The sequence below is a fragment of the Equus caballus genome, chromosome X (assembly GCF_041296265.1).
Source record: "Equus caballus isolate H_3958 breed thoroughbred chromosome X, TB-T2T, whole genome shotgun sequence".
Taxonomy (NCBI): domain Eukaryota; kingdom Metazoa; phylum Chordata; class Mammalia; order Perissodactyla; family Equidae; genus Equus; species Equus caballus.
The window spans coordinates 43,909,340-44,052,790 of record NC_091715.1 but is presented as its reverse complement, the minus strand read 5'-3'; the positions used below and the strand labels follow the sequence as shown (position 1 = coordinate 44,052,790).

At 44.6% G+C, this 143,451-nt stretch overlaps 3 protein-coding genes and 1 long non-coding RNA gene across 9 annotated transcripts; 2 read left to right on the top strand and 2 right to left on the bottom strand.

Annotated features, from left to right (window-relative positions):
- The first annotated feature begins 37,322 nt into the window (after positions 1-37,322).
- TSR2 (TSR2 ribosome maturation factor) lies at positions 37,323-42,710 on the top strand. Its single transcript, XM_001493761.6, has 5 exons — positions 37,323-37,657; positions 37,821-37,911; positions 41,033-41,124; positions 41,693-41,866; positions 42,110-42,710. Exons 1-5 carry the CDS (start codon positions 37,484-37,486, stop codon positions 42,242-42,244), a joined length of 666 nt encoding a protein of 221 aa, XP_001493811.4. The 5' UTR covers positions 37,323-37,483; the 3' UTR covers positions 42,245-42,710.
- Positions 42,711-43,171: 461 nt separating this feature from the next.
- On the bottom strand, positions 43,172-82,972 carry FGD1 (FYVE, RhoGEF and PH domain containing 1). Its single transcript, XM_001493780.7, has 18 exons — positions 81,831-82,972; positions 65,306-65,479; positions 64,822-64,999; positions 64,257-64,695; positions 62,884-62,973; positions 62,008-62,156; positions 60,266-60,422; positions 60,022-60,160; positions 53,672-53,730; positions 53,387-53,533; positions 52,913-53,005; positions 52,666-52,745; positions 47,562-47,592; positions 46,955-47,056; positions 46,459-46,584; positions 46,123-46,284; positions 44,615-44,758; positions 43,172-44,076 (listed from the first exon to the last, which is right to left on the bottom strand). Exons 1-18 carry the CDS (start codon positions 82,135-82,137, stop codon positions 43,771-43,773), a joined length of 2,883 nt encoding a protein of 960 aa, XP_001493830.5. The 5' UTR covers positions 82,138-82,972; the 3' UTR covers positions 43,172-43,770.
- A 4,432-nt stretch (positions 82,973-87,404) lies between these two features.
- Positions 87,405-104,475, bottom strand: LOC111771490 (uncharacterized). The gene is made up of 7 exons (XR_011434717.1): positions 104,188-104,475; positions 103,373-103,475; positions 102,253-102,507; positions 97,073-97,166; positions 90,203-91,695; positions 89,353-89,612; positions 87,405-88,858 (listed from the first exon to the last, which is right to left on the bottom strand). It is a non-coding gene; the product is annotated as an uncharacterized lncRNA (long non-coding RNA).
- On the top strand, positions 104,276-137,210 carry GNL3L (G protein nucleolar 3 like). 6 transcript variants are annotated; one of them, XM_001495943.6, is made up of 16 exons: positions 104,276-104,699; positions 107,785-107,850; positions 116,127-116,167; positions 117,113-117,220; positions 118,015-118,131; positions 118,921-119,004; positions 119,172-119,307; positions 120,228-120,331; positions 123,005-123,149; positions 125,824-125,911; positions 126,430-126,604; positions 126,688-126,830; positions 127,147-127,283; positions 129,105-129,232; positions 131,984-132,203; positions 133,796-137,210. In XM_001495943.6, exons 2-16 carry the CDS (start codon positions 107,832-107,834, stop codon positions 133,876-133,878), a joined length of 1,728 nt encoding a protein of 575 aa, XP_001495993.2. In that variant the 5' UTR covers positions 104,276-104,699; positions 107,785-107,831; the 3' UTR covers positions 133,879-137,210. The 6 variants fall into 6 exon arrangements, 4 of the variants coding, with proteins under 4 accessions (XP_001495993.2, XP_070113420.1, XP_014584147.1 ...); XR_011434715.1 differs by having other exon boundaries at positions 104,562-104,699; positions 131,433-132,203; XM_014728661.3 differs by having other exon boundaries at positions 104,629-104,813.
- The last annotated feature ends 6,241 nt before the right edge of the window (positions 137,211-143,451 follow it).

Genomic DNA, 143,451 nt, shown 5'->3' with positions numbered 1-143,451 from the left:
ATTTCAAGACTGATTATATAGCTACAGTAATCAAGACTCTGTGGTATTGGCAGAGGGGGCACATATATTAATGGAAAAAAATAGAGAACCAAGAAATAGACCCACATAAATATGCCCAACTGATTTTTGACAAAGGAGCGAAAGCAATTCAATAGAAGGATAGTCTTTCAACAAATGTTTCTGGAGCAATTAGACATCCATAGATAAAAATATGAACCTTGACTTAAATGTCACATCTTATCTGAAAATTAAGTCAAATGGGTCATATGTTTAAATGTAAAACATAAAACTATAACACTTATAGGAAAAAGCAAGAGAGAGAGAGAGTGACGTCAGCCTCATGGTAAAGAGAGCTCTACCCTTAGACACTCCTCGCTAAGATACAACAAAAAGGACATTCATATACCAACAGAGGACATCCACACAACACAACAGATGTCTGGGAGACCCATGCAGTCATATTTCTGAAGGTGGAGGTACTGGACTCACCAAAGGAAGTGGAAGGAGGTAAGAGAATCTCCTCTTCCTCCCCCAATGGCAGTGACCCTGGGCTCTGGACCACTGAGAGGAGAGGGGTTAGAGGCAGCCCTCCACAGGAACATCTTTGCTCTCCAAGTTTCCTCGCAGCCCATGGGAAAGCCCCACACACAGGTGACTAAGCTATTGTGGGGGTGTATTCATTAAGCTAGCACTCCAGGAGAGCAGATAGTGAAGGCAGAGTCAGAACGCCCCCAGGATTGCTCAGGTGAAAGAAAGCGCCCCTCCCCCCACCCGGTGCTGCAGCTCAGCTGGTTGGGAAAAGCAGCTGCACTGATAGAAAAGCAGTAGCTGTGAGTGAGCAAGCCACGGATTGTGGCAGGGTCAGAATAGACAGCTCTTGACCTCCACCCAGTGGTGGCAGGTGGAAGCTGTGACCAGATAATATCACTATGCAAAGGCACAAATCCATGCAATCAAACAGTATGAAAAAATATATTAAATCTCCAGACCAGAAGGAAAATCACAAGCACCCAGAAATCAATCCTAAAGGCACAGAAATTTATTATCTAAATGACAGAGAATTTGAAATAGCTATCATAAAAAAACTCAGCGAGTTACAGGAAAATACAGATAGATAGTTCAATGAAATTGGGAACTTCTTCAGAAAAGAGATGGAAACTATAAAGAAAAACCAATCAGAAATGTTTGAGATGAAAAACACGATAGATGAGATACAGAAAAATCTGGATTCCCTAAATCACAGAGCTGATATTATGGAGGAGCAAATCAGTAGTCTGGAGGACGGAAATGTCGAAATACTTCAGATGGAGGAGGAGAGAGAGCTGAGACTCTAAAGAAATGAAGAAATTCTCTGAGAAATATCCAACTCATTTAGGAAATACAACTTAAGGATTATAGGTATTCAAGAGGGAGAAGAGAAGGATAAAGGAGCAGGAAGTTTGTTCAAAGAAATAATAGCTGAGAACTTCCCAAACCTGGGGAAGAAGCTGGAAATACAAATGAAAGAAGCCAATAGATCTCCTAACTGTATCAATGTAAAAATACCTTCTCCAAGGCATATAGTAGTAAAGCTGGAAAAGTCAGTGAAAAAGAAAAAATATTAAGGGCAGTAAGGAGGAAGAAAATAATCTGTAAAGGAATCCCTATCAGGCTTTCAGTGGATTTCTCAGCAGAAACCTTACAGGCTAGGAGAGAGTGGAATGAAATATTCAAAATTCTGAAAGACAAAAACTTTCAACCAAGAATACTCTATCCAGAAAAATATCTTTCAGTTATGATGGAAAAGTAAAAACTTTCCCAGATAAACAAAAGCTAAGGGAGTTCATTGCCACAAGACCCACCCCCACCCCGCCAAGAAATGCTTAAAAAGGCCCTCATACCTGAAAAAAAAAGAGAAAGGGTTTACAGAGCCTTGAGCAAGGAGTTAAGCAGGTAGACAAAATCAGAAAATTGCAGCTCTCTATCAGAGCAAGTTAGCGAACGTTTAATTATAACATTAAAGATAAGGTGAAGGAAAACACAAAAAATAAATATAATCTCGTTATTTTAACCACAAACTCACAACACAAAATGGAATAAGATGTGACAATAATAACTTAGAAGGGGAAGAGGAAAAGGATCGAATCAGCTTAGTCTAAGGAAATAAAAAGCTATTCGAAAATGGACTATTGCTTCTATGAGATTTTTTACACAAACCTCATGGTAACCACTAAACAAATAATCACAACAGAGACACAAGTGATAAATAAAGAGAAAACTATGAAAACCATCATAGAAAACTACCTAACTGAATTGGTAGTCCACAATACATGGGACAAGAAACAAAAAAAAATGCAGAAGAATTGGAAAACAAGCAATAAAATGGGAATATTAAGCCCACATACATCAATAATCACTCTAAATGTAAATGGATTGAATTGTCCAATGAAAAGACACAGAGTGATGGGATGGATAAAAAAATAAGACCCAGCAATATGCTGCCTCCAGGAAACACATCTCAGCTCCAAAGACAAGCACAGGCTCAGAGTGAAGGGATGGAAGATGATACTCCAAACTAATGGCAAACAAAAGAAAGCAGTTGTTGCCATACTTATATCAGAAAAAGTAGACTTCAAGATAAAACAGCTAATGAGAGACAAAGAGGGGCAGTATATAATGATGAAAGGGATAGTCTACCAAGAAGACATAACATTTATAAATATATATGCACCCAACAGAGGAGCTCCAAAGTACATAAGGCAACTATTAGCAAAACTAAAAGGAGATATTAACGACACAAGAATAGTAGGGGATCTTAACACCCCACTTACATCAGATCATCTAGACAGAAAGTCAACAAGGAAATAGTGGATTTAAACGAAAAACTAGACCAGATGGACTTAACAGCTATATATAGAACACTATCCAAAAACAGCAGAATACACATTCTTCTCAAGTGCACATGGAACATTCTCAAGGATAGATCCTTGTTTGGAAACAAGGCAAGCCTCAATAAAATTAAGAAGATTGAAATCATATCAAGCATCTTTTCTGACCATAATGCTATCAACCTGGAAATCAAGTACAAGAAAATAGCTCAGAATGGGACAAAGATGTGGAGACTAAACAACATGCTACTGAACAAGCAATGGACCATTGAAGAAACTAAAGGATAAATCAAAAAAATCTGGAGACAAGTGAAAGTGGAAACATACCCTACCAACTCATATGGGATACAGCAAAAGCGGTCCTAAGAGGGAAATTCATAGCAATACAGGCCCACCTTAACAAACAAGAAAAATCTCAAATAAGCAATCTTAAATCATACCTAAAAGAACTAGCAAAAGAAGAACAAACAAAGCCCAAAGCCAGCAGAAGGAGGAAAATAATAAAAATTAGAGCAGAGATAAGTGAAATTGAAACCAAAAAAACGGTAGAAAGGATCAATGAAACAAAGAGCTGGTTCTTTGAGAACGTAAACAAAATTGACAAACCCTTAGCTGGACTCACTAAGAAAAGAAAGAGAGAAGGCTCAAATAAATAAAATTAGAAATGAAATAGGAGAAATTACAATGGATACCACAGAAATACACAGGATTATAAGAGAATGCTATGAAAAACTATATGCCAAAAAATTGGACAATCTAGAAGAATTGGATAAAGTCTTAAACTCATACCACCTCTGAAAACTGAATAAGGAAGAAATAGAGAATCTGAATAGATCAATCACAAGTAAAGAGATGAAACAGTAATCAAAAACATCCTCCCAAATAGAAGTGCAGGGCCAGATGGCTTCTATGGAGAATTCTACCAAACATTCAAAGAAAATTCAATACCTATCCTTCTCAAACTATTCAAAACACTGAATGATAAGACAGAACACTTCCTAACAGATTCTAGGAGGCCAGCATCACCCTGATACCAAAACCAGACAAGGACAACACAAAGAAGGAAAATTATAGGCCAATATTGCTGATGAACATAGATGCAAAAATCCTCAACAAAATATTGGCAAACTGAATACAGCAATATGTTAAAAAGATTATACACTGTGATCAAGTAGGATTTATACCAGGGACACAGGGATGGTTCAACAACTGCAAGTCAATCAATGTGGTACACATTAACAAAATGAGGAATAAAAGTCACATGATCATCTCAATAGATGCAGAGAAAGCATTTGACAAGATCCATCAGTCATTTATGATAAAAGAAAATCTCAATAAAATGGGTATAGACGAAAAGTACCTCAACATAATAAAGGTCATATATGACAAACCCACAGTCAACATCATACTGAATAGGGAAAACCTGAAAGTCATCCCTCTGAGAAAAGGAACAAGACAACTCTCACCACCCTATTTCAATATAGTACTGGAGGTTTTGGCCAGAGCAATTAGACAAGTAAAAGCAATAAAAGGAATCCAAATAGGCAATGAAACTCCCACTGTTTGCAGGTGACATAATTTTATATATAGAAAACCCTAAAGAATCCATCATAAAACTATTAGAAAAAATGGACAACTACAGTAAAGTTGCAGGATACAAAATCAACTTATAAAAATCACTTACATTTCTATACTCTAATAACGAACTAACAGAGAACTCAAGAATACAATCCCATTTACAATTGCAACAAAAAGAATAAAATATCTAGGAATAAATTTAACCAAGGAGGTGAAAGACCTATACAATGAAAAATATAAGACATTACTGAAAGAAATCGATGATGACTTAAAGAAATGGAAAGACATTCCATGCACGTGGATTGGAAGAATAAACATAGTTAAAATGTCCATACTACCTAAAGCAATCTACCAATTCAATGCAATCGCAATCAGAATCTCAATGACATTTTTCGTGGAAATAGAGCAAAGAATCCTGAAATTCATGTGGGCAACAAAAGACCCAGAATAGCTAAAGCAATCCTGAGAAAAAAGAACAAAGCTGGAGGCATCACAATCCCTGACTTCAAAGTATACTACAAAGCTATAGTAATCAAAACAGCATGGTACTGGTACAAAAACAGGCACACAGATCAATGGAACAAAATTGAAAGCCCAGAAATTAAACCACACATCTACAGACAGCTAATCTTTGACAAAGGAGCTAAGCACATAAAATGGACAAAGGAAAGTCTCTTCAATAAATGGTCTTGGGAAAACTGTACAGCCACATGCAAAGGAATGAAAGTAGACCATAATCTTTTGCCATTCACGAAAATAAACTCAAAATGGATCAAAGACTTGGCTGGACCTGAAACCGTAAAACTTCTAGAAGAAAATATAGGTAGTATGGTCTTTGACATCAGTCTTAAAAGGATCTTTTTGTACTTCTTCTTGGTCCAGTTTTGGAAGGTCATATGTTTTTAAGAATTTATCCATTTCTTCTAGATTATCCAATTTGTTGGCGTATAGCTTTTCATAATATTCTCTTATTATCTTTTGTATTTCTGAGGTGTCCGTTGTAATCGCTCCTCTTTCATTTCTGGTTTTATTTATTTGAGCCTTCGCTCTTTTTTTCTTGGTGAGTCTAGCTAAGGGTTTGTCAATTTTGTTTATCTTTTCAAAGAACCATGGTTTCATTTATACTCAATGGACTACTACTCAGCCGTAAGAAATGATGAAATCTGGCCATTTGTGACAACATGGATGGACCTTGATGGTATTATGCTGAGTGAAATAAGTCAGAGGGAGAAAGTCAAATACCATATGATCTCATTCATAAGTAGAAGATAAAAACAATGACAAAAAAACACATAGCATTGGAGATTGGATTGGTGGTTACCATAGGGCAAGGGAGGAGGGGGGAGGGCAAAAGGGGTGATTAGGTTCACATGTGAGGGGATGGACTATAATTAGTTTTTGGGTGGTGAACATGATGTAATCTACACAGAATTTGAAATATATTATGTACATCCGAAAATAAGTAAATAAATAAATAAATAAATTTTCTTAAAAAAGGATCTTTTCGAATACCATGTCTTCTGGGACAAGGGAAACAAAAGAAAAAATAAACAAATGGGACTTCATCATCCTTCTGCAAGGCAAAGGAAACACAGATCAAAACAAAAAGACAACCCACCAATTGGGAGAAAATATCTCTAAATCATATATGTGACAAGGGGTTAATGTCCAAAATACATAAAGAACTCACACAACTGAACAACAAAAAAACAAACAACCTGATCAAAAAATGGGCAGCGGATATGAACAGATATTTCTTCAAAGAAGATATACAGATGGCCCATAGGCACATGGAAAGATGTGCCACATCACTGATCATCAGGGAAATGCAAATCAAAACTAAACTAAGATATCACCTTACACCCATTAAAATGGCTCTAATCACCAAGACAAAAATTAGCAACTGTTGGAGAGGATATGGAGAAAAGGGAACCCTCATACACTGCTGGTGGAAATGCAAACTAGTGTGGCCACTGTGGAAAACAGTTTGGAAATTTCTCAAAAAATTAAAAGTAGATATACCATGTGACCCAGCTAGCCCACTACTGGGTATTTATCCAAATAACTTGAAATCAACAATTTAAGGAGAATTATGCACCCCTATCTTCATTGCTGCATTATTCACAATAGCCAAGATGAGGAAGCAACCCAAGTGCCCATCAACTGATGAGTGGATAAAGAAGATGTGGTGTATATATACAATGGAATACTACTCAGCCATAAGAAAAGACAAAATCCTCCCATTCACAACAACATGGAGTATGATGTTAAGCAAAATAAGCCAGACAAAGACAAACACCGTATGATTTCATTCATATGTGGAAGATAAACAAACACACAGACAAAGAGAACAGTTTAGTGGTTACCAGGGGGAAGGGGGTTGGGGGATGGACACAAGGGTGAAGGGGCACATTTACATGGTGACTGACAAATAATAATGTACAACTGAAATTTCACAATGTTATAAACTATTATGACCTCAGTAAAAAGAAAGGCAAAAAGAAAAAACAAAGTCAAATCACCAGTAATGAGACAAATCAACATTGTGTACCTAAAAGCAACATGGGATCGTTTTTGTGATATTCCTATGAAAAATGTACAACCTGAGTCTGTCTCTTCATGAGGAAACACCTGACAAATGTAATGGAGGGGCATCCTGTTAGCCTGTCCTTTCCAACTGTATCAATGTCATGAAAGACAAAGTCAGATTGAGGAACTGTCCAGAGAAAAGGAGACTAAGGGGACTGGACAACAAAATGCAATGCATGATCTGAGAATTTTGTGGGTTACAAAAGATGTTATTGGGACAATTAGCACAATCTGAATAAGATATGTTGATTAGATAAAAGTAATGTAACAATGTTAAAAAAAAAAAAAGGAAGAAGCGGGAGAAAATCTTTGTGATCTAGGGCTAGGCAGAGTTCTTAGACTTGACACCAAAAGCACAATGTGTAAGAGTAAATTTGATAAATCGGAATTATCAAAATCAGAATTTTTTACTCTATGAAAGTCCTTGTTAAGAGTATGAAAAGACAAACTAGAGACTGGAAGAAAATATTTTACATCCACATATACAACAAAGGACTAGTATGTAGAATGTAATAAAGAGTTTCTAAAACTTAATAGAAAACAAAAACCAATTCAACTAAAAAATGGACAAAAGATGTGAGGAGACGTTTCACTTAAGAGGATATGGAGGGGCTGGCCCCGGGGCCGAGTGGTTAAATTCACGTGCTCCGCTGCAGGCGGCCCAGTGTTTCATTGGTTCCATCCTGGGCACGGACGCAGCACTGCTTATCAAACCATGCTGAGGCAGCGTCCCACATGCCACAACTAGAAGGACCCACAACTAAGAATATACAACTATGTACCGGGGGGCTTTGGGGAGAAAAAGGAAAAAAATAAAAATCTTTAAAAAAAAAAAAAAAAGAGGATATGGAGTTGGCAAAGAGGCACATGAAAAGATGCTCAACATCATTATCCATTAGGGAAATGAGCATTAAAACCACAATGAGATTTCACTGCATATCTATCAGAATGTCTAAAATAAAAACAGTGACAACACCAAATGCTGGTAAGGATGCAGAGAAGCTAGATCACTCATACATTGCTGGTGGGAATGTGAAATGGTATAGCCACCCTGGAAAAGAGTTCAGCAGTTTCTTAAAAAAACTAAATGTGCAATTGCTATATGATGCAACAATTGTACTTCTGGGCGTTTATCATAAAGAAATGAAAACTTATGTTCACACAAAAACCTGTATGTGAATGTTCATAGTAGCTTTATTTTAATAGCCAAAAATCTTTCAACAGGTGAATGGTTACACTAACTGCAGGACATCCATATCATTGAATACTATTCAGCGATAAAAAGGAATGATACGTGCAACACATTGGATGAATCTCCAGGGAATTATGGTAAGTGAAAAAAGCCGATTCCAAACGGTTACATATTGTATGATTTGATCAATATAACATTTTTTAAATGACAACATTTTATAATTAGAGGACAGATTAGTGGTTGCCAGTGTGGGGATGGCAAAGGAACCCAGTAGGGAGGTGTGGGTAGTTATAAAAGAGCAACATGAGGGATCCTATGGTGATGGAACAATTCTGTATCTTGACTGTGGTGATGGACACAACACAGATAATAAAACTGTACAGAATTTAATACACACACAAATGAGTATTAGCAAAACTGAGAAAATCTGAATAAAATCAGTGGATTGTATCAATCTCAATATCCTAGATGTGATATTATACTATAGTTTTTGCAAAATGTTACCACTGAGGGAAACTAAGCAAAGTGTACAAGGGATCCCTGTATTATTTCTTACAACTGCATGTGGATCTACAATTATATAAAAACATCTTTTCGATTTAAAATGTTTAACATCAATTTAATAAGAATCCTGCTATTTGTCATGAATTATGGAGCGATGTTCGACATGGCAATCGATTCTTTTTTTTCATGAAAATAAGAAGAAAAATATGAGCCTAGCTTTACATGTCACAAACAGATTAGAGCTCCCACACCTCACTTTCCTAGATGATAATGCTATGTAAAGAGAAAGCAGCTTCAGGGCCGGCCCAAGTGGTTAAGTTGGCGCACTCCGCTTTGGGGGCCCAGGGTCTCGCTGGTTCGGATCCGGGGCGCGGACATGGCACCACTCAACAAGCCATGCTGGGACAGCATCCCACATGCCACAACTAGAAGGACCCACAACTAAAAATATACAGCTATGTACCGGGGGGCTTTGGGGAGAAAAAGGAAAAATGCAATCTTAAAAAAAAAGATTTGTTTTATAAAAAACAAAAAAAGAGAGAGAGAGAGCAGCTTCCCCGAGCCCTTTGGGTTGAATTCAGGTTGCATCATCTCCTGTGTTGTTCAAGTAAATGAAGTCTGAACCAATGCTCCCGTTAACATCAGTGATAAAATGACTGCAACTCCATGTTTCAATTTTTAAGGCTATCTGAAAGAAGTAACCTTTAAAAACACTTATGTAACATTTCCAGTTAACTGTAGGCTTTTGTACTCAGAGAAATCAACAGACTATTGTCACTCTCAACTCCAGCCTATAAATACTCATCAGCACTAGAAACTTAGTGGAGTTACATATCTCAGTCTGCTCTAAGACTAAGGGAGCAATATGGTTCTTCTTGAAAGCCCAAATTAACTGTAGGCTACAGAAAGTGATGTAGGTAGTGAATATTAAAAATTAAAAGGGTCTTCTAAATAGCACAAAAAAATCTTGAAAGAACAAAGTCAGAGAACTAACACTTCCCATTTTTAAAACTTACTACAAAGCTACAGTAATAGAAACAGTGTGGTAACGGTATAAGGACAGATATCCAGATTAATAGAATAGAATTGAGAGTCCAGAAATAAACCCTTACATGTATGGTCAATTGATTTTCAAGAAGGTTTCTAAGACCATTTAATGGGGAACAAACAGTTTTTTCAACAAATGGTGCTGGGAGAACTAGATATTCACATGCAAAAGAATGAAGTTGCACCATTACCTCACACCATATACAAAAATGAATGCAAAAATGGATCAAAGACCTATATAAGAACCAATATAAGAATTAAAACTATGAAACTCTTTAAAGAAAACATAGGAGTAAGTTTTATAACCTCAGATATGGCAATAGTTTCTTAGATATGACACCAAAAGCACAAACAACTAAAAGAAATTGATAAATTAGACTTCATCAAAATTTTTTTTTAAAGATTTTATTTTTTTCCTTTTTCTCCCCAAAGCCCCCCAGTACATAGCTGTATATTCTTCGTTGTGGGTCCTTCTAGTTGTGGCATGTGGGACGCTGCCTCAGCGTGGTTTGATGAGCAGTGCTGTGTCTGTGCCCAGGATGGAACCAATGAAACACTGGGCTGCCTGCAGCGGAGCGCGCGAACTTAACCACTCGGCCACGGGGCCAGCCCCTAGACTTCATCAAAATTTTAAATTTTTGTGCATCAAATGACACTATCAAGAGAGTGAAAAGACAACTCACAGAATGGGAGAATATATTTGCAAATCATAACGTCTAATAAGGGACTAGTATGCAGAATATATAACAAACTCCTGTAGCTCAACAACAAAAAGACAAACAACCCAATTAAAAATGGGCAAAGGACTTTAATAGACATTTATCCAAATAAGATATACAAATGCAAATCAAGACCACAATGAGATAACACTTTACACCTACTTGAATGGCCTTAATTTAAAAAAAAAAAAACCCAGAAATTAACAAGTGTTGATGAGGATATGGAGAAATTGGAACCCTTCATACATTTCTGATGGCAATATAAGATGGTGCAACCACTGTGGAAAATAGTTTGGTGCTTCTCCAACAAGTTAAACAAAGAATTACCACATGATCTAGAAATTCCACTCCCAGGCATATAACCAAAAGAATTAAAAAGAGGTTTTTAAATAAAACCTTGTACACGAGTATTCATATCAACGCTATTCACAAAAGCAAAAGGTGTGAAAACATCCCAAATGTCCACAAACTGATGAGTGGACAAATGCAGTATATATCCATACAATGGAATATTATTCATCCATTAAAAAGGAATGAAGTAATTGTACGTGCCACAACATGGATGAACCTTAAAAACATTACGCTAAGTGAAAGAAGCCAGACACAAAAAGCCACATATTGTATAATTCCATTTATATGAAATAGCCAGAATAGGCAAATTCACAGAGACAGAAAGCATGTTTGTGGTTTCAGAAGCTAGAGGGAGGGAGGAATGAGGAGTGACTGATTAACGAGCATGGGGTTTCCGTTTGGGGTAATGAAAATGTTCTGCGAATAGATAGTAGTGATAGTTGTACTTAATGCCACTGAATTATACACTTTAAAATGGTTAAAATGAAAAATGTTATGTTATGTGTATTTTACCACAATAAAAAATAGAAAGAAAAAGTAGAGAGGTGTTGCTGAAACAGCTAAATTAAATATCGTTGTCCTCCAAGCCACTATACAAGATGTTATGTGACATACCAAATAGGGTAAGGAATTGTCCAGAAACCTGTGAAATCTACGGAGATGTTAAAATTGGCAGCATAAGCAAGTCTCAGTAGTGTAAATGTGGATGAAGATGGGACCACTACCCCCTTTAAAAAAAACAACCTAAAAATACTCATATGTATGCCAGGAACTATTCTCAGCCCTTACAAAATTAGACTCTTGGTATCCTTACAACAACCTTATAAGGAAGGTGCTGTTATTATCTCCATGTGCTACCATGTCTGGATTAATGATGAGGCCACTAACTAAGGAGTATGATTGCATTAGTTTTCTATTGCTGTGTAATAAATTACTGTAAGTTTAGTGGCTAAAAGCAACATACACATTTATTATCTCCTAGTTTCTGTGGGTCAAGAGTCTCAGCACAGCTTAGCTTGGTTCTCTGCTTGAGAGTCTCACCAGACTGCACTACAGGTGCTGGCTTCTTCAGAAGCAGCAAGTGAGAGTCTCTCTGACTCCACATCTTCTAAGGCAGATTCATGTAAAACATAATGTTATCACAGGAGTGACACCTGATCCCCTTGGCCATGTTCTATTGATTAGAAGCAAGTTACAAGTTCTGAATGCACAAATGAATGGACATCAGGAGGTGGGAATCTTTGGAGGTCATCCTAAGGTCTATCTGCCACAATGATTGAGCAAGTCAATCCAATTCTGGACCCCAGAGAGTCAGGATTTAAAAGATTTTTAAAGGATTTTAAAAATAAAAAATTTAAAAATAAAAGAAAAATTCCCCCAAAGAGATCCATCTTCAATTTGGTGGCAGGAGGACCCTGTAAGCCTCTTGCTTCCTTTACCAGTTTTGAAACTTGCTCTGGCTTTGGCTTACATTTCCTGCCAAGATGACCATACCAACCAGTACCTTTAAGGACCTCACCACCTCCCTTCCACTTCCTCATGGCAAGCAACCATTGTCAAGTGGTTGCTTCAGACTGAGGCTCCCAATTCATTGCCTAAAAACATGACAGTTGTTGTTTTTTGGGCTATCCAGTTTCATACTTTCCACTGTGTGTAGTCTTGGCAGGAGGGGAATTCCCAACACCTGCTTCCCACTGCTGGCTCCCATTACAAAAGCTTATGGGGCCAGATTCTTTTTTTACCTCCCCTCGGTATAGACATGGTGTGAGCACTTGACCCAAATTTGGCTTACTTTTAGGACTTTGAATCCTGAGTGAATGATGCAATAATGGGGGAAACTTTGGAAGTGAGTGTTCGCTGCAATTCCAATAATGTCACAAATCTTTTCTTCCCACTCTTCAGGATCAATAATCAAAGAAACTTGTGCTCTGGGTACTAATGTGGGACTTGTGGAACAAAGGGTATCCTAAGTCTATTACCTAAATATCGGCTTTGTTCCCCTCTGGGGGTGACTATATTATGTGACATCCTCTAGCTAGGGCTGCACTTTTGGTTACCAGAGAAAAGTCATAGATTGATTCATTCAACAAAAATTTATTCAGCATCTGCTTTGGGCCAGGCACTGTTCTAGATGCCGGTGATACAATGAAGTACAAGGCAGACATGGGGCTTGGCCCTCATTAGGTTGCTTCCCAGTGGGGCAAGACAGATAATAAATAAATAAGTAATAAGTTATATGAAGAAAATAAAATAGAAAATAAAACAGGAAAATGTAATCAAATGGGATTTAGGGTTGAAGTGAGGAGGACCACGTTTGATAAGGTAGTCAGGGAAGGCCTCTTTGAGGAGATGACATATGAACTGAGACCTGAAGGATGAGGAGTCAGTGATGTGGATATCTGGTGGAAAAGAATTCCAGGCAGACGGAAAAGCAAGTACAAAGACCCTAAGACGAGATGGGCTTAGGGTGTTTAAGAAACAGAACGAAGTTCAGTGTGGCTGAGATAGAGTGATTGAGGGGGAGAGAGGTAGAATTTAAGATTATAGAGGTATTGGGAGGCCAGATCATGTAGGGCCTTGTAGGCTACTATAAGGACTTTGGTTTTGACTCGGAGTGAAGTGGGAGCCACAGGAGGATTTTGAACAGAGGAGGGATGTGATTGACTTAGATTTTCATAGGACCCCTTTGGCTGCTGTGAGAATAGATTGAAGGAGTCAGGGGTGGAAGCAAGAACACAGTTGCTTTTTAGGTGCTGTTTGCCTATCATTGTGTGACTTTGAGAAAGGTGCCTCCTCCAGGCAGACGTAGCCCCATGGTACTTGGTTTAGAGAAAAGGGCCTTCGCCTAAAGAGAAAGATACCCCTTCTTCCTGCAGATGCAGCCCCACACCATAGTGCATTACTTAGGACCAGAATACAGGCTGGACTTCAGCCCCTACTGGGCCCTTCAGCCAGATGTCCTTGTGCGGTGCACAAACCACACAGCTGTCTATAGCCCTGATCAAAGACACTGGGAGGAGGCTGTTGCAGTAATCCAGAGGAGAGATGATGATAGCTTAGATCAGGGTGGCAGCAAAGTGGAAGGAGGAAAATGCACAAGGGATATGCTAAGGAAATCCCTAGCCCTGTGTCCCAGCTCTAGCCCTTGGAAGCATGGAGTATTAATTGATTCTCTCAGAGAAGTTCTAATGTCCACCAAACATGTGGGCTCAGACTCATTCCAGCCTTAAACAACTCCCCCAAGGGAGGGGTGGAGGTGGTTAGTCTTGGGGGGAGGAATTTCTCTCCCCGTGGAGAGAAACTATAACCCCCAGGAAGCTTTGGCCCTCAGGAAGGATGACAGCCAATAGGCTGCCTTCCCATGGGAGTCCAGGAACAGTTGTGCATCTGTGCAAATTGTGAAAAATGAGGATATTAATCCCCACTTAACATTAGAGGGTTGTTGTGAGGATCAAACATATGTTCAAAGAAGCTAGACTGGGCCTGACACTGAGTAGTCACTCAGAAGACCTCAGCCCTAGTACCAGTTCCTCCATGGACTCACTGAGGGGTCTTAGACAAATCACGTTTCCTTTCTGAGACCCAATTTCTTCATTTTTACAATGGATGCAATATTCCCTGCAAAGAAAAAGTTGAGAGAGCAGATAGAATGAAACCCTGGATGTGAGGGAAGCTCTTGGAGAGCTGGCCATAAGGTAACTGGTGGCATCATGACGTTGCAGCCTTTCTTTCTTTCCTCACTGTCCCATTAGTTCAGTCCTCATCCCTTTTGCCAGGACTTCTGAAAGAGCCTTCCAGCTGATTGCTCTACCTTTTGTCCCCTTGCTGTCTGATCTACTTTTCCTGAATCTCAGCTGTAGGTATGTTTGCCCTTGCTCCAAAACCTGCATTGGCTCCCTAAAGCCTACCAGGTTTGTAGGCGGAGGCAACAGCTAGGTGCCATGAAAGGACCTGGACATGACAGAAATGAGATTGCCCTAAAAATGTTTAGTGGAGTGGTACTCAGAAAATGGTTATTATTCTCCCAAGGGGGCTAGAGAAGCCGGTTTCAACCACTTTTCTTCACTCTTTCTTTTCTTCCTTTATTTCTGTCTCTCCTTCCTTTTGTCTTTCTCTGACCTGTTCTCCTTCCTGGCCTCCCTCTGTGTTGCCCCTTTCTCTTTTCTGTGATTCAAATTTCTGCTTTTCTGTTTCTCAGTCTCTCTCTTCTCCTTCCCTTCAATGGATCAGTCTTTGGGTCCATCTAACTCTCTGCCCCACCCCCACCCCCCAGTGCTCTTTGTCTCTTGTGTCTGCTCCACCCCGCCTCTACCCTTCCTCCCTCCTCCCAGGTTTAAGGATGAGCAATGTCTGAAAGTCTGGAGCTCTCACAGCTGTTCTGAGCCGCTGGGGCCTCCCACCTCACAGGCCTGAATAAGGCTGACCCTCAGCAGGGTCCAAAGGAGAGGGTAGCAGGAAAAAAGTGGTGTTGTTACATTTGTAGTCTCCCTTTTTGCTCTTCATTTTGGAGCGGAAAAGTGAAACAAACTAGGAATTTAAAGCTTCCTATTCTGTCATGCCCCGATGCAATTAATGACGGTCTAAGAGCATGGTTTGACTTTCTAGGAAAGAAAACTCTAAGAAACCACATCCTTTAAACACTAGATTTGCCTGGACCACAGCATCTGATAAGATAATGAAAACAGAAAAGGCTTTTAAAACCAATTTAACTCACATACAAATGTAATTCTAATGAAAAATCAATAGTCTGGTGTATTATTTTTCCTGCTACTCCTTAGAGAAGCAAAGAGACTTTCAATCAATTGGGTGGATAGTGAATAAAATATTCTTTTTGAAATAAATCGAGTTGATTTAAAGATGAAGATTAAGTAAATAATAGCCAAGATGGTACCTGGTCTCGGGAAACATTCTAAGGTGATTCTCTGGTGGCTGCTGTTTAGGAAACACTGATCTAATGAAATCAATATACGATAATGAGAGGTGGCCAAATGACTACACAAACTCATCAGGGCTATGAGTACATTTGAAGGAAGAATGGCTCCATGGACTAGCATACCCAGCCTTGAAAAGGAGAGATGCATAATTGGAAGAGTGTGGCTCGTTCTGTCCAGGGGAGAAAGATTTGGCTATATTGCTTGCCAGTTTTTGGTTGCCCAGACCCACTTCTCCGCCTTCCTTTGTTGTCTTTGTGGAATTCTCTGTGATTCATTGTAGCAGGTCCTGTTGGTTGCCCCCTTCTTCTAGGCTGTCATGGCCCTGCTTTGGTTCCAGGGACCACTCTTCCTCTATGTGAGTCAGGAATGAGTTCTGATTGATTTAAGCTAATGGTTCTCAAAGTGTGGTCTGAGGCTCCCTGGGGATCCTCAAGACCCTTTCAGACTACAAGGTCAAAACTCTTTTCATTAGGTGGAGTTTTCCAGAGGTTACATGACATATCATGATGTCATCACTCTGACAGTTAATAGAATGTGTGCTTGTGTATTGTTATATTTTCTAGAATTTTCTAAGGTTTAACATATAAATATATGTGTTTTTACCGATTAACTCAGTTTAATCTCAGTATTTCTACTGTGCTATTACTAGCTGTCTTCAATTGCACCTGCTGTAATTTCTGTAACTTTATTATCATCCAATATATCATTACTTTTAAAATCCAAAGTTTTCCTTGAATCTACATGGAAACACACAAGAAGTTAGTACACTTTGTCATTATGTTTTGCAATCGTATTTTTAAAATTACTCAGTCTTAATTTCTAATACTATAAAAACTGGCAGCTATCATTCATATAAACAAAGGATTTTTGAGGTCTTCAATAATTTTTAAGAATATAAAGACTATAAAAATGTCCTGAGGCCAAGAAATTTGAGATCTGTTAGTTTAAGCCAATCATAGGTGACCCATTCCTCTTTCTAGCAGTTGGTTAAAGAAGGAGAATGTGACACTGTTCTATCATGAGACTGAAAAAGAGATTCACTGTTGGTTGGTTTTATGGAAAGGGTTTCCTTGATCTGAAAAGGAAACAAAGAAAATCTTTTGGTATTGTCCTGTCTAGGAGTGATGCTGGGACTTGGCAACCAGCAAGGCAAGGAAGCCTTTAAGAACAAAGTCAGTGCACTGAGATCTATAGCATGGCAAGGTGGAAAGGACTGGATCCTTGAGGTGCTGAATTAACCAACCCAGAAGCCCCCATACCTTAGGACTTATTTTGTGAAATAATACATTTCTTTGTTATGTAAGCCAGCCAAGTAGAGTTTGAAATTACTTGCAGCTTAATTAATTGATATACTCATTGAATGTAGTCTTGGTGGGACAGTAAAACCCACTGTGAGAACCTAAATAGGCTAGCAATTACCTCTTTTCTCCCTAGTGTGTTGAGGGGAGTGGGCTTATCACCTAATCTTAGCCAACCAAGCAGTATGTTTGAATCATGAACAAAGAATATAAGGATGGAGGAAAGAGTGTGAAGGTGTGAAGTTGTTCACTCCCCATAGCATTCCTGCAGCTCCCTTATTTTCCTGCCCTGTCCTCAGCCTGGTCCTCCGGTCACACATGGATTCTACAAGCACAGAATTGATTTCTGTTGTTCACAGCCAACAACCTTAACAGAGATACAGGGTCAGAGAGAGGAATACACCAATCACTGTTTCATTTTGTTTCATCAGGCAAATATCACTCAAGACTCCATTTCTCTTGGCACTGGTTCTCTGCTCAACAAGGTAGCCACTCCATAAATTAATTGAGTGGCATCTGATTTGTGGAGTAATTGAGTATACCGTTTGCCTGTGTCACCCAACTCTCAGTTGGATCAGCTCTATGTGTTCTTGAAAGTCAGGCTTCTGGACCCAGATGGCTGAGGCTCATAGGCTTTGGTTTGTGGAAGATAAGGAGCTTGAGCTAGCAATGAGTAGGTCATTCATTCAGACAGTCAGCAAATGTTTACTGAATATCTAACTGTTCTAGGATAAGGATATAGCAGTAAACAAAATAGACATAGTCCCTGTCCTTGTGGAGCTGACATTCTAGTTGGAGACACAGGCATTAAACAATAGATTGTAAAAATATTTAACTGCAATCAACACTAGGAATGAAAAATACAGGGTGTCTTGAGATGTATAGCTGGGCCCCAAGCTGGTCTGCAGTGTCAGGGAAGGTTTGCCCTGAGAAAGGGACAAAAGGGTGAAGGAAGCATTCCAGGCGGAGAGGACAGCGTCTTGTGAAGGTCCATAGGCGGTACGCTAGGAGAACAAAAAGAAACTCCTGGTTGTTGGGGCAAAAAGTGAGGGGGACAATGAGGCCAAATGAAGCTAGAGAGGTGGCAGGGGCCAAAAGTGACTTTGTAGGCCAACTCTTCTTTTTAAAAATTTTTAATTGTGGTAAAATACACATAACATAAAAGTTACCATCTTAACCGTTTTTAAGTATACAGTTCAGTGGCATTAAGTGCATTCACATTGTTGTGCAAAAATCACCACCATCCATCTCCAGAAGTCTTTTCGTCTTGCAAAACTGAAACTTTATACCCATTAAACAATAACTTCTCATTCCCCCCCTCTCTCCAGCCCCAGGCAACCATCATTCTACTTTCTGTCTCTATGAATTTTTCTATTCTATATACCTCACATAAGTGGAATCATACAGTCTTTTGTCTTTTGTGACTGGCTTATTTCGCTTAGCATAATGTCCTCAAGGTTCATCCATGCTGTAGCATGTGTCCAGAATTTCCTTGGGCCGGTCCTTCTTAAACTGTAATTCTGCTGCTCCTTGGATCCACTTTGATTAGCAAGGTTATAGGCCATGCTAAAAATCTCAGGATAAGATCTTGAAATCTTAATCTTCGGGTTTTTGTTTTTTGCCTTACCTTTCTTAACTCTTCCACTAGGAAACAAGAGCATCCATGTTTGTATTAGTTTCCTAGGGCTGTCATAACAAAATACCACAAACTAGATGGCTTAAAACAACAGAAACTTGTTCTCTCACAGTTCGGAGGTGAGAAGTCCAAAATCAAGCTGTCAGCAGCTGCCACAACTAGAAGGACCAGCAACTAGGATATACAACTGTGTATGGGGGGCGGGGTGGTGAGATAAAGCAGAAAAAAAAAAGGTGTCAGCAGGGTTAATTTCTTCAGGAGGCTCCAAGGGAGAGTCTGATCCATGTCTCTCTCTTGGTTTCTGGTAGTTGCTGCCAATCTTTGGCGTTCCTTGGCTTGTAGATCCACTCCAATCTTTGCCTCTGTCTTCACGTGACCTTCTCCCTGTGTGTGTGTCTTCTCTGTTTCTGCGTCCAAAATTCTCTCTTCTTATAAAGGCATCAGTCATTGGATTCAGGGCCCACCCTAATCCAGTATGACCTCATCTTAACTTGATTACATCTGCAAAGACAATATTTCCAAATAAGGTCACATTATAGGTTCTGGGTGGACGTCAATTTGAGGGGAGGACACTATTCAATGCAGTACATTGTTACCTCCAAGGGAATTTGGAATTAGGATTGTTAGAGAAGGAACATAAAGAGAAAGAAGTAGATAATGTTCAGTTTTTTGTTTTGTTTTGTTCCTAACTTAGACTTTTGTACAAAGTTAATGCACTTTGACTTTGTATGAGAGAGAAATCCTTGTTTGGAGCAGAAAATATTATAATAAAGATTGGAAAGAGAGGAGAGGAAAATAGAAACCACCTTATGGAGCTCTCCCCCAACCAGGTACTACTTGAGAGTCTCTTGATCTGGTAAGGCGGAGGAAAGAGTAGTGACAGCGACATTAGGGGAGGTCAAAGCCCCTAAGAAGGAAGGATTGAATGGGAGGATCATGAAAAGGAGAAGGAACCGAGTGAAAACAGTGCCAAGCACTGTTGGTGGCTGCTCAAGTATTGCTCCTGGTGTATGTAGCGGCAAGAGTGGCTATGGCACCTAGCAGGGCAGTGCAAAGTAGCAGAAGGGCCCAGAATAAGTAGGAAATCTGGCCAAGATAAATAAGATTCTGCCAAGAATCTTCAGAGATATTAGGGGAGATACCAGATTTTCCAAGTGGCTAGGATTTAAGTCATTTTATGAGAATATTAAAGAACTAGGAGATCATATCAGGCTGTACTTTTTGGGTACATCTGGGCAGAAGGCATTTAGATGACCTTAGGATTTGTTCAATATCACTGTCTTGTTTTAAAGCCCCTACAACATCGACACCCCTATCACATTCATTCATTCAGCAAGTTTTTTTGAGCATCTACCATGTGCTAGGTTCTGGGGATGCAGGGATGAATAAGACACACAAAGTCCCTGTCCTTCTTGGTCTTTTCTGGCTGGGAAGAAAGATACAACTAATAATTACATAAAAATATATGTAGCATGTAGGGCTGGCTCCGTGGCCTAGTGGTTAAGTTCCGCATACTCTGTTTCAGCAGCCCCAGGTTCAGTTCCTGGGCATGGATCTATACCGCTTGTCGGCTGCCATGCTGTGGTGGCGACCTACATACAAAATAGAGGAAGATTGGCATAGATGTTAGGTCAGGGTGAATCTTCCTTGGCAATAAATACATAAATACATAAATAAATAAAAATTTTAAAAAAGAAATCTGAGATTATTTTTAAAAATATATATGTAGATTATATGAACAGCTTTACAACTCTTGAGGTGCAAGAACAATCACATCTATTATATTTCTCCAAATTAAATGAAAACTAGCTTGAGCCTTCACGGACCAGATTAGCAGGAAGTTCAATTAGCCACACTCTTTGGCTCTTCTCTTCCTCTGGCTTATCCAGGAAAATGTTTAGTCCACAAAGGAGTTTGGCCTGATGTCCATGCCTCAGCCTAGAAAAGCCTCCACTGCCTTGCCTGCCATTGTGCCTCATTGCTACAATGTATCACTATTGAACACTGATCTGCTTCCATCTGGCACTGCTGGTCTACTTCAGAGCAAAGCTTTGCTGACTCCACCTGCCAGCACAGGTCAATGCAGTCCTTCAAAGGTTCCCCAAGTTGCAGCTCTAAGTGACCAGTGTCTTTGGGTGTATACTCAGCTCTTCTCCTCAGAGACTCACTGCCTCAGAGACACTGGGTTCAGATTGAATCAGGTACTTGACCATCACAGACCCTCCTTTTCATTCCCTCGGGATTTATCCTAGGAGTTGAGAGGTTTTCCTTTTCAAGCCCCTGAAATTCCCTTTCTTGGGCAAAATAACTTCATTGTCTCCAAGGTGGGCCCAAATCTAATGAATACCCAAAGGTTTGTTAACACTTCCTGGGAAAAATACCTTCCAAACTCCACCCTCTCAAAGAAGACCAAGGGTGAAATGGATATTTATTTGGTTCTTGGCCACCCAGCATTTGTTCGCCATTCTTTTGGCAACAGCATCCTGATTTGGGAGATTTGAATTATCACTTCTCCCATTGTCTATAGTCTGGAAGGACTGTCAACGATGCTATAATGCTCTCCTCTAGTCAAGGGACGGACACATGATCCAAACCAGACCAACTGGGTGTTGAATAGGGCAGTGCTTCTCTGAACTCTAATTTATGTATGAATCACTTGGGAGTCTTGCTACAATGCAGATTCTGAGTCAGTGGGGCCTAAGATTCTGAATTTCTAAAAAGCTGCCAGATGATGCCAATGCTGCTAGTCCACAGATCACCCTTTGAGTAGAAAGGGAGTAGAGTGAGTAAACAGCTGGAGTGCCTTCATCCAGATGCAGCAAACCTTAAAAGGCCATCAGTCCAGAGCTGCTCTGGATCCTGTCCTATCTGACCTGAATCTTCAGCCTTTCCTTCCATTCTGCAAGCTTCCTATATTCTTACAGTAAATTATTTTTCATATTCAAGGTGACAGAATTGACTTTTGTTTCTTGCAACCAGAGGAAGGAAGGAAGAGAGGGAGGGAGGCAAAGAATTGAGGGAGGGAGGGAGAGAGAGAGAGAGCAATTTCCCTTCAGTATGCAACTGGGTCAAAGTACCATTGTCTCTCCAAACAGCCAGCACCTAGTTTTCAGCCTTTGTGTGCTGCTGATGTCATCAAAGACATTCTATTTTGTGAGCCCCTTTGGGAGACTGTTAAGGCTCTTGGACGTCTTCAAAGTGGTAGAAAGTTCCTTTGCCCAGCAACAATTGGAAGAAAACTTTGGAGAACTATATGCATAGATACCTCACTGTTCATCTAGTTTTGCTGCTTTGGTGAAGAAAGAAGGTCTGCACATCACTGTGATTCTTTGCATTGATGTAAAATTCTCCATTAATAATTATTCTGTTCATCAAGTTGCTAGAAAGCCATATTTGAAAGATTTGTCATTACAAATGCAGTGGCTTATTGTAAGCTACATGGCAGGAGAGAGATACGGTTAAGGAGTGATCTGAGCTAATGTCCCGAACTCACTGTTCTCACTATTCAGGTATACAGCTGCAAGAAAAAGGACAAGTTTATCAGTGTATACCTGAGAGATTGTTAGTAGCTGATAAGGACAATTCAGAAATTTCTTCCTTAATAAATAAAAATAAAAATAAAAATAGACAACATTTCTGTGAGGGTTAATCTCTGAAAAAAGCCCTCTTATGAAGCCTCTGTTTCCCATAGATGGAATGAATGCTTGAGGACCTAGGCATTATTGTGGATGAGGCTCAGCAGCTGGGAATTTCAGGAAGTGTTCAGCTTTGGTTTCTTCCAGGCAAGGTAATGGAACACTCTTATGGGATTTCCATCTGGGGCCATATTTGGTATGGAGCAGATTCCATAGTGGAGGAAGCAAAAATCTGGGTGAGCTTTTCTTGTACACACTGTTCTCACAATCTATGGTCCTAGCCTGCCCAACATTTTGCCCAAATGACTCTGTCTCCAAGGCTCCAGAAATTTTCTGATGGCAAATAATATGAGGTATTACATCCACCTGAACTTTGGTTTACAATAGACAAATTATTCTATATTAGTCTTAATAGTCATAGTAATTTATTCGCATCTACCCATAGAGAGCAAAACTTGAATCTGTAAGACTTCATTCATTAGTGTTCAGAATGCTATTCGGGGTTCTACCCTCAAAATCATTATTGTAAAGTTGGCAGAAGGTGATCCCAACCTCATCTCTTCACTTATAACTGTGGGTTTTGATCAGGATTCTTTGCCTGCCAGTAACAGAAAGTGGCCTTAGCTACCTTAAGCAAAAACGGAATTATTTCAAGGCTGGGGGAGAATTCACAGGATTGAAAGGAAGGTTGGGCAGACAGAAGCCCTTCAGTTACCAAGGGAACTTGATAATAGCATAAAATTATTAACAGGTTCCTCCAGATACCACTCCTGGAATGAATGAACACCAATCATTTTTTCTATCTTTTCATTGTTGGATACAAAACCCATAGAAATATGGAAAAATAAGCAAAGGGTATGAACAGAGCATTCACAGAAAAGGAAATATAGTGTAGGAATGAGTGTTAGAGTAGACTGTGAGAGACACTAGGTGAGTAGAAGTGGTCCCACCACCCTCTCCAGGGTTCCCCATAAATTAGCTCCTTTAATCCTCACAACAAATCTGTAAGATAGGTATGACTATGCCCCATTTGTCCAACAAGAAAACTGAGGCTCAGGGATGGGAGGTGGCTAGCCCTAGGTTGTCTAGCTAGGAGGTGGCAGAGCTGAGGCTGACCTCATATAGGTCATTTCACCTGCACATGCTGCCTTGGCTGCTGTATATGATTATGCAGTTTAGGCATTGTACAAGAGTGCTCAGTCCAGAGGATTAGTGGGATGTAGGCTGAAATCTAGCTTGTGATCCACTCAACAAGCCGATTGCCCCTTTGTGAACCTGTGCCTATCTGGAAGAAGGGGTTCATTTTCTGATTTGTCCACCCAGAGGAGTGTCTTTTTCACTACATTCAGAGAACGGCACTGTATGATCTAGTAGCAGCCTTACCTGCTACATCTCCCTGGGGTAGGCATGTGGAGGGCATGGGTAGAGGTGGCTGGATAGGGATGAGACAACATAGGATAAGAAGCTGTTAGCTTGACAGAGGTAGAGGGAAACAAGATGAAACATTGCAGAAGACACAGGTGGGTACTCAAGGCAAGTGGGAACTCAGGGCAAGAGCTTATGTAGGGAAAAGGGCAAGCTAAGTGCATAGCCTCTCCCTGGGAATTTACTTAGGCATATGTGAGCTTCTCAGTTCAATATGGAAACTTGATTTGGGAGCATAGAATCTATGTGGCTCTACCTCAGGATCTCAGTTTTAGGGCTCCATTTAGAGGGGACTCATTTTATGAGGCTATCATAGATGGCTAGGTCTTGGATGTAGATGACCCATCCACCATCTTGGCCTCTCAGTTTTCTGACTTCCTCATCTCTAACCTTCTCTTCCAGCCACCTCAGCCTCCTACTTCCATGGTCACAGCCCAGCCCTTGTCCTCAGCAAAAATGGAATCTCCTCCCCAAATGCCAAGTTCAAACATACCACTCTCTAATGATCATTTCCTGGTCCTCTAGCTGATTTACTCTCATACCTGTCTGGCATAAGAATTCTTCAACCACATCTTAACCTATGATTCTTTCACCCCCGCCACCTTTTCACTGCCCCTCACTCCCCGCATGTCCTCACGTCCTTCCTTATGTAGTGTGATAGGCAGAATTCTAAGATGGGCCTCATGATCTCTACCCCCTGGTATTATGCACTGTATAATCCCCTTCCCTGGAGCATGGGCAGGACTTGTGACTTGCTTCTAAACAACAGAATATGGCAAAGGTGATGGAAAATATCTATCTACCTATCTATCTGTTTGCTGTTAGTGCCATCGAGTTGATTCCGACTCTTAGTGACCGTGTGTACAGCAGAGCAGAACCCTGCCCGGTCTGTTTGCACTATCCTCTCATCTTCTGGGGCTGAATCAGACAATCCCCACTGCTATTCATAGGGGTTTCATGGCCAATTTTTTGGGAAGTGGGTGGCCAGGTCCTTCTTCCTAGTCTGTCTTAGTTTGGAAGCTCCACTGAAACCTGTCTACCATGGGTGAATCTGCTGGTATTTGAAATATCGGTGGTATAGCTTTCAGAATCACAGCAACACACAGCCACTACAGTATGAAAACCGACAGATGGGTGGTGTGACTCTCTGACCAGGAAATGAACCCAGGCTGCAGCCGTGAGAGCTAACCACTAGACCACCACCACTATCCGTATGTATGTCCATATGGCTCCATCTTGCTAGCACACAAGGAACTCAACTGCTGGCCCTGCAGAGACAAGCTGCTATGCTGTCAACTGCCTATGGAGAGGGCCACACAGCAGGAAACTTCAGGAAAACTCTAGGATTTGAGAGCTTCAGTTCTACAAGCCCAAAGAACTAAATTCTGCCAATAACCACGTGGTCTTGGAAGAGAATATGAAGTAATATGTGGCCTCATAAGAGGCTGTAGCCCTGGCCAACATCTTGATTCCAGTCCATGAGACCCTGAACAAAGAACCCAGCTACTTTGTGCCTGGACTTCTAACACAGGCAGACTGTGAGATAATAAATGTGTTGTTTTAAGTTGCTAAGTTTGTGGTAATTTGTTATGTAGCAATGGAAAACTAATACACCCAGCTTAGATTTCATTATCCATCATTATAATCACTCTCTTGCAAACATCCTTGCTATTCTAGCCCTTGTGGCTAACAGACCCTAAAGTGACCTCTAGTAATCCCCACCACCTGGTGTTCATGCCCCTTGAGTGTGAGTGGAACCCGTGACTTGCTTCTAGCCAATAGAATATGACAAAAGTGATGGCATGTCACTCCCCTAAGACTCCATCTTAGCAGACTGGAGTTTGAGAGACTCTGTCTTGCTAGCTGTGAAGAAGTAAGCTGCCATGTTGTGAGAGGGCCTACGGAGAGGGCCACGTGGCAAGGAACTTGGTTTCTAGCAGCTGAGAGCCATCTCTGCCGGAAAGCTAGCAAGAAAATGAGGACCTCAGTCCAACAGCTTCAGGGAGATGAATTCTTCCAAAAAGCTGAGGGGGCTTGGAAGTGGATATTTTTCCTAGTCAAGCCTCTGATGAGACTGCAGCCCCAGTTGACATCTATATTGCAGCCTGATGAAACCCTGAAAGAGAATACCCAGCCAATTTGTTCCCAGACTTCTGACACAGAAACTATGAAATAATAAATGCATTTTGTTTTAAGCCTCTAAGCTTGTGGTAATTTGTTAGGCAGTATAGAAAACTAATACAGTCCCCCTCTCCCATCTTTATACTGGCCGGGGCAAACAATCCAGGTTAACCATAGTGCCCCACCTACTCTCCATCTGTATCAGAGCAGTTGAATGTTTTTAGAGAAAACCAAATACCACAAAACAAGTCAATTGAAATCAATTGATTTCACTCTAAATTATTGATTGCAGACCTCAAATGGGCATTAATAACATAGCAATCTTGCTATGCTCACCTCCCCACTCTCAGAGACAACTGTTTCATACCTTATCCTATCCTCCCGAAACTCGCACATCCCAACTTCTGTCCTCACCTTCAGCTGATGACCTCACATCATTCTTCATTAAGAAGATAGATGCATTCAAATGGGAATTTTTAAATCTCACCACTAGATCTACAATTGTCTCTGCACCCAAATTCCTCTTCTTCTGATTTGTCATGTGGAGGAATTGTCCCTCCTCATATCAAAGATTAGTCCCTCCACTTCTGCTGTAGACGCTTCCCACCTACTCAAGGACTTCACTCCTTCAGTTACTCCCATCTTTCCTGCATCACCAGTTTCTCCTCTTTTGGGCTATTCCCATCAGTGCATGCGTGTGCTCTATTATCTACCATCTTTAAAAGTCCCTCTTGAATTCCATGAGCTCTTCCTGCTACTGCCTGTTTCTTTGTTCCTTTCACAGCAAAGCTTCTCAAGACATAGGTTACACATTTCTTTCTCCGTTGCATCTCCCATTCACTCTTCAACCAACGCTGGTCTAGTTTGATACCACTCTGTGGAAACTACTCTCGTCAAAGGCACCAAAGACTTCATGTTGCTAAATCCAACAGGCAGGTAATTTTTCTTTTCTCACCCTGTTTGTCCTCTCAGTAGCATCTGACACAGTCAACCAGTCCATCCTTCTTGAAACATGCCTATTTCTTCTCATTCTCCTTTGCTGATCTCTAAATGTTGGCATTCTTTGAGCTCTAGATCCGACTCTCCCCTTGTCATCTCCACTTGAATATCTCATAGGCACCTCAAATTGAACATGTCTACAACAGAAATCTTGATATTTTCCCCAAGTCTGTTCCTCCTGCCACCTTCCCCTATTTCAGTACAACTACCAGTTACTGAACTAGAAAGCTGAGAATCATCCCTTTCCCTCACCTCCTGCACACTCAGTAGTACTTTTTATGGAGTTCTATTGGTTTTATTTCTAAAATTTATCTTGAATTTGTCCACATCTCTCTGTCTTCACTATCACTAACCTATACCAAAACACCATTGTCTGTTGTCTGAACTATTATAGTAACTTCCCAATGGTCTCTCTGCTTCCACTTTTGCCCCTCTGTAATTCCTTCTCCACACAGTAGTTAGAGTGGTTTTTCCAAAAATTAAATCACATCAGTTCGTTCCCCTGCATAAAACATATTCCATTGCATTTCAAATAAAATTCAAGCTTTTTGCCATGATTAACAAGGCCCTTGACTGTGTTACACACCTCATCTCCTGTAGCTCTTTTTCTCTCTTACTAAGTTCTGTTACCCTGGCCTTTGTGCTTTTTGTTCCCTTTTCTTGGAATCTCCTTCCTCTGGCCCTCCATCTCCTTCTTATGAGCACAGCTTAAATGTTACATCTTCAGAAGTGCTTTGCCTTATCACCCTAACAGAAACTGTTCCTCCCTCCCCTGTGATCCTCACTCAAATGTAAGCTCTGTGAAAGCAGAGGCTTTGTCTGTCTTGTTAGTTCTCCAGTGCTTAGGGCAGTGCCTGGCACATATTCAGCACTCAATCAATATTTGGTGAATGAGTGAATGAAGGAATGAACAAGTGAGGCAGTTTTTCTGAGGATCTGAGTGCAATGTACCCCAATGCAAGGACTGAGATTGGTGTAAAAGAAAAAGTGCACTGGACAATTAAGGAGATGATTTTATTCAGGCTATTGCAATAGAGAGACCGTACACTAATGGGAAATGTCTCAAAGAAAAGGAAAAGAGACTGAGATTTTATGGAGGCAAGTAGACAATTTGGGTGTCTTATGGGGTGATGAGGAAGGACAGAGACAGGTCTTATCTGAGCCATTGAGGAAAGGTGGAGCTGAATCTTATCTTGGAATATGTGGGAGCACAGAGGTCCTTTGCAGTTAGCCCTGTCTCAGAGCACAAAAAGGTGGGAGGATTTTTTTTGACCATGGCTGTTTTCCAGGGACACAGGGCTCAGATAAGTTTCAACATTGTCACCGGTTATCTCTGTTTCAGTATAGAGGTTGATCTGAAGATTTCAATCTGAGGAATCAGTTTGGGAGCCTATATTTGGGTGCAATCTGACCACCCCAAGTAGATCACCTAGGGCTATCATTGCAGGTAAGTCAGTCTGGAGTCTTAGCCTGAGGGACTCAATATTGGGACCTCAGTTTGGTAGATCAGTTTCAGGGAGCTCTATCCGGGAATTTTACTCTGGAGAACTCAGCTTGGGGTCTCTGACTGGGATATTCTGTCTCCTAGGCACATTCAAGGGGCTCATTCTGGATGTGACAGGCAGGTACTTCATTCAGGACTCATTCTGAGGTTGGTACTATGAGTTTAATTTGGGGAAACTCAGAGCGTGGCCTTGGTATGGGGGTCTGAAACTTCATTCTGCAAACTGAGTCTCTTGTACACAGCCTGGAGAACTTCTTCACGGGGCTCAGGCAGGGTCTTTGCTCTGAGGATATATCATTTTGGGAGTTTGGTCTAGAGACGCTTGGACCATCTACTTTATGGTCACCTTCTAGGGGCTCAGGCACTGATGGCTTAGTAGCAGGGATCAATCTCACTGTGTTGGTCAGTCAGGAGCTTCATCTGGATCACTCACTGTTGGGTGCTCAGCATCAGGATTTGGGCTTAGAGCGCCGAGTCATTGTGGCTCAAGCATCAGCCCACTCAAGAGGGCTCAGCTGGCATCAGATGCTTTTGTATGTAACAAAAAACCTCCAAATAATGATTGCTTAAGACAGAAGGCTCTATTTCTCTCATGTAAAAGCAGCCTCAAGAAACTGCCCCCTCTTCCATTTAAATCTCATTGGCCGAAGCTTATATCATATGGCTATACCCAGTTGCAAGGGAGACTGGAAAATGTAGTCTTTTAGCGGGACTTAGGTCCACCCAGCTAAAAGTAGGGATTCTATTCCAAAGGAGGAAAGGGAGAAGGTAAATTAGAGTGTGATGCTAACAGCCTTACCACACAGGTGTCTCAGCCATGGATTCTCAGTCTGAGCCCCTGATTCTGTGGACATTATTTTGGGTATTCAATCTGTGAGTATGAATTAAGGGTCTGAGAGGTTGGAAACTCAATCTGTGGGAATCAGTTTCATGATCACAGTTGGGGAGATCTTGGTCTAGTGGCTGACTCTAAAGGATTCAGTTCAATATCTGAGTCTGTGGACAGTCTGGTAGATTCAGCCTACAGATTCCCATTCTTGGTGTTCTGTGTTAGGGGGCTCAGTCTGGAGGTGTTCAGACTAGGGGATCATTCTAGTATTTCAATACGAGAGTTCAGTCAGGGAGCTTGATTCTTGGGGTTCTACCTGGGGGCTCAGTCCAGGGTCTGTCTGAGCCTCTGTATTGCGAGTCTGGTGCTTCATTCTGGGCTTTGGGTTTGTGGGCCCACATTTTGGAGGCTCAATCTAAGGGAAATAGCTCAATCTGGGGGACTAACCTTCAGTCATCACTTTTAGGATTCAGTGTAGGGTCCTCAGTCTGGATTGTCAGGGACCTCCTTTCTCTGGATGCCAGTCGGGGGATTCCTTTTTGGCACATGTCTTGGGAGCCCAGACATTGGGAACTCAGTCTGAGGGTTCAGTGTGGGAGCTTCCTCAAGGGGGTGAATTAAATGGATAACCTAGGAGCTCATTCTGGGGCATTTAGACGGGGGGCTCAGTCTTGGCAGCTAATTCTGCAAACATAAGCCTAAGGTACATAAGCCTGAGAGTTCAATCTGGCAGCCTCTGGGGTCCATCTGGATCACTCCCTCTTCCATGCAAGTCAGAGGACTCAGAATAGGGTATTAGTTTTGGGCTGAGACCTTGGAAGCTCATCTTGGAGCATTCTGGCTCCTGATCTCAATCTGTAGGCTCATTCGGAAAATGACAGTTGAGGGTCTCAGATGCTGGCAGCTCCATCTGGTGCAATTAACCTCACAGTCTCATGCCCGGGAACTTGTGTTAGTTCTCAGAAGCAGATACCAAGATGGTATTAAGTGAGCAAGGATTTTTATCAGGCGAAATGCTCATGAGAGAAAATGGAGTGGGTGCCATGGAAGCCTGGGAGAGCCGTCAGAAGGCAATGCAGTCTGACCCAAAATAAGGAAAGAAGGAGGGAAGGTTGAGTGGAAGTGTTCTAGACGGCTGTGCAGTGCCAGGAAGGTTTGGCAAGGCTGTCGGGGATTCCTTGAACCAAAGTTGCCAAAGTATCCCTGCCATACTCAGTCACTGGCTGAGAGTAGCTCGTGGGAAGCATGGTTTCTGCACAAATGTGGGGATGGATTTCAGAACACAGCAGCTGAGGCCCTCCATCAGTTATGCTCCCTGAAGTCTAAAGTCTATGAGATTTATTCTCATGGCTACCATGGAGTGCATACTGGTGGTTCTCTCTGGGGAGTCCCTCTAGGGCTCATTCTGGGCATGTTATCTGGGGGCTCAGACATTAGGTTTTCAGTCTGAGGGAACCAGTTTCAGAACATGGGCTCAGTCTGTACTTGTAGTGGAGGGGATATATCTGTGGCCTCAGTGTGTGAGGGGTCCTTCTGCAAACAGCCTGGGCCCACTTCCTGGATATCATCCCCGTTCTTCTTCAAGGAGCTAAGTTTGGGGTGTCAGTCCCATAGCTCTGCCTAGAGACTCATTATAGGGACATGACTTTGAGGGTTTAGACGTTGACAGTTCACTCTTGACACACCTGAGGATTCAATATGGGAGCCTGAGTTTTGGTCTAAGATATGACTGAGGCTTTCACTAAGTGAGTGTCAGGCTCAGGGCTCAGTGTGGGTGGCTAGGTCTGGCCTGCTTTGGAAGGTTCAGATATTGGAAGCTCAATCTGGGGTATTTTAGCCTGAGGAGTCAACCCTAGGGGGATCTCGATGTAATGACCTCACCTGGAGATCTCTAGCTGGGTCCTAGGCTGAAAATTTCCACCTGGAAGCGTTTATAAACTAACAGTTCACTTAGGCAGTTGAATCTGCGTTTCAGTCTTGGAGCTCAGTCTGTGGCCTCATGCTGGGGATTGAGTTTGGGTTTAGGTTTTGGGAGTTCAGTCTTCAATACATTAATCTGATCATCTTCATCTGAAGGCTTCATTTAGCCTGAAGTGTTCCCTCTAGAGTACAGTCTCGAGTAGGAACACTTAACCTGGGATGCATAGACTTATAAAGGGTCATGCACAGAATTTGGAGTGTCTGTGTATTGGATGAGAAAAAAATACATCTTATTTTTACTAACCTCCAATGAAATTTGGCATTTCTTTCAATACTGAATCTAGGCAACAAATCACAGTAGTATTATCAGTATCTATGACTTTGCCAACAATACACAGATGTTTTTCATAGCAGATCTCTTAAAATATGGTTTACATTCATCATTAATTTGAAATCACAGTTGTCATTTAACCTGCTAGTAGATCATAGTATTTAACGCATTAATAAAGAAACGGGTATATTACAATTAGTTTTTGTAATATTTTGATAACCGTATTTTAATATAGTTGGTTTCCTTTGTAATCCTATGTTTTATTTTATGCATTTAAATGCATTATTCTGGGAAGGGATATATCGGCTTCATGAGACTGCCAGATGGGTTCAAGGCACAGAAAAGGTGAAGAAGTCTGTCACTTAGTGTACTCAGCCTTGGACTTCAGTCTCAAGGCTAAATCTCAGGGTTCATTCAGAGGCCTTGGTTTATTGGAGCCCAGAGGGACACTCCACGTATAGGGATTTCTAGCAGGCCGACAGTGACATTGTGATTTATAATAAGAAATATATTTGTGGAAATTTGTTCTTTGACCCCATTCCTGGCACAGAGCTCCTAAAACGTTTGGAATGTCCTAAGTGAGATGAGGGTGGTAAAAGGTTCTTTTGTTATGTTAATGATGTGACTTTTGGAAAGGCTGTAGGTAACCTAAGGATCCGGGCTGGTTGGCAGAGGATCCAACCCTGTGACTAGAGGGGTGAAACTTTCAGTCCCACCCCTCCACCTCCTGGGAGGGGAAGGGGGGCTGGAGATTGAGTTCAATTGCCAATGGCCAATGATTTAATCAACTGTGCCTATATAATGAAGCCTCCACAAGAACCCTAAAGAACAGGGTTTGGAGAGCTTCCGGGTTGATGAAGATGTGGAGATGCAGGGAGAGTGGCACGCTCAGAGAACTTGGAAGCTCCGTGTCCCTTCCCACATACCTTGCCCTATGTATCTCTTCCATCTGGATATTCCTGAGTTAGATCCTTTTGTAACAAATCAATAATCTAGTGAGTAAAATGTTTCTCTGAATTTTGCGAGCTGCTCTAGCAAATTAATAGAACCCGAGGAGGGTGTTGTTGGAACCTCTGATTTCTAGCCAGTCTGCCAGAAGCACAGGTGACAACCTGGACTTCCAACTGACATCTGAAATGCCTGTGGGGGGCGGGGGGCGGGGAGAGACACACACACACTGACAGCGGTCTTGTAGGCCTGAGCCCTTAACTTGTGGGATCTGATACTATCTACCTGGAGATAGTATAGTATCAGAATTGAGTTGCATTGTAGGACACGCAGCTGATGTCAGAGAATTGCTTGGTGATGTGGGAAAAACTCCCCGCTACATTGTCTCCGGTGACCATGAATTTTACCTACTCTCTCCATGTACCTTTGAGACCTCAGACCCTGGGAACTCATGCAGAGGTGCTTAATCTCAGTTTCTTCATTTGGGCCTCTGAAATCAATTGCCGAGTCTGTGGGACCCAGTCTCTGGAGCTCGGGGGCAGTTTACACCTGCTGAGGTTATCAGTCTGGGAAGGCTCATGATTATCATTACACACCATGTTGTTTCTTGCCTCTGCGGCTTTGCATACAATGTTTCCAGGGCATGAAAGACTTTCTTTCTTTTAGTAAGACATCCCCGCCCTCATACTACAGACTCCCCACTGCCTGGCAAAATTCCACTCAAACTTTAACAATCAACTCAGGCATCATCTCTGAGAGGCTTACCACAATCCCCAAGGCTGAGTCAGTGACCCCCTCTGCTGGACTCCCATGGGCCCCTGTGCTCTTTTTCCTCTAGCATTGCACAGGGATGAATTTATCATAGAACTAATAAAGCTTAAGCCTCAGCACCTCACACTTAGACAGGCCACTTCCAAGTCCCTGCTTATTAAGCGTTGTCAATTTGAAGAGTATTTAAGATTTGTCACTGCACGAGAACAGTTAAAATACTTTGAAATTTTACAACTCACATGTAAAAGAAAATATATAGAAGTTTTCCCAAATTTGACAACTATCTTAAAATTTACATTATTAATAACGAGTTGTAAAGTGGAAACTTTTTAAACTACCAATAATAAAAACTTTTGATCAACTGAATAGAATTGAATTCAATGGAATTCTTTGTATTCTCTCTAGAAAAGGTTATTATAAAATAATTGTCATATTCATTTAAAAGAGGATATCAAAGAGTTTGCAGCCCAAAAGAGGAAAACTCAGTAGAAAGGTGAGCCAGCAATTAATAAAAATATTTTTCTGGATTTGAGGATGTTTGTGGGATTTATCAGTTTTTTTTTTAAAAAAATTGTGACTTCACTTATAAATCTAAAGTAATACTCACTTTCATACCCAAATTTGTACTATTTTTCTTAAAGAGGGCTTGCAAAATTCTATCTGCCTGAGGCCCTTCAAAACCTAGATTCACCCTGAGCACCGATCATAATCTATGGTCCTTGGACAGTCTTGCACAACAGACTGAGAGCTCCTTGAGAATCTCTCCAAACCCTGTGACCTAGCAGCATTCGGCACAGGGCCAGGCACAGACGCGTCAGTACTGTTTGTTAACAGGGTCTAGTCCAAAGTTTGCAAGCTTCGCTGTGAGAGGGAATCACCTACAGTACTTCTCTAAAAACAGCTTTATTGAGATATTATTTATATACCATAAGTTTCATGCTCTAAAGTGTACAATTAAAGGTTTTTTAGGATATTTACAGAGTTGTACAACTCTATTAGTTTGCTAGGGCTGCCATAACAAAATGCCACAGACTGGTGGCTTTAACAACAAAAATTTATTTTCTCGAAATTCCAGAAGCTAGAGGTTTGAGATCAAGGTGTCGGCAGGTTTGGTTTCTTCTGAGGCCTTTCTCTTTGGCTTGCAGATGTCCACCTTCTCTCTGTGTTCACATGGTCATCTCTCTGTGCATGTATGTGTCTAGTGTCTCTCTCTGTCAGTGCCCTAATCTCCTCTTCTTTATAAGAAGATACCAGACTTCTTGGAGTAGGGTGCCCTCATATAGCCTCACTTTACCTTAATTGCCTCTTTAAAGGCTCTATCTCCAAATACAGTCGCTTTCTGAGATGTTGGGGGTTAGGGCTTCAATATATGAATTTCGTGGAGGACACACAACTCAGGCCCTAACAGCAACCATCACCACATCTAATTTTAGACCATTTTAATAACCCCGAGAAGAAACCCTGTGCCCATTAGGAGTCATACCCCATTTCTCCCCTCCCCAAGCCCTGGGCAACCATTAATCTATTTTCTGTCTCTATAGATTTGCCTATTCTGTACATTTCATATATCTTAAAATATGTGGGCTTTTTTGAGTAGTTGGTAGTGATGTCACCCCTTTCATCCCTGATTTCAGTAATTGGTCTTTTCTCTTTTTCGTCAATCTAGCTGAAAGTTTGTCAATTTTGTTGATCTTTTCAAATAACTGACTTCTGGTTTCACTGATTTTCTCTATTATTTTTTTTCTTATTTATTTTATTGAGGTCACATTGGTTTATAACATTATGTAAACTTCAGATGTACATCATTATATTTCAGCTTTTGTATAAACTGCATCGTGTTCACCACCAAAAATCTAGTTTCCATCTGTCACTGTACACATGTACTCCTTTACCCCTTTTGCCCTTCCCCCACCCCCTTCCCTTCTGGTAACCACCAATCTGTTTTCTGTATGGATGTGTTTATTTGTTTGTTTAACTTCCACATATGAGTGAAGTCATATGGTATTTGTCTTTCTCCATCTGACTTTTTTCACTTAGTGTAATACCCTCAAAGTCTATCCATGTTCTTGCAAATGGCACAATTTTGTCTTTGTTTAGGGCTGAGTAGTATTCCATTGTGTATGTATACCACATCTTCTTTATCCATTCATCCATTGATGGGCACTTAGGTTGTAGCCAAGTCTTGGCTATTGTGTGTAATGAACATAGGGGTGCACATATCTTTTCAAATTAGTGTTTTCCTGTTCTTTGGATAAATACCCAGAAGTAGAATAGTTGGATCATATACTATTTTTGTTCTTTAATTTTTTGAGAAATCTCCATACTGTTTTCCATAGTGGCTCCACCAATTGACATTCCCACTGGCAGTGTAAGAGGGTTCCTTTTTCTCCACATCATTGCCAACACTTGGTATTTCTTGTCTTTTTAATAAAAGCCATTCCGATGGGTATGAGGTGATTTCTTATTGCAGTTTTGATTTGCATTTCCCTAATAATTAGTGATGTTGAATATCTTTTCATGTGCCTGTTGGCCCTCTGCGTATCTTCTTTGGAAAAATGTCGGTTCAGATCCTCTGCCCAGTTTTTGATTGAGTTGTTCTTTTTTTGTTGAGTTGTATGAGTTCTTTGTATATTTGAATATTAACCCCTTATCAGATATATGATTTGCAAATATTTTCTCCCAGTTGTTAGGTTGTCTTCTCATTTTGTTGATGGTTTCCTTTGCCATGCACAAGCTTTTTAGTTTGATGTAGTCCCATTTGTTTATTTTTCCTTTTGTTTCCCTTGCCTGAGGAGACATGATATTCAGGAAGATTCTGCTAAGGCCAATATCAAAGCGTGTACTGCCTATGTTTTCTTCTAGGAGTTTTATGGTTTCAGATCTTACATTCAAGTCTTTGATCCATTTTGAGTTCATTTTTGTGTATGGTGTAAGAAAATGGTCTACTTTCATTCTTTTGCATGTGGCTGTCCAGCTTTCCCAACACTATTTATTGAAGAGACTTTCTTTTCTCCATTGTATGTTCTTGGCTCTTTTGTCAAAAATTAGCTGTCCATTAATGTTTGGGTTTATTTCCGGGCCCTCAATTCTGTTCCATTGATCTCTGTGTCTGTTTTTCTGCCAGTACCACGCTGTTTGGATTACTACAGCTTTGTAGTATATTTTGAAATGAGGGAGTGTGATACCTCCAGCTTGTTCTTTTTTTCAGGATTGCTTTGGCTTCTATTGTTTTTCTGTTTTCTATTCCATTTATTTCCTCCCCAATCTTTATTATTTCTTTCCTTCTGTTTGCTTTGGGACTACTTTCTTCTTCTTTTTCTGATTTCCTAAGGTGGAAGGTTAGGTTATTAATATAAAATCTTTCTTCTTATTTATTTATTTATTTTGAGGAAAGTTAGCCCTGAGCTAACATCCTGAGCTAACCTTGAGCCGCCAATCCTCCTCTTTTTGCTGAAGAAGATTGGCCCTGAGCTAACATCTGTGCCCATCTACCTCTATTTTATATGTGGGACACCTGCTACAGCATGGCTTAAGAAGCAGTGCTAGGTCCATGCCCAGGATGCAAACTGGCAAACCCCCGGCCACTGAAGCAGAGTGTGTGAACTTAACCACTATGCCACGGGGCCGCCCCTCGTCTTTTTTAATATGAGTGTTTATAGCCATAAAATTCCCTTTAAGCATTGCTTTAGCTGCAGCTCATAAATTTTGGTGTACTGTGCTTTCATTTTCATTCATTTCAAGATGTTTTCTAATTTCCCTTATAATTTTTTCCTTTGACCCATTTGTTATTTAGAAGTGTGTTAATTTCCACATATTTGTGAATGTCATATATTTCTTTCTGTTATTGACTTCTAATTTCACTCCATGTGGCCAGAGAACATAATTTGTATAATTTTAGTTCTTTTAAATCTATTGTGGCCTGCTTTATGACATAGTATATGGTCTGTTCATGTTCCACATGCCCTTCAGAAAAGCGTGTATTCTGCTGTTGTCGGGTGCAGTGTTCTATAGATGGGAGGATGGTTTTTTTAATGCAGATTTTTAGGTTATGCTCTCTGAGGTTGATTCCTCTGTCCCAGGGTCTGGAATCTGTATCTTTACTAAGTTTCCCGCATCTTTTCTGCGCAGTACCCACAGGTCCAGAGCCCATGATCCCACGCGTCCTCCACTTCTTACTTCCTTTGATTTCATTATTAAACGCGCCTAACTGTCTTGGTGTCATCGATTGCTCTGACAGACTTTCCTATTGCTCTAGCTTTGCTGCCAAGTCCGCGGAAAGGCACATATGCGTTCTCGGGCTCGGCTTCCGACTCATTCTGCCTGGGCCGTGCTGCGGAGGGATTGGGTCGCTTGGGCCCATGTGGTCCGCGGCCGGATGATGGCCGGCGCTGGGGAAGACCTGCGAGCCCTTTTCCGGGCTGGCGTCCGCGCCGCGCTGGAGGCTTGGCCGGCCTTGCAGGTGAGTGGGGCCGCGGCCAGGATAAAGGTTAGGGCCTGAGGCAGAACGGCAGTTGGGCGGGCGAGGCGCCTGAGGCTTGGCTGGGCGGCGTAAACGGCGAACCTCTACGCCACCCCAGGCTGGCTCCCGGGCTGACGTGGTGGGCTTCGGCCTGTGTTCGCAGATCGCTGTGGAGAATGGCTTTGGGGGCGTACACAGCCAGGAGAAGGCCGAGTGGCTGGGGGCTGCAGTGGAGGAGTACTTCTTCCGCAATGGTGAGTGAACGTGAGGCGCTGCGAGCTGTCTTTGGGGACGTGGGGAGGAGGAGGCCGGTCCTGGTGAGCCCGCACTTCCTCTTGAGCAATTGTCATTTGGTACCCCAGGGCGAGGTGGAGTGAATCCAGGCTTTGGGGTCAGAATCCTGAGTTCGGAGGCCTTACAGGTTGTGCCATTGACTCATGATGTAACTCCGGACAAGTCATTTTACCTTCCTGAGACTCAGTTTTCTAGTTCCTGAAATGGGTATAAAAGTATTCACCCCAGCGCTGTCCAATGGAAATAGAATGCGAGTCACATCATGTAATTTAAAATTTTTCAGCGGCCACTTTAGTAAAGTAAAAAGAAGATGAAATTAATGTTACTTAACTCAGTTTATCCAAAATATTTCAACATGTAGTCTATATAAAACGTTATTGAGATACTTTACATCCTTTTTTAGTATTACGTTTTCAAAATTTGGTGAGTATTTTACACTTTTAGCACATCTCAGTTTGGCCTAGGCACATTTTAAGTGCTCAGTAACCACTTTTGGCTATTTGGACAGCAAAGATCTACACCTTTGATGTGTCTTGAGGGTCATATAAGAATAAGGGGCCCTGCAGAGGGCGTTTGGCGTAGTATTATTTTTACAAAATTCTTCATTCATTTTTTTGGTCTTGGAGATGACATTAGGCAGAGTCCTTTCTTTCAAGGAAGTTTACCATCTAGTGAGGGATCCAGATAAGTAAATAGGTGTTTACACATAGGGTGATACATGTTCTTTTTTTTTTTTTTTTTTAAAGATTTTATTTTTTCCTTTTTCTCCCCAAAGCCCCCCGGTACATAGTTGTGTATTCTTCGTTGTGGGTTCTTCCAGTTGTGGCACGCGGGACGCTGCCTCAGCGTGGTCTGATGAGCAGTGCCATGTCCGCGCCCAGGATTCGAACCAACGAAACACTGGGCCGCCTGCAGCGGAGCGCGCGAACTTAACCACTCGGCCACGGGGCCAGCCCCTATACATGTTCTAATAAAGAGGAGCTCAGGGTGCTTGGGTAACATGAGACTGGGGAGGAGGAGGCTTCTTTTGGAAGTTGTTAGGGGAAGTGGTGACTGGGCTGAGTCTTAAAAGATGAGAAGGAATTAACTAGGTGGAGGAGGCAGAGGGAGAAACACTCAAATGTTTAAGTTCTGTGCTATGAGATTATGTGTTATATTTGGAAAGTGGCAGGGAGCTCAGGATTGGAGTAAGGGTGTGTGTGTTCTTGTGGGTTTGTGGAGGGGAGGAGTGGTAGAAAATGAAGCTGTGGGATGGAGAGGCCCTTGGAAAAGGGTAAGACATGGAAGGCCTTCCATGCCTTTGATGTTGTTCTTTGGGTCAGCGTTTGCCAAAATGCATGCTATGGAAGACTAGTTCCCTTAGATGCTCAGTGAAGAAAAGGCTTCACCAGTTAAGTTATGTAAGAAAAGCTCTTTTCTTCAGTTCTTTCTTAAAAGTCACAATAATCATTAACATAGTAAAGCCTCGTGTAAGGATAAAAACCAATAGAAAGAAACCTGTTTACCTTTGTTTCTCATTAGCTTTCTATGGACAGCATCCCTTAAAAGCCAGCAGGACAGTTATTTATCAAAAGCAGAATATGAAACACTGCAGTAGGTGATAAAAATTCATGGGTAGGTTCTAAGGTGAGTAATAGGATGGGATTTGCTGGCTAGAAAGTTTAGAAAGTAATCAATATGGAGCATGGACTGGAGAGGGAAAGACTGATTAGAAGGCTGTTTCTGTCTGGAAAATGAGGAGGCCTGAACTAGGGCAGCAGCAATAGTCATGGAAAAGAAGGGATGGATTAGGGCCTTGGAGATTGTTTGGCTGTAGAGGGAGAGGGAAAAGTAGGCAGGTTTCTGGTTTGTGTCACTGGGTGGATTAGGTGCCTTTCATGGAATAGAGGAAACCTGGAGGATGAGAAGTAGGTTTGGAGGGTTAGGTAATGAGTCTGGCTTTGGATATGGAGGTTCTGAGGCACCTGTGAAACAGATGGAGAGTAGTTTGGGTTGGAGACAGATTTGGGGGATATTAGGTTGGAGTGGTAGGGAAAGCCAAGGGGGTGAATGAGCTCTCCCAGGGGAGAGAGAGTGAGGAACTTTGTGGAAGACTTTCTTGAGTTATTCTCTAATTCAGAGTGTAGGCCCATAAGGTAACCGAAGCCTAGAGAGGAAGGCTCAGCTAAAGTCACACAGGAGGATGTTGGTGTCAAGGCTCTGATGATTTCATCATTGCAGGTACTTAAGATCTATTTCTTCTTACCTATCTCATTGGTTTGTGGCCTCCTGTATCAGTGGAGCCACAGTTGTGAAGGGTCTCTGAACTTCAGAAACTTCAGCTCTTGAGTGATGGGAATTAACATGGATTATGGATCTGCCCTGTGCTAGGCATTGTTTGGCTGACTCCTCATAATAGACCTTCAAGGCTGCCACTATTAGCCCCACTTTGCAGATGAGAAACTGAGGGACAGAGATGAATATGTAACTTGCTCAAGGTCACAGAGAGAGGAAGCTGGTTAAAATAGGCCGGATGAAAGAGGGTGAGTGTGGCTAGTCGGCTGTGGGAATAGAGGGCTTAGTAGGATGTAGGAGATTGGAAATTAGGTATTTATATTTAGTGTTTGGGTTTTTTTAAAAAGAAAATAAATGTTAAAACCTGGAATGCGGGGCTGGCCCGGTGGCGCCGGCCTGGTGGTGCAGCGGTTAAGTTCGCACGTTCCGCTTTGGCAGCCCCGGGTTCGCCGGTTCGGATCCCGGTGTGGACATGGCACCGCTTGGCAAACGCCATGCTGTTGCTAGCGTCCCACATATAAAGTAGAGGAAATAGGCATGGATGTTAGCTTGGGGCCAGTTTTCCTCAGCAAAAAGAGGAGGATTGGCAGATGTTAGCTCAGGGCTAATCTTCCTCAAAAAACAAACAAACAAACAAAGAAAAAAAACCCCTGGAATGCAGAGTGCTTCAGTGAATAAAAGGCTCACTGTTTGGACCATTACGCACCAACCAGATGTGGACCCACCAACTAGGTACTGAAGAGTAGCAGTCAGGAGTGACGAAGTTGGCTGGTCTTTGACCAAAGGGCCCTGTCCTTTCCTACTCAGCTGACTTGGAGCTAGATGAGGTGGAGGACTTCCTCGGGGAGCTCATGACGAATGAGTTTGATACGGTTGTGGAGGATGGAAGTCTGCCCCAGGTGAGTATATCCTGGACACAACTGCCATCTCCCTGCCTGCAGTCTTTCTTCTCTTAAACTGTCTGTTTTAGGCCGAGACTCTTGGCTCTAACCATTCTTTTCTTGAGTACTGCAAAAGAACGTGCTGTGACTTCTTATTGCCTAAAAGAAAAAGTCTAGTCTTTACAGGCATTTCCAGACCCTGCCTCTTCTCTTTTATTTCTCTCCATCCATCATTCTCAGCTAGGTCTCTTCCTCACCTCCATCCCAAGGGGAGGTCAGGCCAGGTACATTTCCACCCCTGCTCTGGTTAACATCACTCTCTCTGCTGGGATTGCCTTCCCTTTTACATCTTCCATCTTTCAAACCCAGTTCTAGTGCCTTCCTCTCCTAGGAAGCCCTCCTTCAATGCTTCAGGCCCTTACCTGAGCCCTTCATATGTAGTTGCTTCATTAGTGAACTCTTTGGGTAGGAAAGAGCCCATTCTCTCTGGAAAATTCCAAGTCCCTCCCCACTGTTGCTGCAAACACAGGTTGGTTGTATTGTAGGTTCTCGAGAAAATCCAACTGGTTGAATGTTTTTTTGGTAGGTGAGCCAGCAGCTGCAGACCATGTTCTCCCATTTCCAGAGGGGTGATCGAGCTGCTCTAAAGGAGATGGCCTCCCACATCACCCAAAGAAAATGCAAGGTCAGAGCCACTGCACTTACGACAGCCAGAGAGACTGATGAGGATGAGGATGCGGACAGCGTGGAGGAGATGGAGGTGAAGGGGGTGTCCCTTGGGTGGGGATATGCAGATATTTTCCAATTGTTTGGGAGATCAGCTGATTTCACAGCGAAGTGATGGGGAGTTGGGTAGCGGTGGTGGTTGTATTATCTAGAGATGGCAGGGAACTTTCCTAAGGTCACACAGCCAATCCTTGTAAAGCTGGGAGGAGAGCCTGGGTCTCCAGTGGCCGCAGCCAGGAGGTGTTGTATTTAGCTCTCTCTTGTATTTATTCTCCAGGTCACAGCTACGAATGATGGGACAGCTACAGATGGGGTCTGCTCCCAGCCTGAACCCTCTGGTCAAGACTCCAAGACTATTAAGGAAGAGGATATAGTGGAGGATGGCTGGACCATTGTCCGGAGAAAGAAATGAGTGGGACTGGAAATGGTTTGGACCCTTGTTTGCTAGTTGTTTTGAGATTCATTTGTAGGGTTTTTGGAGGGTTGTGGGACCTCTGGACTGATTATCTGATCTCCACCTGCTCCCCATTCCTCTGTCCAGCTCCTTCCAGGGGAAGAAGAGCCCTAGGGTCTGTGGTCTTGGGGTGGTGAGACCTGGTTCAGCACACCCTCTTGGGCCTTAAGTTACTGAGTAATGAGGCCTGGTTTCCCAGCACAGTGCCTCTTGGGTGCAGTCAGTGTGAAGAGGGAGGGATGAGTGGGTGTGGGTGTGGCTGGAGGAGAAGCTAAATGCTGGTTGACAGTGGGCAGGTGGATTTGTGAAGGGAGAGGACCAGCAGGAGAACCAATACTCAGCATTAGAGAACCAGTACTCCTGCTTCAGGAATGGTGAGATGAACATGCAAACGGACAAGAGATTAAAGATGTGAATGAAAGTAGCTGTGGTACTTCTCCCTCTTCTCCTCCTCCACACACACCCCCCCCCCCAGCTCTCTACCCCCACCACACCCACACCCACACATGCTCTCTATCCCTGCCCAGAAATTGGAACCTCTCAGGAATGTCCCCTTCCTGCAGCCCAGCCTCCAGCCCTGGGCTCCTTCAGGAAGTCTAAGACCTTGGCTAGGTGGGGAGCTTGGGAGACCTGGGCTTTGTTTTCTGCTGCCTCCAACCTCTTTCCAAACTCTTCATCCCATCCAAGCCCACGCATGAGGCTTAAGACCTCAGTAAGTAAGACCTTATTGTTTAATCTGTGGCTTGACCTGTGAGTAGCCTTGGAATCAGCCTTCTGGGAGCTGAGCTTCAGAGCTCAGCAATGGAGCAGTTTCTGGGCCCACCTTAGCAGCCTGGTACTTAGGACAAACAAACAGATGAACGAAGAGAGACAGCACTCTGAAAGTTTCCGTAAGCCCGAAATAAACTGTATTTTTCTTTAAAAAAACAAAACAAAGAGTATCCATTGTCCTCCCCCCTGTTACCTGTCCTGCCCTGTGGCCCTGCCATGGGTCTGGACGATAAAATACTGGGTAGCCATGAGGCTGAGTAGAAGCTATAAGCCTTGGGAGAGGCAGGAGGGGTCTGGTCACCACCCCACATAGCATCATACGTGTGAAGACACTGGCTGAGGGGGCAGAGCTGGCACTTGAATCCAGGTCTCTTGCTCTGGTGCTTTGGGGGGAATTGGGTGGAGGCAGGATCCGTAGGGTGTTAAGGGGATGGGGGAAAAAATGGCCTAATTCAGGCGGGTCTAGCAACAGTTCCTACCCTCCCTGGCGAGAGGGATTTAAAAAATTAACATCACTGTAGGAATATTTGTTTTAAAAGCCCACGTTTTGTGAAAAGGTGAATTAAAAAACCCAAGACCCAGCATTCAGGATTGAAAGTGCCCATGATGGGAGTTCAAGTATTGACTGAGCTGGGAGGGAGGGGGCTGGGGCCCCCAATCGGACATGGGCAGCTAGAGTGTGGGGCAGGGGGCCCCAGCTCCCTCCAAACCCTCTAGGTCTTGTCTTGGGTCTGGGGGCCTTCAGAGGGTTCAGCAGTGGCTCCTGAGGCTGCCACCGGTGCCTCCTCCATCTCCCTGTCCTCAGACAGTGTGGGGCCTGGGCAGAACGTGTCCCCACGGCCTGCCCGGCCAAGCACAGCCATCCAGCGCCGCTGCAGCTCCTCTGTCTCAGGGCTGAAGTACCAGCTCAGGTGGCTCTGGGTGATCTTGAAGACATGCCGTCTGTCAGGCCGCTCCCCTGCCTCGGGAGGCCCCACCTCAAAGCCAATGAGGGGCAGGCTGCGCTGGGCTTTCACATCCTGTCGCAGGGACAGAGCCAGGGTCACCTTGGGGCTGGGCTTCTCACTGGGTTTGCATCTGCTAAGCCCCTCTTTTCCTTCCCCTGCTCAAGAATCTTCCATGGCTCCACTGATGGCAACGGGAAAATGTCTGAACTGGGACTAGAATGCAGGCTGGTTCAAATACCTGTTTCCTCCCACACCCAAAACCAGCAGGGCTCGTCTTTAGCGTATAGCAGATAATCTTTTAAGGCCTTTGCCTAGGCTGTTGCCCCCATCTGCATGTTCTTTCCCATTCAACATTGGACCCAGCAGTGCCCTGTCTCCACTCTGGCTTCCTCCAGGAAGCTAGCCCCCTCAACTCACCACACTTTTTCCTATATATACTGACCCACAAACCTTGTCTCTAGCCTGTCTTTGTCTCACAAGGGTGGGGCTTCTGATTTTCCTTTAGGCTCACTCTATAGCCCAAGCCAAAGGAGAGGTCAAGGACAGGGGGAAGGGGAGCAGCCTGGTTTTGCCAGGTGGCTGAAGGGACCCGAAGGAGTAGGATGCACACCTGGGGGGCGCCATAGATGTACAGCACCAAGGGTTCGTTCTCAGGGACCACAAACCATGCCTTGTGCCAGCCTTTCCCGCCCTTCTCCATGTAGTGCAGGAAGCTGCAGATGACGCTGTTCTCCGCAGCCACTGAGGCCTGTTTCTGTGGCCAGAGACATTGAGGGGGAGGCATCAATGCTGATGGAAGGCCTAGCCTGGCTCCTCTTGGCTCCACTAATCCCTCAGAGCAGTGACTGCCATTCCCATAATCTCGGATGAGGAAGCTGAAGCTCAGGTGGCAGGAGTGATGTGCCCAGCGTCACCCAGTGAGTCTGAGTTGAGATTCAAAGCTAAGCTTGTCTGCCAGACTTGGGCCATGGCTGCTGCCTCTGAGAGTTGGTGAGAGGGATGTACAGCTCTCAGTGAGGGCACTCAATTGCCAGTCAGGCATTCTTTCTTCCATCAGTCCATTTATTCCTCAAGACATGTATGCATTTACACCTCACCATTTCTTTCATCTTTCATCACACATGCATTCCCTACACTCAGCGAAAGGCAAACTAGCCTTGTGGGTAAGTGGATGGGTGGTTGGATGAGGCAGTCTGGCTCAGAATCTCAACTCTAGATGAAAATGTGTTGACTTGGAAGGAGAGCATAAAGGGTTGTTGAAAGGATCAAATGAGTTAATATACCCAAAGTGCTTAGAATAGTGCCTGGCACAGGGTAAGCATTCTTTAAATGTTAAATAAATACCTTGATTGGGTTAAAAAACAAAAACAAAAGTGAAATGTGTGTATCTGCGTACACCTAAAAAGATAGGAAGGTTAAGTGGTAATAGTGGTAATCTCTGGATAGAAGGAATATGGTGTTTTTATTATTTTTGTTTATATTGTCTAATCTTCAGTGCACACAGCCTACTTTGTGATAAGAAAAGGTAATTTGTTAATTTAAAAAAATCCCAGCTCTGGCACTCATTGGCTGTGTAACTTGAGCAGATAACTTCCCTGGGCCTCAGTTTCCTCATTTGTAAAACAGGGATAGTAATAGCATGCATAGATTAGTTACTGCGGGGATTAAATGTCTAAAGCACTTAAATAAGAATTCTTGGGGCCGACCCGGTAGCACAGCGGTTAAGTGCGCATGTTCTGCTTCAGCGGCCCGGGATTCCCCGGTTTGGATCCTGGGTGCGGACATGGCACTGCTTGGCAAGCCATGCTGTGGTAGGCGTCCCACATATAAAGCAGAGGAAGATGGGCATGGATGTTAGCTCGGGGCCAGTCTTCCTCAGCAAAAAGAGGAGGATTGGCAGCAGATGTTAGCTCAGGGCTAATCTTCCTCAAAAAAAAAAAAAAGAATTCTTTTCATTCACTCTTGCACTCATTTGCTCACTCCAAGCCTGGGTCACTTGTTCAGTGGATGTACATGGCACCCTACAGTTTCAGAGATGCCCAGGCCTCAAGCACACTGGGTGGGTGGCTGGGGCCCATGTAGTCAGTGTGGGAGGTTAGTTGGGGGCCTGGCTCTTACCTCCAGGATGGACCTCCGGCGCTGGGGTGTATGCTGGCTGCAGGCTGGACTGCTCCCGGGCACTCCGTGCAAGGCCACGTAGCAGTCAGTGCACACACGGTTGGAGCGGTTGTTGTCATAGATGAGGCGGGCCCGGAACTCAGAGCACTTCCCACAAACCACCTGGGGTGGCAAGCAGGCAAGAGCAGCCTGATTCCAGCAGGCCTTCCCCTTCAGTACCAATTCCCACAGCGGACTTGTGGCCTCACCCCCCTTGAAAGGTGCCCACTCAGAAGTAGGCCTTCAGGCTGCCAGCCTGTCCCCTCCCTAGTTCTTCCCTTGTCCCCCAACACTCACATGCCCGCAGGCCTTGCAGTGGTGCCTGCGTTTGGTGATGGAATTGAAGGGCTCCTGACAGCGCATGCACATGGTGACTTCCTTTTCTCGGATGGGCGTAGGCGCTCGCTTCCCAAGATCCACGTTCTGGAGAGAGGGCCAGGTCCCAGTTCAGAGTCAGCTACTCCCCAGCCCAGTCCAGCCAGCCCTTGCCCCTGCCCCAAGATTTGGATCATCACTGGGAGACAGCGGACACATTCAGAAGACCTGCCTTTGAGTCCTGGCTCTGCCCCTACCTCACTGTGCTACTAAAGACAAGTTACTTCTATTCTCTGGGCCTCGGTTTCCCCAGTAATTTCTCTGTGGCCCTACCAACAGAAGACTGGGCTTCTGAGATCATGCACTGCCTCTCTGGGCTTTACTCTCTGAGAAGGGGAGAGGAGCATCTCAAGGTAAGGTGGGGACTTGGAGGCCTGGAAGGGGTTCCAGTGCAGGGGTAGAGGGTAGGGACACTTACTGGAGAGTTAGGGGGTGTGTCTTCATCTTCCCTGTTCGTTGAGTTCAATAGTTTGAAGGTCTCCAGCGTCTGTTCATGCTTCAGGAGGGTGGAGTTGATGGCCTGGGGAGGATGTGTAAGACATGAGAGGTCAGATCACCTCAGAACGCACCCATTTCCACCCTCACCTCACCTTCCTGTGACCTAGCCTGAAGTCAGAAAAGTTGGGTTCTAGGCTCAGCTCTACCCCCTGCTAGGCATATGACCTTGAGGATGTCCCTTTTTCAGCCATTGATCCCTTTCCTCCATTTCACAAATATAAGAACTGAGACCTGGAGTTGGGAAGGGACATCCTGGCCGCTTCCTGGGCTTAAGGTTTTACAGGGCTTACCTCACGGGGGTTACACCCTCAGAGGAGCCCACTTTCTAAAGGAAGAATTTGAGAGTTTCTGCTTAACCTCTAGACGTCAGTTTGCTTATTTGTAAAACAGGAATGGTAAAGTTTGTTGGAAGGCAAGTGTCCAGGCGCATTCTGGTCAGATGTGAGTTTGGGGGAGAGTCCACCAACCCCTAGGAAACCTGTTAATACTCCTCCAGCCCCCTATCACAAAGCCTTCTTAGATGTTACCTGGACCCAGTCTTTCTTCTCCTCTTCAGTCCTTGGGGGAAAAAAAAGAAGTTGGGTTAGGCAGACCAATCAAAAGCAAGTGGAGTGATAAAGAGCAGCTGTTTTGGAGTCAGACAGACCTGGGTTTCACCCTCTGCTCCTTCACTTATTACTCATGTGACGTTAGGCAAGTTATTTAAGCTGAGTTTATATATTTCAACAGTTGCTAATACTTTCCAGACCTTGTGCTAGGAACTTGGGCCTCAGAGAGGACCCTATCCTCAAGGAACTCATGGTCTAGTGGGGAGACAGGGACAATACAGGGGGATCAGTGCTGTGACAGAGTGAAAACAGGGCTGAGGATTCCAGAAGATGAGACCTGCCCCAGCCTGGAGTTTGGGTGGGAGCACTAAGGAAGGTTTCCTCAAGGAGGTGCTAGGCCTCAGGTAAAGGGGTAAGGGTGAGGTGTGGGTGCATAAGAGTATGGGACATAGAAGAAACCATAAATAGTTCCCTGTTGCTGAAATGTAAAGTTTGAGAAAGGAGGGCAATTAATTTTTCCTCACTTGTAAAATGGAGATGATAACAATCAGTCTGGGTTGTTCTGAGCAGTAACTGAAGTGACAGTCCCTAATTATGCTAGGTGCTCCATCAGTGTGAGTTAGCCGCTTACTTTCCCTCCTTCCCTGACTCTCTGTCTGTCCTGCAGTCTCCAAGGCCTCTGCCCTGGTGCAGCCCCATCAGCTGCTCACTAGGAACAGGGCCCAGCCTCTTTGCTGACTTCCACCTGGCCTCTTCTAATCCCCTTCCACATCCACACACCAGACATCAAAAGTACTCCTCTAGGGGCTGGCCCCGTGGCCGAGTGGTTAAGTTCGCGCGCTCCGCTTCGGCAGCCCAGGGTTTCACTGGTTCAGATCCTAGGCGCAGACATGGCCCTGCTTATCAAGCCATGCTGGGGCAGCATCCAACATGCCACAACTAAAAATAGATAACTATGTACTGAGGGGGGGAGGGCTTTGGGGAGAAAAAGGAAAAATAAAACCTTTTAAAAAAAAAAGTATTTTTCTAATATGAAAGTCTGACTACATCCTCAGAACCACTTCATGAAAAATTAAGGATGTGAGTCAATATTTAGCTACAAGAATGTCCATTGCAATGCTATTTATTGTAGTGAAAAATTTGAAGCAGCCTGTGCCCAACAAAGGGATCAGGTTAAAAAAAAGGAATGAGGGGCTGGCCCCGTGGCTGGGTGGTTGAGTTTGCGTGCTTTGCTTTGGCGGCCCAGGGTTTCACCGGTTCAGATCCCGGGCGCGAACATGGCACCACTTGTCAGGCCATGCTGAGGCGGCATCCCACATGCCACAACCAGAAGGACTTTACAACTAGAGTATAGAACTATATACTGGGGGAGCTTTGGGGAGAAAAAGGAGAAAAAAAAAAGATTGGCAACAGATGTTAGCTCAGGTGCCAATCTTTAAAACAAAGAAAATGATGGTACCTCACTACTGCCAGTGAACATGAATGATGTAGAAGGCTGTTTATAATATGTTAAATGAAAACAACATGTATAAAATACACATAGCATTCCATTTTGATTAAAAATATATGTAACACAAGTGTTTACATTTGTCAGAACTCATTGAGGGTACACTTAAGACCTCTATATTTCACTGTATGAAAATTTTACCTTAAGAAAAGAAAGGAAACTTAAACAAATACTGAACTCCAGTTAATGATATGCACACCAAAGTATTTAGGGGTGAGGTAGAGTGATGCCTGCAACTTACTTTGGAATGCATTAAAAAAAATCAGATGGATTAGTGGATGGATACAAGGATACATTTTTGATAAATATAGCACAATGCTAACACTTGTAGACTCTATATGGTGGGTTTATGAGTGTTTACTGTACAATTCTTTAAATTTTTCTGTATTTTGGAAAGTTTTCATAATAAAATATGGGAAGAAAACACTGTGTTTATGCTTGTGTATATATACACATACACATGTGAATAGAAGAAAGGCCTGAAAGGGATTCTGCCCACACATCAGCACTGGTTATCTCTGGGTGATACAGTTCTAAGGGATTTTACTTTATTCTGATTGTATTGTTTTTTTAAAAATCTGTTTTATTCATATATATTTTCTAACTCCTAATTTTTTTGCAGTGAACAATATTGCTTTTGATTTTTAAGAGCCACATAGTGTTTTTGGCAATGCGTGCCGAAGTATATCGGGGTGAAGTATCATGTCTGTAATTTACTTTAAAATGGTTCAGCAGAAGATATATATGGCATGTCAACAGTTGCTCACTCATAAGTCAGTGATTCTAAACCCTGGTGCACACATTAGAATCACCTAGGGAGCTTTTAAAACTCCGCATGTTCAGGCTACACCCCAGACAAATCAGAGTCTCTCCTAGGCTGAGTCTCAGACATCAGTATTTTGTGTGTGTGTGTGTGTGTGTGTGAGGAAGATTGGCCCTGAGCTAACATCTGTGCCTGTCTTCCTCTATTTTGTATATGGGATGTCACCACAGCATGGCTTGATGAGCAGTCTGGGCCCAGGATCTGAACCTGCGAACCCCAGCTGCCAAAGCGGAGCGCATGAACTTAACTGCTATGCCACCTGGCCAGCCCCCATCAGTATTTTTTTTAAAAGCTCCCCATCTAATTCCTGTGTGTCGCCAAGGTTGAGAACCAGTGATGGGCATGTGGGTGTTTGTTGTATTTCTACTTTTCTGGATATTTGAAAATTTTCATTAAAAATTTTTCTTAAATGCAAATCAAAACTACACTAAGATATCACCTTACACCCGTTAGAATGACAAAAATATCTAAAACTAATAGCAACAAATGTTGGAGAGGTTGCGGAGAAAAAGGAACCCTCATACACTGCTGGTGGGAATGCAAACTGGTGCAGCCACTATGGAAAACAGTATGGAGATTCCTCAAAAAATTAAAAATAGAACTACCATACGATCCAGCCATCCCACTGCTGGGTATTTATCCAAAGAGCTTGAAGTCAGCAATCCCAAAAGTCCTATGCACCCCAATGTTTATTGCAGCACTGTTTACAATAGCCGAGACGTGGAAGCAACCTAAGTGTCCAGCAACAGACGAATGGATAAAGAAGATGTGGTACATATATACAATGGAATACTACTCAGCTGCAAAACAGAACAAAATCATTCCATTTGCAATAACATGGATGGACCTTGAGAGAATTATGTTAAGTGAAATAAGCCAGCGAAAGAAGGATAATCTGTGTATGACTCCACTCATATGAGGAATTTAAAATTATGGGCCAAGAACAGTTTAGTGGATACCAGGGGAAAGGTGGGGTGGGGGGTGGGCACAAAGGGTGAAGTGGTGCACCTACAACATGACTGACAAACATTAATGTACAATTGAAATTTCACAAGATTGTAACCTATCAATAACTCAATTAAAAAATTAAAAAATTAAAAAAAATTTTTCTTAAAAGGTAGTACAAGTGATTGTAAAGCAAACCCTCCATGCCTTCCCTCTGCCACTAGGAGGAAACCCTATACCACTCGGTGCACCTTTCTGGGCCCAGCATCCCCCTGCAGCCCCCTCCCCCTCCCATCCTCCCAGCAGACAAATGTGTCCCAGTCACGTGGCTTGTCACGCAGGCTCTGCTGAGGCCTGACTGGGCCCCACACCTGCCCTCCCCTGGATGTGCCAGTCCTGTTGTCAGCTTTGTTCTCGCTTTCCCCAGCTACAGCCCTCCCAGATGCTCTCTCAAGTCTCCAGGAGCTTCAAACCCAGCTCCCATCTCTTGTTCTCCAGGAGGACACTCTCTAGCCCATATTCATCTTTCCCGCCTCCATGCAGTGCCAGCAATGAGTGTTCTGACTCTCATTTCCCACTTCCTTGCACCCTGTCAGAAGCAGATCTGTAAATGGGGGTTGACGGTAACGGTAGCTACTTCAGGGGTCATTTTAAGGATTCAACTAGTTAATTTAAACTTAAGTTAAAATTAACTCAAAGCAGTACCTGGCATAAGAACAAGTCTTCATTAAATGTGAGCTATTATTATAATCATTCAAGTAGAAGACGGAGGTGAAAACCCCTTTGTTTAAGTGGCTGGGCATTATTTTTAAATTTATTATTATTATTATTATTTTTTATTTTTGTTATTATTTATTTACTTTTTTTTTTGAGGAAAATTAGCCCCGAGCTGCCAATCCTCCTCTTTTTTTGGTGAGGAAGACTGGCCCTGAGCTAACATCCATGTTACTTTATATGTGGGTTGCCTGCCACAGCATGGCTTGCTAAATGGTGCATAGGTCCGCACTCGGGATCTGAACCCACGGACCCCGGGCCACCGAAGCGGAATGTGAGAACTTAACTGCTGTGCCATGGGGCCGGCCCCCAAATTTGTTATTATTTTTTAAATTTTTATTATGAAATATTTCAAGCACACAGAAAAGCAGACAGGATCGCACAAGTACATTAAATATATACCCACTATATAGATGCAAATTTTAAAAATATTTTGCTATATTTACTTCATATATATGTGTACATATTACTATATATTTATATATGTATGTATATATGTGTGCATATGTAGATATGTATGTATTTTTTGATTGATAAATCATTTAAAAATAAATTACAGATATTGTGATACTAAATCCTCAGCACGCATCACCAAAAAACAAGCCATTCTCCTGTATAACCACTATACCATTATCATACCTGAGCAAGTTAGCAATAATTCCCCAAAGCTCAGTTCACATTCAGATTTTCCCTATTGTCTTATAAATGTCTTTTAGGGCTGTTTTTCTCAAACCAGGCTCCTATCATAGACCCAGCATTGCATTTGGTTGTTATTTCTCTTAAATCTCTGAATCTACAATAAACTATTTACGTTGTTGTTATTCATGTTTGGATTAATATCTCATTCTTCCCTCTCCTCTAACAAAGCCCACCAGGAGAGCAAGCCTGCATCTTTGGGGAAAGGCACCCACCCTTTCTCTGGAACAATCTCTTCCCTAGGGAGGTAGCTTGTCACCTGGCACTAGGCCTAGAATGCCTCAGCATATCTGAAGGGAAGAGGGGGCTGGAGGGAAGGTATAGGCAAGGACAAGTACCTGGCCTGGAGCTCCAAGGAGCGTTGCTTTCCTGACACCAGGAAGGTCCGAGGCAGATTGAGGTTGGAGCTTTCCTTTAGCTGAATGGAAGGAGAAAGAGGCTTTGTGAGGCCCACTGAGCTCCATAGGACCCTTGCCCTCTGCACACATGCACACACAGACTTGGGGTCAAAGTCAAGGACATTTTTGTTCCTCTCAGCACCAAGGCCCCACTCCAGGTCCCCGTTTCCCACCTCTTGGTGCTCACCTCCATGCCATCTACATCAATGCGTGCCCGCACGCTAAACTTCTGGCCAAGGAGCCGCAGCCTGGGCACGCAGTAAAGGAGGCGGTCGTTGAACTAGGAAGGAAAAGGTTCGTGATGTATGTGTGGATGACCCACGAGGAGTGTGGCCCAGTTCCCTAACCTTATAGGACCCCTGAAGCTTTATTGCTGGGGACTCAAGGCAATAGATGGAGAAAACAGCCCAGACTAGGCACAAAGATTGCAAGGAAAGAGCCTAGGCATGGGAGTCACTTCCTAGTTGCGTGACCTTGGGCAAGTTACTTCTCTCTAAGTCTGAGTTACATCATCTGTAAAGTAGAGAAAAAAAATCCTAGTATAGGCAGTGAAAATACAATGAGTTAATAGAGGAAAGAATGTCTAGCAGGAGGTATAGTCTTGAGTGAGTACCAGGTTAACGTGTATGTGGGGACGTGGCCCACCCACAACCCCACTTACTAGTATGAGGTATCGGTCTTGAGTGGTCCCATTCTTTGCTGATAGCTTAAGGATGTGGCCTTCTTTTATGAGCTCTTTGGTGGGGCTGACAATGTCTTCCTCACCCCCTAGCAACTCATATACCTTCAGCAGCTTGTGCATTCGCTCCTGGTAGAAGACAGTGAGCAAAAGGCAGGTTTGGGGTGCTTGCCTCCCCTCAGATGTCCACAAGTCACAAGTCCCACCAAGACAGGGACACCACAGGTGGGTGGCCAAGGAAGGGCAAGGACTAGAAGGGCCACTCACCATTTTGCGGATGGCAGCATTAGAGTGCTCTGCTGCTGTGGCTATCAGCTCCAGAGACTCTGAGGGAAGAATGGGAGGTCAGATGAGGGACGAGCAGAGAAGAGGCTCTTGTGGGCTTCTCCGCTCCGTGAATACCTCCTCCTGGCCTGACCCTACCCTCGCCATCCCAGAAAGCTGTCCATGGCAACATCACTTAAAATCAGAAATTGTCTGAATTAAAGCCACAATAGCAGAATCATCGTACACGGAATAGCTGGCGGCCAATAAAACACAAGCTTAACAAGATTATTATTACCATTAAAAGTAACAACAATAATAGTTACATATATAACTGGAAGAAAACATACCCATGGTTAAGAAGTTGTCTCTGGATGGTGAGACTATGGGTGGTTTTTATTGTCGTCTTTAGATTTTTCTGTATTTTCCATATTTTTGACAAAGGACATGTATTACTTTGACAATCAGAAAAAGTCATATAAAGAAACAAAGAGGTGATCCCATTCTTTATCTCAATAATTCTGATTATAGGACTCTATTCTAAAAAAATACATGTTCTATGTACGAATACACTTTCATGGCAGTTGGTGTTTACAACAGTGTCAAACCGAAACAAAATGTCCAACTGTAGGGGGTTCAGTTAAATAAATTAATGTGCATGCATATAATGGAATACTAAACTTCTACAAGTGATGCTTACGTAGGTTTTTTCATAATCTGTGAAATGCTCAGAATATTTTAAGAAAAGGATATAAACTTGGATATACCAAATGATTTCAATTTCACAAATATATATGTATTAAAAACACCAGGAAGAACATATGTCAAAATGTGTTCATGCTTATTCTCTGGGGGCTTGCATCATAGGTGATTTTTTTCCCTCTTTCGTCTTTCCTGTAATTTCCATATTTCCTATAGTAACCAGGTATCATCAGGAAGAAAAACTGAAATAAGTCCCTATACATCTCCACACACTAACAAATCCTGCCCACACTTGAGGCCCAGCTGCAGCTGCACTGCACCCCACTTGCGCTGTACTCCACTCTGTCTGTATGATGCTGGATTGTCCCACTAAGAAAATATGCCTGTAATGGAGGAGCACAGGTGAATCTGAAGAGGGTCCATATGGTTGGCAAACCAAGTCTTGTTTTCCTGGGAGGCTCTCCCTCCATGACCAAGTCTTGGTGCTCAACATCCGTGGCCCCTGTCCCAGCTCAGGCCTTTCAGGTGCCAGCCTCCAATCTCCAACCCCTCTTCCACCCTAGCTGCCAGAGGGAACTTTCTCACACACAGCTTCCTGTCACTCCTCTGCTCAAATCTGTCAATGGCTCCCCTATGTCTGTAGGGTAAAGACCCAGCACTTTAGCCTGGCATTCAAAGCCCTTGGTGATCTAGCTTCTGCTGACATCTCTAACTTTCTCCACTTGCATCTCCTTAAATATGTCCTGTCTTGCTTCATCTGGCCAACTGCCACTCAGTCTTCTGGATCCAGCTCACCTCCTCTAGTAAGCCTGCCCTGAGTTCCCAGGCTGGGTTAGGGCCCTGTCTGGGCTCCCACATTCCCCTTTGCTCCCCTCTGTCCCACTAGTCACACTGTGTATTCATTGTGCATTTATATATCTGTATCCCTCAGTAGACTAGGAGCTCCCTAGGATGGGGCCAAGGTCTCACCACCCTCTCTGGGGCGTCCCAATAGCTGCTTTGCATAAATTAGCTCCCTCAATCCTCACAACAACCCTGTAAGATAGGTGCAGTTGTGCCTGTTTGTCCAATGAGGAAACTGAGACTCAGAGAAGAGGTGGCAGCCCTACGTTGTCTACCTGGGAGACAGCAGAGTTGACATCAGAGTGGGTGCTGCTCTCTCAGCTGCCCTTTCTCCTACACATTCTGCATCTCCCCACCCCAGGGTAGGGGGCATGCTGGGTGGTGGAGGTAGGAGGTACCCAGGGAAGGGGACAGGAAGGAGACTCTGGCAAGGTGTGGGCATACAAGCTCAGGCCTGCGTATGCCACTGGGCTGAGACTAGAGGCTTTGCTATCAGGAACTCTGTCTGGAGATGTCTTGTGTGGGGTGCAGACTGGCATTTCCAGGGCTCCAGTGTGTGTGGGCTCTGTCTAGGGCTTCAGTGTGGGGATGTCAGTCCAGGATTTCATTTGGGAGTTCAGGCTAGGGAGTGCAGTTTGGGGGAGCTTGGTCTGGAAGCTTTGGTGGGGCCTGGTCTGAGCTTGGCAGTTCAGGATCTTTCTTGGTTTGGAGTTGAGTCTTGGGCTCAGGGTAGGCAGCTGTGGCCAGGAGTTCCAGCTGGCCTGGTCTGGGGAGCCCAGTCTAGGGTTCTGGCTCCAGAGTTCAGTCTGGGAAGTAGAAAGTTGGGGAGTTAGTCTGGGGAACCAGAGATATGATTCAGAGGAGCTCAGACCTGAAGTTACTTTCTGGGGCTCTGCCTGGGGATTTTAGTCTGAGGAGTAAAAAATAAGGAGGTTTGCTTAAGATCTTGGGCTGGGGAGCTTTGTGAGCACATCTCGGGCTGGCTCTCATTCAGCGCAGCTCAGAAACCTGGACTGGGAAGTCCTTTCTGGGGAGTTCATCTCTGGGCTCAGTGTGGGGAGCTCAGTCAGCCAAGCTCAAACTCTCAGGTTCATTCTGGGGACTCAGGTAGGGTTGAGATTTGCACAAACTAGGAACCTAAGTTAGGCGAACTCAATCTGTGGACTGATTTTAGGGGCATTCTGTATGGAAGGTGTCAGCTAGGGCATTCAGTAATAAAAACAGCTAATATTTATTGAGACTTTACCACATGCCAGGCACTGTCCTAACAGCTTTACCTGGATTACCTCATTTATCCTCAAAACAACTCTGTGAGGTAGGTATCATCATCATCCCCATTCTACACATGAGAAAACTGAGGCCAAGAGGCTGAGCAGCTTGCCCAGGCACACACAGTTGGTAAAAGGGACTCCATCTGGGGCCCAGTCTAGGGAGCTTACACTGGCGGCTCATTTTGGAGGTCTAGTCCAGGGAACTCGTTTGGGGAATTTCAGTTTGGGAATGCCATGCTAGGGATCCAGTGTGGAAGGAAAACTGCAGTACTCGGTCCTGGAAGCTCAGTGTGGACATGGGATTCTGCGGAATGCATGAGCTCTGAGCGGAGAGCCATGAAATGGGAGGCTTTATTCTGGGGAACCCAGTAGGAGGGGTATAAAATGTGCAGACTCAGTGTGGCATTGAGGTGCCCTTCTTGGGTCTCAGTATGGGGTCCAGTCTGGAGACCTCTTTCTGCTGGACTCAGCCTGGGAATCTCAATCCATGAATCCAACTCTGAGAGGTAGAAAATGGGGGGCTCAGTCTGGGGGAGTCAGTCTAGGAGTTGAGACTGGGAAGATCAGACATGGTGCTTGGCATGGGTAGCTTAATTTGGGGGACAATCTAGGGCATTAGTCTAAGGGCTTAGTGAGGGGGATGGAAAAAAGGGGTCTTCAGTCTGGGGGACTTGGGCTAGGAAGAACACAGTCTGGAGTCCCTGTTTGGAGCTTAGTCTGGGCAGCTCAATCTCAGAGTTCCCTTTGGGGTTCTCACTGGGAACTCTAGAAATCCAGTCTGAGGGCTCAATGGTTTGTCTGTGGGATGGATCTGGAGAGTCAGTCTTTTGGGCTCAGGCTACAAGTCTTGGTCTGAGGGACAATAAAAGGGGGGATTAATCTAGGGTGCTCAGTTTGGCAATACCTGTCTATAGAATGGTGGCCAGGGAGATCAGACTTGGAAGCTCTTTTGGGGGAATCTCACTTTGGGACCTCAGGCTGAGGGCACTGACTGGGAATCCACTCTGACATCTCCGAGTGGGGACAGCATTCTAGAGGCCCAGTTTGGGGATCTTAGTTTGGGGGATCCAGTGTGGGGAATCTATAACTGGGACCTCAGACTGGGTTCAGCCTAAGGGCTCAGGTTGGAGATGTTAGTCCATGGGGTTCATCCCAGGGAATCAGTCTAGAAGGATTTTTTAGAGGTTTAGGTTATGTAGCTCATCCTAGTATCTCAGTGGGGGCTCTAATACTGGGGGGAAGGAATGAGGCACTTAGTCTGCAGATGTCTGTAGAACTTAGCTATCAAACTTTCTAGGGTTCTAGCTGTTTCTAGAGTTCCAGATTTGGTAGCAAAGTGCCCCATCTGGTGGGGTGGATGGGGCTCAGTTTGGGAAGTGGACAGTACAGTGGACACAACTGTCTACTCCCATCTTTTGTGGTTTCCAGGACCTCACACTTTCCTGGTTTTCCTCCTACTTTTAGGGCTGCTCCTTCTAAGTCTCCTTTGCTGATTCCACCTCCCTCAGCTTTGTCCTTGGCCTTCTTTTACTTCTCCATTTACATTCACTCCCTTGGTGATTGTGGCCAGCCTGATGGCTTTGAATACTGTCTATGTGCCAATGACATCCAAAGCTTTCTCCCCGGGATTCTAGACTCATCTAATTGTCTAAATGGCAGCTCACTTTGAACATGTCCAAAATCAAACTCCTAAGCTCGTCTCAGGACCCATCACCACCAGCCCAAAATCTGCAAGTCATCCTTGACTCCTTCTCCCAAGCCCCACACCCATTCCACCCTAGTTCTTTCAGTGCTACTTCTAAATATAATATATCCTGAATCCAACCATTTCTCACTACTTCCACCACTACCATCCTCATCCAAGTCAACTTTTCTCACTTACATTATTGCAAAAAGCTTCTAACTATTCTCTTGGCTCCCTCTCTTTCTCCCCAAGTAATCCCAATTGAAACCTTCCCATGGCTACCACTGCACTCAGAATAAAATACATCTCCTTATCTTGGCCTTCAAAGTCTTGCTCCTCTCTTCAACCCTACTTCTACCATTCTACCCTCACTTGTCATGCTCAGGTCACACTGGCCCTCTTGTTGGTCCAGAGATATGCAAGCTGCTGCCCGGTCCCCCAACCCCTGCCTTAGGAACTCTGTACCTGCTGTTGCCTCTCCCTAGGGCATATTCCTCCCCAATCTGCACGTGGCTCCCTTCTTGTTATTCAGGTTTGACTCAAATATCTTCTATTCAGAGAGGCTGCTCAATCTAAAGTAGGCCCCCCAGTCCCTTTCACATCACCCTCTTATTCTCTGAATTACACACAGCACCTATCTAATGTTCCCCCCATGTATTTATTACTTTGCTTATTGTCTGTCTCCCTGACTAGAATATACACTCCCTGAGATCAAGGACTTTGTCTGTCTTTTTCATCTCTGTATCCCCTGTGCCTAGGACAATGCTCAGAATACCGAGGTGCTCAGTAAATAGCTGTTACATTAATGAAGGAATGAATGGAAATAACAGCCTGGGGGAGAGAAAGTTGGGGAGACTCTGGGGAGCACTCTTTGGGGTGTGACCCTGGGGGGGTGGGTCTCATACTGGAGGAATCAGAATGAAACACTCTTCTAGTGGTTCAGTGTGTGAAGACTCAGTCTGGGGAGGCGGTATCTAAGCCTAGAGATCCAACTCTGGGAGGCAGAAAATATGGGGTCCAATCTAGGGTGCTCAGTTCTAGAGAGCTAATTTTGTGGGGCTCTGATCAGACTTGAAGGTGCTTTTATTTTTCTTTTTTTTTTTAAAGACTGGCACCTGAGCTAACATCTGTTGCCAATCTTCCTTTTTCGTCTTCTCCCCAAAGCCCCCCCCGTACATAGTTGTATATTCTAGTTGTAGGTCTTTCTGGCTCTGCTATGTGCGATGCCACCTCCGCATGGCTTGATGAGCAGTGCTAAGTCTGCATCCAGGATCCGAACCAGCGAAACCCTGGGCCACCAAAATGGAGCGCATGAACTTAACCACTTGGCCATGGGGCCAGCCCCAGACTTGGAGGTTCTTTTGGGAGGTTCATTCTGGGTGGTGGCTGGCAAACACAGAGTGGAGCTCTAAATGTGGAGTATGGAAAATCAGGGGCTCGGTCTAAGGGAGTCAGTCTGGGCTCTCAGCATGATGCCTCAGTCCCTGTGAGTTCAGGCTCAGTTTCATTTTGGACTTGGGACAACTTCATTTGAGGACAAGTTGAGGAGTCAGCCTTGCGGTCCCAGCCTAGGAAATGGATGGCTCCCTTTAGGGGATCATTCTGGGCATGCCCCTCAAACTCTCGGCTTCTAGTTGGGAACTTCAGATTGGGGGACTCCTGACTGTTCTGTCTGGGTATTCAGGCAGAGATCTCAACCTGGAGGTTCATCCTGGGATCTCACTCCAGAGCCTCAATGTGGGCCTTTCAGTTTGGAGGTTCTATTCTGGGATCTCAATTATGTGGCAATGGAAGGCTGATCTTGTGAGTTAAGTCTGGGGGTAGGGGGACAGGGCCCAGGTATGTGTACTTACTTTGGGCATCTTTGCTGTCCGGGGAGCCATGCGGCAGCTTTAACAGATAGTCCTTGAGAAGCAGCTCATAGCGGGGGATGCGCTGCACAGGTTCCAGCATGTGGTGCTGTAATGTCAGGTTGCCACAGGCTTCTTCCTTCTGTGACAGGCAGAAGCAGAGGGGCTCAGGTCTGGCCACAGAGCCCCCCATTGGGTCCCTCCAGACGTCTCCTCCAAGTTTGCCCCATTCAGCTTCGCTGCTTACCTGCACCTCATGGATAATCACTTTAAACTGGGTGGAGCGCTCTGTCCAGGTGTTGACCAGCTCCACGGCCCTGTCAAAGTTCTTCACATACTCGCCATACATCTTGAGGAAGGGTGCCAGCTTCTGCAGGATATCTCCTATGCGTGGGTAGCGGTCCCTGGGGTGGAAGCAGGGGCTGACATGGTCCTGCTGATCTTTGTCCTCCAGAATCTCCCTACTCCTTAGGTCTCCAGCCCCACGCAGGCTGCTCTCATCTCAGTCCTGGAAATCTACTTCTCAACCAATATGCTCCTTTGGAAATGCTGCTTATTTATAGGCCAATTAGGCCAAGCTCAGCTTGACCTGAGACCGTGGCCTGGGCTGCCACCTGCCCCAAGTCTGCTCTGTTTGATCACCAGGAATGACATGTCCTGGAATACCCACTCTAACCTCAACTGTAAGGGCCACTTCATATACCGATTATTGATTCTGTGCCCAGCATTGTGCTGGGTGATTCTGGGGACACAAATGAGTCACACTTAGTTGGGCCCTGAGCGGGTCACTGTCTGGTAGGCGAGGTAAAATGACCAAGTCTGGTCACACTTCTCAGGAGTCAGTCTGCTGGGGGACACACAGGACCAGTACTGGTTCCAGCCCTCAGGGGTCACAGTCAACTGGGGAGACGTAGGAACCAGCTTCATGCCAGCCCTCTGTGGTCACAGTCTGGTGAGAGGGACACACTTTATCCTGTAGGTGTGGGGAGCGTGGAGATGATTTTAAGTAGGAAGTAACATGGTCTGATTGTTGTTCAGAAAGACCATTATGGCAGGTGGCGTAGACTTCAAAGTAAGGATCGGAAGAGGAGAGCCTAGAGGTCAGAAGACTGCCTATAAACCCTGTCCTTCTACCTCAGGACTCAGCTCAGGTATCACTTCCTCCCTGAATCCTTCTCTAAGCCCCAGGCTAGGTTTGGTCCATTTGTCTGGATTCCCACAGCCTTCCATCCTCAGCTCTATCATAGCACTGATAACAAATAACAATAACGCACACTCATTGAGCACTCATTATATACTGGCTACTCGTCTAAGCTCTCTACATGTATCAACTCATTTAATCTTTAAAACAACCCTACAAGGTAGGCTATTATTATTATCCTCATTTCATAGATGAGGAAACTGAAGCACAGTAATTTAAGAAACTTGCTTAATGTCACAAAGCTAGCAAGTGGCAGAGCGGGAATTTGAACTCAGCCAATTTGGCTCCTAACCTCATACTCTTAAGGACTATGCTATTCTGTTGTAATTTTCTTTCTTTCTTTTTTTTTTCTGAAGATTGGCCTTGAGCTAACATCTATTGCCAATCTTTTTTTTTCTTCTTCTCCCCAAAGCCCCCCAGTACATAGCTGTATATTCTAGTTGTAGCTCTTCTAGTTGTGCTATGTGGGAAGCCGCCTCAGCATGGCTTGATGAGTGGTGCTAGGTCTGCACCCAGGATCCGAACTGGTGGAACCCTGGGCCCCTGAGGTGGAGCATGTGAACTTAACCACTTGGCCGTGGGGCCGGCCCCTGTTGTTTTTCTGAGTCCTGGTCTGTGTTTCATATTAGATTGGGAGGGCCTAGAAGGCAGAATTAGGGCCTGATTCTTTCTGCGAAAGGCAGTACAAGGAAAGGGCAGGCAAGAATAAACTCTCATGTACAAATCTGGCCTAGGTTCAGCAGGCAAGTGGTCAGGAGGGTGGGCAACCTAGATCTGGGGCTCCTCACCATTCCTCCATGCGCTTCTCTAGCTCAGGCAGCAGGAACTGCTGGTGGAAGCAATAGATGGAGCAGATATTAGAGAAGATGCCGTGGACAACATCAGCCGGGAAGGAACTGCGGTTTCGAGCTTCCTCCAGCAGCCGGGCACAGAACACCTGTGGGGCAGGGCAAGTGTGCTCAGCCCAGCTGGGCCGGGGGCTGAGCCAAGGAAGGGGCAGCTTGCAGGTGAGGGCAGTGTTTATGGGCAGCTCTGTGGAGCTTTGGGATCAGCATTGGTCTTGAGACTGAGGAAAGAAGGAATGGAGTTAGATTATATATGGAGGCTTGGATTTCAGGTTGTCATGGTTAGGACCTGGAGGTAGGCGTTGGAACAATGAGAAGTCAGGATCGGGGTCAAGGTCAGAATTAGACCCAGAGTCAGAGAGAAGGTCAGATTTAGATCCATTTACTTAACACATATTTTTGAGTCCCTACTGTGTGTCAGGCACTTTCCTAGAGTCTGGGATAGAGCAGTGAACAAAGCTGGCAAAAAATCCCTACCCTCAGGAATTCTAGTGATTTGGGGTCAGGAATAGGGCCAGGGTTAGAATGAGGATCAAAGCCTGGTTCACAGCCAAAGTTAAATTCAGGATCTGGGTCAGAGTTGCAGTCAGGGCTGGTGTACCCAACCAGGGTTAGGAATGAGGGTTGGTACAAAGATCGAGCTTAGGGTCATAATCAGAGTTGGCTTCAGGGACAGGATAGGGGGTCAAGGTCAGAAAGGGGCCTTACCAACTCCAGATTTTGGCCCCAGTGGTGGAGTTGGGCTCAGGCCCTAGTCTTTCCTCCTTGGAACCCACCTATCAGGTCCTGGGGCCCTGGGACCCCTGAGGGGCCATTCACCTGATCCAGGAGATGGAGCCTGGAAACGTAGGCCTTCTCGGTTTGCAGGAGCTCATTGGCAATGTGGAACACCTTCTGCTGCACAGTCAACTGGAAGGGAGAAGAGGCAACTGCTGATTCATCATCCTGTACCCTAACCCTCACCCAAGCTCCCAGAATTCTCAGAACAGCTCAAATGCTACTCTAAGCCCATGACACCCTGGGACAACCGTATCTCCCATCTCTAGACCCATATGCCCCCCAGCTTCATCCCTGACTCCCCAGCGCATCATAACGGCCACCCCTCAATTCTGATGACATGCACTCCCTTACTCAGCTACTCATTCACTCAGCCATCTGCCCTCTCTATTCATTCAGCATAGTGTAGTGGTTAAGTGTGTGGGCCAGAAAGTCAGACTTCCTCGGTTCAAATCCTAGCTCTGCCATTCATTAGCTTGCATAAGTTGTGTAACTGCTTTGTATTTATGTCTCCTCATCTACATATACAGATAATAACAGGATCTAAGTCCATTTGTAATCGAGACAATTAAATGACTTAATATAAATAAAACATAGTAGGCTATAGATTAGGTAGTCTATAAATGTTAGTTATTTATTCACCCACTCAGTTCACTGTCAGCAAAGGCTCGCTGAGTACCTGGGGTATGAAGAAAACACAAAAGTATAAAAATGTATAAAACTCATTGGCCCAGTTTCCTATCCACCAGACACATATTTCCTGAGTCCCTGGCCTTAGCCCCCACATTTGAGTTAGGTTTTGGTGGAGCAGGTATTCTGGCTGCAACTTAAGTGCAAGGATGCCTTTGGAAGCAGTGTTAGGCTGCCAGGGCACAGAAAGGGGTTCCTGCTGCCAAGAGCCTTCATCTTCACACTCTGGGGGTCTCTAGCTCTTTTGTCCCTCCAAAGGACAGCTGTTTGGAAGTCTCTCTGGACATGAGAGACTTTCCATTTTACAAATAAGGAAGCTGAAGCTTGTGCTGGGTGAGTGGAGAGGGAAGAGACTTGCTCAATGTCATATAGCTAATGAGTCTTGGGATTTTCCAGCTAGAACTGGACTTTAAAGATCCCCAACCAGGATGCCCATCTTCAAGATGGAAAAACAGGTTCAGCTAGTGGTTCTCTGATGAGGATAGAACAACTTTCCCAGTGGGCACTTGGAACTGTGCATGGTCATTTTGGTAGTCACAGTGATGGAGGACAGGGTACGGGTTTGCTACTGATATTTAGTACCAGGAGACCAGGGAAGCCAAACATCCAAAGTGGAAACAATGCCATGTTTCAAGAAATACTGAGCTGGGGGAAGAACCAAGTGCAAAAGCCAGGCTCCTGGTTTCTCCACATGGTCTTGCCTCTTGGTGAATATGGATCAGTACCTCCACAGACTCCTGTCTCTCCATTGGGGGCACTGGGATTTCTCTGTCTTTCTCATCCTCCTCCTCATCGTCTTCTTCCTCCAGGTCACTATCAACCTCCTGGGAGCCAGGCCGGTGGGGGTCGGCCAAAGCAACAGGGACGCTGGCCAGGGCAGGGGGCCCAGGGCAGAGGCTGTGGCTGGGGGGCCCGTCATCACTGACGAAGCATGTCTCCTCGCTGTTGGATGGTGAGCTGATGCTGTCAATGCCGCTGTCCCGGTTGGGCACCTTCTCGCCATCCCGGGGCCCAGGAGCCAGCAGGAACAGGCAGCGGGAGGCCTCACCCTCGGGGAGCTGAGGCACTGGTGGCTGCGGGGGTGGCTGTGGCAACATGGCTGGCTCTGTGGGACCTGGGCAGAGGCCAGGGGTTGGCCTATCCGAGGTGACAATCACAGGCTCTCTGAGGTGGGTGGTGGACACACATAGAAGCAGAGTATGAGCTTGACTGAGAGGCCTGTCTTATAACTGTCCTTCCTGTCCCAGGCCCACCCTCACCCCCACAGGGTCCCCCAGGGACCAGACTCACCTTTCAAATTTCTCAATCAGTGAGGATACTGCTGCAGAACTGGGGCTGGCCTCCGACCTGGGGGCCAGACCCTTGGCCACTCGGGGGTCGGCAGGCAGTGGGCGTGATGGTGGAGGGGGAATGGGCTCAGGTGGGAGAGGCATCCGGGGCATCTGCAGGTAGCTGGGCTTCGGGGGGACTGGAGAGATGGACAGGGAAAAGAGAACGGGGAGAACCCAGTGAGCCAGGTTTGGAGGTGGCTGCAATGGCCAGGCCACAAGCCCCACCACGAACTCCCAGTCTGTACCTTCCCCGATAGGCACAGAGCACAGTCTGAGGCAAGATCCCAGTATGCTCACGTTAGCCCCAGGCCACAGTCCTCTGCCCCTAGACCATGGTGTTTCTTGTCCTTCTAACAAGCCCTCTCCTCTGCCACAGGCCCACCTTTCCTCTCTTCTGTCCCCTCTCTTGGGCCATTTCTCTGTCCCTTTCTAGAACCACTTACCCTGTGGCTTTGGGCCCGGTGCCCGCTTCAGTGGTGAGGGACGCTGGCTGGGGGTTTCAGTGGGGGGGCCTGGGTCTGAGCGAAGTCGCTGGGGACCTTCTGGATGAGGCTCAAGGCTTTGGCCAGGTTCAAGGGACAAACTTTTAACCAGGATCCGGTTTCCCTGGTGTAGCCCTGCAGAAAGGGAGAAACTGGGTATGAAGTGACTGACGTTACCCCAAAGGGCACTGGGGAATTGCATGTCTTAGGAGATATCTGGGATGTTGTGTTTCCCTGAGCCCCTTACCTGGCCACACTGCCCTTCTGGAAAGCTCCTACTCCAGCCCTCAGATGGGGAGCCAGGCCCAGGGCTGTGGCTGGCTGTTTTTATCAGTAGATAAGAGTTCTTTGTGATTAGTACATCGATTCTTTGTATGTCAGCAGGCGTTATTACTAGGGAGTTTAACCAGGCTGGGGGTGGGCGTTAGCACCCTACAGTTTGTGTATGTGTTTGCCGTTCTTATTTATATAGCCCCAGTGGGTACGCTGAGCCTAAACCATCCTTCATCCTTTTTCTTAAGGTCCTGAGGATATCTGGACTTCCTTGTCTTCAATTTTATATAGTTGAGTGTGCTTGAAAATGACAGAATTGTATTTCACAAACAAAAGTTTTGCTTCTTAAAATCCCAGCTTCTCACTAATCTGTACTACCCTCCTCTACTTCCACACCTACACCCAACAAGCACCCAGAGTTCAGATCACAGGAATAGCTTTAAAACAGCAGGCAACAAATTCAGAAAAAGGGAGGTCTTTTTGCACTGTCCTTCTTCGCTCACTGTGGGCTCCCTAAACCTACCTCTGTCTTTGGCCCTGCAGAAGCAGACAGTCACACTCAAGAAAGTGCAGTCTGGGAGGCAGTTAGGGACCCCCCAAGGATGACATGTCCTGAGAGAAAGAGTGCGGGGCTCAGGTGGGCCTGGCTGGGCAGGGAGCTGTAGGGCATCTTAGATGACAGAGAAGTTGGTGGGGGGGCAGGGGAGGGCAGAGTGGAGAGGGCAAGCCCCGGATGGCAGGCTGAGGAGCTGGGCAACTATACTGTGGGCAGAAGGGAGCCACGAAAGGCTGTCATGTAGGCAAGGAGGCAGGCAACAGGTGTGAGGACAAGAGAGCAAGCAGCAGTCAAGAGCTCCCAGAGCTTCCACCCGCACATCATGTTGGTTTTGCTGTGCCACAGCCACACGACCTTTCACAGCCACAGAGAGTCTGTTACCCTATGTCACACCGTCTCATACATGGCCAGTCACAAATGGGCCACTCAGTCACAGAGACTCATGGTGTTATCTACACTGTTTCACACAGCTGCAGGGCCACACAAATTCAAACATCCAATCACATGTTATCATGCTCCTGAAAGCCTGGTCACACACAGTCACAAAGACCCACAGTTACAATCTCACATATTATCACACAGCCTCACAGTATCACATACACTGGCAAGCATGGTCATGCACAGTCACAAAGACACAGTCACACAGTGGCAAGCCTACCATTTCACACAGAGCCTCATACAACAATCACCCAACCACTTATCATCATATACCCACTTACATACTTACATTACATTCCTCAAATAGGGTTCCACTGAGTCACAAAGATATACAGTGTCATTTATACTGTGTCTCACAATCTCAGGGCCACAAAGTGTCATATACACCATAATATAGTATTGCAAGTTCACATGCCTGCAAATGGTTCACACAGTCATAAAGACTATAGCCACACAGGGTCATTATACCATGTCAGACACAACCTCCCACAATGGCAAAACAGCACAAGTCACACACCACCATGTACTCAGAAACACAGACACACAATCACAGACATATGGCATAATTTTCTACATCATATTCTGAAACAAACATATCCATGCTATCCCTGGGTCCTAGGGGCTCAGACATACAAACACACGTGACACTTGCCTCCTGGTCTAAATGGTTATGGTCTCACATATGGCCTCTGCTGCAAAAACACATAACTACAACATGCACAGAGACACCCTATAGGGTCACATAGGCAAAAAAAGTCACAGGGAATTTTAGGTCTCCCAGTCCTGAAAGGAAGGAGTAGTCCAACCCACAGGGTTCCAGCAGCTTCCCTGTGTTCCTGACCCCACCCTGGCCACAGTTCAGCTAGGTAGGCCCCAGGAAACTCAGGCCATGGTCCCCTCCCAGCCTGAGGAAACATGGTGCCCCAGGCCCCAGGCTGAGCCCCACCCTGCGCCCACCTAGTACCTTGCTTTGGGTGCAGATTACCCGCTTCCTTTCCCACCTGAGCAGGCAGGGCCCTGGCCAAGAGGGAGGAGGTACTCCTCTCAGCTCAGCTGGGCTGCTTACCCTGCCCTGCTCAGCACATCCTGGCCTGGTCCTGCCCTGCCCTCCCCCTGGGCGTGGGGTTGAGGAGGATGAATCACCTGGAGGGCGGCACATGTGGACATATACTTTGAGAGACACATGGCAAGAGAAAGGAGGAGACACAGAGAGTAGCTGACAGGGCCAGAAATCCAGCAAGCAAAGCCAGGCACTCCACCATGCAGAGACCCCTCTCAGAGATACACACATAGGTGCCAGGGTCCCAGGTGCCCCTTGTCTGCCCCCTTGGGCCTAGAGGAGCCCACCTGGCTCTGTCTCCACACCTCAAAGCAGGTGGGCCTCCCTGGGCAAGCCCTCCCCACCCAGTCTGTACAGGGCAGTGGGGCCCCTGGCTGGGCCTTCTCTCCCTCTGCTCCACTGCCTGTCCTGAGGATAGGGTGATCATACCACCCTCTGCAGCCCTACTCTGGCCCACCCTCTGCTCCCTCCTTACCCACCTCACCTGGGAGCCCATAGATGGGCCTGATTCTCCTATCTCTCTGCCTCCTTGCAGGCAGCCCTGCAGAATGGGAGACTGAATGAAATTTAAATATTCTGGGACACCATGGATTCCTAAGTGAGAGGGGCAGAGGCTGTCAGCCCAGTTTCTAATGAAGAGAGAAAGGCAGAGAGAGGGGCAGTGACTTGCCCAAGGTCACACAGCAAGTCAGTGGCAGATTTTCAGCAGACCAGTCCTGGACTGGATGCCTTTCTTAACCCTGTTCTCCAAGGGAAAGCTGGAAAAGACGGGAACCAGGAGGGGCAGGGGTATACTCGAGTGCTTCAGAAAGTCATGAGCTGTAGTATGGCTAGTGAAAGCAACACCCCCAAGCCTGCCCACAGGAAGATGACGACAGGGTCCTAGTTCAGGAGTCTAGGCCTGGCCAAGAACCAGGCAAGGCTCCACTGAGGGAATAAGGTTCAAGATCCCTCCCTCTCCTATTTCAGTGTTCCCCCTCCCTGTCCTTCTGTCTACATTTCCCTGTCTCCTCCTGTGTTTTCCCTCAGCAGCCCCCTTGGCCCCAGGTCTTCCTCCCTCCAAGTGGCTGGATGGACCTCGAGCTCAGGTCATGCCACTTACCTGCACAAGAACCTTCTGTGACGCCCCCATTGCCCATGGGGAAAATAAGAACTTCTCAGCTAGGCCTCTGTGGCCCCTCACAACCCCACTGAATTCTCTGGCTTCCCTCGGCTTAGTTTACTCCCCCAAATATTTCTGAGCCCTGCTCTGAGCTCGGTAGACTCTGTGCTTGGGGATGTGAAAATCCCATGTCTGCCCTAGGGGAGCTCCCGTGGGAGGCCCTCCCCCTCCCTAGATACCACAGCCCTTCTGCTACCTCATCCCTTTCCCACCCAGCTAAGTCCTGCATTCATTTTCTCCAGCCCATTTTTTATGGTTGATAATCTACAACACTCTCTCTCACACACGTATTCACACCCACATCTACATACCTGACAAGGTCCTCTACCAGCACTGTCCCCTCCACCACTGGGTTTACCAGAGTCCCCAGTGCCCATTAGAGCACAGGCCACAAAGGGCCCCACCCCACACACAGAAAATCACACCACCAAACCTCATAACAGTTTGTGAAAACGTACCCAGCCACACACCCACTGTGCACAGCCCTCAAAGACCTAGTGAGAACCACAGAGCTGTTCACGTGTCCATGTGCAACATGCTTGGCACAATGTGCACACACACAACCACCACTGCCACTCGGGTGTCTCTCATCACTGATGGGAAGCATACCCTGTGCACTCCTTGGAGTGCCTGGGTGCTGTCCCAGCTCTGCTGTGGGAGTTGGGGTGTGCACCCTGATAAGCCCTCAGCAGGCTGAAGGGCAATCTTGATCCTGACCTTCAGGGAGCTCCCAATCTCAAAGACAAGAGACTCTCATTCAGGAAAAGCTAAGTGTGGCTCAGGAAGTGCAAAGGGGTCAGCGTGTCAGGACTGGGGAAGCTCAGGGGAGGGAGAGGCCGGGGACAGGATGGCCAGATAAAATACAGGATGCCCAGTTAAATTTGAATTTCAGATAAACAATGAATAACTTCATAGTATAAGCATGTCTCATGCATACTTATACTAAAAAATCATTATGCTACACTAAAAAATTATTTGTTATATATCTGAAATTCAAATCTAACTGTATTTTTTTGGGGTGAATTTCAGTAACCTAGTCAAGGAGAACTTTGAGTGAATAAGGCAGAGCCAGGCCTCCAAGGCAGCACCTGGCAGCCAGGGCCTCCTAGACTCTTGTCCATTTAAGCCTCAGGCAAGCTGTGGCTCTACCCAATTTCCCTGCAACGGGCACCTGAATACTCATGACAATGACATTATTTCAGGAATAACCTTGAATCTGGTCTTATTTATTAAAAAGTAAAGTCAATAATTTTTTTCTTTTGAGGAAGATTAGCCCTGAGCTAACATCTGCTGCCAATCCTCCTCTATTTTGCTGAGGAAGACTGGCCCTGAGCTAACATCCATGCCCATCTTCCTCCACTTTATATGTGGGATGCCTACCACAGCATGGCTTGCCAAGCAGATCCGAACCGGTGAACCCCGGGCCGCCGAAGCGGAACGTGCGCACTTAACTGCCGCACCACCTGGCCGGCCCCTAAGGTCAATAATTTAAAACCTGTAGTACTTGACTATTCCAAGGAAGGGTGGCGTGATTACACTCGCTGATTGGACCGCATGGGTTCAGGTGTTGAGGATAATCTCAGCTCCCTGATTTTGGGAAGTCCAGGAGACAAAGGAGGGAAAAAACATAGTGCCCCCCACCCACAGAACTATGTGGGTTAAATTTGAAAGCCAACAGAAGCGCATATCTATGAAGACACAAAACTACTCACACAGACACATATAAACCCACAGGCCGCAGGCTGCAACCCACTATAAAGCTATCGACACAGTGAGAAGCACAAGCAAACCCAGCGAGAGACGGACACAGAATCCAGCCCCACTCCCCATGACAGCTCCTCAGAGACAGCTTCTCAGATCGCGGCAGGATCCCTACTAGAGGCAGCATGGCAGTGAAAAGACAATGGTTGCCACCCCCCCATTCAAATTCAATTGGTGATATAAACCATACAAAATTGTAAAATAAGCGTCAAGAAGTATAACAGAGTTTTGAATTTCTCCATGACAACTTAATGTTATTGAAATAGGAAAATCATTCCAAAAATTGTTTCTGGTTGCTGCTCGTGCCTGCTTGGCAGGTGCCCTGAGCACATGCTTCTGGGCTTACTGGCAGAGCAGGTCTACCCTCTAGCTGAGTTTGAGGACAAGGACTCCTCCGTTTGCCCTTTCCCACTGGACTAGACTGTGCTTCTCCTTTCTCTTTCTGGCAATTTCAGCTCACAACTTTCCCCCTCCCTGGCCAGCAGCACCCCTCTCTCTTCTCCCAGCTTTAGCCTTGGCTTAATCTCAAGACAGCTAATAGGCTCCCAGACTAGACCTTGGCCATCAACTTGCTGGTGACCTGGGCAGTCACTTCACAGCTCTGGACTCCAATTTTCCCATCTGCAAAATGGGGAGAATATGTGTGTGCTCCTCATTGTGAGGAATTGGTGAGATGCTAGAGTGGGCAGAAGCTGGCCCCAGCACTCAGGCCTCCTGACCCCTAATGCATGCTCTTCCCTGCAGCCCCCAGATCTCTGCCTCTCCAAGCTGAGAGGTAGGCCCCAGGGACAGCTGGAATTCCTGGGGGTGGGGTGGGATGGGGAAAGGGAACAGAGGGAGTGGAGAAGAAAGAACAACAGCAAATAAGAAAGTGCCTTTTGGAGAGCCAGCTCCATGGGGGGAAGGGAAGTCCCTCAGCTTGGGAAAAAGCATAGCTGCCCTACCTCTTCCCACCTGCCCCTTGAACTTGAGGTCCAGCCCAGCTGCCCCACTCCACCTTTCTGGCCAGACTGCACCCAGGCCTTGGTAGGCCTAGCAGATGTTCTCTCTGAAAGTTCAAACTCAAAGTTCTGTCAAGTGTGAGAAGTGCAGGGGGAGCTGTCTACAGGAACCCTGTAGCGAGCCTGAAGCTTCCTTCCCTGAAGTGGACTGGTCTCTTGAACATAAGGACTCTGCAGAAAAACAGGCACCTTCTGCAGAGTGAAAGCACTTTTGGAAAGTGGGAGTCATTCTGACAAGTAAGGAGCTTCCTAGAATGTTCCTTCCTGCAAAATGGAGAAGCTTTCTATAAATGGAGGTCTCTTTGATAAAAAGAAGCCCTCTTCAGTAAAGGGAAGAAGTTTCTACAAAATGGAGGAGTCTTCTTCAAAGTGGAGGGATATTCCTAAAGTGAGGAATAGTTCTGTAAATTAAAGAGTCTTGTAAAATGGATGACCTGTCTGTAAATGAAGGACACTTTGACAAAATAGAAGACTCTTCTGTAAAATGGAGGAACTCTTTTTTGTAAAGTAAGGCCCCTTCTGTAAAGTGAAGGATGTTTTTGTAAAGTGTGGACCCTTGTGTAAAGTGAGGACCTTTCTGTAAAATGGGACAGTATAAGGCAAAAGGGATTGGTGACGACCGGGGTAACCTGGAGAGTACCTGCTTCACCTAAAGTAGGGACAGCAGCTCCTCCCCTCCATCTAATTGTCACATGCAGTAATGGGGCCCTGTATTTTCAGATCTTCCAATATTTTGAGAGAATCAGAAATCTAGACTTTTACTGTGAAATCTCCTAATTTTAAAAACAGCGAGTAGGCCAAATGAAACTTGTGAGTCAAATTCAACTTGTGGGCCACCACTTTGCAACATGAGTTAGATGGTCCCTTCCACCTCTACCATTTACCTCCTGCCCTATCTGACATGCTCTGGCCCTTGAGAGGTAGCCTTGGAGGTCATCTCTTTTTACCTTCTGGAAGGGCCCAGTCTCCTCTGGGCCTAAGCAGGCTCAGGGAGCTGGTTCACGCAATATTTGTCAGCAGTTCCCTGGACTGGAATCTGCCTTTTGTTCTGTCTGGTCCAGTTCATGTTCTGCCCTGTGTAGGATGCCTAGAGAAGAGAGCAGGGGATTCTAAGAACTTTGAGAGCTCTCTGGAACTCAAGGTGTTCACTTTTTTGTGGAGGATATAAGGTATGGGGATTCAACTGTTTGTTGAGCACCTACTCTGGGCCAGGCATTGTGTTGATGCTTTCCTGTATGACATTCTCCTAACAACCCTGTGTGCTATTAGCTCCATTTTACAGATGAGGAAACTGAGGCACAGAGAAGCAAAATAGGTTGCCTGAGGACACAAGGCTAGAAGTGGTTGAGCTAGGACTGGATCCCAAGTGTGTCTGTGTCCAGAGTCACAGAGCACATCCTCAGTCAATGTTTACTGAGTTGGGAAAGAAATCACATTTGTGGGGAGAGGACTTTCTAAAGGAGGTGGTTTTTGAGTTCAGCTGTCCAGGATGGGGTGTGTTTTTTCACGTATGGATGGACAGTCCTTCAGGCAAGGGAAGAACAGTGAGAAAAGGTGTGGATGGGGTGGGGAGGTGAAGAGTGTGTTTGAAGGCACAGTGAACAGAGTCCTGCGTTTGCATGAAGGTTCCAGAGCAGGAGGAAGGGGCAAAAAAGGCCAAAAGACAGGCAGGCAGATCCCCCTCCCACACCAACCACCACCACGACCAAGATACAGACCCATAGGGGGCATACAGACAGTGGCACAGAAACAGACACACACACACACACACACACACACGACCTACAAAGACCCACACAAAGAAACATCTAGAAACCACTAGGGGCTTAGATAGAGCCAAGGTGACACACAACCAGGCATACAGGCACATACAACAATGTATACAGCTCTAAAGACATACATAGACACACACGGATATATACAGACACATAGTCAAACATAAACACAGGCATACAGAAACAAGAACATGAAGATATACACAAACAGACCTATGGGGACAAAGACAGCCAGGCAGCCAGGCACATGCGCATGCATGCGTGCACTCACACACACACACACACACACACAACCACACAGCCACATGGGAGCACAGGCAGCCCATCCCTCTTCCAGTTGCTTGATTGCTGTGAGGGCCTGGCCACCTCCTCCCTGTGTCTCTGGACCTGAGGCCAGAGAAGGATGGGGGTGGTGGCTCCACCCCTGGGAGGGGCTGGGGACTTCAGAGGACAGGAAGGGAAGGGAGTGGAGCTGCAGCTGGGAGCACTGGGAGCAGTAATTACCCGGTGCTGGGGCTGCCACGCTGGCTGGGATTTCCCTCCCCATGAGGACAAAGCCACTAGGGGATGGCCCTTCTGACCCCTGCTGTGTATGACCCCAGGGACCCCAAGAGCCACTCATCTCCCCTCCCCCTGCACCAGAGGCCTGGTCAAAATTGAGAGTTGGCGACACACAGAGATTATGAGGGAAAAAGACAGAGGGGACAAAGACAAGGAGAAAGATGACAAGAAAACCACAAAGACCCAGAGAACCAGAGAGCTAGAGAGGGAGACAGAAAAAAGGGGAAGGCAAGTCAGAAGGAAGATAGAGCCAGTGAGGGATGCAGGCCCAGAGAGGTAAAGGGGCAGGGACAAAAAGGGCAGGCTAGAGCCATTTGTTGAACAATGTGCCATGCCCAGTGGGCTTTACCTGTGACATTTAACCCTTACAACAACCCTAGGAGGTGGGATGATAGCCCCATTTTATAGATGAGAAAACCAAGGCTCAGAGAAATGAGGTGACTTGTCCAAGGTCACATGAAGCTAGAAAGTGGCAAAGCTGGGTCTGGGGGGCTCTCACCACTGTCTGACCCTGCTAGAGACATGGGGCCCAAACAGAGATCCCTGAAGGAATTCTCTGGAGACAGAAGCAGTCAGGGAGACCTGGAGTCCGGGGCCCCTAAGAGAAGAACAGTGAAAGCATCTCACACCTTCCCTGCCCCCCTCCCTGCTGCCCCGGGGTGGGGGAGGGGGCCGTTTCTACACCTGGAATGCATTAGGCAGGGAGGCCTGGCCTAGGGGAGCCAGGAAGAAGCTGGAGGGGGAAAGGTGAAGGTGAAAGCGAAGGCGGTGGTATGGGCGGGTGGCTGCGGTGCGGGCCTAGCAGGCCCTGATGGAAAGGGCTTCTATGCCAGCTGCTGCTCCTTGGGGCCAGCCCTGCCAGTCCCGCCTTTCTCACTTTCTACAGGCGCCTTCCCTCCGTGACTTAACCCTTTCCCTGCAAGGGCCATGGGGAAGCACCACGGAGGGCTAAAAGCTGCCGGAAAGAGCCTTCCGTTGTTCCCTCTCTGGGCCTCAGCTACACACCTGTGCCCCTCACCCACCTGCTCTAAAGACATACATAGACACTCTGGGGCCCAGCTGGGCACAGCTGATGCCTACTGGGTGCTGCCACCTAGATGCCCCATCTTCAGGCTCCTCAGACTCAGTGCATCCTAAACCACACCCCTACCCTAGCCCCTAGTGGCTCCTCTTCCTGCCTTCCCCAGCCCAGGAATGGCACCTCTATCCACCCAGTTCCACAAGCCAGAGGCTGGGCTTCCTCCATGACTTCTCCCTCAACTCAAAACATCCAGCCAGATCCCAAGTCCTATAGATTTGACTTCTTAGTAGCTCTAGAATCCATATACTTTTTTTTTCCACTTCAGCCTCCTAACTGGTTTCCTTCCCATCCTCAGGGCTCTCTACAAAGCATTCTCCACGCCACAACCAGCTTGTGAAGACACAGTCCCCTTCAATTCCTGCAGCCCTGTGAAGGGCTCCCCTTGCCTCCAGCATGAACACCAAACTCCTGAGCACAGGGACAAGTAAGGCCCAGCTCACGAACACTTCCCTGCCCCCACACTCCAGCCACAATGGCCTCTTGTCTGTTCCTCGAAAGTGCTCTCTTCCGCCTGGGGCTTTGGCACAAGTCGTTCCTGTGGCCTGAACGGCTTTTCGGCTTCTCCTTTCCTCTGGACTCCTATTTATCCTTCAGGTCTCAACTCAAGTGTCCTCTTTTCCCTGCCTGCCCCCTCCTCATATGTTTTTGCAGCATCTACGCTTGGAATTACTTGTCATGTATGTCTTCCCTGCTAGAAAGGAGCTCCATAAGAACAGGGATTGTGCCTGCCTTGTTGCCCACCAAGCACCTTGCACTGGGCCAAGCACACAGCAGGTACTCAATAAACATTTGTTAAATAAACAAATGCCCTCCTTCCTCCCCTCTTCCTTATCTTATCGCCAAGTATTTATTGATGCCCTAGTATATGCCAGACAAATGTGATGACCAGGTTCACAAATGGGGAAACGAAGGCCCTGAGAGGGGAAGGGAAGTCTAGGGGCACAGTGAACCAATGGCAGAGCCAGGAGTGCTGAGGCTTCTTTGGTTACTGCCCTGCATCCTTGTTGCCAGCCCTGTGTGTGTTTTGAGGCACCTTTTGGAGATGTGATGCCTTCCAGGTCCAAGGAACTGGGTATTGGAGCCTTGAGAGGCTGGATTCACTTCTCCAAGGATGTCTGCTCTCTCCAGATGAGGGAATTTAACTCTGTGGGGCTGGCCAATAGCAGACGGTGCTTCCTGCCCTCATTCCAGACAGGTCCTAGCCCCACCCAGCCAGCGTCTGGCCAGCTCCACATCTGCCTAAGGCATTTAGGTGACTGGCCCCCAGAAAGCCATGGCTGGCATCTGTCTGGGGCACTGTTAGCTGCCACTCACCCTTGAGGGAGCAGGTAGCACCATCCGGGGCCCTCCCTCAGGGACAGAGGCACCTGAAAGAGATGAGGAATGGGAATGCCAATCTGCAACTTGGAAACATCAATTCTTTTTTCTTTTTTAAAGATTGGCACGTGAGCTAACAACTGTTGCCAATTTTTTTCTCCTCAAATCCCCCCAGTACATATTTGTATATTGTAGTTGTGGGTCCTTCTAGTTGTCGCTTGTGGGATGCCACCTCAGCATGGCCTGACAAGTGGTGCCATGTCCGCGCCCAGGGTCTGAACTAGCAAAACCCTGGGCCACCGAAGCAGAGCATGCAAACTTAACCACTCGGCCACGGGGCCGGCCCCAAGGAAACTTCAACTCTTTTAGTCTTGTCAGGGGAATCCTTTTCCCAGATACCCAGAGTCATTATATTTTGTTGTGTTTGCTTGGAAGGCCCCAGCTGACTAGGAACCAAATCTGGGTCTTTTCCCAGACACTCTCCTGGAATCTCAAACTGCTACTCTCCAAAATTCCCCGCAAGAGCCCACTACCCCTCCTGTCATAAGCCCCCTCTTCTCCTTTATATGAGCAAACCATCCTACGGCCTCTTAGGGTGCCTTCAACAGGGAGAACATTGAGGGAGCCACAGGAATTTACTTTACTGGTGTTTGCTTTGCTTTTCAGGAGTACTCCCTCAATTCTTTGCAAAAGCCACTACCCTGGGTATATGTGAAATGGGTCTCAGCTTTATGTAAATATGCTTTAAAAACTTCTCCCCTGCCAACCAAAGGCATTTCTAAGGCAAAGTTTGAGCAGGTATTGAATAATCCAACTGAGCATGACTCTGCTGACCTCACTATCTATGTCTTCAAGGATGGGACTGGCCCCCAGAACCATGCACACTCTCCCCATGAGCCACTGTATGATCCAAGGCATGTGTTTGGTGGTGAGAACTCCCAAACATCTCCAGCCCAGACCTCTCTTCTGAGCTTTCCAACCCTACATCCAAATGCCTTCTGGCCACCTCCACCTGGATGTCTCCCTGGCCTCTCAAACTCAACACATCTCAAAAACAACTCAGTATTTTCCCCCAAACCTGCTCCTTCTCTTGCATGTAGATGGCTCCACCACCATCCACCATGTCACTGTAGTTGGTTTCAGAAAACAACCTAGGCTCATCCTGGACTTTTCCCTCTTCCACAGCCTCTACATCCAAGCCACTAGCAAGGCCTATTGGTGTCAGCACCTAAATTTCTCTCAGATCTTACCTTCTTCATCTGCCACCACTCTAACTCAAGCTACAATCACCTCTCGCTGGGATGACTGCAATCCCCACCTGCCTGTCTCCCTGCTCCCACTTTTGTGCCCCTACCACCCACTCTCCACATGTTGCTACAGGGATCTCTCAAACACCCACATCTAAGCACATCATTCTCCTGCTTAATAAACCCTTCAATGGTTCCCCTTTGCCCTCGGGATAAAGTCCTTCTGCCAGCCTTATCTCTCCACTCCTCCCAGTATCAGCCCCAGGCCCCAGGATGCCCCATGTATCAGTGCCTTTGCTCCCACTGAACTTCCTACCTGAACTGCCCTCCATGTTTGTCCTAGCTTTACAAACCTTGCTGACACCCCTCTAGAGTCCTTCCTTTGGGCCATGCCCTGTGCTGGGCACTGCTGATGCCAGAGTTTCCTCTGCTTAGTGTCCCAGAACTACAACTGCCTTCCAGTTTGAGCTGCCAAATGGCAGTCATTCACAAGAGCTGGGCATAGAGGGTAAACTGAGGTAGCTAGTGTTTATGTGTATGTGGGTGAAGGGTTGACTCATTCCCTTTAGCTTAGATCCCATGCCTCCCTTCCAGGTTGGGAGTGAGGGAGGGAGGCCCACATAAGGCCTTGAGGAGAGGACCTCAGAGGGAAGGAAGGCTGATACATTCTCTTGGCCCTAGTGATGATGAGACTTACTGAAGGACCATAGCTAAACTGCCTCTCTGAGCCTCTACTACCCCAATTAAAAAATGGCTCCCACTCTAGGCTGTGCATCAGAATGACCTGGGGAGCTTTGAAAATAGATTTCTGGGTTGCAACCCCAAGATTCTGGAGTGCTGAGGTAGAGTCTAGGAATCACATTTATTTTTCAAAGTCAAGGGATTCTGATGTTCACCCAGTTTGGGAAACCCAGAACCATACGGTGTCTAGGGGCCTTTCCAGCTCCAATTCTAACTCTTGGAGTCTCTGATGATGCCCCAGGATCCAAATCAGAAGGAACAAGTCCCTCTTGGTGCCCCCCTCGATTGGCTCAGTCTTGCACTACCCATGAAAAGGCTCTAACATCAGGTACAACTCTTTTGACTGAGCTAGAGTCAGTCCCCAAGTTACCCCCCACCTAGCATTTGGAAGGATATCAACCCTGAGGAATAAGGTAGGGTTCCCCTCAAATGTCTATGAGCAAACCTACACCTGGCAACTCCTTTCTGACTCTCAAAGCCCTCTCTGGCATTTCACTGGGTTATCTCAGTAACCCAATGAGGCCTTAGGTTTTACAAAGCTGGCAAATGGGCATAAAAACAGTCGCCCTTCCCCTCACCAAGAATCAGGGTAACCAAAAGAGAAAGCACTTTGAAGTAATATAGGGCTTTCACATGGATAAGATATAACTATTATTTTAAAAAGCACTCCCCCACTCCCAGGATGGGCCACTGGCCCCTAAGGATGGTGATTCAATAACGGCCTCAGCAGTCTGAGGGAGGAAGTAGGCAGGCACACAGAAATCTTAACATGTGGACTAAAATGTTTCAACCCTTTAATTGAAGCTCAGGACTCTCTCTCTCTCCCTCTCTTTCTCTCTCTCTCTCTCACACACACATACACACACACCCTACAACCACCAACTCTGCCTACTTTGGGCCAATTATAGGCAAGTCCTGTGGAGAGAGAAGCAAGTCACTTGTGCCTATCCCTGGGCTGGCTGGGCAGTGGGGGAGGCGGGCCTCTAACACTCCATGCTGCTGTGAATCACATGGCCCAGCGCCCGCCTTGCCAGGGCCTGAGTAATTCCTCCGCCTCCTCTTCAGAAGGTTTTCCTCTTATTTTTTTAGAAAATTTATTTCATTCTGCAGGCTTTGCAACCAGTACCTCATAGATTCCTCATGGCTTTCTCTAGATGAGGAAAGTGAGGCTCAGAGAAGGGAAGTCACTCACCCAGGGTCACACAGTAAGTCAGTTAGGAATGGTTGGATGGAAGGCCAGGTCCTTCCCTGACACACTTCTTATTCCCAATCCTCATTTTGGGGTAAAAAAAAAAAAAAAAGATACCCACCAGTTACAGAGGCAGAGACTTCATTGGGAAAAAGGATCCTGGGAACTTTGTGTTGCTTTTTGGGAGAGGAGGGGAGTGGTTCAGGATGGGTATTGTGATTGGTAATTTGGACAGATTGGTGGAGTGGGAAGACAACTCAAAATCACCACCGTGTATTGATCAGAGGCCAGAGACCAGTGGTCTAGACACCACCCAGCTACTGACTCCAAGAATAAGAGTATCTGGAGGGCAGGAATTCAGTTGTCCTTCTCTTAGACAATAACTACTGAGGGTCTACTATGTACTTCCTTAGTATCTGTTCAGGCATTTGTTCAACAAGGGTCTTTTGAGCACCCACTTTGTGCCAGGCACTGCACTAGCCACTGGGGATACAACAGTGAACAAAACAGAACAATCCCCTTGCCCTCACTGAGCTCACATTCTAGTGGAGGAAGACAAGCAATAAAGGAGTAGATACATACAATATAATTTCAGACTGTACTAAGTGCAAGGATGGAAGCACACTGGCAACTGCAAAGGAGGCTTACAAGTGGCCCTACCTAAAGAGCTCAGGAAGGTCTTTCGGAGGAGGTGACATCTGAGCTGAGACTTGAAAGATGAGGAACAAGCCAGGTGGAGAGCAGGGGGAAGAGCTGCCAGGAAGAGGGAAAGCAGATGCAAAGGCCCTGAGGTGGGAGTGCTTGTGGCATGTTTTGGGATCTGAAAGAAGGCACTGCAGTGAAGTGGGTGAGTAGCCTGCTCCACACAGTGTCTGTCAAGGGGAGTTTGGAAAGCCAGCTGGAGCAACATGCAGGGCAGGGCATCAAAGGCCTGTTGTCAGCTGGATATCTCCAGCCCACACCAAGGGAGCCCCTGAAAACTCCTGGAGTTTCCATGACTAGCCCAAGGTCACAACAGCAGCAAGGGGCACATCTTGTCTGCACTTTATGCTTCACTACTGATACCTGGTGCTGCACCACAGTCCCGAAGATCTGTGAAGCCTGGGATGTGAGCCCTGGGGGCCCCAGAGTCTCAACAGCTCCTCAGTGTTTCCCAGGGGAAGGCAGAGCAGACATGCACCGCTCTTCCTCTGTGGCTCCTGGGCTCAAGTCCCCATGAGGATGTCCCAAGATGGAGCAGGCCCTGCGAGACTCCTCAGACACTTAGGTCTGTGCAGTGCAAAGGCCTCTCCAGGCAGTGGTCTGTAGCCCCAGCCTAACCTAGAGCTGCTCCACCTCTGCAAATCCAAGTTTAAGTATCCTGATTTCGCCTCACAAGCAACCTTGTAGTCCTCCAGCTCTCCAGCTCTGCTACAACTGACTCCTGCCGCCCCTGACCTTTCTGCTGCCTCCCTACCTCCAGCTCGCCCCTACAGCTTGACCCTCAAGGCTAGAGGGGAGCCTCCAGCCCCAAGGTCTACCTCTTCCACCTTTCTCTCTCATCAGCACCTTCTACTCCCTCCTTCCCTTGTCCTCCTGCCACACACACCTGGCAAAACCCCAACCTTGGATCAATTCACCATTCCTTTTTTTTTTTTTTCCACTCATACTCCAGAGCTACTGAACTGTACAGGAGAAAATCACATACGCAGAAGGCTTGGCATTACTTTCATGGTCTCCAACCTCAGTGTGGGGAAGCAGAGAGACCACAGACTTCGGACTCAAATAGATCTCGTTTTGAATCCTGGCTCCATACTAGATGTGTGATCTTGGGCAAGTTACTTAACTTCTCTGAGCCTCAGTTTCCTCCCCTACAAAATGGGGCTAATGATACCTACTTCACAGGAGACTGCTGAAGATGAAATGAGAACTCATGTAAAGCACCCAGCCCATTGCCTGGCACAGTGTAGGGGCTTGGCAAATGGGAGACTCCTTTTCTCCTATTCCCCCAAACAAACCCGGGTTCCCCCAACCAAATATCCCTACTGCCTTGCAATCCTGCCCCTTTTTATTGGAGTGCTCCCTCTCCCATTAGCCTCAGCAGATAGAAGAGAAGGGGGTCGGAGCTGTTGAGGGGGCACAGGGGACAGAGAAGAGACGGAGGACAGAGGTTGAAAGGACTGGAGGAAGGACGAGAAGCAAGGGAAGGGGTTGGGGTTTGAGAAGACTCGAAGGGCCCGGGGTGAGCGGGCCGGCCCCGAGGTGGAGCTTAGAGCCCGAGAACAAGAACCCGCTCCCAGTACCAGGCCCGTGGCCCAGGCTCCCATGCTCTCTCGATCACTCACCAGGCCGGGGCTGCGAGCCCTCCAGGTGGTAGGAGAAGCGCAGGGCCCGGTGGTGCTGTGGACTGGGGCCGCAGGGCAAGACCCGGGGGCCTGGAGCAGCGCCCAGGCTGGCGTCCGAGGGTCCGGCAAACTGGGGATCCAGGGGGCCGCCGAAAGCCGAACCTGAGCCCCTGGGCACCGGTAGTCCGGGCTCCGAAGCTCCGGGGTCCGAGTTGGCACAGGCCGGTGGAGCGGCGCCTGGGGGGTTCGTGGTCGGGTGTTCGGACTCCGAAGGCCCGGCGCCCCCCGGGGCTCGGTGGCCATGCATGGTCCGGGCCTGGGCGCGGGGCCCGGGCTCCCCGCTTGGCTCCAGCTCTTGGGGCGGAGGCGCGGGCGGAGGAGGCCCGGCGCCCGGCGGAGCAGCGGCCTCAGGCTCGGGGGGCGGGGCTGCGGGCTCAGCCCCACTGCAGAGACTCGAGACCCCGGCCCGGGCCCAGGCCAGCAGCCGTGGCAGCGGCGGCAGTACCAGCAGCAGCCGCGGCCACCGCCGCTGCCGTGCCAGGCATCGCCGGCCCGGGCCCCGCACGGGGAGTGGGCTCGGCGGGGCCGGGGGCCCGCTGGGGAGCGCTGTCTATGCGGCAGCGGCTGGGTGAGGGTCGGGGGGCTGCTCTCGGCGCGGGCTCTCTGGTAAGCAGCGAACCACTTCCGTGGCCCGGAGCGAGCGGTCGGTCTGTTCGGAGTGCGGGGTCTCTTCTTTCTCCCCGAATGGGAATCGATTTGGGCTCTCTTGGCTGGTCGGAAAGGGTTCTTCCTCCCGCCGCAGCGGAGGCTGGGGGGCGGAGGGGAAGGGCGGGGAGGAGAAGGGAGGGAAAAGAGGGAGGAGAGGACGACGGTGGCGGGGGGCGCGCGCGTGTGCCGCGCGCTTGGGCTGCGGGGCTCGCCCTCAGCCAATCCCTCCGGACGATGCTCCGGCCGCGCGTGCAGAGGAATATCCTGGGCCCGGCTCCACCGTCCTCCTCAGCCTCGGCCTGGGTCTCCGCGGCAGCGGGCGGGAAGGATCCCAGGGAAGGGGGATGGGGAGGCGGGAGCTGTCGCTGAGGCAGCCGCAGCCACAGCGGCGCTGGGACCCAGTTACCCGGGCCCCGCTCCCTCGCCCGGGATTTGCGCTTGGCCACGCCCCCTCACTCGGGCCCGCCTCACTTCCCGCTGCGACCGCCCTCAAGGCCCTCCTCCTCCCCGGTAAAAATTCTCTTTGCCTGCCTTCCCCATCCCTCCCAGGTCCTACATAGGCAAGTTTCTGGGCTGAACCCCTCGAATCTGCCATTCTGTCCCATCTCAGGTCTTCCTCTCTCCTCCTGTCCTTCAATTTCTTTTCCAGAAGCCTTTCCACATGTTCCAGAGTTTCCCTACAACTTGGCTCACAGAGGACTTGTCTTTGATACTCTTCACTCTGCTCAGACCAGACTTCATGGTCCTTTTCTTCCCCACTCTCTTGCCAATAACCCAGTTCCCAGGATTGTCGCATCGGCCTGGCAACATCAAAACCTTGGATCAGTCCAACTGTCCGCCTTTTCCATACCTGTGCCCAGGCAGCTAAACACTGCTGGAGAAAACTATTCAACCTCACAGATTTGTGCCACTATAAACTCACAGTCTCCAGCTTGTACCAGGCCCTCAGTTCTGACACAGAACTCTGCTGTGTGTCCCTAGGCAGCTCTCTCTCCCATACTCCACAACAGCCATTTCAAACCTCCCTTCTCCTCACACCCCCAACTTCTCCATCTGCCCCCTAACCCTCAGCAGATGACCTCACCTCCTACTTCAGAGAGTAAACATAAGTCATGGAAAAGGAAGTTCTTGACTTCTTGCCACCAAACCTAGAGTCCCTCCCTTGCTCCTTCCCATCAGCATCTAAACACACTCAGTTCTCTTCCATCTAAAAACAAATTACCAGGGGCCGGCTCCGTGGCCGAGTGGTTAAGTTCTCGCGCTCCGCTGCCGTGGCCCAGGTTTCGGATCCTGGGCGCGGACATGGCACCGCTCGTGAGGCCACATTGAGGGGGCGTCCCACATCCCACAACTAGAAGGACCTGCAACTAAGATATACAACTATGTACCGGGGGGTTTGGGAAATAAAGCAGGGGGAAAAAAAAAGATTGGCAACAGTTGTTAGCCCAGGTGCTAATCTTTATAAAACAAACAAACAAACAAACAAACAAACAAAAAACGCTGGGGCTGGCCCCGTGGCCCAGTAGTTAAGTTCGCGGGCTCCGCTGCAGGCGGCCCAGGGTTTCGTTGGTTCGAATCCTGGGTGCGGACATGGCACTGCTCATCAAACCACGCTGAGGCAGCGTCCCACATGCCACAACGAGAAGGACCCACAACGAAGAATACACAACTATGTACCAGGGGGCTTTGGGGAGAAAAAGGAAAAAAATAAAATCTTTGGGAAAAAAATAAAAACAAATTACCAGAAAGTCCCAGAAAGTCTCCCTCTTCAACCACCTCCCCTATCTTCTCTCTAGAAACTTCTCAAAAGTCATCTATACTTAACTGTCTTAATTTTCCCACTTACCACATATCTTTCAACCCACTCCAATCTGCCTCCACTACTTGCCTGATACTGCTCTCTCATCAAGGTCCCCCATGGCCTGTGCCATTAAATCCAATAGACTCTTTTCAGAGGTTATCCTGCTCGACTTCTTGGTAGCATTTGGCACTGGTGACCACTCCCTCCTCCTTAAATCACTTCCATGAATCCATGCTCTCACTTTCCTCCTATTTCCTTAGTAATTCCTTTTTAATTTCCAGGCCCCTCTTGTCCAACCGTTAAAGCTTGGTGCTCTTTGGGGCTTTGGCCTGAGCTCTGTTGTCTCCTCTATATTCTTTCCTTCAATTATCACATTCACCTCCATGGCTTCAATTATTATCCCTTTGCTGACGACTCCCAAATCGATACCTTAAGTCCAGATATTTCTCCTGACCCGTGCATTCAATTAGTTAGTAGACAGCTCTGAGTACCCCAGAAACACCTAAAACCTCAGCTTCTCCCCAACTCAAGCCATCCTCCTCCAAACCTCTTTGTCCCCTCTTTGTACATTAGCGAATGACCCCAGAAACCTGAGCAACAACCCTGACTCTTCCCTCTCCTCTACCCCCATGCAATCACCAAGTCTTGTCATTTTTACCTCCTGAATACCTCTCAAATTTATTTACACAGTCTCTTCATTTCTGCTGCCATTATCCTAGTCAAGGCCAGCATCATTTCTAACCTATGATACTGTCACAGCCTCCCTGTTTCAGTCTTGTTCCCTGGAATCTATTCTCTGCACTGTAGGCAGTGTGATCTTTTGAAAAGGTAAATCAAATTATATCACTCTCATGTTTAGAACCCCTCAAGGAATCCTCATTGGCTCAAAAGGAAACCTGCCTTCCTCAACAGGGAGGGTTAAGCTGGGCCCTTCATGATCTGGCCCCTGCCAGCCTGTCCAGACTCCATGTGAGTCAAAGCTGACATTTTTAGACTGTTCCTTAGTCTCTCTAGCCTCTGAGTCTTTGCATATGCTCTTGCCTCTGTGTGAAACTCTCTCCACATCTCCCCAATTTCACTTCATTTGTTCTTCAGATCTCCACTCATTTGATGAATGTCTTTTGAGCACACACTATGAGCCAGGCACCATGTGAGATACTAGTTATGCAGTAGTGAATAAGACACACACAAACAAGATGGCAGTGAGCAAACTCAGCCCTCAGAATTTACAGTTTGGTGCTGGGGAGGACGTGAAGTAAACACACACAAAATTACAACACATAAACACACATAATTACAAATTGTGATAATACTATAAAGGGACAGAACAGGGTGATAGGAAAGAGCATAACGGGTGGGAGCAATTTAGCCTGAAGGGTTAGGCAAGGCCTGATATTTAAGCTGAGGCATGAAGGAGTGGGAGTTAGCAGATGATGAGTGCAGGCAAAAGTATTCCAGGCAGGGGATACAGCAAGTGGGGAGGCCCTGGGGAGAAAGGGAAAGGGTATACTGCAAGAACTGCAGGAAAGTAAATGTGGCTGGAGCATACTTAGCTGAGGACAAGAGGGCTGGGATATGAGGTCGAAGAGGTAGGCATGAGCCAGATTATGCAGGACTTTATAGGCCATGATAAGGAGAATGGATTTTATTCTACAAGCAATGGAAAGGTATTGAAGCAGTACTTTTAAATGTGGGTCAAACTGCAGAAGGTACTGAAATTAATTTGAGAAAAGAACAGAAAATATCAGAATGTATCATGAGATCATGTAGGAAGAAGGGTAAATATGTTTCAAGAAACTTTTGTTTCAGTTTGTATTATATGAACTGGATCATGATGAAGTAGTAGCTCTTTTGTAGATCCTTCATGTCCCCTAAATGCTGAAATACACTACATCGAAAGGTTTTAAGTTTGGGATTGACATGGTATAGTTAATGTTTTAAAAAGATTACTTTGGCTGCTGTGGATTGAATTACAGGTGGACAAGATTAGGAGCCTACTACAATCAGAGATGATGGTGAGTAGACTAAGGTGGTGGTGGCGGAGATGAAGAGAGGTAGACAGATTTAAGATATTTTTGGAGTTGAAAGGGCTTAGCGTTGTGGCTTGGGGGTGAGAGGGAGAGGGAGAAATCAAGGATGTCTCCCAGGGATCTGGTGATGTGGGGCCAGGTCAGTCATTGAGATGAGGAAGACAGAAAGAATAACGGGTTTTCAGGGGAAGGTCAAGAATTCAGTTCTACATGCCCTTGTGACAGCCAAGTGGAGAAGTCAAGCAGGTAGTGGTATATACATCCTAGGGGAGAGGTCTGGGTTTCACATATAAATGAGTGCCGTCAATATAGAGATGGCATTAAAAGCCATGAGAGAAGAGGTCAGTCTGAAACAGAGAGGATCCTTGACTGAGCTCCAGGGAACTCCAACTTTAGAGGTTGGGTGAAGGAGCAGGAGGGGGCAAAGAGACTGAGAAAGAGGTAAAGAGATAGGGACATAACTAGAGGTGTGTCAGGGATGTTCAAGAGTGCTGAGAAGTCAACTAGGATGAGGACTGAAAAGGGTCCATTAGATACGGCAACATGGGTAGTCACAGTGACCTTGACAGAAGTAGTTTTGGAGGAGTGGTGGGGGTGAATACCAGAATGGATGAAGAGTGAATGGATACACCATTGGTGGGAGTGTAAGTTGATACAACCACTCTAGTAAAAGTTGGACATTTTCTAGTAAAGCTGAATGATGCACATACCCTATGACTTAGCAATTTTAGGTATATATCCCAGAGCAGCAGTTCTCACAGTGTAGTTTGGGGATCCTGGGGGCAGGGGTACGGGTAGAGGGGAGCCAAAATCATATTAGTAAGATGTTATTTGCTTCTTTTACTCACATTCTCTCAAGAATGTAGAGTGGAGTTTTACAGAGGCTACACGACATGTGATATCATAACAGATTGAATGCAGAAGCAGATATGAGAATCCAGCTGTCTTCTATTAAGCTAGACAGTAAAGAGATTCGAAAAAATGTAAAATGATGCCACTCTTCTCACTAAATTCTTTTGTTTTGGAAAATAGTTATTTTTCATAAAGATATTTTATTTCTGTTAAATGTAATGAGTTTATTATTGTTATTTCAAAATTAATATATTTAAGCTTTCTCAGTTATTTCTAATACAGCAAGTATCAATTGATATAACCCACATACATCAAAGCTCTTGGGGTCTGCAGTAGTTTTTAAGAATGTAAAGGAAGTCCTGAGACCAAAAAAGTTTGACAATTGCTCTTCTAGAGAAATCCTTGCACATGTGTACTGGGAGATACTACAAGGATGTTCACCAAAGCCTGTTTGTAACAGCAAGAAACGAAAATAAGAGCATGGAATGAATAAATTGACACATTTATATAATTGAATACTATAACAAAATAACAAATGAATGAACTCTAGCTACATGTATCAACATGGATGAAACTCAGGAAACCTAATGCTGATTCAAAAAAGTCATGAAAGAATACGTTTATATAAAGTTGAAAAACATGCAAAATTACATAATATATGGATACAGTCATGTGTTGTAAAACCATACAGAAAAGCAAGGAATGAAAAATTCAGGACTGTGGTTACCTTAGGGAGGGGAAGGAAATGTGACTGGGGAGGGCTACACAGGGGAATTTTGTTATTCAAAAAATGATCTGTTTAGGGGCTGGCCCCGTGGCCGAGAGGTTAAGTTCACGTGCTCCGCTGCGGCGGCCCAGGGTTTCGCCGGGTAGGATCTTGGGCGCGGACATGGCACCACTCGTCAGGCCACATTGAGGCGGCGTCCCACATGCCACAACTAGAAGGACCTGCAACTAAGATATACAACTATGTACTAGGGGGATTTGGGGAGATAAAGCAGAAAACAAAATTATCTGTTTAAAATTATCTGTTTTAGAAGCTGTGTGACAGGTACACAGATATTTGTTTTATCATTTATTCAAACTGTACAGATATTTATATTCTAAAATTTATAATCTATATCATGAAAAATAAAATTAAAAAAAAACAGGAATAATTGGATCAAATGTTGGTAGGAGTGTAGGTTGTTAGAGGACCCTCCTAGAGGGGAGAGAGAATAGAACACATCCCCCCACCCCGCTGAAGTGGAGCTAGGTGTGGGCAATTCCCTTGAATGGGAAAAGAACCCAGCGAGATAGGGCGATGTTATGAGGAGGGTCAAAGAATGATTTTTTTTTAAGATGGGAGATACTAGACTGTGCTTGTTTGCTGCTAGGAATGATCCAGTAGAGAGGGAAAGGACAAAGAGAAAGGGGATAATGCAAGGGAAAGGAGGGGTTGGGATCGGGGACACCGGGCCTCAGAGCAGAGGAGAGTTCCCTGGGCCCCTTGTTGTAACAGGAAGGAACAAGACAAGTATGGAACACAGATACTGGGCGGTTTAGAGACTCTTTGGTGGGAAGATGAAGGCCCTGTAACAATTCTAGATGTCCAAGGGCTTCTATTTTGTCACTGAAGCATGAGGTGAGGTCATTTTCTACAGAGAGAATAGAAATATTAGTCAGTCTTTCTTAATAGCATGGTTTATAGAAATTTTTTACTATTGATAGTTTAGAAAAGTTTCAGCGGCACAATATTGTACATTTTTAGGACTGCTGTCAAATTTGGGAAAACCTCGGTTTAGTTTCTTTCATGTATGAGCTATGTCAGGGCATTTCACTTTTCTTGTAGAGTGACAGATCTTCAGCCCTCTTTGATTTTCACTGGTTGTTAACCAGGGCCTTGGAAGGGACCTGTGCAAATGAGGGGCCCTGAAGCTTCACTGACTTCTATGTAAACCTGCCTCTGGCCACTTTGAACTACCTCCTCCCCCTCCAGGAAGCCTTCTCTGATTTTTCCAGGCAAAGTTCTCCCACAGGGCTTTATACCTGCCACTCATAGGACTTTTCCCAGTCTCTTTAAGCTAGCCAGGTCAGCCTCCTTCACTAGATGGAGGGCGCTCCAGAGGGTAAGGAGTCAGGACACACTTACCTTGGCTCAGCAGTCCTCCATTAGTCTGTCAGCAAGTCTTCACTGAAGCAGTATGGCACGGTAGTCATATATGTAGGCCTTGGAATCAGACAGACTGGAATTTTTTTTTTGCACCTTGGGAGAGCAGGCAGAACAGGATTCATCCTAATCTTTGGTCCGCGACATGCTTTCACCACTGGTCCAGGCTTCACTCCTAGCTCCTCTGTGTGGCCTTGAACAAGTTACTCATCACTCTGATTCTCAGTTTCCCCATCTGTAAACTGGGGATGATAATAATAATACCTATTACACTAGAGTTGTGAGGACTCGATGACATAATCCATGCAATGCATGCACATTCCCCGGTACCTAGTGTTTAATAAACGGTAGCCCTCCACATGATCGGGACTATGTTGTGGGTGTAGGATACAGTAGCGAATAACAAACACCCAGGCCCTTCCCTCCTGAGCTCACAGTCAAGTGGGCACCACCTAGCCCAGTGCCAGCCCTGAAATACCCGAGAGACTTGTGAATAGTTGTTCAATTAAAATGACTTCATCCTTTTGTCTCTGTTTCTTTCTTATTGTTTACTGTCTCTTCCCTCTAGTTCATCATCACTGTCGCAACCTCTCAGACATCTCCCATCTCTGTCTCTATTTTGCTTTTTCTCATCTTTCTGTTTACATCTCTCTTGCGGTTTCCCTGTCCTGTCTTTAATATTCTCTCTCAATCTCTCTCCCTTTCTTGCTCTTGCTCTCACTCTCTTTATATTGTCTGTGTTGAGGGTCATCTTGTCTCCATCTTGTCACCGTCTAACCCATCTTGGTCTGTGTCTCTGTCCTCACATATATAATATATAATTTTACCTCACCTGTTTCTTAATTTCTTTGTGTTCCAAAATTTCTGTCTTTTCTTTCTCTTTCAATTTCTTTCAGCTCCTTGGCCTCTTTTCTGTCCGCCCTTTGTCTCCACCACTCTGTCCCTATTTCTCTTAGCTCTGGCTGTCTCCCAGTCCTCATCTTTCTATTTGTGTTGCTGCATTCATCTCTCACTGTTCCTCATCTATCTTTCTCTGTTCTCACTTTACTGTTCCCATCTCCGTCTTCATCTTCCCCCTCCAACATTTACATTCTTTGTCTCTGTTTCTCTCTCACACACACACACCTTTATGTTGGTCTTCTTGCCCTTGTTTCCCTATTTGATTCTCTCCTTATCTCTCTATCACCCCTTTTCTATCTCTGTTACCATCTCTCTTGTTGGGTCACTCTGCTCCTGTGCCTGTCTCTTGTCTCCATCTCTCCATCCCTATGTGTGTTTCATCCGTTTGCTATCTTGTCCCCAGCTCCCTGTCCCTCTGTCTCTCTATCACTGGCAGAGTAGTCAAGAGAATGGCCACTGGTGCTAGACTGTTTGGATTCCAATCCTAGTAGTGCCACTGACTTGCTGTGCCTCAGTGTCCTCATCTATAAAGCAGGGCTGATAATAGCACCTGCTTCACAGTGTTACTGTGAGCATTAAATGAGCTAACACATGTACAGCCCGCAGAACCATGCCTCAGACATAACACATACGCAAAAATGTTAGCTTCTACGTCATCAACCTCTTCCTCTTCATCGTCATCACCATTTCTATCTTTATCTCATCTCAGTTACTCCCTCCCTGGCTGTTATTCTCTCTCTGTCCTGTCTTCTATGTAGCTGCCTCTTTGACCCCAATCTGTCTCTGTCCCCATCTCTTTCTCTCCCTGCATTCCCGCCTCGTTTCTGTCAGTATCTCTTTCTCCACCCTACCCACTCCATCTCTCTGTATATCTCTCTGCCCCCATCCTTCTTTGTTTCTTTATCCCCATTTCTGATTCCCATCTTTCAGGCCCTGTTTCTTGGTCTCTGTCTCTATCACTTGTCCTCATCTATCTGTTCCTCTGTCCCCATATCTATCTTTGTTTATTTCCTTAAAAAAATCTCATTCTGTTTCTTTGTCCTCATCTTCCTGTGTCTTCTTCTGGCCTCTCTGGACAATTGAGATTGGAAGTGGTCTGGTAGATAATGTGGAGCTATAAAAGGGTTTAGGAGGAAGAAGTAGGCCTGGCAAGAGACGAGTGGCAGGGTGTGGAATTTCATGGCTCTGCCAAATCTTCCTGAAAGACGTGGCCTCTGAGGTCAAGGTTAGCATAAACCCCCTCAACTCAGTCTCTTGAAGGAAGACAAAGAATGCTGCAGTTATTGGGAGGACCAGGAAGGGGTATTTTTCTGAGTGAAATTCCATCCGGAAGCTGGAATCCAGAGCATTTCCTGTTGTAATGTTTCTTCCAGACTTGGAGAGTCTGAACTTGCCACGTAGCATGTGCACTCCATGCATATATTTCTACAGTGAAACACAAGAGATGCATATAGAATCCCCTGCCCTTAGAGACGGAGACATGTGCAGAGACATAAAGATACAGAATCACGAACCCTCATAGTTGCAGATACTCTGAGACGTGGAAAAGCACACAGAATGAATCCCCCACTGGCACAGATGCAGACGTACACAGGGACATTGAGAGACCCATGGAATTATCCCCTCGCAGCTCCCCTGAGGGATCCATGTGAACAGATATAGAAAAATAGCTACGTGGGGAATCATCCAGCTAATTTCCCTTTGAAAAACTGTTCTCTTTCAGTCTGATATTTTTGTAGAAACATAAACACCTCAGAGCATCATGTATAAACACACACATTCATATACAGTCAAAAATATCCAAAGCAACAGAGAAGCACACATAGCCACTGCTTTGCTAGAAGTGCTACAGTAGCCCAACTCCCTCTGCCCCCAAATGATAAACATACTGCTTCTCCAATGACCCTTGTCTCTGTGAAGGCACCACCAGGTACTCAAGCAAGAAACCTGACTGTTAGGAACTAGACAGAAATAATTGGAAAATCTAGGTAAAATTTTTTCGTAAAAAAATATAAAATGACAAAAATGGGATAGGAAGAAGTAGAAAACTTGAATATACCACTAAGCATTAATGAAATTGAAATGGTAGACAAGGACCACCCTTCCCCCTAAATCCATGCCCAGATGGGTTTACCGGTATATTGTGCCAGACTCTCAAGAATAGTTACTTCTCTTCTTATACAAGCTATTCCAGAAAACAGAAAAAGAGAGAAAGCTGCCCAGCTCATTTTATTAGTTTAGTACAATCTAGTATAATCTTGAAATCTTGATTCTAAACCAGATAAGGACAATAAAATAAAAGAAAATTATAGACTCATTTCACTTATGAATATAGATGCACAAATCTTAAACAAAATATTAGCTAATCAAATCCAACAATATGTTAAAAATACATAGCAATCAAATGGAGTTTATTCTAAGACTGCAAGGAGAATTTATTCAACTCAGAAATTCTATCAATGTAATTTACCACATTAGTAGACTAAAGGAGAATAATCACATAAGGTAGAAAAAGTATGTCACATGCCTACTTATGATGAAAACTCTTAGCAAACTAGGAATAGAAGGCAAATTTCTTAACTTGGTGAAGGATACCAAAACCTTACAGCATATTTTACACAAAATGGAGAAACTAAAGATGCATTTCCTTGAAGATTGAGAATAAAACTAGATACTTTCTCTCACCAACTACTGTTTAACACAGAACTGGAAGTCTTGTTCAATACCATAAAGGGAAAAAAAAGAAAGGATTGGAAGAGAAAACCGATACATTCAACAGACATACTATTTGAATTAAAAAGAGTTCAGCAAGGTTGCCGGGTAGAAAACCACTTATAAAAATCAATAGTATTTGTTTTTTTTGTTCTCCTCCCCAAAGCCCCAGTACATAGCTGTATACTCTAGGTCTAAGTCTTTCTAATTCTTCTATGTGAGCTGCCTCCACAGCATGGCTACTGACAGAAGAGCAGTGTGGTTCTGCACCTGGGAACCAAACCTGGGCTGCTGAAGCAGAGTGCGCAGAACTTTAACCACTAGGCCACCAGGGCTGGCTCTCAATAGTATTTCCTTACATTAGCAACAATTAGAAAAAAGTAACAAAAAACAAGATACTTAAAATTAACCACTAGACCAAAATGTAAACTTTTCTAAATGTTAGGATAACTACAAAAAAAAAAAAAAAATCAAACAAAACAGACTATATAGTAAAATGCTTTTAATATATAAACATTTGGCTAAAAATAAAATTTAAAATAATATGACAATATTAACACCAAACATCTTTTGTATCAATAAATATAAATGGCCTTAGCTCACCTATTTAAAGAAAACCATTTCTCCACTGGGGCACTGAGCAAAACCCAACTCCTGTATTCAAGATAGTCAACTAAAACAAATTGATTCAGAAAGGTTAAAAATACAAGAAAGGGCAAAGGTAAACCAGTCAAATGCAAATAAAGAAAGCAGGGATTGTAGTTTTAATTATCAGACAAGTTAGGAACTCAGAATGAAAGATATTAAGTGACTGTTAAGGTCATGAAAAACAAGGAAAGACTGAGGAACTGTCACTGACTGATGATGACTAAATGCAATGTGGGATCCTGGATTGGGGTCTGGAACAGACAAAGGATAGTAGTCATGTGCCACATAACGACATTTCAGTCAACAACGGACTGCATGAATGACAGTGGTTCCATAAGATTAGTACCATATAGCCTAGATGTGTAGTAGGCTATACCATCTAGTTTTGTGTAAGTACTGTAGGGGAGGAAGAAATTTTCCTCTACCCTTCTAGGTTCTTCTGGCTGGTCTAAGAATTAAATTGACATGAGCAAATTAACAGGAGAAAAACAAAAGTTTAGTAACATGTATACATAGGAGAAACCCAGGAAAACGTAGTAACTGGTCAAAATGGCTGAAGCTCTCACCTAATACCACCCTCAGCTAAAGACAAAAGAAGATGTTGGGATTGGGGAGAGTCAAGGACTTCAAAGGCAGGGAAGCCAATTCACTGGTAGGTGAAAAGCAGCAAACATTTGGAAAACAAGTGTGTGTTTGGCCACACAGAAAGAGAAGAACAACAAAAAAGAAACAGAAGAACACAGAGGGGAGCCCAACAAACAGACTTTTCTAGGCTCCTCTCAGTCTACCACCTAGTTCATGTTATACTAAGGTGGTCGCTTCCTGAGACAGGTTTTTTTTATCTGAATTCTTTTAGGCAGTTAAGGGGGAGGTAACAAGAAAAACTTTCCGAGTCTTTTGTTTCTTAAAAATAATCAGCCTAAAATAATCCTCATGTTAAAGAGACACATTTTGGGGTGGCAAATTTTGTTCCCCTTCAGTACGTTCTACGATGTTCATACAATGACAAAATCACCTAACGATCCATTTCCCAGAACGTATCCCTGTCGTTAAGTGACACATGACTAGTGGAAAAATTGGTGAAACCCAAATTAAGTCTGGAGTTTAGTTCATAGTAATGTACCAATGCTAGTCTCTTAGTTTTGACAAACATAGTCATATAAGATATTAATCTAAGGGGCAACTAGGTGAAGGGTATATGGAAACTCCGCACTATCTTTGCAACTGTTCTATAAATCTAAAATTACTCCAAAATAAAGAGCTTATTACAAAAAGCATTAATTGAGACAAAAAAGGCCACAACTTACAATGAAAATATAAAGTTATGACTAATTTCATACAAAATAACATAGCAACCTTCACAAAGCTGAACTGTTAAGAGATACAAAGAGAAATAGATACTAGATTGAAACACACTCACCTTTTACTCACCTTTTTCATTCTAGGACAGATCAAATGAATGACAAGACTAAAACCATGTTAAGAATATAGAAAACCTATATTCATAATATATAAACAACAAAATCAATATTGGCAAAGAAGAAAATCTCAATAAATTCCAAAAAGTAGAACCAATACAATGTTCTCTGATCACAACTGGATAAAACTAGAAATCAATGTAAAATGAATCTTCCATCTGAATATGTAAAAACTCTCTGTCAAACAATTCTTGGGTCAAAGGAGAAACTCAAACCAAAATTACTGAATTTCTAGACAATAATGATAATGAAAACAGAACCTATGGATACAGATAAAGCAGTGGTCAGAGAGAAGTTCATAGCCTTAAAATACTCACATTAAAAACAAGGGAAAAAATTAAATGAATAAGCATCCGACTCCGAAAGTTAGAGAAAGAAAAACAAAATAAATTTAAGGGGAATAGAAGGAAAGAATTAATGAAGAGAAAAGTTCAAATAAAGGAGTTAGAAACAGATAACAGTAGAACCAACAAATAAATAGATGAGCTGATTCTGTGAAAAGAAATATATAAGCCATTAAGTAACATAATCAAGAAAAAGAGAGAGCACAAATACACAAATTAGGAAATGAAAAGTTGGACACAACCATAGTAAGAGGACATTTTAAACATCATAAAAGACTTCTTCATACAACTCTATGCAAATCATTTTAAAGACCTGGAAGAGGGGCAGGCCCAGTGGCGCAGTGGTTAAGTTCACATGTTCCGCTTCTCGGTGGCCCGAGGTTCGCCGGTTTGGATCCCAGGTATGGACATGGCACTGCTTGGCAAAAGCCATGCTGTGGTAGGCGTCCCACGTATAAAGTAGAGGAAGATGGGCATGGATGTTAGCTCAGGGCCAGTCTTCCTCAGCAAAAAGAGGAGGATTGGCAGTAGTTAGCTCAGGGCTAATCTTCCTCAAAAAAAAAAAGACCTGGAAGAAATGGAAAACATCCTAGGAAAATATAATTTACCAAAACTGACTCTAAAAGAGAAAAGTTCAAATAGACCAATTTCCATGGAAGAAATAGAGAAAGTTATAAAGGCTACTTTCCCCCTAAAGCACCAGACCATGATGCTTTCACAGGGGAAGTCTAGTAACACTAAAAAGCAGATAATTTGAATGCTACTTTTATTTTCCTGAGCCTAAAGAAGGAACACTTTCAAATTCTTGTTATGAAGTGAGTATAACATTGATACCAAGATCTGACAAAGATTCTACAAGAAAAAGAAAATGATATTGACCAACCTTCACTTGTGAATATCAATGCAAAATCCTAAATAAAATATTAGCAAACAGAATCCATGACTGTGTGGGGTTTATTCCAAGAATGCAAGAATCATTCAATATTAGGAAATCCATTGATACAATCTAACATATTATTAAATCTAAGGAGAAAAATCATATCATCATTTTCAGAGACGCCAAAGAATCATTTGACAAAATTCAACACCCATTCTTTATAAAAAAAATTCAATAAAAGGGGAATATATGGTTTCTTCTTTGATATAATTATGTGTGTAAGTATATCTATCTCCCCAAATCCAACAATCCAGCATTTCACTTAGCCAGGAAACACTAGCAGCATTATACGCTAAAATCAGAAACCCGGTAAAGATATCCACTCTCTCCACTACAATTTAACATTGTACTGCAGGTAGCAAGCATTGTAATTAGAAAAGAGAAAGAAATTAGAAGTATCCAATAGGAATGGAGGAGGTATAGCTATTATTATTTATTGATGATAAGATTGTATATCCAAAAAACCCAAGCAAGCCAACAGAAAAACTACAAACAAGAGAACCCAGTAAGGCAGCAGGATATAAAATTAATATATAGAAATCACTCAGTTAGAAGATATATGGAAGAGGGTGTCATTTATTGTAGCAACAAAAAAGAAAAAATACTGTCTTAGTCCGTTGGGGCTGCTATAACAGAATATCATAGACTGGGTGGCTTATAAACAACAGAAATTTATTTCTCACAGTTCTGAAGGCTGGGATGTCCAAGATCAATGCACCCACAGATTTGGTGTCTGATGAGGGTCTGCTTCCTGGTTCACAGACAGCCATCTTCTCCCTGTGTCCTCACGTGATGGAAGGGGCAAGAGAATTCTCTGGGGTCTTTTTTTTTTTTAAAGATTGGCACCTGAGCTCACATCTGTTGCCAATATTTTTTTTTTCCTTCTTCTTCTCCCCAAAGCCTCCCAGTACATAGTTGTATATTTTAGTTGCAGGTCCTCCTAGTTGTGCTGTGAGGGACACCACCTCAGCATAGCTTGATGAGCGGTGCTAGGTCCTCGCCCAGGATTGGAACTGGTGAAATCTTGGGCTGCTGAAGCAGAGTGCGTGAACTTAACCACTCAGCCACAGGGCTGGCCCTTCTGGGGTCTCTTTTACTAGGGCACTATTCCTATTCATGAGGGCTCCACTCTCATGACCTAATCACCTCCCAAAGGTCCCACCTCCAAAAACCATCACACTGGGGATTAGGTTTCAACATATGAATTTGCGGGGGGGGGGGGGGGCACAAACATTAAGTCTACAGAAATACCTAGAAAAAAACTTAACAAGAAATGTCCAAAACCTTCATGAGAAAACATTTATAACACTCTGAAGGAACACATAGAAAGGCATCCCATGTTCTTAAATAGGAAGACTCAAAGTCATAAAAATGTCAAATTAATTTATAAATTTACTATAAGCTCATTAAAAATACTAATATTTTTTCTTTTCTTTTTTTTTGAGGAAGATAGCCCTGAGCTAACATCTGCCAATCCTCCTCTTTTTGCTAAAGAAGACTAGCCCTGAGCTAACATCCATGCCCATCTTCCTCGACTTTTATATGTGGGATGCCTGCCACAGCATGGCCTGATGAGCGGTGTCTTGTCCACACCTGGGATCTGAACTGGCAGACCCCAGGCTGCCAAAGCAGAATGTGCGCACTTAACTGCTGCGCCACCAGGCCAGCCCCCCAAAATACTAATATTTTTTCTTTTTCTGAAAATAGACAAGCTGAATTAAAGTTAAAATGGAAGAATAACAAGCAATCACAGCCAGGATATCTCTGAAAAGGAAGAATAATGATGGGGGACTATTGCCACAATAATCCTTTGTAAAAATCCAAAATGAATATTTATGTACCAAAACTTACAGTCTATGAGTCAGCTGGGAGGTTCTATGATCTGGATCAGGCTCTGCTGATCTCAACTGGGCTACCTCATGTGTCTGTACTAAGTTGGTCACTTGGCTGGAGGTTGGCTGCTATTGGACGCCCTGGCTGGGAGGACCAGGCTCATTTCTACAAGTCTCCTACATCCCTCCAGCATGCTAGCCTGGATATGTTCTGGTCACAGTAGCAGGGGTCTAAGAGAGGAATGAGAAGATGTAAGAGCTTTTTCAAGTCTCTGCTAATACCAAGTTTGCTACTCTTCCATTGGTTAAAACAAGTTATATGGCCAAACTCAGAGTCAGTTTGGGAGGGCACTATTAAAGGGTGTAAATAGAGAGACACATGAAAAATTGGGGTCATTAATGCAACCTACTACAAAACTATGACTCAAAATCAAGAATGCATAAGAGAAAACATAGATAAATTTATTTACATAAAAGTAAAATTTGCTTGGGGAAAAAATCCATTAGCAAAGTTAAAAGAATGCTAAACTGGGAAAAAATATTGACAACTGATGTCATTCACAAAGGTCTGATCTAATTATATAACAAGGTTCTAGAAATCAAGGAAAGGCCAACCCAAGAGAAAAAGAGACGGGATATAAATAGATAATTCAGACATTCACATAAAAATGAACCTTAAACATATGAAAAGATGCTCAACTTCGCTCATGATGAGAAACATAAATGAAAACTACAATGACATATCATTTCTCACCTATCACATTGTCAAAAATCCAAGTCTTTAACAATACACTTTGTTGGTGAGACTGTGGTGAAACAGATAAACTCATACACAGGTGATGAGTGCAAAATGGTACACCTATGGAGGGAAATTTTGGCAATATCTCCCAAAGGTACAAATGTAATTCTTGGAATTTATCCTACATAAATATCTGCATACATATGAAATTTCTATTCATTATGGTACCATTTCTAATACCAAAGGACTAAAAATACCCCAAGCATCCATCAGTAGGGGACTACAGTTGCTAAATAAACTATTGTATACCCACATAATGTAACACTTTGTGGAAGTACTCTATGCTTTTCCATACAGTGACTTTCTATGTACTGGAAACTCTCTAATGCTCTGATATGGAAAGACCTCCAGCATGTATTATTAAGTGAAAAAAGCAACATGCATAGCAGTATATATAGTACGTCACCTCTTGTGTACGAAAGGGGGAGATACAATAGAATATACATTTATATTTGTTTGTATCTGCATAAAGAGACACTGGAAGAATACAAAATAAACTAATAAAACTGGTAACTGTGGGGGTGCTGTATATGGTGGCAACTGGATGGAATGGACAAGAGTAGGTGACACTTCTCAAAGTATAGTTTTTATATAGGTTTGATATTCAAAATGTATAAGTATTATCTATTCAAAAAAATAAAAGTCAAAATAGTAACAAAAACCATAAAGCAACTAGCAATTACATTAGTAAAAACACATAACAATTCTAAAGAGAAAACTTTAAACTCTTAATAAAGAACACAGATAGAAGGTGAACTGAACAAATGATGAGATATTCCATGTTCTTGGATGGGATGAGTCACTATTGTGATGATGTCAACTCCCCTAAATTAATCTATATATTCAGTGCGATCCTACTCAAAATCGCAGCTGGATTTTTGAAGAGCTTGATAAACTCTTTTTAAAATTTATGTGAAGATATAGCTAAGACAACTAAAGAGGAGGGACTTGCCCTATCAGATGTTAAGATACACTGCAAAATATTAAAAAACAAGGAGGTATTAGTACAAGAACTGAAACAGACCTATGTGTGTGTGTTTCATAATATATGACAAAGGTGGAATGGCAAATCAATGAAAAAGGAAGGATTGTTTAGTATCTGATGGTGGGAAATGTGGCTCAATATGTGGAAAAAATAAAATTGTATCACTACCTATCACCACATATGAGAGTGGATTCTAGATAGATTAAAACCTAAAGGTGAAAGGTAAAACTACGAAGTTAATAGAAACAAAGTAGCAGAATATCTTTGTGACCTAGGAGAAGGGAACTACTTTTTAAATAAAACCCCTAAACCAAAAACCATAAAGCAAAAATTTGATGAATTTCGTTGCATTAAAATTAACAATTTCTGTTCAAACAAGACTATCATGGGCAAAGTTAAAACAGAGAGAGACTATTTACAATGTCTGAAACTAACAGGGGACTAATAGCTAGACTATATGAGGAACTCTAGCAAATCAACAGGAAAGATAGAAACCCCAATAGAAAAAATGGGCCAACCATACAAACAAGCAATTTACAGAAGAGGCGAATAACACACACATGAAGAGATGCTCAAAATTTCATTAGTAATCACAGCAATGCAAAGGAAAACAAAATAAGATATTACTTTACACCTCTTAGACTGGGAAAAACTAGAAAGCTGGAAAATGTCAAGTATCAGTGAGGATGTAAGGGTACAGGAATCTTTGTACACTGATGGTAAAACTGTGGACTGGTGTAGCCATCTCAGAGAACTATCTAGCAGTATTTGTGGTCTCCATCAAACTAAGTATATGCACAGTTTATGATGCTATTATTCTGCTCCTGGGCGTATGTTCCAAAATAAATTTTCATACAGGCCAATAAGGAGACAGGCACAAGGATGTTCATCACAGGATTACTTGTGGTATTAGGGAGCTGGAGGTAATCTTGCTGTCCATCATTGAGGGAATATCAGGAAAAATGTAGTGATGGCACACTGTGGTTAGCATGAGCAGGTAGAAGCAATGGATTAGATGTATACACAGCAATATGGATAGATTTTAAAACACAAAGATGAATGAAAAAAGTAAGAAACATAATGAGATATCATTTATATAAAATAAAAATGCACACACACAAAGCATCCTCCATAGTGGGACAACGTGATGTTATGTGCCTCCGAGGTGATACAATACGAAGTAAATGATATCTCCTATGTACTGTTATTGCTAAAAATATTTAATCTGAATCTAATCATGTGGAAAGAGCAAATGAATCCAGAATGTGGGACATTCTACAAGACAACTGGCCTGAACTCTTCAAAAATACCAGTGTCATTTAAAACACACACAGGGGCTGGCCTGTGGCGTAGTGGTTAAGTTCGGTGCATTCTGCTTTGGTGTCCTGGATTCTCAGGTTCAGTTCCTGGGCACGGACCTACACCACTCATCAGCCATGCTGTGGTAGCAACTCACATATAAAGTGGAGGAAGACTGGCACAGATGTTAGCTCAGGGCTAATCTTCCTCAGGGACCCCCCCCATACACACACAAAATATAGGGGTACTAGTCTAGATTTAAAGAAGTTAAAATAATACAACAACCAAATGTAATGCATAAACCTTGATTAGATCCTGGGACCAAAAAATAAGAGGAGGTCTAAAAATATTTTAGGCACAATTGGAAAATATGAATATAGGGTATCTTTGATAGTATTATTGAATTATTGTTAAACTTTCTTAGGTATTATAATGGTATTGTGGTTATGTAGGAGAATGTCCTACAGAATGTCCTAGTAGATGTGTGCTGAAGTATTTAGGGATGAAGTGCTATACTGCCTGCAATTTTCAAATGGTTCATCAAAAAAGAAAATGTATATACACATAAAAAGAGAAGTAGAGCAAATGTGGCAAAACATTAAGGGTATATGGGCTTTCATTGTACTATTCTTTCAACTGTTCTGAATTTTGAAAAATTGAAAAATAAAAATTTGGGGGAAATATATGCACATAAAACAATGGTACATATTTTGAAAGAACACATGTAAACAAAAAGATACTTATAAAACACCTTAGAATGGTTGCTTACAGGAAGGAAATGAGAATGGATAGAACAGATGAAAGTGAATTTAAACAACAAAAAAAACCCCGCTCCCTCAAGTAATACATATTCGCTGAACATGTGGAAAACACAGAAAAGTACAATGAAAAAAACTAAATTCACTGATAATCTCATTTTCTCAGTCAGTAGTTCTCAAAATGTGGTACCTGGACTAGCAGCAGCAGCAGAAGCTTCATCTTCATCATCATCATCATCATCATCATCATCATCACTCGAGCACTTGTTAGAAATGCAAATTCCTGGGCCCTACACCAGACTTACTGAAACACAACTCTGGGCTTGGGGCTCAGCAATTGGTGTTTTAACAAGCCCTCCCAGTGATTCTGATGTTGGTCAAAGTTTGGGTACCACTGATCCAGATTTAACCACCATTAATTTTGTTGTAGATCCTCAAAGTCTTTCTAAAAAAAATTATGAAATATTTCAGGCACACAAATAAGTATAGAGAATAATGTAACACACACCCATGTACCTATACCCAGATAAAATATTAGACAAACAGTTGAAGTCCCCTGTGTATCTCTCTTATTCTGTTCTTTTCTTCCTTCTCAGAGGTAATCACCATTCTGCATTTGGTATTTAATTCCCTAATTTAAAAAATATTGTTTATGTATCTATATAATCTATAAACAACATAGTACATTGTTTTCTAGATTTAAAAAAAAATCTATATAAATGGTCTCATACTTCATGTATCCTTCTACAACTTGTATTTTTTCAGCATTGTGTTTTTGAAATGTATCTTGATTGCTATGTGCAACTCTGTTTCATTTTGTTCTCACTGTTACATTCTGTTGAATGGCTGTACCACTATTTATTTATTCATTCACCTGTTGATGAACTTTTAGAATGGTCATGTTTTTTCCCTATTACAAAAATTTGTGCACATGCCTCCTTGTGCATATGTATAAGAATTTCTCTAGGATTTAAAGTCTAGGGGATATATACATATATATCTCTTAACAGTAGAATTGCTGGGCCATCTTCAACTATTCTGGATACTTCCTGTTTTCCAAAGTAGTAATTCCAATTTTCACTCCTATCAAAGATTTCATTACAATTTTTTCCCTTACAGTTTGTGCACTTGGGACTTTGTTTAAAAAGTCCTTCCTTAGTCCTAGGTCACAAAGATATTCTCCACTTTCTTATGTGGAAATAAGTGGGCATCCACTTTTATTTTTCTCCTTATGGTGAGCCAAATTTCCCAACGCTATCTACTAAAATGTCCATTTCCCATTGATTTGTGGTACAGGCCTATAAACTCACCCATTTAACAAACACTGCTGAAGCCTGCCTTGTACCAGTCTTGCGCTGGGTCTTGTTGTGGGCTGGAAGATATATGGCCCCTTGTGTCAGGGAGTTCACTCTCCTGTGGAGATACAGTCTCATAAATTATTACAGTATTAAGTGACAAGTGTGACAAGGTGTTCTGAGTTTTTAACTCAGCTGGAAGAGTTCACAGAAGTGACAAGAGTTAGGTCCTAAAGAAACAGCAAGAATCTGCTAAGGCAGGAGAAAGGTAAAGGTGGCCAGGGCTGGTTTGGGGTCCAGAGTTTTGTTTCTCTCTAGGGGGAGAGGTTAGAAGCCCTCCATGGATGCAGGGGCAGTGAATCCTGTGTATATAAGGAGTAAGAGTAGGCAGAGGGAGTCATTTTCTGCCTGGATATGCTAGAGGTGGAGGAACAAACCCTCGGGGTAGAGGGGCTCGGCCCCATCCCGAAGTTGGAGGGGCTAGAATTGAATTACCAGGAAGAAGACATTTTCGGACTAATATTTACTGTTTTTAGGGGAAGACCTCATTCTCCAGTGGGGACACGAGCTCCTCGAGATGGTCTCTAAAGAAACCCTTACTCGCCCCAACTCCAAATATATAAATTCATTCCCTTCTGCGGTTGCCGCTCCGGGGCCTGAGGGAAGGGGGGGCGAGGAACGGAGGGGGGCAAACGGGTGGGAGAGGCTTCCAGTTGTTCGGCTCCTGGGCCTGGCCACGGATCTGAGCTTCTGCAGAAAGAGTTGGGAGTGGCTGCCTCAGGGTTGGTCTGGGGCCCTAAAAGCTGAGCAGGTTGTCAGGAATAGCTAACCAAGTCACTTCAGGTGGAGAATACTCAGCAAGACATGTGACCCAGGCGGCCATTTTCTCACACCCTGCCCGACGCCATCTTCCATCGTAAACAAAGACACCGATCTCCACCCTTGTCTGATGCGGTCATGGTGATCGCCTGGTCACTAAGATTCGGGAACATGTAAATTTAGGCCCAGGTACCGGAGACAAGATCTCGGCTTAAGGCCACACCAGTCGACCCGCCGCTCCCCTCTCCACCTTGCCGGTTCCCCGCCTGTCCCCTCCCCGGTCCCGATGCCCCGCCTCCTCCCTCCCTCCAACCCCTCGGCTACTTCCTTAGCTTACCGGGCAGCCTGGAGGCGGGGCCAGCGCGGCTGCGGGGAAGGGACCGGCGGGCGCGAGCCGTCAATCCGAAGCCCCGCCCCTCGAGGCTGGTATCCGGAAGTCGCAGACCGGCGGCGTGAGCGCAGCCTCTGGGCCAACCGTGTTGCTGTGCTATCCTCCCCTCTCAGACACCCGCCGGAAGTGGAGGTAAGAGATGACTCTCCTCTTTTTTTCATGGTGAGCCCTCGCTCAGCCGGCTGCGCGGTACAGGTCGTCTATTTAAGGTGAAACTAGAGGCGCCCTCCACCCTGGAATAGAGAGGTAAAGAGCCCGTTACCTTCCAGGGTAGAAGGGCCCAGATGAGGGGCAGGGATCGCTCCACACGTGGACATGCACCCACATGTACTCTTGCGGGATAGAGGGGCACGGCCCCACCCTGATGCGGGGTCGGTGAGCCGAGGAGTCGAAAGAAAGATTTCTTAGACTCTCAAGATCTGGCAGTAGTGCTCTTTTATTTAGAGAATAGTGTGGAATAGCATGGGGACAGGACCCATGGGCAGGCAGAGCTTCTGCTGCCCCCGCTGGCAGGCGGACAGGGCCCATGGGCAGGCAGAGCAGCTGCTGCTGCCCCCGCTGGCATGGGGACAGGACCCATGGGCAGGCAGAGCTGCTGCGTGGGGACAGGACCCACGGGCAGTCAGAGCTCCTGCTGCTGCCCCGAGTTAAGGGTTAGGGCTAATTTTATAAGGCATGGGTACGTGACTTATTTTTACTGGAGAAAAGAAAAGATGATGTAAAAAGTCATTAAATGATTTCAGTGCAGATGGGGTCTGGTTATTGTGCGGTCATATAACTTTAGATACGAATCTGGCCATATAGATCGGCATGTAGGTGAGGATGCCCTGGGCTTGTCTCCCTGGGGCAGTCCTAATTCATACCATAAAAAAAGTCCACTGGGTCGTATAGTTTGGCATGTAGGCCAGGTCACCTTGGGCTTCTCTAGCTGGGGCAGCCTTAATCCACATCAACCCCATCTAGACAGGTGTAGACCCCCGGACACACTGTGTAGAGTCACAGACCCCCCTTGTGTGGAGGAGCGTCGGGTGCCCTCCTTCCTTCACGATAGTGAGGCTACATTCTGCACTTTCCCTGTGTAGACAGATGTCGACCCACCGAAGGTGTGGCGACATTGACCCTACCTGTATAGAAACATATCCTCCCCACAAGCCTGAACAGCGTAGACCTCTACCGGCACTAAGGCACACAGGTCCGCCTCGACACACCTCTTCCTTTAGGATAGATGCTTTAATGTATTCCTACCCCCTCTCCCCCCGCCCGGCTACCAGTATACAGGAGCTCAGAAACTTTTAATATACAGGAATAGGGAACCTCCTTCCTTTCGTGTCAAGACCTAGAGACCACCATGTCTTGCCCCGGTGTAACTAATTGACGGAAGCCCTGCCCCCGCTCCCGCAGAGATGGTAGATCACCCCTCCTTGAAGTGGTTGGAGGCGCGAGCCTCAGCCCACCGAGAACCGCACAGATTTCCCCCCTCCTAGGCTAGAGTGAGTCCCATTGTGGAAAATCAGACCTAAACCTCCTCCCCCCGTAAGGAGGCGCTGGTTTACTGAATTTGTAAATTTTTTACAAATTACCCAAATGCCCTGTGGCACACAGCAGCAGACCTTAATCCATGAAGAGACTGTCGGATCTGCCTTTCGTGGGGCTCCCGGGGTAGAGGGGCTCAGATTTGTTCTCCTTTTGAGGCAGACCATCCCTCCCGCCTCCCCCAAGGATTTAGAATCACCAAATGTAGCAAAGGAGAGACCTCAAGGATGCAGAGAGATGAAGCTTCCCTCCCCGCAGAGGCATTGACATCATTGACCACCCCACAGTACGTGCATATGGGCTCCCCACTTACCCAAGGTAGAGGAGCTCAGATCTCTTTCTCTCCACCCAGGGTAAAAACACAGGACGCCCCTCCACCCACAAGTGTAAGGGCCGATCTGTTGAATTTGTAGGTGTATTGCTGCCCCTCCCATCAGAGAACCAGAGATCCTGTTCCCTTCAATGTTAGCACACTGCCGACTTCAACCCATACAAAAGATAAACAGATCATCCCCATCCCATGGAAGGGGCTCCAGGCAAGGTGCAGGCCCCCCCTCATGCAAACATGTATGATTCCCCCCTTTGTTAGTGTGGCACTAATGATACCTTGTAGTGGAGACAGGCCTATCCCCCCCCCCCCCAACCCTGGTGAAGAGACCCAGGACCCTTCTCTGCACAACTTAGAGATGTACAGACCTGTGCTTCTCTCCCATGTGGCGGAGATGCACGTGGCCACTGTGCCAGTTCCCCCAGTTCCTCTGCACCCCAGAGTAGAGCAACAGAAGGCATCCTACCCCACCCCCCAATTGCTAAGGAACAGACACCAACCACACATGCAGGCACAGATTTTCCCCATTTTCCCCAAGATTTTGCACTGACTTCAGTCCACATAGACACACAGATAAACATTCCTGTTCTGTGGTCCCTTCTCCCCAGGGTAGACTCTTGGGATCTGCCTTCCCACTTCCAGGGTAGATAAGACACAGAACCCCCTACTTGGGAAAAGAGGTACTGTTAACACCTTATGTAAAATAGATGGTCCTTGCATACCCCACTTCCCTCAGTGTAGAGAAGTTTAGTGCTAGTTCCTTACCTAGCATATAATGCTACAGGGTGGAGGATTGAGGACCATGGACTTCATCTAATGCATTGAGGCACTGACTCCACCCAGTGAGAGAGGTTTAGACCTAGCCTTCCTTTGGGTAGTGTGATGTTGCCTTCCTTGTATAGACTCAGCCATACTGGGCTCCAGCTCCAGTATAGCCCCTTCTCCCAGTTCCTCTAATTGTTAGGGCTTCCTTACCAAGTTCTTTAACATTTTATTTTGCCTTTTTTGTGTGTGTGCTTTTTTTTTTTGGTGAGGAAGATTGGCCCTGAGGTAACATCTGTTTCCAGTCTTCCTCTTTTTTTTTTCCTCCCCAAAGCTGCAGTACATAGTTGTATATCCAAGTTGTAGGTCATTCTAGTTCTTCTATGTAGGATGCCACCACAGCATGGCCTGATGAGCGGTGTGTAGGTCCTCACCCAGGATCTGAACTGGTGAACCCTGGGTCAATGAAGTAGAGCATGTAAACATAAGCCATGGGGCCAGCCCCCTTATTTTGCCTTTGAGAGCTCAGAGAGAGCTTGTGACATTGTGGTTCCCTGCTCTGTCTTCAAATTGGTTCTTCTCTCATTCCAACAGGAAGAAAGCCTGCAGATTTGAACCTACCTGCTTTCAAGCTGGTCATCATGATGAAACTTAGACACAGTGAGTTTCTTTTGCCACCCCTTCTCAGTCCTAAGCTTTAATGAATATTCGTAGTATTTCACAGCAACTTTTAAAAATTGGCCAGTATATACTAGATCATTCAGTCTGTCTTTTACATATGTATTGTCTTCCCATCTTCCTTGTGAAGTAATGCTCCCCTTATCCCCCATTCCCATTTTACAGATGAGGAAACAGGCTCAGCAAGGTTAAGTGACTTGGTCTGAGGTGAATAGCAGCAAATACCATATCACACAGCCTGTAATCCTAACATGCCCTAACATTTTTCTTTATAAGTTATACCTGTAAGTTGGTATGGTAATTTATACCAGTGATTAAGAGCATGGACTCTGGAGCCAGACTGAGTTTGTATCTCAGCTTTTCTACTTACTAGTTGTGTGGCCTGGGAGGCGGTAACTTAGCTTCAGTCTCCTTATCTACAAAACAGGGATAATAGTAGTATCTACCTAATAGCATTGTTGTGAGGATTTAATGAATTAAAATAGGTATAATACTTAGAACAGTGTCCAGCACATAATAAGCACTCTATAAGTATTGGCTTAAAAGTTCAGTCTCTTCATTTCTCTGTGGAATTTGGCCCCTCAGAGGATGTGTACATTGTCCCGCCACTAAATTATTGTCTGACTTCTCTTGAGCTTTGGATTTTTCTTAACTGTAAAACAGACAGGATGGTCAAATTTCTGTTCTTTCTGCCCTTTCTTCCATCCCTTCTTTCTTCCCTCCCTTCCCCCTCATTCTTCAACTGGATAGCTCTTGCTTGTTTGTCAGATTTCAACCTATGCATCACTTCCTCTGGGAATTGCTCCCTGTTAACCTCCTCTCTTGGTTTCCACTCATCTGTGTACCCGCAGGAACTGGGGCTGTTGACGTTGTATGATCGGGTCTGTCTCCTTCACTACACTGTTAACTTCTTACCCACATCTGGTTCATCTTTGTGTCCCAGGGGTCCAGCCTGACCCAGCATAGCTATTTGGTACTTAGTGTGTGCCAGGCACTAGAATGTCTCAATTAGTAGTGCTAACTCAATTCCCTCTCCTCCCACCACGATGCTTACAGCCTAGAGGGAGAAGACACATGTGGTACACAGACTCTCCTGTATAAGAAGGAAGTCAAGGGCATTAGGGCAGGTCCGGGTCTGTGCTTCCCACCTTTATCCTGCCATATTCCACGTAGAAAATGATAACATTTGGATAGCATGCTGGGTAGATTAGATGAGATTAGTGCAACCCAGTGGCCCCATGCAGACATCCTAGGAGATATTGTGGGTTTGGTTCCAGACTACTGCATTAAAGCAAATATCGCAATAAAGCAAGTCACATGAATTTTTTGGTTTCCCCGTGCATATAAAAATTATCTTTACACTATACTGTAGTCTATTAAATGTTCAATACCATTATGTCTAAAAAACAGTGTGTGTACCATAATTAAAAAATACAAAATGCTAACCATCATCTGAGCCTTCAGTGAGTTATAATCTTTTTGCTGGTGGACGGTCTTGCCTCGAGGTAGATGGCTGCTGACTGATCAGGGTGATGGTTGCTAAAGGTTGGGGTGGCTGTGGTAATTTCTTAAAATAAGACAACAGTGAAGTTTGCCACATTAATTGACTCATTCTTTCACGAAAGATTTCTCGTAACATGTGATGCTATTTGATAGCATTTTACCCACAGTAGAACTTCTTTCAAAATTGGAGTCAGTCCTCTCAAACCCTGCCGCTGCTTCATCAACTAAGTTTATGTAATATTCTGAATCTTTGTTGTCATTTCCACAATCTTCACTAGGAGTAGATTCCTTCTCAGGAAACCACTTTCTTTGCTAGTCCGTAAGAAGCAAATCCTCATCCATTGAAGTTATATCATGAAATTGCAGCAATTCGGTCACATCTTCATGCTCCACTTCTAATTCTAGTTCTGTTGCTATTTCTACCACATCAGCAGCTACGTCCCCCACTGAAGTCTTGAATCCCTCAAAGTCATCCATGAGGGTTGGAATCTATTTCTTCCAAACTCCTGTTAATGTTGATATTTTTATCTCTTCCCATGAAGCACAATGTTCTTAATGGCATCTAGAATGGTGAGTCCTTTCCAAAAGTTTTTCAATGTACTCTGCTGAGATCCAGCGGAGGAATCACTATCTATGGCAGCTGTAGCCTTACAAAATGTATTTCTTAAATAATAGTACTTGAAAGTTGAAACTATTCCTTGGTCCACGGGCTGTAGAATGGATATTATGTTAGCAGGGATGAAAACAACATTAATCTCGTTGTACATCTCCATCAGAGCTCTTGGGTAACCTGGTATATTGTCAATGAGCAGTAATATTTTGAAAGGAATCTTTTTCTGAGCAGTAGGTCTCAATAGTAGGCTTAAAATATTTAGTAAACCATATTGTAGACAGATAGGCTGTCATCCAGGCTTTGTTCTATTTGTAGAGCATAGGCAGGGTCGATTTAGCATAATTCTTATGGGTCCTAGAATTTTCAGAATGGTAAATGAGCTTTTGTTTCAACTTAAAGTCACCAGCTGCACTAGCCCCTAGCAAGAGAGTCAGCCTATCCTTTGAAGCTTTGAAGGCAGCATTGACTTCTCTCTAGCTATGAAAGTCCTAGCTGGCATCTTCTTCCAATATGAGGCTGTTTCATCTACATGGAAAATCTGTTGTTTAGTGTATCCACCTTCATAAATTATCTTAGCTAGATCTTCTGGATAACTTGCTGCAGCTTCTCCATCAGCACTCACTGCTTCACCTTGCGCTTTGATGTTATAGAGATGGCTTCTTTCCTTAAACCTCGTGAACCAACCTCTTCTAGCTTCAAACTCTTCTGCAGCTTCCTCTCCTCTCTCAGCCTTCCTAGAATTGAAGAGTTAGGGCCTTGGTCTGGATTAGGCTTTGGCTTAAGGGAATTTTGTAGCATGTTTGATCTTCTGTCCAGACAACTAGAACTTTCTCTGTATCAGCAATATGTTTTGCTTTCTTATGATTTGTGTGTTCACTGGTGTAGCACTTTTAATTTCCTTCAAGAACTTTTACTTTGCATTCACAACTTGGCTAGTTGTTTGGTGCAAGAGGTCGAGCTTTCGGCCTGTCTTGGCTTTCAACATGCCTTCCCCACTAAGCCTAATTATTTCTAGCTTTTGATTTAAACTGAGAGACATGCAACTCTTCCTTTCACTTGAACACTTAGAGACCATTGTAGAGTTATTAATTAGCCTTATTTCAATATTGTTGTGTCTCGGAATAGGGAGGCCTGAGGAGATGGAAAGAGGTGGGGAAATGGCCAGTTGGTGGAGCTGTCAGAACACACACATTTATTTATATGGGCACAGTTTGTGGTGCCCCAAAATAATTACAATAATAACATCAAAGGTCGCTGATCACATAACAAATATATAATAATGAACAACTTTGAAATATTGTGAGAATTACCAAAATGTGACTCAGAGACAAGAAGTGACCAAATGCTGTTGGAAGAAAGGCACCAATAGACTTGCTTGATGCAGGTTTGCTGAAAACCCTCAATTTGTAAGAAATACAGTGTCTGCAAAACGTAATAAAGCAAAGCACTATAAGACAAGATATACCTGTATTCTGTGTGAATGGTGGCCCTACCTGTGTAGGGCTTGGTGAAAACAAAAAATTCAATACATTTACTTTATATTAATGTAAAAGCTTTCATCAAGAATCCAACTTTGGTTATATTGATACCAAAGCAAACAAATAATCATTTTTTTTCAAATAACACAAGAAAAATGAACAAAATTAATTATACTCTATTTAAGAACATCAAATACCAGATGATAATAGAATTATTGAATTAGTCATGAAACAGACAGTACTTAGCTGGTTAAATAGAGTATATGCATATGAAAAAACCCTGGCAGTTTAAAAAAACGAGGCAGTATTGAATGGAGAGATTATATGGAAAGAATGTATTGTGGGGAAAAACTATTAGATGGAAAGATCTCCAGGATTTGTTAAGTGAAAAGAACAAGTTGCTGACTATAGTATGTTACCTTCTATAAGAGAGATTGGGGGGAAATAAGAATATATATTTGTATTTGCATAGAGAAACTGATGAACGATAAACTAGTAGAGTGGTTTCTTGTGGCAGTGAGGGCACTGCAGTGGCGAGGGACAAGTGTGGGAGGGAGACCTCAAAATATACCTTTTGTATTTTAGAACCGCATGACTGTATTACCTGTTAAAGAGCAATCATACGCATCTACATTAGTGGGGAAAATGGTAAACATTAAATTAAATAGAAAAGCTTTACATGTGCACACAAAACAAAGTCTTTCACTGTTAAATTGCAACTAAAGTAATGATAAGACTAACTGGGATGATTGCAGCGGAAGATGGGGGAGGTGCTGCATGGTACAACTCCCTGTGCTCTCAGCTAAAGATGCCTTGGACCCAAATGGTAATGATAATGATTAAATCTGGGAAGGTTATTGAGGACCCCTACAAAGAGTGCTCAAATACGGCCTCAACTGTTGTAATTTTTGAATGGTTATTAAAAAAGAGAGTGTTTTATCGCTTAAAAGATTTACAACCATCCGTGATTGGTGGCACACGTATATAATCTGTTGTACTGACAGACTGTGGAATGTAAGTTGCACAGGGAGGGAAGGGGGCTGGCTGATGAATAAGGAACCAAGTGGAGGCTCCAGTGTTTTTGGAAGTCTCTAGAAGACTTGAACAAATGAGCTTGTTGATAGTCGAACAAAGCAGCTTGAACTGGGAGGTTGAACAAGTGAGCTTGAAGATGGTTGAGAGGGGTGTTTGAGACTGCTTTCTCAAGTCCAAGCAGTTACAGATGATGATCATAGGTATCACCATACCAATGGGTGGGGCAGGTGGCTGCATGGAGTGGGGATCCCTGGAAGTGAGGATGTTGAGGAAGTACGAAACCCAAGTGTTGGAAGGGGCCCCGTGATCACCAGTTACCCAGGTGGATGGTGGCAGTATTTGGATCGAAAGTAAAGCTATGAACCAGGGGCTTCAATGAATGAGGAAAAGTGACTCAGGTGACAGGCATAGCATTGGCCTCAAAAAGAATAGGATTTTTTTTTCTTTTTTAACAAGAGGGAGAAATAGTCTTAGTTTGGCAATGGTGAATCTGGAGGTCACCTCCTCTACCTACTGGCCCCAAATTGCTCATGTGCCAGAGAAACAACCACCACCTTTCCAGAGGCCTGCAGGGGAAGCAGAGTTCTCAGGGAAGAACTGAGTGTCCACTAAGGCAGGGGGTTGGGGAATTGTTCCCAAAGAGAGATGGAAGAATTAAAGGAGTGCTGATCTCCCAAGTGGGAGTTTCAGAGGGCGTAGTGGGAAGTCTGAAGCAGGAGCAGAGGGAGATTGGAGAGTGGAGTCAGTGTCAGGCTGGGTGTACAGGGACGTGAGGCAAGACTATGGGAGATGATGGGTGAATGGAGAGATCTGCCTTGGAGTAGTAGTGATGTGAGAGTTGGTGAGTTTGACCTAGATGTTGTTGGTGGATGGAGACATTGAGGCTCAGAGAGATTTAAGAAAATTCTTCAAGGTCATATCGCTAGGTAGCTATTGAGAGCCAGAATGGGGACCTAGGTCTGGCTGGCTTACAAATGGTAGCAGTTTTCTCTCTGAAAATGTTGAAAAACAGATTAGCAGAGGCTCCTGGGTGCTGCAGTGCTGTGAGTGATGAGTGTACCCTTGCCCTCCTCCCCTTCTCTCCTTCCCCTTCCTTCTCCCCTCTGAAGCAGATGTTTTTTCCCCTCTCTAAATGAGGTATTTTCTTTCATTGTGTGCTTGTATCTAGTGTAGGCCCTCAGTTTCCAGAAGTTAGGCAGATGGAAATTGTTGAGTAAAATGGCCAAACCTGGTTCATTCCAAACCTCACATTCTTTTCATTGCAACATGAATTCTTTGGAAGAAAAGGAGACTTGGGGGTTTGTTTTCTGTTATTGTTGTTGTTAACAGGGAAATTCAACCCATTCACATTCATTTTGGTAACTAATGTGTTTGGTCTACTTTCAGCTATTTTATTTTATATTTTTTGTTTCCTCTTATTCCCTTATTTATTTACTTTTTAAAAATTGATCAAGTTTTTAAAAAAATCTTCCAGTAATTAAAGTTATGTTGGTAATTGTATTCCTATTTATATCAAACATGATTAAACTTGAATTTCTCTATCACTTTACCAAAGTTAAATAATATTTTTGTCCTACCCTTCCAAAGTGAGATCTTTAGCATGCTTTCATGCTTTTCCTTTTCCAACCCCTATTGCTTGATTCCTGAATTTTGTTGAAATAATTTGGTATTTTAGTTCTGAGCTATTTCACTATGATATGCTTCCTGGATTTTAAAAATCCTTTCTTAATATGTATTATAGTTCTTAGCCAGATTACTAGCATTTTCTTTTTAGATTTAATGGTAAGTTTTAATAGTTTTCCTGCTCACCATTATTTGTTTCCTTTAGCTCGAGATCTTCTGATTTAATTTTTACTTTTGCTGGTATACTTCCTCAAGTAGTTTTACCAGAAAGGGAACACAGGTGGTAATCTTTGCACATCTGAAAATGTCTGTCCTTTATCTTCATGTAAGAGTGATCTATTGGTCAGGTACAGGAATTTAGTTTTGGAACACAGTCCCTTGTCTCAGAACTTCGTAATGGGGCCGGCCCGCTGGCGCATCGGTTAAGTTCTCATGTTCCGCTTCTCGGCGGCCCAGGGTTCACTGGTTCAGATCCCAGGTGCAGACATGGCACCGCTTGGCACGCCATGCTGTGGTAGGCGTCCCACGTATAAAGTAGAGGAAGATGGGCATGATGTTAGCTCAGGGCCAGGCTTCCTCAGCAAAGAGGAGGACTGGCAGTAGTTAGCTCAGGGCTAGTCTTCCTCAAAAAAAAAAAAAAAAAAAAGAACTTCGTAATGGTTATTCTTCTGTCTTAATTGTTCAGGATTGTAGATTTGAGAAGGCTATCTACTTCTCTTGCCTTTGTTGGAAACTCCTTCTGTTTAGAAGTTTATAAGATTTTTCTCTTTATCCTTAGAGTTCAGAAATTTCATCAGGATATGTCTTTTTTGTTAATCTTGATGCTCCATGAGCCTTTCTAATCTGAAACCTCAAGCTTGTTTTCAACTTAAGGAACTTTTGCTTATTATTTAAAAAAATAATAGCTTCTCCATTTGTAACTTTTTCTCTTTCAGGAACTCCTATTATTTAGGTATTTGCTCTCCTGGATCCATTCTCCATTTTCTATTTTTACTCAATAGTTTTCATTTCTTTGGATTTTTGTTCTGTTTTAAGCATTCTCTTCCCTTGATCTTCCAACTTTTAATTTGGTTGTTAGTGATGTCTGTTATGTTTTTCACTACATCTATTGAATTTTTATTCATTATCAAGTTTTGGGAATCTTTTTCTCACATAGTTCCTTTGAAGTATCTTCTTGAATCTCCTTAAGAATTTGTAGTAGTATTTAAATTCTCCGATTCCTACATTAACTCTGCTTCAGTGTGAACCACCTAATGTGGTTGGGGAGCCTGTTCTCTGTTTGGTAACCTCAAGCTGCTCTTATATTTGTTTGTATATATCCTGACCTGCCAGAACCCCTCCCCCCCCAGGAATTCCTTTAGCCCCACTTGCAGATGGTGAGAATTAAGGGCAACCATTCTTCCCCAAGAGGCCAGCTGTGAAGGGGTAGCAGATGGGACTTCTCATTGAAGCGGGGAGAGGCCTCTTAAGTTTCTGGGCTTCATTAAGGCGTGATTGGAGAAGGTGAGCTCTCTCTTCCTTGGATCCAAGGGAGGCTGCACTTTAGCTGTACAGAGCAAGTTCCTTTGGAGGCAATGGCCTGAGCAGGGTTGGCAGGAAGGGGCAGTTCTCTCCCCATGTGCTGAGGGCATCTACCTTGGCTTAGCCAGCTCGGACTCCTCAGATCACCTTCCCATACTGCCAGCGCCCCCATCTCAGCCTGGTGCTGAAATTACTGAGTTGCCCCAGTCAGAAGTTGGGGGAGAGAAAGGAGTCTCAAGTGCACATTCAGGTCACTCTCGTCACAGGATTCCAAGAATTGTTTCAGTTTGCATTGAAATAATGCCCCAAACCTTATATCCAGTATTTCCTCTGACACTGTTGCTACCGTTACTGTATCTGTCTTGTACTGGGCCTAGATAGACATGGTGTCTGAAGTTTCCTTAGGTTCCCAGTGTGGCCTGGCCTCCATTAAGGTGTCAACAAATATTGGGTAGGAGGATGATGGCTCTTTCTTTTTTTTGTAGAGAATAAAAAGCCAAGTAAAGGTTCCAAAGGCTGCAAGAAGGTAAGTTGGTCCCACCATCAGGTAAGGTATACCCATTGTTGGAGGTGATGTCAGGAACAGGTTGCTTGCCCTAGAAGAGGCCCATAAAACCCAGTAGATAGATGTTGGATGACTCTAGACAGAGCACTACATTGGAATCAGTAGATCTGGCTTTCCTTCCCTCCTGGGTGGCCGTAGTAGAGAATCAGTAGCATTTATTAAGTTTCCACCGTAAGCCATTGCTGCTTTGTGCTTGATATACCTAGGTAGGTATTGTCATCATCCCATTTTTTAGGAGACTCTGGGCGTCTCTGATAAAGTTCCTAGGTTCAAGGTGGCACACCTGGGACTTAAGTCTGCCTGATTCCCAAGTCCCTATTGCTCATGGAGAGGAGGGAGGCCAAAACATAATCTTTATCCCTCGCTCCTAGATCTCCTGGTCGTGCTGGGAAAGGTGTGGACAAGTAAGACTTGGTCCAGAGCTGTGGTTCTCAGATTTTAGCATGGTTAAAGTTCTCAAACTTTGGCCCTCCAGAATCACCTGGAGGGCCGGTTAAAACACAGATTGTTGTGCCCCATCCTGAGTTTCTGATTCAGTAGGTCTGCCGTGGCATCTGATAATTTGTATTTTATAACAAGTTCCCAGGCGATGCTGCTGCTGCTAGTCCAAGGACCACACTTTGGGAGCTACTTAGCTTTTTCCTTGGCCTTTACTTGGGAAACCTTCCTAGTTGCTCTTCCCCATGCCCCGTTTCCTGGGGTTCTTCAGTCAGTACCTGCCTGGCTAGAGGAGGGAGGGTCTCTCTCAAGCCATATGGGCAGACCTCCAGGGACAGAGCCTTTCTTTTTGCTTACTCCTCTCATTCCCCCATAACTATACTTCTGAGCAGCTTTAACCCCTTGAGAGGGGTGATTTCCATGGGTTCATTAGCTCTGTTTGATTTTTTCCTCTTGTGTGGTGACCAGCCTGCAAAGCAGAATGGGAAGAAAGCAGCCTCTAGAGTGGCCTCTGCTCCCCAGTTTGTTCACTCCAATGATCGTGCCAATTGGGACACTGAATTAAAGAAGAAGAGGGTAAGCCCTTTACCTTGGGGGAGAGAGAAGGCCTAGTTCGACTTCTAGGTCCGCAGAAGTGGTGAATGGAAGGGCAAAGGCCAGAACTGTTAGGGTTCTTGAGGCTGTTTGTGGAAGGGGGAGAGAGGGTAGTCTCTTTGATACTTGATTTAGCGTCTCCATTTACTCATCTGCCCCTCACCTTGCTGGACATCATTGCTGTCCAGCCTATGTTCCCACTGCTTCATGGAAATGACCCCTGCCAGCCTCACCAGTGTGTTCTCTGACATCACACTCATGGAGAGTTTTCTTCCTTATCTTACTTAATCTTATCCAAGTTCTCAGTATTTGAGACCGTGCTTTCCTTGAAATACTCTCGCTTTCCCTTGAAACACTCTCACTTTGACTTTCTTATCATCTCACTCTCCTGGATGTCCTCCTTCCTGTTTTCCAGTCTCTCTTGCTGCTCCTTCCTCTTCCTGCTCTTTAAATATTGGAAGATCCTTGTCCTCTTTCCCCCTCTAGTCTTCACTGGTTCCCTCTGTCTAGAACACATTCTCTCTCAGCTTCACATACCCTCTTTTTATTGTTCTCTGCCACACTTTCCCTTCCTTCATCTGTCTGTCTTTTTCTTTGTCTCAAACCCCTTATCTCCTGCTGTCATATCTGCTCTCCCTGTATCCCTGCTCCTCCCACCTCTGCCATGTCACCTTGTTTCCTCCCTGTCACCCATTCCCTGTTATTCTTGGTCTTCCAGCCCTCCCTTAGGCTGAAGATCTAGTCAGCTACAGTACTGGTGTGTGTTCACTTGTTAGGTTGGGGAGATGAGGGAGAAGCGGCAAGCTGCCCGGGAGCAAGAGAGACACAGACGCAGGACCATTGAGAGCTATTGTCAGGATGTCCTGCGACGCCAAGAGGAATTTGAGCGCAAGGTAAGAGAGCAGCCTTTGCCCCTGGGTAGGACTGGTGTGAGTTTGCTTAAAAGCATCTTTTGCCATTGCTCTGTAAAAGGGAAAGAGGAAGAGTGTGAGGTCGTTGGAGGGGAAATAGGGAATCAGTACAGAGAGGATGGGAAACAATGAGGATAGAGGGAGGGAGGAAGGATGAGAAGGAGGTACAGGGTCATTTTGAGCCTTATCTGCGACTGGACAACCCTGGATAGGTCCTCTCTCCAAAGCTGGAACCCAAAGACTGGGGGTTGGGAATGGGGGCGGGGAGACATAGGACTAGAGGATGGGGGAGAGAGGGAGTGAGAGTATGAAGGGAGGGTTAAGAGGAGTATATGTTGGGGGGATGTCATCTTCCTTCTGGGACTTCTTACTGCCTCTTTTGGCATATATTCTCATCTCACAGAATATGCACTTTCGAACTCACAGTCCCTTTTCTAACAAAAAGTATGTATTTTGCCTCCCCCATCCCATGTCCCCCCGTAAATCGTCTTTCTCACTTACACCTCCCTCTCACATTCCTCCCTTACACACCCATGTGCACTCTAAGGCCTCTAGCTGGTGCTCAAACACACACTTACTTACACAGAGGCAGATACACGCACCATGTGGGTCTATCCATTCTTCTTCTAGTTCCTGGCTTTGTTGGCTGGTCAAAGCTATTCTTACTTGGGCTGGGACTCGTAAGGCTCCCCCAGCCTCCCATGGTTTCTAAAACCCTGGCTCTCACTCTCTCTTTCCTCCCCTGGACCATTCTCTTTTTTTTTCCTTTAGGAAGAGGTTTTGCAGGAATTAAATATGTTTCCTCAGCTGGATGATGAGAGCACAAGGAAGGCTTATTACAAGGAGTTCCGTAAGGTATGGGGACCCATTTTTTAAGGCCCTTTGAGGAGGACACCAATCCAGTTCCATCTTCTCTCCATTTCTGTTTTTCCTGATTGAGATGGAGACGTTTTCTTTCATGGGCCTGTGTCATTGCTACTCAATCCTTTCCCTGCCTTCATCACCCATCCTCTGCCCTGCAGGTGGTGGAATACTCTGATGTGATTCTGGAAGTCCTGGATGCCAGGGACCCGCTAGGCTGCCGTTGCTTCCAAATGGAGGAGGCTGTCCTGCGGGCAGAAGGCAACAAGAAGCTGGTCCTGGTCTTGAACAAGATTGGTGGGTGTTGGGCAGGATTGGGTTAGGCAGGGCAGGGGCCAGGCCTTCTTGAAAAACTAGCTGGGACCAGACCCCAAGACCCAGCAACTCAGTGGTATTCATAACAGTTGTGCAAGGTAGGAATTCTTGTTCCAGTTTTTAAAGCAAGAAATCTGAGAGGTGAAGTCACTTTTGTGTAAAGACACACACACACACACGAACACACAGAGTGTAGCAGAAGTTTGGAATGGAGTCCAAGCCTGTCTACCTTTTAGGCCTCTGTTCTTGACATTTTGAGCCTTATCTGTGACTGGCCTACCCTGGAGAATTTCTGTCTTCCCCAAGCTGGAACCCAAAGACTAGGGCAGAAGAGCACGTGGGCTCAGGAGTCACTCAGGTTCTGGTCTCATCTCAGTTGTGCTGTCTGTTTTCTTTGGGATCTTGGACAAGTCATGTCACCTGAGAGCTTCTGTTTCTCTAGCTGTAAAATGGGCTATCATTGTACCAACCTCACAGGGTTGTTGTGAAAATTAATGATAAAGTGCTTGGTACATACATGGTCACTACTTCACAAATGGTAGCCATTCTTGTCAGAGCTATTCTTGACATTTGGCCCAGCCTAGAATGATCCAGAGAGGGGATGGAAAACAATCTATTAGAGGCCTCTGGCACCCTGGTCTCCCTGTCTTGGAAGGAAGGCATCTGGGACTAAACAGCTAGTTTGCCCATTTTCCATGAGGGAACAGAAGTCCCTTCAGAGAGTACCAACTGTCCCCTAGACTATACTGTCCTTTCTCACTCTAACCTGGGGACTGGACAGGGAGTGGTATCTGTTGGGAGGAGACCAAGGCCTAGCCTTGGGTGTGGGTGGCTGTGTCTTTGGAGTGAGCCATTGAGGTACTGTTCTCCTTACCAGTCCTATCTGTTCCTATTTTCCCCAGACCTGGTCCCCAAGGAGGTTGTGGAAAAGTGGCTGGATTACCTTCGGAATGAGCTGCCAGCTGTGGCTTTCAAGGCCAGCACCCAGCATCAGGTCAAAAACCTGGTAAGCTGGGGCCAGGGGCATCTAGCCTCTTTGATGGTAGCCTGGGGCCAGGGTTGGGGGCTTGTGAGTTGGCCCTGGGCCTCCAGCCCTTTGGTAATTGAACTGGGCCTTCAACTTTGAGCTTTTTGCTTTACTGGATGACTTCTTAATATTAGTTTCATTTTTCTTCTTCCTATATTATTACTCTTCAGGAAGCATTTTTTTTTCCCAGATGTAAGAGTAATGCGTACTGTCTATAGAAAATTTGGAAAATATGGTTAACTATTTGTTAAATTTTAAAAATATATACCTCCATTTGTTTTTCTCTTTAAAACAAATTGCACTACTTTCTAATTATATCGTTAATACAGAAATACATTTTTATTGTAAAATATTCAAGTATACAGAAACATTGGTTGCTTCTAGGGAGAGAAACTGGGTGATGGGGGACATTTTTTCCATCTTGTACCAGGTATAAAAAATAAAGTAGAAAAAATGAAAACAATTACAGATAAAGCTTAAATACTCATTCACCAGTACCCCTAATTCCAATCTCCTTTATCCATACTCATTGGTAACCACCATTGTCAGTTTGGTGTGTATCCTTCCAGATGTTTTTCTGTGCTTTATATATGTGTGGATGTATATATAAAGAGAAAATAGTGTTTAGGGGTATCGTATATTTCATCCTGTGACTTCCTTTTTATTTTCCTTGGAGATCTTTCTATAGAGATCTACCTTTTTGATGCTAAATAAAAATTAGTTTTCAATTTTTTTAAAGATTTCTTGTTTTAATTTATATTTCTTCAATTAAAACTATGGTCAAACCCTTTTACATATATTTATTCATTACTACTTCTGTTTACTCCTGTATGTGAGCCACCACTATTGCATGGCCACTGACAGCTGAGTGGTGTAGGTCTGCACCTGGGAGCTGAACCTGGGCTGCTGAAGTGGAATGTGTCGAACTTAACCACTAGGCCACTGGGGCTGGCCGAGTTTTCAATTTTTTTATCATTATAGTCAGTACTTCAACACACCCTTGCACATGTCTTGGCAGGTGGGCAAGTGTTTGTGTAGGTTGGATACTGAGAGGTGGAGTGGCTAGGCTTTACACGTTTTACATTTTCCTAAACATTGATAAATTGTCGCCCACCCCCGTCCCCAGTGGCTGTACCAATTTATCTTCCCACCAGTGGGGTAGATGAATGTGTGAGATGGCCTATTTCCCTACACTCTTGCCAACATTTGATATCATTAAAGATTTTAATCTTTGCTCATCTGGGAGAAACATACAGTAGTCCCTGCTTATCCACGGGGGATACATTCCAAGACCCCTGGTGGAGGCTTGAAATCACAGATAGTACCAAACCCTATATATACTATGTTTTTCCCTATACATGCATACTTAAGATAAAGTTTAATTTATAAATTAGGCACAGTAAGAGATTACCCACGATAATTATAAAATAGAACAATTATAACAATATTCTGTAATAAAAGTTACCATACATCTTAGCAACCTCAGTGTACAATTTTTTTGTTTCCTTATTAAGTCAAGAAGTTTCACCTTTTCACCTAAAGGAAGCTCTTTACGGCTTCTCTTTGGCCTTTCTGAATTGCCAGCATCATTACTCTTGCACTTTGGGGCCATTATTAAGTAAAATAGAGGTTACTCGAACACAAGCACTGTGATATTGTGACAGTCAGTCTGATAACCGAGATGACTGCTAAGTGACTATTGGGCGGGTGGTGTGTACAGAGTGGACATGCTGGACAAAGGGATGATTCACACCCAGATGGGATTGAGCAGGACTCATGAGATTTCATCACGATACTCAGAATGGCGTGCAGTTTAAAACTTGTGAATTGTTTATTTCTGGAATTTTCCATTTAATCTTTTTGGACCATGGTTAACTGTGTGTAACTGAAACCATGGATAAGAGGCGACCACTGTTTCTCATTTATAATTTTTTGGTCTTTTTGATGGCAAAAATGTGGTAAGCATCCTTTTCTAACAGCTTTCTTTCATTTGTATTCTACTTTAAGGATGTATCTCCTTAACTTGTTTCTTATTGATGGATATTTAGGTTAATTCCTATTTTGCAGTGCTGTGGTGGGTAAGTAAGGAAGGAGGAAGAGGAGGAAGAGCATTCTGAGTAGAGGAGGTGGCATTAGGAGTAAGGAGATGGAGGCTGGAATGGGCTTGTTCTGTGTGAGGAATCAAGGGAAGGTAGGCTGTATGTGGGCCAGGCATCTCTCTCTTCCTGCCACAGGCAGGGAGGGCAGATGTCCCCATTGTGCAGATGAGGGCACCAAGGCCCAGAGAAGGGAAGCAGGATTTGTTGGGCACATGCCTGTGAGAGGCAGAGCTGGAACTCAAACCTCACCTGTTGAGAGGCCAGGATGCCATCCTGCCCCTGCTGAGGGAGGCAAGAGACACCTGTGTCCAAGCAAAGGCAGGGACAGAGAAGACTAGAGATGCAAAGGCAGTGGAAAAACAGGCCTCATGGGTCTCTGAAGGGAGCAGGGAAATGGCAGGTGTTCAGGGCCTGTGTGAGAAGCCCTCTGCTTCAGGTTGGGGATCTCGGTGATTACAAGGAGGTGGCCCTGAAAGTTTCCCTGAAAGTTGGAAATCGGCCCAGACCACATCTCCTACCTGATGCCTCTTCTGTTATACCCCTCATTTTCCAGAGTCGTCGTAGTGTGTCAGTGGAGCAGGCCTCTGAGTCACTGCTGAAAAGCAAAGCCTGCTTTGGAGCTGAAAACCTCATGAGAGTTCTGGGGAACTATTGTCGCCTTGGCGAAGTGCGCACCCATATCCGTGTGGGCGTTGTGGGTAAGGCCTTGGGGGAGGTCATGGGGCCCAGGCTGCTTCCTTGGGCAGGGGCTTCATTTGGCAAAAGGATTCTGGGAACTTTGTATTACCTTTCTGGGGAAGAGAGGAGCAGTTCAGGAAGGGTTTTGTGATTGGTAATTTGGATTGATGGATGTGGGAAGGCATACTCAGAATCACCACTGTGCATTGAGTGTTAGAACCATGGACCAAATGTACAGGGCTGGGCTTTGAGTTAACACCATCTCATCCTACCAGAGCTGTGGGAGGGAGGGATGAACATCTCCCTTTTACAGATAAGAACACTGAGGCCCAGAGAAGGGAACGGGACTTGTGGGGCTCAGCCCTGTTTGAGAGAAGACAGAGCTGAGGCTCAAACCTTGGCCTCTCTGGAACCCAGGGCACTGAGGGAAGGATGGTGGGAAGGGAATAGGGAAATTGAGAGAGGCAGAGATAGACCATTGGGGGGAGGAAGTTAAGCCAAGAGAGAAAGACATTGGAGAGAGAGCTAAACACTGAGAAAAAGGTATAGATATGTGTACTTGAATAGACACAGAAAAAGAACTGGGGAGCCAAATGGTCGGATTGGTGGGGAGTGGAAAGGGAAGACAGAATTAAATCACAGAAGCATGCAGGGAGAGGGAGATATGATCACAAAGAAATACCGGAAAGGGTGGGAATGCAAACTGGTGCAACCACTATGGAAAACAGTATGGAGATTCCTCAAAAAATTAAAAATAGAACTACCATACGATCCAGCCATCCCACTGCTGGGTATTTATCCAAAGAGCTTGAAGTCAGCAATCCCAAAAGTCCTATGCACCCCAATGTTTATTGCAGCACTGTTTACAATAGCCGAGACGTGGAAGCAACCTAAGTGTCCAGCAACAGATGAATGGATAAAGAAGATGTGGTACATATATACAATGGAATACTACTCAGCTGCAAAACAGAACAAAATCATTCCATTTGCAATAACATGGATGGACCTTGAGAGAATTATGTTAAGTGAAATAAGCCAGCGAAAGAAGGATAATCTGTGTATGACTCCACTCATATGAGGAATTTAAAATTATGGGCCAAGAACAGTTTAGTGGATACCAGGGGAAAGGTGGGGTGGGCACAAAGGGTGAAGTGATGCACCTACAACATGACTGACAAACATTAATGTACAACTGAAATTTCACAAGATTGTAACCTATCAATAACTCAATTAAAAAAAAAAAGGAAATACCAGAAAGGACATAGAGACAGACTTGTGCACAGAGACCTGCAGAGAGAGACATAAGAGGGCTAGAAATACCCCAGGTATGTAGAGAGGCAGATGTGCATGTCCAAAGAAAGAACGAGAGAGAGACAAACACAGGGATAGAGAAACAGACTCAGAGAGAAGCACATAGAACGAGGCCAGAGCCAAGATGTAGACACAGGAACACACACACAGTCCTATGCACACATACAGATCCACAAGCACATGTACAGATCCAGAGGCAAAACACCTGCAGACCAAGTCCTTCCCACCTCACCCTTCCCACTCACCCCAACTCTGCTCTCCCCAAGCAAATAGAGCCACAGAGAGACACGTGTGCCTAGGTACACTCAACCCTCAAACACAGTCACACACCCAGAGTCACGGAGAGAGACAAATACACAGATGTGTCTATGATGAGACAGATAGATATATAGAGAGAAATGGAGACAGAGAAGAGAGTTAGGGAGGCATAGACAGGGAGAGAGAAAAAGAGACACAGTGAAACAGGTGTGGAGGGGCATATATAGAGAGAGAGACAAGCCCACAGAAAGAAGGAACACGTAGAGAATGAGATGAGTTGGCGTAGAGGGAATTACAAAGAGGCCGAATTGGCAGGGTGGGGAGAATCAGAGAGAAGACAATGGCCAGAATGAGAGACAGTGAGACAAACCGGCAGAGAAAGATGCTTATAGAGATACGTAGAGAAGGAAAGATGCGGTAGAGAAAACGTGAGTAGGAAAGAAAGACAAAAATGGAAAAAGCAATGATATTTAGAATGAGAAAAACCAAGAGACCAAGAGACACAGAGAAAAAGAGGTGTACATGTACCTTCCACGCACGAGGGGTACGTACACACACCCAGGCACATCCATGAAAGTGATATACGTGTAAATTCTAGCCCACAGAGAAAGAGAATGGTGGGAATGAGAGACTCAGGGAGAAACACACAAGGAAATTCTCATACTGAGAGGTACTCACAGATGCCCAAACAGAAAAATACCACACCACAAGCAGACAGCTGCTCAGAGACTAGCATCTGGAGTTAAGCCCCCTGGCCAGGTGAATTACACACCAGGGGAGATGGTTTTCTCTTTCACAGACACTTGCAAATGTCTACCTTCTGTTAGATCATGTCACAGAGGCCTTGCATTGAGCACCTTTCTCAGGCTGGTTGTAGGTGGGAGGTGAGTGTCATATCTAGAATGAGGGCCTTGTCTAGTCAATATGCTCACAAATGGAGGAGAGGGCTAGAAAGGCCATGTGAGGGCTTGGTCAGGGCCTGGGGTGGTAAGGCAGGAGGCCTGGCTCTCTTTTTGGCTTTCCTGTGTCCTGGTCACTGCCCCTGCATGGGCCACTCACATACAGGCTGGCCCAAATGTTCCTGAGGGCCCTTCCTGCCCTGACCCATCTGCTGCTCCTCTGTAGGCCTTCCCAATGTTGGAAAGAGCAGCCTGATCAATAGCCTGAAGCGCAGCCGTGCGTGCAGTGTGGGAGCTGTTCCTGGGGTCACCAAGTAAGCACCTGCCTGTTCCCCCACTCCACAGCTCCTTGACCCTACCATTCACCCAACTCCCATGCCTTCAGCCCCTGTCCCTTTCCTTATCTTAGACCAGCCTCTGATTCTTCCCTGGGTGTGGTAATCTCACTAACAGCCTTTGTTTACCTGACACACACTAGGTGTGGGCCAGGCTCCTAGCTGGGTGCTTCCCTCTTAGCTCCTTGAAGCCTCCTAGCAGATGTGTAAGACTGGGCTACGAATACACAGCTCTGCTTCCTAGATGAAGCAGCTGAGCCTCAGAGAGTCAGAAGCTTGCCCATAGTCCTGCAGCTCAGTTCCCAATGGCAGAGGCTAGACTAGAATCAGTTCCAGGTCGGTAGGGCTCCACAGCCCCCGGCCCCACATCGCTCCACCTTCATCTGTACGCAATCTGCCCCTCACCGCTTCTCTCAACTGTGTGACTGGGGCCTAGAGGATGCCAGACACACCTGGGCTTGTCAGTGTCCTCTGTCATCTCCTCTCTCCCACCCCAGGTTTATGCAGGAGGTCTACCTGGACAAGTTCATCAGGCTGCTGGATGCCCCAGGCATTGTTCCAGGACCCAACTCAGAGGTGGGCACCATCCTGCGCAACTGCATCCATGTGCAGAAGTTGGGAGACCCCGTGACCCCGGTGGAGACCATCTTGCAGCGCTGTAACTTGGAGGAGGTACGCAGGGCTCTTGCTCATGCCCTACCCCACTCCAAGGGCCCTTCATTCTTCCTCATGATTTCTTTTCCTCCCTTTACCAGATTTCCAACTATTACGGTGTCTCTGGGTTCCAGACCACTGAGCACTTTCTGACTGCAGTGGCCCACCGCTTGGGGAAGAAGAAGAAGGGAGGCATATACAGTCAGGAGCAGGCGGCCAAAGCTGTCCTGGCTGACTGGGTGAGGTGAGGAGGGGACTAGAGGTAAGGGTGAGGCCCTCTGGGAGTCAGGTTCCACCAAGGGGCTCATCTATGTTCATTGCAGCGGTGGGGGCAGCCTGACTTCCTGGGTCCCAGGACAGGGAAGGCCAAGGCGCCAGGTCATGTCCTGCTCGGGAATTTATGGCCAGCGATTATCCAGCAGCTCAGCCTCTTGTTCAGGAGCCACTGTCTGGGTTTGCTTGTTGTCCCTCACTGTTTCTGATTTGGCAACTCATCTTCTCTTTGGTCATTTGTTCTCTTGATGACATCACCACCAATTTCCTCCCGCCTCCCAATGCAGCGGGAAGATCAGCTTCTATACACTTCCACCTGCCACCCACACTCTACCTGCCCATCTCAGTGCTGAGATCGTTAAGGAAATGACTGAGGTCTTTGACATTGAGGATACTGAGCAGGCCAACGAAGACACCATGGAATGTAAGTGGTGGTGAGTGGACTGGCCTGCCCAGCACTTTGTCTTGCCCTGGTGAAGCCACACAGACCTGACACCAAATCTCACATTTGACCTCCTCCTGCCCTGACCCTACTCTGGCTTTTGCAAAATTGTTTAACCAGCTCTAAGCATAGTGTCTTCTCCCACAAGGTGGAGAATTCTAATCTGGGCCATGGAGGTGGTTGTGGGCTCTTGGTCAATAGGAAAAAATCAGCAAAGTACCTGGTACACAGTGAGATGCTCAGGAAATGTGAGGTTCCTTTCCCCATCTCTTGGGACCTGGAGTGGACTGAGACACTCCTCTCAAAAACCCCTTGTCTCATGTTGCCCTAAGCTTTGTCTCAGCCATTGCATGTCCGCTCCTAGATTTTATTCTCACCCCCATTGGCGAGTGAGGCATCTGAGTGACAGAAAGATGATATTTGCCAAATGGCGCATGGTCAGTGGCAGGCAGAGGTGGCATTCAAACCAGTTCTTCTGCCCTGTTGTCAAAGATTTACCCAGTTCAGAGTAGCTGAGTGGGAATGGACTGCCTGGATTCAAATCCAAGTTTTGTTTCTTGTTAGCTGTATGATGCTGCACAAGTTGCTTAACTTTTCCATGTCTCAATGACATCATCTGTAAAACGGAGACACTAGCACCCACCTGATAAGATAATTGTGAAGACTTGTTTAATATGTAAAACCACTTAGAACAGTGCCTGGCATATAGTACATGCTTGGTAAATATTAGCTGTTATTAAGGTGATTATTTGCTGGGGTACAGAGGTGTGTCTTTCAGAAACTCCTGTAGGAGTATCTCTTCAGATACTACCATTCTGCAGCCCTGGCTTATGGCTCCTCCTTCCTTCTCTATCCTACCCTAGAAGGGTGCCTGGTGCTCTCTGGGCCTGTCTGTGGGCACTCTAGAATAATGGAGAAAGCCCTAGCTGGACTGGCTTCCAGTTTTTATGTTTCTCTTGATGGCCAGTAGCTTTCCTCCTCTGGGCCTTTTAGTGTCCTTAGATCACAAATGAGGACTAGAGGACTTGCTCACTTCAGAGTTTATTCCCCATATGGCTTTGGGCAAGTCATTCCCCTTTCTGAACTTTACTTTCCTCTTCTCTCAAGTGGGCAATTGGGAGGAATTAGAGCTCATGTTCTTATGGTGATGCTTGACCCTGGCTGGATGTGAAGGCAAGAGAGGCTCTATCACTGAGCATGCACTTTGGAAAAAGATTGAGTTCTGGGAAATTGAGAAGAGGGAGAGGTTAATGGTGAGAGTTTCCTGGAGGAGTTGGCCCTAGTGTTGGACCTTGAAGAGTGAGTAGAGATTAGAGGCCCAGGGGAGGGGCTGAGGGCAAAGTTTAGAAACAGGTGTGAGGGTAGTATGGGCCTAGGGCAATGGGCACATTTGTGGTTTGCAGTGGAGGTCAGCTCCAGGCAAGGGGCCAGAGGGAGGGGGAGAGAGGCCTGGTCCTGGAGAGGGAATCCCAGTTGCTACCATTTACAGAACAGTGTCTTGGGCCAGTGCATTTCAGGAATCCTCTGCTATGACTCACAGCACCCCTGTGTCATAGGGCTTATGGCATTCTCATTTTCCAGATGAGGAAACTGAGGTTCCAAGATCAGCTCCATCAGGCGAGTACCCTACTACAAAACCCAGGCCTTTAATCCTTTGTCATATGGCCTCTCAGCAGGAATGAAAGAACTGTCCTTCCCAACTCCTCTGGGCAGCATCCACATATCTTTTCCACTGAGGCCTGACCAGGGGGCTGGCATCAAGGAAAAGCCAGGGCTCTGACAGTGGTGTTGGTTGTGTTAAAGGCTTGGCCACTGGAGAATCTGATGAGCTGTTGGGTGACGTGGACCCGCGCGAAATGGAGATCAAGTGGCTCCATTCTCCGATGATGAAAATAGCAGATGCCATGGAAAATAAAACCACCGTGTATAAGGTACCTGTCCCGTTTCTTCATGGCAACTCTTGCTTACCCAGGGCTCTGGGAAGTGGTCACTCCCTTCTGCCTGGCTCCTGCGAGGTCTGCCTATAATGGTAGGGAGACATGGATTGTTCACTCACTCCCTCTGGGCTCCCTGGGTGCCTGGCTGGGTGTGTCATTTGCCAAGCACTGGCAGGTCCAAGGACGAGGCATGCTGTCTCAATCAAGCAGCTTTCCTAGCCCGACTCCAGCCCAGAGAACAGGTATCCCTGTCTAGCCCCCCAGTTGTTCAGGTTGCAAACGTAAGTATCCCTGACTCTTCCTTCCCTTTATCTAGTATCCAGTATCCCATAATAGTCAGCACCTAGTCCCCTGGCTTCTCCCTCCTAAATCTCTTGAGAAGCTGTTGGCTTCTTTCTGTCCTTACTATTCCTATAAGCCTAGTCTAAGCTTCCTATCCTCTCTTACCTGGACATGTGTCCCATGGTTTCTAATTTCCTGATCTGACCATGTCACCTCCCCTTTCATGACTCCCCAGCACCTACAGGATCAAGTCGATATGCCATGTTGCAGGCTTTTTCAGCCTCCTCTTCTGCCAGTCCCCCCATCTCTGCCCTTCAGGAGGTCACAGTTTAGTGGGTTTCAGACACAGACATCTGCGCTATGGTAGGATACATATAAGCTAGGGGTGGAGGCAGAGGTTGGGAAAGCATAGATCTAAGGGCTCTGACCTTTACTACTTGTGGGTCAGGGAAGTCTTCCTAGAGGCCTTGATGCTTGTGCCATCTCTTGAAGGCTGACAAATTCTCTGGACAAGGAGGGCAGCAGCCCGTGGGGGAGGGCGCAGCCTGTGCTCATGGCAAGGCTCAAAAAGAGAGCGTGGTGTTTTGGGGAAATTGTTAGTGGTGTAGGGTGGCTGGAGTGGGAGTGGAAGAGAGGAAAGATGAACCTGGAATCAGATCACAGAAGGCCTTGAGTTTGAGTTTCAACCATGGGTAGTAGGAAAACACTGAAAGTTGATCGGTTTTTCCAAAGGGTTTTACTTTTTTTTCCATTTTGTTTATTTAAAATATTTTTTCTTTTTATTTATTTTTTGACTAGGTAATACATGTATAAAATTTAAAAGTCACTAAAGGGTATACAGTGAAAAGTAAGTCTCTGTCTTGCTTCTATCTCCCGACCACCCTGTCCCCTCCTTGGAGGCTGTCACTATTAGCAGACTTGAGCATCCTTTCAGAACTATTCCATCTTTATACACACATATATATACCTACAAGCAGATACAGAGATCTATTTTAATTCAAATAGTAGCATGCTATTCATATTGTTCTGCACTTTGCTTGTTTCACTTAGGAATACATCTTGTAGATTGTTCTTATCTGGGAGGGTTTCTTAAGCAGGGAAGCAACATGGTCAGGTTTGTGTATTAGAACTATCACTGGTGGCTGGGGCAAAAATCAGGTTAGAAAGAAAGGGGCCGGGGGGAGGCAGGGAGTCCAGGAAGGAAACTGTCACGTGTACTCTGTAAGAGACGATGAGACCTGCACTGGGGCAGTGTCAGGAATCACACCATTCCCATCCTTACATAGTTTCAAAGGTTCCCCTGGTGCTTACAGGAAAATCACTGTCAAGTTGTATATTTAAGGCTATCCCCTGATAATATTTCTCACTGAGTCCATAAGCCCCAGAACCTACCATTTTTCCTCAGGGACCTGTAGTAGTTCTCCACTTACACTACGAGTTCCAGACTCAGGTTCAGGGCCCTGAGCAGGGTCACTCCATTGCACAAGTGTGGGAGATACCATTTTGGTGTGCTATATTGTGAATGGTGCCCCCCTGCAACCCCAGAGTTGTATAGTGTGGTAGCCTTGCCTTTTCCCCACTATAGTGTAGCAGGTGGTCATACATATATAAGCCTGTCTGCTTGGGTTCTAATTTATTCCACTGCTTACTAGCTGTGTGACCTTAGGTGCCTTGTTTGTCATAGCATTGTTGCAAGGATTAAGTGAGTTAATACATATGCATGTGTACCTGTATACATATACCTAAATATGTATACATACGCATATATGTATGTGCTTAGAATGGTACCTTGCACATAGTGAGCTTTCTGTCAATACCAACTTTTACTACCCACATCTACCTTCCACTCCAGCCAAACAGACACTGTTTTGGGTTCCCAGGTATGCTCTGTGTTTTTCCAATTTTCACTCAGGAATGACCTTCCCATCAATAGAACTGTGTTGACCACGACCATCCTCTTAACGTCTGCCACTTATGCTGCGTCTCTCTGGTGGGCACTTACTGCACTCTGACTTGTGGTATGGTTGATTGTATCTTCTTTAGCCTAGTTGTTTCCCAAAGATGGGGCCGCATCTGACTCATTTCTCTAGCATTTCCCCACACAGAGCTGGGCACAAAATAGTTGTCAGAAAATATTTGTCAAATTGAGTAAGACCTTGAAGGGTCACTGGAGCAAAGAATCATTGTAATACCAGTTGTCGTTGATCAGGTAACTCTGCTTTTTCATTTTATTCTTATAAAAGCCATGCAAGCTACCCATTGTCCACTCCCATTTCACAGAGGAGCAAACTGTGACTGAGAGCTTAGCTAAGCACCTAATTTGTGGCGGAGCCAAACTTAGAGCTTAGTTCTGCATGGCTCCAGGCTCCCTGTTCTTACCTAAGCTTGTCCCTGCCTCCTCTGCAGAAGTCTTTGGAGGTACTCTGGGGACCCAGACCTCACTGTTATCCTCTCTCTCCCCAGATTGGAGATCTCACTGGGTATTGCACCAATCCAAACCGTCATCAGATGGGGTGGGCTAAGCGCAATGTGGACCACCGCCCCAGGAACGATAGCACAGTGGACGTCTGCCCAGTAGACCGCCGCCCAATGCTGCAGAGGATCATGGAGACGGACCCACTGCAGCAGGGCCAGGCTCTGGCATCTGCCCTGAAGAATAAGAAGAAGATGCAGAAGCGTACAGGTGGGGGCACCTGACCACCCCCCTGTGCTCCATAAAGAGCCCATCTGGGGCCTTGATTTAGGGGCTCCTGAATGAGTATCTCCATGTATCCAGCCCCAGACCAGGGTTAGAGGGCAGGGGTGGGTTAGGAGGCTCACCTACTAGCACAATGGTTCTCAAACCTTAGCTTATATTAGAATTGCCTGGAAGGTTCTTAAAACAGATTTCTGGGACCCACCGCCAGAGTTTCTAATTGAGTAGGTTGGCTGTGGGGCCTGCTAATTTGTGTTTCTAACTGTTTCCCAGTTGATGTTGATGTTGCTCCTCTGGGGACCACACTTGGAGAACTGCTGGCCTAGCCTATATATCAAATAGACACCATTTATTTATCAGCTGCTTTCTATGTGTTAGGAACCTTACTGGCTATATATAACGTTTACTTTATCACTAGGCAATACACTCAAGGTACAAAAGGATATATAGTAAAATGTCTCTCTCCTACCCATCCCCTAGTCATCCAGGCCTCCCCCGATAGGCAACTAGTTAATTTCTTATATCTCATTCCTGAGATAGGAACACAGGCAAATACCTATATATTCTTTGTTCTCTTTTTCTATACAAATGCCAATCTACTGAACGTACAGTTTTGCCACATTATTTTTCCATTCACTATGTATTGGGGATATTTCCATGTCAATTCACAAAAGAACTTCCTCCATTTTTATGGTGGTCCGTTGTGTGGCTGGCCCATTTAGGTCTTCATGGCATACTAATCTTCGCTAACTTATTGTGAAAGTCTTATCCTCATTTGGTAACTGAGGAAACTGAGGCCCAGAGATGTTAAGTGACACACTCAAGGTAAGACAATTAATATTTGATGGAGACAAAATGCAAACCTAGGATTGATTGACTCCATTGGCCCAGTTCTTTCAATTAGGCTGTGTTTATAACCATTCACTGTTGGCCTGATTCCACCCTGACTCCTGGGAATCCACAGATGAATTGCTCGTGAAGTCCTGGTCTTATTGGAGAGTGGAGAGGAGAGAAGAAAACAGACATTGTCAGCACGCTGAAGACACAGAAAGCATAGTGAGGGAACCTAACTCAGCCTGGAGATGGTGGTGGAGTAGGGGTGATCAGAGAAGGCTTCCTGGAGGAGGTGATGTTTGAGGGGAATCTTGAGGAACATAACTATTCCTCAGTGTGCCTCGAGGAATGGGAGGTGAGCTTTCAGGCGCAAAGCTCTTACAGTCATGCTGCCTCTTTGCTGTGAGTGCTTTGAGGGTACTGGCAGAATGCTAAGTTCAACACGGTAAAAAAAAACTTGCTGTTTTGATACTAGGAAGGGATAAAAATACTTGGATCCCAGTGAATCTGACACTCTGAGATAGAAGCTACGTAGGGGTGATCATTTCACAGGTAGACAATGGTTCTACCTGTGAGGTTGAGCAGTGGCTGCCAGCAGCCCACCAGTTGTTTTGTGTAGTGTTGAGAGGTAAATGAGCCAGTTTCGGAGTTTGGTGCAGGCCAAGGATAGATGTAGGCTAACTCCTGCAGGCTTCCTTTTGGCAAGCTAGCCACCCAAGTGACTGCCTGTATTTCTCCATCTGCAGATAAACTTGCCAGCAAGCTGTCTGATACCATGATGTCTGTCCTCGACCTCTCTGGCAACGCTGATGACAGTGCTGGTGACTGATGGACTGATCTCACCCCCCAACTCCAAGCACCAGTTTCAGTGGGATAGGGGAATACAGATGGAATGGTTTGCTTCTCCCTGAAGCACCTAAATATTAAAAGAAGCCCCACTGTGCTGCCCCCTCCCCCCCCCACCTCCCACCACACACACGGTGTTTCGTCCATTCTTCAGGAAAAAAAAAAGTCTCTAGTGGCTGAAACTGGCAAACCCAATACCCTTATTTAACCCCCACTTCATTTTACAAGAGAAATAAATCATCAGCAGATCCCTGAGGCTAACAGTTTATCCCCAATCCTGTAGGTTGGACTGGTTGGAGGGCTGACCCCTCATAAAACCCTCTTGGACAGCTAAACCTGCAGCTAGAGGCTAGGTTGCTGGTGGATCTGGGGGGGGGGGTGTGGTCCTGGAAGGGTGATGATTTCTTTACCAGTCCACAACAGATCTCAGCGACAAGACGTTCCTGCAATGGGCTACAGGCCATCTGTCTTCCTCCCACCCAAATCCACAGATCCTCACCTGGGCGGCAGAGGGAGTAGGGGGAACAGTGATGAGCCTTCTGTGTCTCTGGAAGGGTCTGGGGATAGGATATAGGAAAGAAGAGAACACACAAGCCTGGCTGGTGATGAAGTGTGGTAAACACTACCTTGTTTGCACAAAGGGAAAATAAGGCACCATTTTGTAGGCTGGCTGGGTGCCTTAGGGGCAAGCCCTGCCTTGGGGCATTCCTGGGTAGACTGAGTTGGAGGAATCCCTTGAACTGAAGCATTCTGTCTGGGCCCTGCCCTTGTGTGACCATGTCTCATCCAGTACCAGCATTTGAATTCTGTGATTCAAAAAGGTGCTGTTGCCATTTATTCACAGGCTGCATCCTCAAGAGCTTCTGTATCTGGGGTGCACCAGGCAACTCCTTTTCCAGTGTCTAGAAGTCATTATACCCCATTAAATATAATTAGCCACCTCCTCCAGAGGAGCTTACGCTATCAGACGGGGGCAGTGGGCCCAAGCAGTCCCAGGGGCCCTCAGAAAGGGACTGGGGTAGATGATGGCAGCAGAAACACAATCTTCTCACTTCCCCAGGGGTGGTTTTAGTTATGCATACGACCTTAGTTCCCAGCAGTCTACCCAAGACTCATCACATCTGAAAGATGTGATGCTTAGATTAGATTGCTTCAGTCTTTGCCTACTACCCCAAACTTCCACACCTTCTTTGGACCCACAGCCACATCTTAGCCTTGTCTTTCATGCTGTCATCCTCTAATTTATTACTCAAATCCTAGAAGTGGAGCCATGTGGTGGAGTGGTGAGCGCCCTTGGCTTGCAGGCTGATCAGCAGGGAAGTGCACACTGCTGCGTTCCAGGGCAGCCAAAGGAGAGAATTATGTATTGCTTAAGCACAAACTGCATCAAACCCTGGAAACCTGTTATCTCCTTTAACCCTCAGTATAGCTCTGCCAGTAAGGGATTAGCCTCTTCATGTGAAAGATAAAGAAGCAGGCTCAGAAATTTGTCAGGGTGTACCTAAGATGACATGTTAAGTGGTGGTGCCAGGATTGGAAGCCAGGTGTGATAAAACCTTATGCAGGCCCTTTCCTCTGTGTTATACTGCCTCCTTAACATTAAGTACCTACTGTGTGCCACTTTGTGTTATCAAGCCCTTTAAATACATTCTTGCTTTTTTTTGTTTTAAAAAATAGGGTCTTGAGGGCCAGTCCCATGGCTGAGTGGTTAAGTTTATGCACTCCCCTTTGGCGGCCCATGGCCTCGCCTGTTTGGATCCATGGAGTGGCTATGGCACGGCTCATCAGGCCATGCTGAGGTGGCGTCCCACATAGTGCAACCAGAGGCACTCACAACTAGACTGTACAACTATGTACTGGGGGCTTTGGGGAGAAGAAGAAGGAAAAAAAGATTGGGAACAGATATTAGCTCAGGTGCCAGTCTTAAAAAAAAATAGAGTCTTGTAAAAATTCTACTCTGAGTCCCCTTGGTTGGGGTCCAACTTATTTCACACTATCTTATCAAACTCTCCTGGTAGATAATAGTTTTACAATGGAAAGTTGGATACCAGGACAGCTAAGGCCATTTTACAACCATATGGTATTTCATGATTTAACATTTAAAATATTTTCTAGTACTCTTAAGAGATCCTGGTAAGTAAGTACTAGAAATAGAGTAGTCTCTAGATGAGTAAGAAGCAGCGTAGGAACATAATTTGGCCCAAATCAAACAGATGAACTAAAGTAGTCATGTCAGGTTAAGAATCTGGGACTCCAGATTCTCTACAGCCTATGATAAGTTTTTAAAAAAGCTGTTTCTTTTTTTAAAGATTTTATTTTTTTTCCTTTTTCTCCCGGAAGCCCCCAGTACATAGTTGTATATTCTTTGTTGTGGGTCCTTCTAGTTGTGGCATGTGGGACGCTACCTCAGTGTGGTTTGATGAGCGGTGCCATGTCCGCACCCAGGATTCGAACCAACGAAACACTGGGCCGCCTGCAGGGGAGCGCACGAACTTAACTACTCGGCCACGGGGCCAGCCCCCAAAAAAAGCTGTTTCTTGAGACTTTTCCCTCTTACCTTTTTTTTTTAAATTAAGGTATAATTTACATACAATGAAGTTCATCCTTTTTAAGTTCTGTGAGTTTGGACTAATGTACACAGTAGTGAATCACCATCACGATCAAGATGTAGGATAATTACATCGCCCCCAAAACTCCCGGATCCCTTTGTAGTTAACCCCAGCCCTAGCCTCAGATCCTGTCAACCACCGATCAGTTTTCTGTCCCTATAGTTTTGCTTTGGCATGAATATCATGTAAAAATAATCCTACAGTATATAGGCTTATTTTATGCCTATAGAGTTTTAAATTTTATTTTAAAAATTTATACAGAATAGAATTCCCTCTGGCGTATAGTTCTGTAAGCTTTGACAAATACGTATAGTTGTGTAACCAACACAAGATTCAGAACAGTTCCATTATCCCTAGCCCTCCACCACCAAATTTATTCCTGCTGCTTTATAGTACAAACCTCTCTACCCCTAACTCCTGGCAACCCTGGTTTGTTCTTTGTCGTTAGAATTTTCTCTTTTGGAGAGTGTCATATAAGTGGAATTATACAGTATTTAGCCTTTTGAGACTGGCTTCTTTCACTAAGCATAATTCATTTGACATTCATCCACATTATTGGGTCTATCAATAGTTCCTTATTTCTGAGTCTTACTCCATTGTATGGATGTACTGCCATTGGTCTCTCCATTCTCCAGTTGAAGGGACGTTGAGTTGTTTCTAGTGTGGGACAATTACAAATAAAGCACCTGTAAATATTTGCATGCAATTTTTTGTGTTTTCATTTCTCTAGAGTAAATACCTAGATTTGGATTGCTGGGATATTTGGTAAGTATATGTTTAACATTCTCAGATGCTGTAAAACTGTTTCTCAGAGTAGCTCTACCATTTAGCATTCCCATCAGTGTATGAAAGTTTCAGTTTCTCCACATCCTTTGCAGCACTGGGCATTGTCAGTTTTTTGACAGCTACTCTAGTAGGATGTAGTTGTATCATTGTGGTTTTGATTTACATTTCCCTACTGACTGATGACTTGGGTATATTTTCATGTGCTTATTTGCCATTCATATATCTCTTTGGCAAAGTGCTCAGATCTCTTGCACAGTTTGTATTTTTTATTGTTGAGTATTGGAAATTCTATATTTATATTGAATACAAGTTCTTCTTTTTGAGTTCGTGATAGTTTACATCATTGTGAAATTTCAGTTGTACATATTTCTTGTCACTACGCAAGTGCTCCCCTTCACCCCCTGTGCCCACCCCCCACTCCCCTTCCCCTGGTAACCACTGAACTGTTTTCTTTGTCCATGTGTTTGTATTCCACATATGAGTGAAATCATATGGTGTTTGTCTTTCTCAGTCTGGCTTATTTCGCTTAGCATAATTCCCTCCAGATCCATCCACGTTGTTGCAAAAGGGATAATTTTGTCTTTTTTTATGGTTGAATGGTATTCCATTGTATATATATGCCACATCTTCTTTATCCAATCATTGGTCGATGGACACTTGGAATGTTTCCATGTCTTGCCTATTGTGAATAATGCTGCAATGAACATAGGGGTGCATATGTTACTTTGGATTGTTGATTTCAATTTGTTTGGGTAGATACCCAGTAGTGGGATAGCTGGGTCATAAGGTATATCTGTTTAGTTTTTTGAGGAATCTCCATACTGTTTTCCATAGTGGCTGCACTAGTTTGCATTCCCACCAAGCATACAAGTTCTTTACCAGATGCAGTTGACCTTCCGGATCCACATATACTATGTTTGTAATCCGTGGTTGGTTGAATCTTCGGATGGAGTCGATTAAGGGACTAGAGCGTCCGTGGATTTTGGTATCTGCAGGGGCGTCCTGGAACCAATCCTCCACGGGTACGGAGGGACTACTATATATACTTTGTAACATTTTGTCCCAATCTGTGGCTTGTCTTTTCATTCTCTAAAAGGTGTCTTGTTTTTTTTCATTCCGAAAAAGCTTTTTTGACAGATTGGGTTCTTTTTTTAATTTTTAAAAATTGCAGTAAAATGCATATAACAAAATTTACCGTCTTAACCATTCTTACGTGTACAAGTTCAGTGGCATTAAATACACTCACATTGTTGTGCAGCCATCACCACAATCCATCTTCAGAACTCTTTTCATCTTGCATAACTGAAACTGTACCCACTAAACACTAACTAATTCCCCCCTACCCCCAGCCCCTGGCAACCACCGTTCTACTTTCTGTCTCTGAATTTGGCTACTCTTTGTACCTCATATAAGTGGAATCATAGAGTATTTGTCCCTTTGTGACTGGCTTTTTTCACTTAGCATAATGTCTTCATGGTTCATCCATGTTGTAGCATGTGTCAGAATTTCCTTCCTTTTTAAGGCTGAATAATATTCCATTGCAGTATATACCATATTTTCTTTATCCATTCATCTGTTGATTGACACTTGGGTTACCTTCATCTTTTGGCTATTGTGAATAATGCTTTAAGCATGGGTGTGAAAATATCTCTTTGAATCTCTGCTTTCAATTATTTTGGGTATATATCTAGAAGTGGAATTGCTGGATCATATGGTAATTCTATTTTTAATTTTTCTGAGTAAACACCATACTGTTTTCTGTAGCAGCTGCAATGTTTTACATTTCTATCAACAGTGCACTAGGGTTCCTGTTTCTCCATATCCTTTCCAACACTTGTTCTTTTCTTTTATTTTTTGATAGTAGTGACCCTAGTGGGTGTAAAGTGATATCTCATTGTGGTTTTGATTTGCACTTCCCTAATGATTAGTGATGTTGAGCATCTTTTTATGTGTTTATTGGTCATCTGTATATCTTCTTCAAGAAATGTCTTCTTTGCCCATTTTTTAATTGGGTTCTTTGTGTTTTTTGGTTGAGTTGTAGAAGTTCTTTATATATTCTACATACTAACCCCTTATCAGATAAATTGGAAATGTTTTTTCCCTTTCCATGGGTTGCCTTTTCGTTCTGTTAATTGTGTCCTGTAGTACACAGTTTTTAATTTTGATGTAGTACAATATTTTTGCTTTTGTTGTCTGTGCTTTTGGTATCATATCCAAGAAATCATTGCCAAATTCAATGTCATGAAGATTTCTCCCATGTTTTATTCTAATAGTTTTATAGTTTTAGCTCTTAATGTTTAGGTCCTTGATCTACGTTGAGTTAATTTTTGTATATAGTGTAAGGTGAGTTTCTAATATTGTTCTTTTACATGTGGATATCCAGTTTTCCCAACACTGTTTTTTCATATAAACACTTTCGAAGAAAAGAAAATTTTAATTTTGGTGAAGTTTAATTTATCATTTTATTCTTTTATGGATCATGCTTTTGGTGTAATATCTAAGGAATCTTTTCTAACATAAGTTTACAATGGTTTTCTCTTATGTTTCTTTTTAAGAGTTTTAGTTTTAGGTTTCACATTTACGTCTGTGACCCATTTTGAGTTAATTTTTGTGTATGGCACAAGGTATGGATCCACTTTCATTTTTTTTGCATATAGTTACCCAATTGTTCTAGCAGTGTGTGTTGAGAAGGATATCCTACCTCCATTGCCTTTTCTTTGTGCTTCTGTCAAAAATCAGTTATATATGTGTGGGTTTATTTCTGGAACCTCTATTCTGTTCCATTGATGTATTTGTCTATCTTTATGCCAATACCACACTGAGTTTGGTTACTGTAGCTTTATAATAATTTTTGAAATCAGATAACCTTAGTCTTTTAGTTTGTTCTTTTCAGAGTTGTTTTTGCTCTTTGGGGGTCTTTTGTATTTCTATATGAATTTTAGAATTTGCTTGTCTATTTCTACAAAAAAGCCTGCTGAATTGCACTGAATCTATAGATCAGTTGAGGGGGGAGGGGAGAATTTGACATCTTAACAATGTTAAACTTTGGCTCATGAGCAAGTATATTCCTCCATTTACTTAGGCCTTCTTTAACTTTTCTCAGCAATATTTTGTAGTTTTCAGAGTACAAGTCTTTCACATTTTTTCAGGTTTATCCATAAATATTTTATTTTATAAATAATATATGTTTTAAAATTTTTATTGAGTTTATGATAGTTTACACCCATGTGAAATTTCAGTTGTATGTTATTGTTTGTCAGTCGTGTTGTAGGTGCACCACTTCACCCTTTGTGCCCATCCCCCACTCGACCTTTCTCCTGGTAGCCACTAATCTGTTCTCTTTGTCTACATATTTAACTTCCACATATGAGTGGAGTCATACAGAGTTCGTCTTTCTCTATCTGGCTTATTTCACTTAACATAATTCCATCAAGGTCCATCCATGTTGTTGTGAATGGGACGATTTTATTCTGTTTTATGGCTGAGTAGTATTCCATTGTATATATATACCATATCTTCTTTATCCAGTCATCAGTTGATGGACACTTAGGTTGCTTCCACATCTTGGCTATTGTAAATAATGCTGCAATGAACATAGGGGTGCATGGGACTTTTGGAATTGCTGACTTCAAGTTTTTTGGATAGATACCCAGTAGTGGGATGGCTGGGTCATATGGTATTTATATTCTTAATTTTTTGAGAAATCTCCATACTGTTTTCCATAGTGGCTGCACCAGTTTGCATTCCCCCCAGCAGTGTATGAGGGTTCCTTTTTCTCCACAAACTCTCCAACATTTGTTACTTTTCGTTTTGGTTATTTTTGCCATTCTAATGGGTGTAAGGTGATATCTTGGTGTAGTTTTGATTTGTATTTCCCTGATGATCAGTGATGATGAGCATCTTTTCATGTGCCTATTGGCCATCCATATATCTTCTTTGGAGAAAAGTCTCTTCATGTCTCCTGCCCATTTTTTGATTGGGTTGTTAGTTTTTTTCTTGTTGAGTTGTATAAGTTCTTTATATATTTTGGATATTAACCTCTTATCAGATGTATGGTTTGCAAATATCTTCTCCCAATTGTTAGGTTGACTTCTCGTTTTGTTGATGGTTTCCTTTGCTGTGCATAAGCTTTTTAGTTTGATGTAGTCCCATTTGTTTATTTTTTCTATTGTTTCCCTTGCCCAGTCAGACATGACATTTGAAAATATGCTGCTAAGAACAATGTCAAAGAACGTAGTGCCTATGTTTTCTTCTAGAAGTTTCATGGTTTCAGGTCTTACATTCAAGTCTTTAATCCATTTTGAGTTAATTTTTGTGTATGTTGTAAGATAATGGTCTACTTTCATTCTTTTGCATGTGGCTGTCCAGTTTTCCCAGCACCATTTATTGAAGAGACTTTCCTTTCTCCATTGTATGTTCTTGGCTCCCTTCTTGAAAATTAGCTGTCCATAGAGGTGTGGTTCTATTTCTGGGCTTTCAATTCTGTTCCATTTATCTGTTTGTCTGTTTTTGTGCCAGTAACATGCTGTTTTGATTACTACAGCTTTTAGTGTGTTTTGAAGTCAGGGATTGTGATGCCCCCAGCTTTGTTCTTTTGCTCAGGATTGCTTTGGCTATTCGGGGTCTTTCCTTGTTCCATACAAAATTTTGGATTCTTTGTTCTATTTATATGAAGAATGTCTTTTGGATTCTGATGGGCAGTGCATTGAATCTGTAGATTGCTTTAGGTAGTATGGACAGTTTAATTATGTTTATTCTTCTGACCCATGAACATGGAATATCTTTCCATTTGTTTATGTCTTCCTCCATTTCTTTCAATAATGTCTTATAGTTTTCACTGTACAGGTCTTTCACCTCTTTGGTGAAGTTTATTCCTGGATATTTTATTCTTTTTGTTGTGATTGTAAATGAGATTGCATTCTTGATTTCTCTTTCTGCTAGTTCATTGTTAGTGTATAGAAATGCAACTGAGTTTTTAAAATTGATTTTGTACCCTGCATCTTTGCTGTAGTTGTTGATTATTTCTAATAGTTTTCTGGTGGATTCTTTAGGGTTTTCTATATATAGAATCATGTCATCTCCAAATCATGAAAGTTTCACTTCTTCATTGCCTATTTGGATTCCTTTTATTTCTTTTTCTTGTCTAATTGTTCTGGCCAAAACCTCCAGTACTATGTTGAATAGGAATGGCGAGAGTGGGCTCCCTTGTTTTGTTCCTGTTCTCAGAGAGATGGCTTTCAGTTCTTCACTATTAAGTATGATGTTGGCTGTGGGTTTGTCATATATGTCCTTTAGTATGTTGAAGTGCTTTCTTTCTATACCCATTTTATTGAGAGGTTTTTTTTTTCATAAATGGATGTTGGATGTTGTCAAATGCTTTCTCTTTGTCTATTGAGATGATCATGTGATTCTTATTCCTCATTTTGTTAATGTGCATCACATTGATTTGCAGATGTGGAACCATCCCTGTGTCCCTGGCATAAATCTCACTTGATTGTGGTATACAGTCCTTTTAATGTATTGCTGCATTCAGTTTGACAATAGTTTGTTGAGGATTTCTGCATCTAAGTTCATCAGCAATATTCACCTGTAGTTTTCCTTCTTTGTATTGTCCTTGACTGGTTTTGGTATTAGGGTAATGTTGGCTTCATAGAATAAGTTAGGAAGCATTCCATCTTCTTCAAATTTTTGGACTAGTTTGAGAAGGATAGGTATCAAATATTCTTTGAATGTTTGGTAGAATCCTCCAGAGAAGCCATCTGCTCTTGGACTTTTGTTTTTTGGCAGGTTTTTGATTACTGTTTCAATCTCTTTACTTGTGATTGGTCTATTCAGATTCTCTGTTTCTTCTTGATTCAGTCTTGGGAGGTTGTATGAGTCTAAGAATTTGTCTATTTCTATTAGGTTATCCAATTTGTGGGCATATAGTTTTTCATAGTATTCTCTTGTAATCCTTTGTATTTCTGCAGTATCTGTTGTAATTTCTCCTCTTTCATTTCTAATTTTATTTATTTGAGCCTTCTCTCTTTTTTTTCTTGGTGAGTCTGGCTAAGGGTTTCTCAATTTTGTTTATCTTCTCAAAGAACCAACTCTTAGTTTCATTAATCCTTTCTACTATTTTTTTTTTTTACTCTCTATTTCATTCATTTCTGCTCTGATTT

Excerpts from the sequence above, each read along its gene's own strand:
- TSR2 (XM_001493761.6), top strand. The coding sequence starts at position 37,484 with ATGCGTTCTCGGGCTCGGCTTCCGACTCATTCTGCCTGGGCCGTGCTG. Across the intron at positions 37,912-41,032 it reads GGAGTACTTCTTCCGCAATG|CTGACTTGGAGCTAGATGAG; the intron begins GTGAGTGAACGT and ends TTTCCTACTCAG. Across the intron at positions 41,125-41,692 it reads AGGATGGAAGTCTGCCCCAG|GTGAGCCAGCAGCTGCAGAC; the intron begins GTGAGTATATCC and ends TTTTTTTGGTAG.
- FGD1 (XM_001493780.7), bottom strand. The coding sequence starts at position 82,137 with ATGCATGGCCACCGAGCCCCGGGGGGCGCCGGGCCTTCGGAGTCCGAA. Across the intron at positions 65,000-65,305 it reads ACCGGGCCCAAAGCCACAGG|TCCCCCCGAAGCCCAGCTAC; the intron begins GTAAGTGGTTCT and ends CCATCTCTCCAG. Across the intron at positions 47,593-52,665 it reads TCCTTGGAGCTCCAGGCCAG|GACTGAAGAGGAGAAGAAAG; the intron begins GTACTTGTCCTT and ends TTTTCCCCCAAG.
- GNL3L (XM_001495943.6), top strand. Across the intron at positions 127,284-129,104 it reads CAACGAAGACACCATGGAAT|GCTTGGCCACTGGAGAATCT; the intron begins GTAAGTGGTGGT and ends GTTGTGTTAAAG. Across the intron at positions 132,204-133,795 it reads GAAGATGCAGAAGCGTACAG|ATAAACTTGCCAGCAAGCTG; the intron begins GTGGGGGCACCT and ends CTCCATCTGCAG.